The 144179-nt window shown below is 35.4% G+C and overlaps 4 protein-coding genes and 2 long non-coding RNA genes across 21 annotated transcripts in view; 4 read left to right on the top strand and 2 right to left on the bottom strand.

Moving 5' to 3' along the window:
* Nucleotides 1-4469, top strand: part of LOC109105501 (zinc finger protein 385D-like) — a 59556-nt gene extending 55087 nt beyond the window's left edge. For 2 of the 6 annotated variants that reach the window (XM_042773222.1, XM_042773225.1), the window contains one exon: nucleotides 2613-4469. In XM_042773222.1, the coding sequence (XP_042629156.1) occupies nucleotides 2613-2837 (225 nt within the window). In that variant the 3' untranslated portion in view covers nucleotides 2838-4469. The remainder of the gene's footprint in view (nucleotides 1-2612) is intronic. The other 4 variants (XR_006162044.1, XR_006162043.1, XR_006162042.1 and 1 more) reach the window with 4 other exon arrangements.
* Nucleotides 4470-14259: 9790 nt separating this feature from the next.
* LOC109105140 (EF-hand domain-containing family member B-like) lies at nucleotides 14260-32289 on the top strand. Of its 4 annotated transcripts, XM_042773219.1 has the most exons (15): nucleotides 14260-14607; nucleotides 23710-23759; nucleotides 23853-23933; nucleotides 24048-24110; nucleotides 24326-24469; nucleotides 24753-24933; nucleotides 25019-25129; nucleotides 25303-25432; nucleotides 26513-26587; nucleotides 26688-26755; nucleotides 27049-27203; nucleotides 27953-28160; nucleotides 28419-28637; nucleotides 29521-29687; nucleotides 30162-32289. In XM_042773219.1, the coding sequence occupies exons 3-15, from the start codon at nucleotides 23868-23870 to the stop codon at nucleotides 30321-30323; spliced, it is 1749 nt and encodes a 582-aa protein (XP_042629153.1). In that variant the 5' UTR covers nucleotides 14260-14607; nucleotides 23710-23759; nucleotides 23853-23867; the 3' UTR covers nucleotides 30324-32289. The 4 variants fall into 4 exon arrangements, with proteins under 4 accessions (XP_042629153.1, XP_042629152.1, XP_042629151.1 ...); XM_042773218.1 differs by lacking the exons at nucleotides 29521-29687; nucleotides 30162-32289 and having other exon boundaries at nucleotides 14270-14607; nucleotides 23866-23933; nucleotides 26504-26587; nucleotides 28419-28848; XM_042773217.1 differs by lacking the exons at nucleotides 29521-29687; nucleotides 30162-32289 and having other exon boundaries at nucleotides 14272-14607; nucleotides 26504-26587; nucleotides 28419-28848.
* Nucleotides 17350-23507, bottom strand: LOC109105139 (ras-related protein Rab-5A-like). Of its 2 annotated transcripts, none has more exons than XM_042773220.1 (6): nucleotides 23374-23507; nucleotides 21163-21392; nucleotides 20195-20346; nucleotides 19476-19598; nucleotides 19221-19314; nucleotides 17350-17925 (listed from the first exon to the last, which is right to left on the bottom strand). In XM_042773220.1, the coding sequence occupies exons 2-6, from the start codon at nucleotides 21326-21328 to the stop codon at nucleotides 17810-17812; spliced, it is 651 nt and encodes a 216-aa protein (XP_042629154.1). In that variant the 5' UTR covers nucleotides 21329-21392; nucleotides 23374-23507; the 3' UTR covers nucleotides 17350-17809. The 2 variants fall into 2 exon arrangements, with proteins under 2 accessions (XP_042629154.1, XP_042629155.1); XM_042773221.1 differs by lacking the exon at nucleotides 23374-23507 and adding an exon at nucleotides 22381-22423.
* LOC122148047 lies at nucleotides 26958-36777 on the bottom strand. 2 transcript variants are annotated; one of them, XR_006162041.1, is made up of 4 exons: nucleotides 36366-36777; nucleotides 36162-36277; nucleotides 35383-35468; nucleotides 26958-27089 (listed from the first exon to the last, which is right to left on the bottom strand). It is a non-coding gene; the product is annotated as an uncharacterized LOC122148047 (long non-coding RNA). The 2 variants fall into 2 exon arrangements; XR_006162040.1 differs by having other exon boundaries at nucleotides 36162-36777.
* Nucleotides 36778-76310: 39533 nt separating this feature from the next.
* LOC109105146 (DNA-binding protein SATB1-like) lies at nucleotides 76311-131984 on the top strand. Of its 6 annotated transcripts, none has more exons than XM_042773211.1 (13): nucleotides 76311-76639; nucleotides 87132-87370; nucleotides 90088-90264; nucleotides 91962-92088; nucleotides 93801-93924; nucleotides 99865-99976; nucleotides 100605-100682; nucleotides 104366-104817; nucleotides 109703-109915; nucleotides 113230-113301; nucleotides 114117-114272; nucleotides 126561-126767; nucleotides 129383-131984. In XM_042773211.1, the coding sequence occupies exons 2-13, from the start codon at nucleotides 87160-87162 to the stop codon at nucleotides 129929-129931; spliced, it is 2478 nt and encodes an 825-aa protein (XP_042629145.1). In that variant the 5' UTR covers nucleotides 76311-76639; nucleotides 87132-87159; the 3' UTR covers nucleotides 129932-131984. The 6 variants fall into 6 exon arrangements, with proteins under 6 accessions (XP_042629145.1, XP_042629149.1, XP_042629148.1 ...); XM_042773213.1 differs by lacking the exon at nucleotides 76311-76639 and adding an exon at nucleotides 84629-85970 and having other exon boundaries at nucleotides 93801-93849; XM_042773210.1 differs by lacking the exon at nucleotides 76311-76639 and adding an exon at nucleotides 84630-85970.
* Nucleotides 131985-136503: 4519 nt separating this feature from the next.
* The window catches only part of LOC122148046, a 29169-nt gene continuing 21493 nt past the window's right edge, over nucleotides 136504-144179 (top strand). Inside the window, exons 1-3 of the long non-coding RNA XR_006162039.1 lie at nucleotides 136504-136809; nucleotides 138862-138921; nucleotides 139009-139167. This is a non-coding gene — a long non-coding RNA (uncharacterized LOC122148046). The remainder of the gene's footprint in view (nucleotides 136810-138861; nucleotides 138922-139008; nucleotides 139168-144179) is intronic.

The following is a 144179-nucleotide window of genomic DNA, read 5'->3' as shown; positions in this document are numbered from 1 at the left end:
TGTTAGTTTAAGAAAGGTTAAAAATGCATGGAGAAAAATATCCTTTAGCAACACCATTCATTTCAATGGAAATGAATAAACAATAAAGTTATTTCTGTTTTGTGTTGCTAGTGGTGCATAAATAAGTGTCAGCCCAGACTGTTTCAAAATCAGATGTTGCATGATGGAGTGATGCCATATTTAATAAAAACAAGATGAATTGATTTCACAACACATTTAACTTTCACGATGTAACATATTTCTGGGAAATAATGAAGACCAGGACTTCATTGGTGTATAGATTATGTGTTGGTGGTTTATGTAATTTTTTAAATAAATAAAAAAATACAATAATATATGCTACCATTCAAAATCAAAGGGTCAGTAAGATGTTTAAATGTTCATGTAAGAATTATGAAAAATACAGTCAAAATAGTAATATTGTGAAATAGTATTATAATTTGACATAACTCTTTTCTGTGTGGATATACAGTATTGTAAAATGTAATTTATTTCTGTGACCCCGAACTTTTGAACAGTGTAGTTTATTATTGTATTCTCAGCACCTGTTTGACTCATGTATGTCAGCAGAAAAAGTTATTTCAGTGACAGAGGAAACCATTGTTTTGATGAACACTTATCAAAACAATGTTTTCCTTTCAAATAACACTTCCTGATGAATTATACACATCAAGACCGTTTATTAAAGCGATAGCTCACCCAAAAATGACAGAAAATTCTGTCATTGTTATATTTTTTCTGCATTGTTCCGTGCAACAACAGCTCATAGTGACCAGATCCGTCAAGCTCGCTGTGAACACAAATGAGATTTCAAAGATTTCCAGTGAGTGATCTGAACAAGCAAAATCTATCATATGACTTCAGACATTTTGGAAGATAGCGGATGAGTCATGTGGACTACTGTTGTGGTGCTTGCTGTCACTGTGAACTGTTGTTGTAGTGAAACTGTTTGGTGATCCATGGAAAAGAACCTACGGGTTTGGAACAACATCGACATAGTGAGCTATCTCTTCCATCGCACTACATATGCAGGATTTTAAGGCAGTGTTTCCCAACCACTGTGTCAGGTGTGCCATGGAAAATTATCAAAACTTTCTATCCCTATTATATTTCATCATTATTGATATTCTTTTAAATCAATGCTATTGGTCATCTTTACGACCGTTTGTGGGTTTTACAAATATTAACCAATGAAAGCCATTCAAAAGAGCTTGTGAGTAAACCTCGTAATGCCATTGGATCCTCAGACTATCAGCAAAACCTCATAACTTCATAATTCTCATAATTCATTCAGAATGAAGCGCCTTGCGTAGTCTGGAGACAGATCTCTGCTTGTTCACAATGCAAGGGTAAATAAAGAACTGATGTTTAAATAAGTACAGTGTTTTCTTTACTTAACAACACTATGTCTATAAAGGCTAATGTTTTGTGTGTGTTTGTTCGGTGTGTGTGTGTGTGTGTGTGTGTGTGTGTGTGTGTGTGTGTGTGTGTGTGTGTGTGTGTGCGGAGAAGAGTCTGTTTTATATGTCCTGTGCATTGCGCTTCAATCTTTCATGTCATGATATTTTGGCCAAATGTATTCAACAACAAAAAACCCATAGTGCCCATATAGCTATAATAAACCTTATAACCTGTAAGTTCATGAAAACATAATGCGATGCACTCACTGCCTCAGATGCAGCCGTTCTGATGACAGAAAAAACACCATCATTCACTGGTCAAAAACCTCGCAAGTGTCTGATCATATATAAAGCCACAATACCAACTCTGACGATGCTGTCTAATTATTTGTATATATTAAATTATTAAATTATATTAAATATTTCCTGAAAGTGGTAGTGGTTTTGAACATACAATGTTTACGCCCGACAGCGACGATATGTAAATTTGCTGTTTTATCATCACCAACAACAATAAAGCTACCTATTCATATCTGTTCATACCTGACTTAAGCTCCAGTTTCACATTAAATGTGAGTACTACTTAAAATATAATATCCAGTTTTAATATGCCATTTAAAGCAATGCATGTTTATGCAATTTTGTTATATTTCAGTGCTTAATAGTGTGCCGTGGGACTTCTTACTTTTCAAAACTGTGCTGTGGCTAAAAAAAAAAAGGTTGGGAAACACTGTTTTAGGGCATCACTGCATGGATTTCACTCACTTCACTGTTAAAAATACAACCCATTTGATTACAGATTTTAATAATGAAACTGAATTTGCAAACAAAAATTTAGACCGATGCTCATTTATTCCATCGAGGCCTCAAAATGAGTGCAAAGAAACTGCCAAATACAGAACGTTTTTGAGTTCAGCAATAAATCAATGCCACATTGTTTGTACTTTTGTGGAGGTGATGGAATATATCTACACAAGCTTTGGCCTATATTTTTGTGTGCATATTTCTTCTTTTCTTTTATATTTATATTTATTATTTATACAGTATATGTATTATATATATACTGCGTGCGTGTTTGAATCATGCTGTAGACTGTGTCATTATTATTCATTTAATAATTATCATAATGGTATTTTATATGTATAATAATTTAACTAGTTAAAAAAAAAATTGTTTACAATTAAAAAAAAAAAAAAACTGTTCTGTGTTCAGCAGGTGAAGATGCCAGTCGGTAAAGACCTGTGTCCACCGCAGACAACCAGGATAATGCCGTCCCACCTGGCAGCTGTTGCCGCTGCCATTAGCTCCGCCTTCCCTCTGCGTGCCTGTCATAACCCCGCCCTCTTTCAGACACAGTCCCTCCCCACCGCGCTGCTCCGCCCTGCACCGGGGCCAATCAGGACTGCTCACACGCATGTACTGTTTGCCCCCTATTGACCTGTGAACTATGACCTCTGACGGATCGGACCATTAACCCCTCCATCACCTCACACTGGGCACGCAGCCCGGAACAAATGAGCGATACTGCAATAATTTAAAAACGAAACACGAACCAGGTAACTATGCATCGTCCTTTACATGTGACACACTGATGTTAAGCTATAAATGTATCAGTGGAGATTTGATTTTTGTTTTTTTTATGTACGGAAACCATGATTCATCATCATCATCATCATCACTTAGAGTACAAGACTGATTTGTATATTTAAGGTGAGTTTGGGAACACAGAGATGTTAATAATGGAGAAAATGGAAAGTTGTATTTCTCTACTGGTTTGCACTTTAAGTCTTTCTGTTGTTGATTTCTAGACGACTAGATCCCTTCCTGTTTTCAGCTGTTGGTGTAACCAGGTCAGCAGAGCTTCATTTGTCAATGGACCTGCTTCACATTTCTGTGGTTCTCAGAAGCTGAATTCATCATAAACTTCTATAGTCGTGAATGGAAACTACAACAAATAAAATTTTTCAGTAGAAGAAACAAATCCAGTGTAGCATTTCTATGACTACACAAAAGAGGAATAAATATCCATCAACATAATCTTATATAAAAAAATTCATATAGCAGATATGTACGTAATCAATTATGTTGGTCATAAGAGAGAAATTTCGAATTTGCCACCACTCCCTCAAAAAATTTATTTGAAACTATTTTCACTCTGAAATTGCTATTTTATTTTACAAAATTAAGAATTTAACGATTATTAATCATTCATTAATTTGACAAAAATAATAGTAATAGTTGTCTATTTCTAATAAATTAATTAATTAATTAAACAAATTGCCATAACTTCTTACAAAAAAAATTACTTTGTAACAGTTTTCACTCAGAAATTGCTAGTAAATTTCACAAATAAAGAAACGCCAATTAACACATTGAATTAAATGCGAAATTTTCAAATAGAAACACTGAAAAACTTTAATGCAGAGGTAAGAAAACACACAAAAATACAGTGTTATGAATCTCCATGAAAATATTAAAAACTTTGCTAGATTCACAGTGTTAATTGTGGAAATGCATTAAGACCTCATGGAATAAGTTAAGAAATTTTATATGGTAACATCTTAAGAAGTTTCAGCTAATAACTTGAGCTATAAATGTCATGTGACTGATAACACTCGAGCAGGAAAATTGTCAAGTTAATTCTGATTGGCTGCTGACCTCAGAGACAGACTCACATTTAAAATCCAATTCCAGATCCAGATCCAGCTTTTCTGATGCAAATTAAGCCCTGTTGTACCTGTGTTTGTGTGTGTGTGTGTTTACAGCAGAACTTGGGGGAAGATAAGTGGGTGATTTCCAAAATAAAATGCTGCTGATTCATGTCAAAGCAAGGTTAAAAAATATAGTTGGATGTTTGCTAAACAGATGAATATGTAAATGTGCAGGAGTGTGTTTGAGTGTGTGTGTCGGGGGGAGGCGGGTGGGGGATCGGTGGTGGTGTTGAGTTAGCGGGCTTTTCACCTGAAGTCATCTCTAGAAACATTTCATGAATGTTACATGAGCTACTGGGGCCACAAAGCTTGTATCTTCTTGCAATGTGAAAACCGATAAACATTTTCAAATAAAGAATCCTGCTTTATTATCTTGTTTGTTTGAAAAAAAATAATTCACTTAACTATGGAAAATGTACATATATATGTAAATACACACAACCCTTTGTTCTTTTTTTTTTTTTTTTTTAAAGAAATTGATACTTCTATTCAGAAAGGGGACAAACTAATCAAAAGTGACAGTTTTCTATTGCAAATAAATGCTGTTCTTTATATTTATATAAAAAAAAGATCAAGATTTCTAGAAAATTACTGTGCAAATCAGCATATTAAAATGATTTCTGAAGGATCATGTGACACTGAAGACTGGAGTAATGATGCTGAAAATTCAGCTTTGACTCACAGGAATAAATTACTTAAAATATATTCAAATAGAAAACAGTTATATTAAATTGTAATAATAATTCCATTATTGTTGTTTTTACCTTTAAGCTTGGTGAACAGAAGATAATTCTTTTAAAAAAAAAAAATAATAATAATAATAATATATATATATTTTTTAAATCTTACTTTGAACATATAATTTATCTATTTATTTATTAAAATTAATATTTTCTTCAAAATTGAAATACATTACTCAGCCTCCTGCCATTCCAAATTCACAGTATTTACTTTCAAATTTGGTGAGAAAAATAAAATGGCCAGAACAAAAATAAAAAAGGAATAAATGTACATTTGCTGAAAATGTACCCAACCTCAAGCCATCAAAGAACAGTTTGTTTCTTTATCAGAACAGATTTGGAGAAATTTATTTCACTTGCTCACCAGTGCATCCTCTGCAGTGAATGGGTGCCGTCGGAATTGTTTCTTAATTCTTTTCACAGCTTTTCACTTTTGGCTTCTCAAGACATTAACTGATGGAATGGAGTGGTGTGGATTACTTGTGAATTATTGTGATGCTTTTATCAGACTCTCATTCTGACGGCACCCATTCACTGCAGAGGATCCACTGGTAAGTAAGTGATGTAATGCTACATTTCTCCAAATCTGATGAAGAAACAAACTCATTTACATCTTGGATGACCTGAGGGTGAATACATTTTCTTTTTGGATGAACTATTCCTTAAATGTCTCATAAAAGTAGTCATGCGACTTTTATGTGTATTCCAAGTATATCAAAGTCATTTAATTGCTCTGTGTGAGAAACAGACCCAAGTTTAAGTTGTTAGGGTCATTTTTCCTTTGCATTTAACACTTGAGAACCAATAACGTTTGCAGTCAAACTTCGACCTCACCATCCACCTTCATGTATGGAAAACCAAAGCTCAGATATTTTGCAGAACATTTCTTTTCATGTTTTTTCAGAAGAAAGAAAATACAGGGTTGAAATGACCTGAGGGTGCGTATATATGACAAAATGATCGTTTCAAGGGTGAACTACTGCTTTAAAAAAAAGTGCACGCCAATTATCTCGACTTTTGCTTGTTTTGGTCCATGAGACGGTAAAAGTGAGTCACACTTGCTGTCACTAATCAGCAAATCTACAATTTACCTCTTTTCAAAACAAAACAAAAGTGCCCATAAAAAGCCAATATAAACAAGCGTTGGTTTCCAGGAGGATCTGTATGCATTATGAAACACTGCTGCCATCAATTTCACTTTCTGACATTCCTGTATGAGTCACATTTGTCAAAAGCTCATAAGTCAGCAGACGCGGGGCTGAATAACCCGTCCTCTCTGCGGACTTTCTCGTGAACTTTCTTGAAACCTCTTACATAAATCCATGCTATGACTTGATCTGTGTTGAAAAGCGGCAGGTGCGCTGGTCCAGAAGCACCAGGTCCAGAGCCAGCGGTCTGATGAGGGAATGGTAATGCTAGCGGAGAGTGAAATGCTGGCGTAGTCTAGCTGTCTCTCAGACCATAATGGGGAACATCTGCATGTAGGAGTCAATATGTTCTGTTTTAGCGCAAGGTCATTTCCATGATAGAAGACAGGCTGTATTTTATCTGAACCAGGAGCCAAATCAGATTCCAATTATCTGGATTTTTTTAGATCATTGCTGAATTTAAAAAAAAATAAAAATGTCTGTGGATGGAATATGCAGATTTTGACCTCTATGGTGTTTTTCTATAGTCATGCTGCTCTTTTCTGTAATAAAAATATATACTTAGCATGCACTGTCAAGCACTATATGGTAGTCTATATGACGTGTGCTACTGTATATTTGAAGTCTTCTGAAGCCATACAATAATTTTGTTTATTTAATTAAAAATACAGTAAACTTCTGAAATATTATTACAATTTGCAATAATTATGTTCTCTTTGAATATATTTCAACATGTAATTTATTTGCTGTGATCAAAGCTGAATTTTCAGCATCAGTACTCCAGTCTTCAGTGTCACATGATGCTTCAGAAATCATTCTAAAATGATGATTTGCTGTTCAGGAAACATTTCTGATTATTGTTAAGTTGAAAACACTTGTGCTGCTTCATATTTTTGTGGAAATGTGATACTTTTCCCCCCCCAGGATTCTTTGATGAATAGAAAATTCAAAAGAACGCAATTATTTAAAATAGTCACATTTGATAACGTTATGTAACATAAAAAATTTGACAAAGTGAGAGAAAATATTGAATATCTTATGTTACATATAATATCAAAAATGATCAATACATGTAATTCTTCCCATGAACCACTTTCCAATATTTGTGTGCTTGTATGTATCTTTATATTTCTGTGTATTCGATTGCATTGTTAGATTAACAACTCAGAAAAATGATTTGAAATCAGTTGTGAGTTGAGTCTCCCATGTGCTTCACACGAGGAAGGCCATCTTAATGCATATGTAGAACATAAAAAAAGTGAACAAATACGGTTACATTTTGGTTATGCAGGTATAGACAGCTCACTAAGTTTTAGCCCTTTAATTGTGTTCCGCAAATGAGTATAGTCATAGTGGTTTGCAAAGACATGAGGATGACTAAATGATGACAGAATGTTAATTTCTTGGTGAACTATTTCTTTATCATCGCTGACAGTGTCACTCTTTCACGTGGTGGATTTATTTCCAGAAATCCATTTTTCATACCCTCCCAGTACACCGTAGAACACTTTACTCAGCACTCGAAGCCTCGCACTTCTCTTCAAGTGCCTGGGGGGAGATCTAAAGAAGACTAATGGAACATGACGATCCTTGGAGGACGAGTGGGGAAATTCTAGCGCTCCGGTCGCCTGTGCGCTGCTTTGATTCCTGATCATGACAAATGCAGTAATTAGTATTCTAGTCCAAGAGGAGTGAGTTCTCTTTATTCCTGCAGGTTTATAGCGGAGCCTGCTTAGTACGTCGGGCCCGTCTTCATCCCTGCTGCCATGCCGAGACAGACCGAAACTGGCATGATGCGTCATGCGTAAAGCACATTTTGTGCCTCTGATTTTATGGCTCATGTCAACAGTGTTTCCAGCAGGACTCTCTTGCAATTTAGTCATCGTTTGAAACATTAGCACACTCAAGATGATGTTAGCCATCAGTGGTGCACCTGATATGACCACAGACAATTACAAGTCGTAATAACTGAGCTGAAGTTACTTTAAAGCAAAATAAATAGAGTAATCTGCAAGTGACTCAAGAAGGCTCATTTTATCTGTAGCGGCTGTGAGCTAGGTCAATCTTAGTATTTTGTGATCAAGTTTTACTGTTGCTAATCGCATACTTTGGGATTTGAACAAGCCCTAAGTATTCCTTTTAGGCATCTATAGGCTTGTCCTTAGATGTTTGTTGCTATGAACATGAATGATATCTCTTAATTGTGTTTTGTTGTTGTTGAGGAGAAGTGTGCTTTTGCTTTTTTAACCAATCAGATTTGTTTTTCCTGACAGATAAAAAAAAAAAAAAACAAGTGAAAATATATGGACTCATATATTTTATATCATATATCACATATATCACTTATAAATATGCATTTAGAAATTACCCGGAGTATCCTATCAACCTTATAGCAACTTCCTAGCATCCACTCAGAATGCCTTAGTAACAACATAGCAACACTCTGACAACCTCTCAGAACACCTTAGCAACTGTATCACAATGCTTTGGTAACCATCCATAATGCCTTAGTAAACAAATAGCAACACCCTGGAAACCACATAAAACACTTTAGCACAACTGCATAACAACACCCTGGCAACCACTCAGAATGCTTTAGTAACTGCATAGCAATGCCCAGGAAACCACTCAGAACACCTTAGTAACTGCATCCCAAATGCTTTGGCAACCACTTAGAACACCTTAGCAACCACATAGCAACGGCCTGGCAACTAATCAGAAAACCACTTAGAACTGGCAACTTGGCAGCCACTCAGAATGCCTTAGTAACCACATAGCACCGTCCTGGCAACCATTCAGAAGACTTTAGCAGCCACATAGCAATGGCCTGGCAACAACTCAGAACACATTAGTAACCACATAGCAAAGCCCTGGCAACTAATCAGAAATCCACCAAGAACTGGCAACCTGGCAACCACCCAGAATGCCTTAGTAACCACATGGTAACGCTCTGTCAACCACGCAGAACACCTTAGCAGTTTGATTCTGATTCTGAAATGTGGTCTCTTTCTGATTTGATCATTTAAAAACTGTTAATAATTAAATTCAGAAATATGCTGATGATAACAGAAACAGGAGGGAGGTCAACACCTCATAGTCGGTGAGGGATATGGACGTGTGCAGCTGAAAATACATCAGTAATTGTATTTGGGTCAGAAATTAAAGTGTAAAACACTGATTATAATGTGAGGCTTCAGCTCAGACTACAGGAGTCCAGATATATAATAATAATAATAATAAAATCCCCAAGTGCAGTTTAAAGTTGCGATCGCAAGCCAAAAAAAAATCTTAATCAATGAAGAAAAATGCATTCAATGAGTGAAATTACTATTCAAGGGAGAAAATATACTGCCAACCATCTCCTGTATAAAATAAAGATTTTGGATCAAATAGCAATGTTGGTGCCATTGAGCCGTTAGCAGCTAATTCTATTAAAGTTCATTTCCACATATCTGTATCTTTAATATTTTCCAGTCTGAATGCATTATGCATGATCACTGTGTATACAGTGCACCCTTAAGGGTGGTACACAAGTGATCATAAGTTCGAACACAATAAAAGCTGTCCTAAAGTTAAGAGTAACTGCACATTACGGCAAGGTTTTACTGCCGCCCGTGGCTCCAGCACTAAAGCCCTGACAGAAATTATACCTTGTTCTGTTTAGCTATCGTTAACCTTCAGAGTTCTCACTTGCAGCTTTCAGTGTCATTAAACCACAGCGTTTCTTTGAAAAGGAGGGAAGGTCATCAAAAATGCATTTGCTAAATAACCCAAGTGCAGAGCACACAGAGAGCGAGCGCACTTAAAGGTATAGTTCACCCTGAATTCTGTAATTTCCTCATCCTCATGTCATTTTAAACCCATATGACCTTCTTTCTTTTGTTAATAATACTCTGTCCGACTATGGAAAGCAGACAGGGCCAAAACTCACAAAATTTGACCGCATCAGCATGCACAGTTTGTCCGTGTTAATGCGCCAATTTTGAACATATTTCTTTTATATATGTAGACAAGCGCATTCTGCCTGTGTTAAGGTGTCAGTTCTCACTGCATTTCTTTAGTACATGTAAAGATGCACAGTTTTAATGCATTAAAATGCCAAATTTGAACAGGTCTGTCAATGCGCACATTCTGGCCAAGCAATACTTTAAAACAGATTTACCTCTAGAGTTAGCCACATATTAATCCTTTCTTTCATTTGTTGCCACATTGCTTTACTGATATTTACTGTGCTAGAGTAAATTAATTTCAGAGTTTACCATGGTAATATAAAAGGGGCAGCTGTGGGCTAATGGTTTGTTAGTCGGACAAAATGCAAATATGGCTGCCCACTGCTCCGGGTATGTGTTCATGGTGTGTGTGTTCACTACTCACTGCTGTGTGTGTGCACTTGGATGGGTTAAATGCAGATCACCAATTCCGAGTATGGGTCACCATACTTGGCCACACATTATGTCACTTTCACTTTCACTTAATATGCTTAGCAAGGTAAATGTGTTTGGTCTTGGAATAGATCTGCTACGCAGCTGCTGCTGCTACTGCAGCAGAGCAAGTACTGGGCCATTATACCCACAGATATGCTGCTGTGAGCATGTATGTGTGCTGTACATATAACATATATGAAATAACCCCCATGTATAACATACATGAAATGTACCATCTAAAGAGATGGAGCTGGGGAAGGTGGAGGGTTTCTGTAAGCATATATAGTAATGTAATGTAATGACTGTATATGCACACTGGTGTACCATTACAACATCCTTCATGAATAAACATGATTTCTGATGTTTGCATACATACACCAACGCACCATCACATCACATGTGCAAATATAGTCTCAAATACAGCAATTTAATTGGCTGCTGTGCATGTTGTTGCATTAACACGGACAAACAGTGTGTGCTGACACAGTCAAATTTCAGACATTCCATACAAAGACTTTTGGCCCCGTCTTCCTTCCATATGGTTGAGCTTCAGTTTATGTTTGCTGATCAATGTAAATCTGTGAATAAAAGCCTAAACTAAATCTGTTCATTTTATAAAGCAATTGAGTCTCTTCAGACAATTTGGACTGAACTGCTCAAATCATGTGAATTAGTTTTACAATCTCTTCATGATCTTTTTGAACCATCAAAGTGGTAGTTGCGTAGACTGTCAATGGAGGGACAGAAATCTCTCAGATTTCATTAAAATATCTTCATTTGTGTTTCGAAGATGACTAAAAGTCTTACAGGTTTGGAACGACATGAGGGTGAGTAAATGATGACAGGTTTTTCATTTTTGGGTGAGCTATATCTTTAAAGCCTTCAGTAAGGGAAAAAAGTCCTCAACTTCTTAAAGGGATAGTTCACCCAAAAATGAAAGTTTGACGTTTATCTGCTTGCCCCCAGGGCATCCAATAAGATGTTAGTGACTTCAGTGGAACACAAAGGGAGATTTTTAACTCAAACCGTTGCAGTCTGTCAGTCATATAATGGAAGTGAATGGGAATCACTGCTTTGAGAGTCAAAAAAAACATACAGTACACAAACAAAACCAAATTAAACCCTGCGGTTCGTGACGACACAATGATGTGTAAAGACACGAAACGATAGGTCTGTGCAAGAGACTGAACAGTATTTATATATATATATATATATATATATATATATATATATATATATATATATATATATATATATATACAGTATATATTTTTTTTTAACCTCTGATTCACCGAAATGTCTGAACTGTCCTGAGTGCGTTCTCAACAGCCGACACATGATGCGTCTTCTTCTTCTTGCTTGCTTTACGGCAGATCGCAGATGCCCTGGGGGTAATTTTCTATAAAAAACTTTATAATGTTTGCCCTATGGCTGGATTAAGGAATATGGATGGTGGGAAAAAACATAAAATCTATGTTAGGAGCACATCTCAAGGGTCTAGGAAAGAAAAGCCCAAATTGCTTCAGATGTTTCCAGTTCTTTTCTATAGGAAACAAAGTGTGTTTTTAGAGGCGTGATGTGAGTTATTCACACTGTCTGACTGTGATTAGGGCTTTATGCATCACAGCAACAGTAGTTTTGGTTCAGAGGATGGCTGTTTCCAAGCAGATCAGGACCTATTTCGGGAAATGTGCAAATGACAAATACATGTATTCTTAGATTGTAATTCATCACACTGGATTACATGACATCTTATGAAAGGTAATTTCAGTCCTGTGAACTATCCTTGAATTCCACAACACATTTTACTTCCGTATTCAGATGCATTTCTGATTGAAACAGAACTTTAATGAGAAAACATAGATTTTATACATCAGGAATTGATTGGATTGGTACCAAGTAACAGAATGGAGCCAAGTGCTTGGTAAGGAGAAGTTGGGAGGGCTTTTTTTTGTATAACACAGAATTGTTCAACAAGAGCAAAAATGTTTTTGTAAGTTTAGTATGGTGTAGACATTTAGGGTGACCAGATGTCTGGAATATTTTCAGTTTTACAATGTCTGTCTTGACTGATTAATTCCATAAAGGATTCATGCATGGAATCGGAACAGAATGAAACAATGCACGGAAATTGTGCAGCATTGCAATGTTATGCAATTGCAATCACAGAATCACAAACTTGCAATAGTCTGTTTTGGCCTAAATCTAAATTCAGATGTAAATCTAGGGGTTATTGTCTGTTCTGTCCAAAATCTGAATAAATTGAATAAAACGGAGGTAGTCAAAGAAGCAGTCTTATTTTAGTTATGTACTATTACAGTTCTTGTTAATATTTTGATTTCACTCACATATACACATACATACACAAATTTATATCTCTCTCGTTCTCTTTACACACACACACAAAAAAAAATATGAAATGTGAGAGAAGTAAAAATTTATATATATATATATACATATATATATATATATATAGCTATATATATTTTCCAGTTTTTATTTTAATTTCAGTTACCTTTTTTAATAAATTTATCATATACTTTTGTGATGTTATGAGTATCTTTTATATATTTTTGTTTTAATTTGAGTTTTAGTTCAGTTTTAATTTTTATTCATTTCCATTTAAGAATTTTAGTGCTTTAACTTAAAACTTATTACATTTCTAATTTGATTCCATTATAAAATTGGTTCCAATTGAATTTAAATTAAATTTTATTTTAATAGTTTTAATTTTAGTTCAGTTTTAGTTTTTAGTAAATTATTAATTGTGCGATATTAACAGTGCCAGGAAGAAACTAAAAATTACATTAATGACATCAACTATAATAAAACACTGTTTTCCAGTTGTTTTAGAATTTTACTTCTGTCACTATTTCACCTCCCATGAAGATTTCACTCCTACCGTCCCGGTTTGAGTCTTCAAAAATCCGCTCACCCTACAGATATCTGATACCCTCTCAGTAATGAGGCCTGTTTGACATGAAGCACTGAGTGGAGTGACAGTAATATATGCGGCGATCAAAGTTATCATCTTAATAGGACTGTCAGTGTGATGCCATCTCAGGGCTGAGGGTGACAAGCACGACAAGAGATGCATATCGTGGCAGAAAACAACTCAGATGTCCACAATGTCACCTTGTTGTTTCAATGTCCAAACATTCACAGGAGCAATAAATTAACTCCAGGAGCACCTGCTTTTAATATTGCTGACAGAATATCTCCAGACAGTAGACAACACATATCCCACAATTCACACCTGTCAATAGCAGCATTTCTATTCAGAAATTAATCAGATACTTTCTCCGTATCTTGCCTTATTTTATATTTGTATAATATATTATATATATTTATATACTACATATGTGTGTATAAAAAACATATATAAATATAAACATTATATTATTTGTTGATTTGAAGATAAATCAAAATCCATTTTTCATAATTGGGCTTATATTTTTGTGTATATAAGGAAATAATTTAATTACAATGTTATGAGGGGTGGGTTGTTTGGAAATGTTAGATAATGTTCTTCATTTTATAAAAAGGTCTAACTGTAGCAACACCTAAAAATGGCTCAATTCAGTATATGTGTGATACACAAAGTGTAATTATTTTGTAACATTTTCTTCAATAGATGGAGCTGATCTTGTAGTTGAAGTTAATTTGTTCAAAGTTAATGCTCGATTTATCAAATAATTCTTAAATAGTTGTCATGACAGCACACATTTTGTGAGAAAATGCAAAAATTGGTGGATGAGATCCTCTAAACAATGAACAGATTTATCCAAATTAATTCCTGTGCCACTTAAACTTTTTCTATTCTGTGGCCTGTTTTGTCCGAGTGCTTTCTGAATCAGTGATTGGCTACTTGTAAGAACGAGTAGGAATGACCCAGATGAATTGGGTCATGCCCAATTTGCATGCATATTGATTTTGATTCACACAAACCACAATAGTCTCTGGGTAATGTGCATCACCTGCGCACTAAATTACCCCGATTCAATCTGACTGGAGCTGCAGTAGAGCTCATGTGGAAAAGCCCAAAGAGACTCGCACTCAAAAACTTTTTCATGCACTTTCACTGAGTAAAAGTTTGAGTTTTTCTGAGGAGACAACACTAGCACATAGAACAGAGCTGGGAAAGCGTCCTGCTGCCATCTGCTGAATAGGAAGAGCACGTGCAGGTAAGAAAAAAACATAATGCTGCTGACAAAATAACTTTTTAAATGCACGCATGAAAAGTTCGTAATTATAAGTTCACTAAATCAATTAATCTGTATATACTCAACTATTACAATCCAAATCGAATCAGTTATGTTAAAGACGAGGCAGGTGAACAGGCCATTTTCATTAAGGAGCACAGATTATTTATTGCATGTACCTGAAATACAGATGGTGATTTTATTATATATGCAACTTGTTTATAATACATTTTTGATTCCCATGCACTAGATGTACAGATTTAGTTTTAGAATTACTGGCATATAGAGAAATAGAGAAGCATAAATTTTGAAGAAAAGCTAATGGTTCATGTTTGGAACTTCATGTAGGCCTACATCTCGGGATACTTCATTTAACCTAAAAAAAAAAAAAAACATTATTTCTTGAAAAAAACAAAGAAGAACCTAAAGAAGAACCATCAATGAAGAACCTTTAAAATTCATGGAACCTCAGCGTTGCACAAAAGGTTCTTAATAGTGGAAAAAAAAAAAAATTCAAAATATTCTTCATATATTCTTAAAAATAAAGGTTCTTTATTGGCATCAGTGGTTCCATGAAGAACCTTGGAATCCTCCATGGACCCTTTCCATTCCATAAAAGATTATTTCTAGTGGAAAAGGATTCTTTAGATTATTAAAATGTTCTTTACACTTATAAAACACAGATCAAGAACTGTTCACTGAAAGGTTCTTTGGGGAACCAAAAATGGTTGTTCTATTGCATCTATAACCCCCTCCAAAAGTGTTTCCACCAAACTGCTCATCTTGGTCTCAAGTGGCTTGCAGATACTGGATGAAGATGAAGTTGGAAGCAGTTTTTAAAGTTTTGCTCTGGATTCTTTTGTTACTTTAGGATTCAGTATTGAAGAACACTACTTTTGGAAGACACACTCTGGATTGGACAAGCGAGTCAACTGAAACTTGAGACTCGCAGTGGAAGAGGAGGAATCTACAAAAGGAGAAGCCAAAAATGTTGGGAAAACTACCAAACTTGATACTGTGAGAACTGGAACTCATCTGATGGAATTGCTGGCGTCCAGGATATTTATATTTCATTTAGCCTCCATGTATTAGACAAACATATAGAATTGGAATTGAAACCATCTGATTCAAACGTTCCATGGACGATTCACCCCCTTTATTGGAAATATACTACCTGGACATTAATCTGTTTGGATTACTGAACGCCTGCCAGTTAGTTGACCCAGCGCAGCTACCTGTGGTACTCCAGGAGTGTTAGAAAGTCCACTGTATGAGATCCTATTGAATACAACAGGCAGCCACAATTTTCTTACTAGGGAGAAAAAAATAAATAAATAAAATTGTGCCATTCAGTAGGTTATTTGAGCAATTGACAGAAGGTACAAGACAGACCACTGACTAAATGTCAAGTTCATTTGTTAATAACACCACGCACATTAAAAAGACCACCATTTAATCATGACTCTCCGTTAAAAGAAACTTCAAACTGGTATTGGGATAATATGAGAGGCTTTACAATGTGCAAATTACTGTCTGTCATGGCAGGCACACCTAAATGATGCAGACATGCAGGGTTTCTTTCTGCCCACAAAACACTGAAAGATCTCCAAGTCATGTTTTGAAGCACAAGTGTCATCTAAATCTGCTCTTTACGCCTTTAGTCTTCAGAGTACACGTGACAGCACAAAACTGCACTGCATCACTGACGTAATCAGGCAGGGGGAATTGCAGGGGAAGATTACTGGACATGTCTGAGAAGTTATTTTTTTCTTTCTTTCTTTTAAATTGATACCAGGCCCACATAGAAAATGTGCAGAACTGCGAAATGTAAACTTGGAACTGCAACAACAACAAAAAAGTCAGAATTCTAAATTTAAATGATTCACTTTTTTTTTCTTTTTTTTTTGTGAGATATATTTTGAGATATAAATTCAGAATTGCAATATAAACTTCCAGTTTTGAGTCAGATTTCTGAGATTATATCTTTCATTTCTGAGTTTCTCACAATTGTAATCTCAGAATTCTGACTTTTTGTTGCAATTTCGAGAAGAAATAAAATGACCTATATATATATATATATATATATATATGTATGTATGTGTGTAATATATATATTATTATTATTTTTATTTTTTTGTGTGTGTGTTGGAAACGGGTTTACATGCATTCCCCTTGCATTTATTTATCCAGTTATTTTTATTAAATACTCTCTAATTTGTTACATGCACAGCTACCAATAACCTTGTAGTCCACTGAACAAGTTTTAACATCTGAATCCTCAGAATTCAGCAGATTTTGCTCTTGAAAATGCACATATTCCATCTGGGCCTGACATTAACTGTATAAGCATAACACAGAGACATGATTTACTGACTGCCTTCCTTGATTTGTTCTTTATCCCCAAAGAGAATATCGATTCACCAAGCCATTTGTAAGATTCCCCTGCCAAAGAGCTGGATGATTTTGAGTCAGGCTCGTGAAGACCCAGTATTTTCATCATCATGGCCATACTGCAGTATGTTGCATATTGAGGACACAGCAGGTGCACTGAGGGATGCTTAACTAGAATGAGAAACTACTGCATCCAAACGACAACCCCAAACCAACTTAAACCATCTGCTGATGGAGCAAGTGGGGGATCTGTTTTTTCTTAAACAGTTTTTAACTCTTAACTTAGGGTCACAAACATGCCTACACGAAATCTGCATGCAGATTTCCACAGAATCGTTATTGATTCATGAAGTTTATTAGTTTGCTAATTTGATTTGATTATGCGTACAGTTACCACTAAAAATAGCCTTAACACACTTTTACCATGTTTTAATTCATTTTTGCAGAAAATGTCTGCAGATTGCGCCTGGGCCTGGTTATAAGGTCATCAGTTCCACATACTAAACACATACAAGCACACTCAATATTTCACTCTCTCTCACACTTTCATCCAGGTTTGTTCTCCTGCTAAATTAAGTTAAAATGTGTATTTATCATTTGTAGTGATACATGCATCCAGTAGACTGCTGATTTACAATTTTTTTTTTTTTTTTTCTTAAAAATAAAAAGTAAAAAAAAGTATTAGAAACACAGCTATACAGAGTCTTTAGCTAATCCAAGGAGCGAGGTTTGGAAGGAAGAGCCCCATGTCCAGACGTGATGCGATTGGTTAGGAGGTGAGGACCGTCGCTGTTTAGTTGCTACAGCAGGGACCTTTCGTGGGCTGTGCCGTTTCTGTTAGATCCACACCTCTGTTGCGTCCTGTGCTGGCACCTGCAGGCTGAGGCTCATTCTTGGGTAGTTTCTTTGCTAAGGTGAAAAAAAGACAAAAGAGATATTTTGTAAATATGAAGAGTGATGTTTCATTATGTTTGCGAGTTGAAGGAATAGTTCACCCAAAAATGGAAATTTGCTGAAAATTTACTCAAGCCATCCAAGATGTAGATTAGTTTGTTTCTTCATTATAACAGATTTGGTGAAATGTAGCATTGCATCACTTGCTGATCAATGGATGCTCTGCAGTGAATGGGTGCTGTCAGAATGAGTCCAAACACCTGATAAAAACATCACAATAATCCTCAAGTCCATCAATTAATGTCTGTTTGTAAGAAACGAATGCATAATTAACATGTTTTTAACTTTAAATCGTTTCCAAAATATTTTGCTTAATCCATAACGCTTCCTCCAGTGAAAAAATCTATCTCCTGTTGTCACTCACATCAAAATCCACCAACATATGTTTAGTAATGTTTCACTTATAGACAGTGCTGGATCTGTGCATATTTCTCACCTGATTCAGGAAAAATTTTTTTTTTTTTTTTCACTGGAGAAAGCAATATTATGGATAGAGGACTTGTATTTTAGTCAGAAGGAGCAGCCTAGAGTTAAAAACATTGTTTCTTACAAACACATAGCTTTCAGTTGCATTCTGATGGCACCCATCTGCAGATGATCCACTGGTAAGCAAGTGACGTAATGCTAAATTTCCTCAAATCTGTTCAGATGAATAAACAAACTCCTCTATATTTTGGGTGAGAAATTTCAGCAGATTTAAAATATTTTGGTGAACTATTCCCTTAACAGGAAATGGCACCCACAACCCATTTTTCCTCTAAAATGTGGCATATTTTCTTGAGTGAAACCAGGTATTCCAGGTACAAAATTTAGGGTAGGCCCTGTAGGGCTCATGCTTATATGTATGTACCTCTAACTTAAAACTGACAGAATTCTGTCTATGTTTAAAAGGAAATTAATTATATTCCATACTTGCAGTATCAGCAAGAATGCATTAAACTAATTTTCCACAAAATACTAACCATTTTCAACACTGATAATAATAAGTAATTAGAATTATTTCTGAAGCATCATGTGACACTAAAGACTGGTCTAATGATGCTGAAAACTCAGCTTTGCATCACAGGAATAAATTACATATTAAAATAGAAAAAGTTATTTTACATTGCAATAATATATTAGTTTTACTGTCTTTCCGTTGAGCATCAAAGACATCAAAATTAATAAAATCATACTGATCCTAAACTTTTGAATGGCAGTTTACAACTTTTTACCAAAAAAGTAGTGAGTGAAACTGGTTGACAACTTACCAATGGCCATAAAAATCTCATTTACATTCATTGAAGTCTTTGCAGACGTTTCCATAAAGAGCAAACTGTTGTCATCTGCATATGACTGTGCATCCTGTGTAAAAAAAAGAGTCAAGGTTTCAGACTCTAAACAGACAGCTCTAAGCGACTGAAAGTCTGCACGGCATGTTTCTTTGTTTATAAACAGTTCCACATCTCATTTGTGAAGCCAACAGGAAGCGTCTGCTCCTCTGTGGCTGTTCAAACATCGCAAACCTGAAAGTCCAGCGCTCTCTTGTTGGCAAGGTCTGCCTTGTTTCCAGCCAAAGCTATTACAATATTTGGACTGGCTTGTCTCTGAAGCTCTTTCACCCAGTTTTTCGCACGTGCAAATGATTCCTGAAAGAAAAAACAAAAACCATGCATTTTTGTAAAGTATTTTGTGGACCTCTCTCATTTGTGCTAAAAGGGGACGTAACATTTTTTCATAGTTCATTTTCTCTCACGGTCCAAAAAGTTTTTTTTTTTTTTTTTTTTTTAAATGGGATTTTTAAAAAAATTCATATTAACATCTGAAATGTGTAATGCCACTTTGCCACATTCACACTCCTGTTGCAGGTTTGCTGAAAGGAATTTAGACGGAGTCATTTTGCAGATTAGTTTCAATAAATGCTCTTTTTGGACTTGGGAAGAAGTTTTGGGTTCAATCTCAAAACTGAACTGAAATGAATCAACACTGAACTGACTTAAGCTAAATAACAACACTGTTGTCTACTGTAGAGCTGTTTCTGTAGATCTTTACAGAGTCATTGAACTGAATCTGAACCAACACAGAACTGACACTATTAGAATTTAAATAATTCTCATATTTGAAGTTTGCATGTAATTTGTGCTTTGAAACAATCTGTATTTGTAACTTGTATGTAACTATGTAACTTGACTCAATCGGATCCATCATTTAAGCCGCAGAGTAAACAGAGCGTGTTTGGACTCACTTCATTTGTAATGTCATACACCACTATGGCCGCCTGCGCTCCTCTGTAATACATTGGGGCCAGACTGTGGTAACGCTCCTGGCCAGCTGTATCCCAGATCTCAAACTTCACTGTTGTGTCATCCAAACACACTGTCTGAGTCAAGAAGGCAGCTAGTGGAGTGAGGACAGAGACTGGTTAGATCTTGCCATCGGTATCTGATAATTGGTTATAATTAGGGCTGGGCAGTAAGAATGACTGCATATACCAACGGTAGAAATGTGTTAGCAGACTGAGATGTTAAGGGGTGTTGATTAAGCACAAAACAAAGTTTTAGTTGTTTCTGTTGCTGTTATGTATATTGACTAATAACTATTACAATGACAAACATGGCTCTTCAAATCAGAATTTACAGTTAATTATCCAGTTTATAATATAAGTTGGTTATTTAATGAATAAGCCACTGGTTATCATAGTTAACCATTGGCTAATCATGATTATTCAATATACACAACCTAATTTATAAAAAAATTTCCAACAAAATAACTATATCATTGCTATAACATAAGATTTTGGTCATTCTGCTTATCCATAAGTGAAATTATGGGAAAAATAACAAGTTATATTTAGTTATACCATTACTGTATAACAGTAATATATTGCCTATCCATATATCAAATTAAATTAAACATTATTGATAAAGCATGACTTGTCAAAACAAACTGCAGCAGGCTTTGATTGGCTAATATTGTGTTTACTGTACAAATCAGTAGGAAACTTTAGAGTGATAATAAAATAAAATCACTCAATTATTCAAACGGAAAAATACCTTTTCTTTTTCTCCAGCAAAAAGAGCTAGTTATGTTAGTTATATTATACTAGTGATATACCATTACCATAATATACAATTTTGGTCAAACTGCCCATGCATAAGTATCACATCAGATATGGGTTATTATCATATGCAGGCAATGTAATGTCTGTCTTACCTCCTATTGTGCTTTCCTGAAACTCGTGAAACTGTCCTTTTACAAAGCGAAGGACTAGACTTGACTTCCCCACAGCAGACTCTCCCAGGAGCACTAGTTTGAATTGACAGATTTTGTTGCCGGTGTTCGGCCCGTTAGGTCTCGTTGCTCCGCCTCTTCCTGCCATGACCTTAAGCCCCGATCTCCTGTACTGAAGTCAAGAGGTGCTTCTCAAACGGTCACTCCCAGATCTGCAGAAACAAACATTAATAATCTAGTATCACTCCTGAGTTAACAACACTATTACATAATGCAATATATCAGGGGTGTCTTGGTTAGCCAAATACAACATGAGGATAACAAGAGACGCCGAATATACAGTGGTGGACAATTATTAACAATATGCCATTGTCCATATTCTGTAATAAACATAATCCTACAAGTTGAGATCTTCAGATCATGTATTGTAATGTATGAGACTGTAACACTGATATAGAAAGAACATCTATTGTGTAGTTTGTCATGCCATCAATTACATCCACACCAATGTGATCACATGACTAAATCATAGACAACAGACATTGTTTAGGAAGTGCCACTGTGTTAAGCCTTAAATATCATTTGTGCTTTGACTCAAAAACCCAGTGACATCAGTCTTGTGTCCTTAAACATCACAAACATAAACCAAAGCCGTGTTGGAAATGGAATACTAGCTTATTACATGCTGAATATTGTATATCGTGGATGGTCATTTCTGCCAAATGAGAAAATTAAATCATAATTAAATTATAAATCATAATTATGACATAAAACATGTAATTATGCCATAAAAAAGTCAGAATTATGAAAATGAAAAATTACAATGACCAAATTATGACAGTCGAAATTGAAAAAAATCATGTCAAAAATCATGTAATTTTATCTAATTTTGAAATTAATGTTATAAACTTGACTTATCTAATATTTATGATTTACCAGTGAATGTTTTTTTTTTTTTTTTTTTTTTTTTTAATGGGCTTCCACAGCATATACTATATTACTGCCAACTGTGTTTACTAGTAATGTAAGGAAACAATAAGAAAAAGCCCATAAACGATATCCACAGAAAAAAAAGTTAAGAATATTTATTAGTAGGCAAAATGTGCAATAAATGTTCAGAACAAGAACATTTCCATCATCGACATCCCAGTGTTTTCTTTTACTTTCTTGAGCCTACACGCTGAAGTAATGTAGACATACAAGTTTTTCACTTTTTGGTGTATAGGTTTCAGGCGATATCTGTAGTACTGCAAAGTACAAAAATAGCAAAATACAAAAATATAGTCATTCAGAGGAAAGCTTTCATGATGTGCACATAGTATGTGTATTACAGATAGGGCATGAATAGTGTTCAAACACAGTGCATTTGCCTCTCTGGTTTACCAACTCTAGGCTATACATACTGTACTTAGTTTGCATATAACCCTGTTATATCTTATGCGATATTTATATCTTATGCGATATAGACAGTATGAGACAGAGTGACAGTGCAAAACACAGGTCTGTTATTGACACTCATGATCAATCAGAGCTTGTGACTGCTTCTAAACGCTTTTAACTTAAAAAAGGCGATTATAAATGACAATTTATTTACATTTCACATCAGAATTGATAGTATATGCTCAAATTAAACAAACAATTATTGATAAAACATGACTTATTCGACATAGTATAATCTGGCGCTTCAAAACAAACCGCAGCACGCGTTGATCGGCTAATATTGTGTTTACTGTACAGTTTGGCACGTACGTTAAATTTCAGAGTGATAACAAAATAAAATCACTGAATTATTTAATAGGAAAACGTATTTAATGTCACGATATGAAGCTGGAGCTGACTGTTAGCTTGTGCTGCTAACGATATTGTATGTTACTTTGTCTTTCTTTCTAAGATACATATGTAAACATACGTCAACTCAAAGCCAGTCGTGTTCCTCTGGTGTTCTCAGCGGGACTTTAACTGTTCTGTCAGTTTCTCAGATGCTCCGCTTCACATGATTCTCGAAAGCTAATGGTGCTAATGCTACGAGAAAAACAGGCCGCGCGCACACTGAACGTGACACCTCATAAATAAACGGTTAAAAAGCAAGAAATCAGAAATAACGACACAACAGTATGGCTTATTTCAAAAACAACGCAAAAAACGTTAAAATTAGCCTAACAGTACAAATGTTTAAAGCCCAGAGACTCGTACCTTCCTCTCGGTTCCTCCCAACTTCCCCTTTTGCGTCAAAACTGGTGATGACGGATCGGATGACTTGATCTGACGTCAGACGCATCGGAGAGAAATTGGCCAATCAGAACAACGCTCATCGCAAATATTTTTTTATTTTCATAACACAGAGGATTATAATTACGTATACAGAGGCATTATTATCGTATTATTATATATATATAATTTTTTTTTTTTTTTTTTTTTTTTTTTTTCCGAGAGTCTTTTTCCAATGAAAAGCGCATTGGCAACTTAGATATAGTATAATTTTAGAACACAAAATAAGCAAGCTTAATTTAGAAATTGATCTTCTGACAGGTGGACGTCTGGCGTCATCGTCTCCTCAGCGCGTTGTCAGGTAACGGAAGGTAAACAAACACTGCTACATGTTTGTAAGACTTTGTAACTAGGCTCGCTGTTGTAAAGTTGGTTTTTGTTTGTAAATAATTCTACATTAATAGAGTGAGTGTGTAGGCATGAGTCTCATAGAGCGGAATTCATCCACCTGGAGACGCAGAGACACGTTTCCAAACATCCGAGCGGTATGACTCATTATTCTTCAGGCGGTTTTGATCTTTTACATGGATTTCTCGACTATAATTATGCAACAGATATGAATGTATTTATATTTAATGCATAATAATTTCCATTGAAAGGCAGGAAAGCTCATTCCAGTTGGTGACACAACTAAGACTTGTCTGCAGGAAATTACACCAGGGGTGGGTCATTTATTAGAAGCAATAAATAAATTAAATTTGATTATTTCGTATTTTCATTTTATTTTATTTTTTTTTAACAGTAAATTGTTGCACCAAAAAATTTTGTGTATGCGTGTATATAATTTTTTTTTTTTTTTTTTTTTTTTTTTTTTTGAAAAACCAAACTTTTGACGGGCATTGCATTGTATAAAATTGTATTTATTTATTTTTAACAGACTGTAACTCCACCTGTGGTGAAGAAGTTTGTCAATTCTGCTCGGCCGCCCGTTGGGACAGTTCGGGTCTTCCATGGAAAAGCAAATGATCCTGATATTGCCAGCACACTAGTCCATGGTGTGAACACTAAATCATCCATTAATGTAAGACAGTCATCATGTCAAAACTGTTTTAGTGACTGTATTCGTTCTTATTGCTTGATGTTTTAACTTGTAGGTGAATCACACAAAACCAGTCATAATTTGTTCAGTTCATATTTCACCCAAAATCAAAAGAAAAAGGAAAATATTTAGAGAAAACAAGCCTTTTTTTTTCTTCAATTAAAAGCACATTGGCAATTTTTAGTAATAGATTATACTTTAGTAATTGCAAATGTAATAGATAGAAAAAATGTGTTGTTTGTTCACTGCATGCATGCATTTTCAGGCTGGATCAGTGATCAATCCTGCACCAAAAACACGCTTCCTAGAGAGGCTGCGTCAGCTTCAAGAAATAAATTATGCCACCAATCAGAAAGCTCCTCTTGGGAGGTCACAAGTTCAAAGCCCTGGTTTACCAAACTGGCTTGATCCTGAGAAAACCACTTTTGGTGTCACAGCACTCCAGTGTAAGAGTAATAACGAAACCTCACTAGCATATTAATGACTCAATAATCAAAAGAAACTGTGAATCTGTGAATTATTTTAATGCAGTATCTAACGGTGGTGAGATCATCAATCCACCCAAAACTGCACATCAGGTGAAGAAGGAAGCGGACGAGGGACATCAGCTCTACGTTCGCTCACATGGATCCTACTTCGTAGGTCAGTTAAAATGCAGCCCATTTAGGGGTCAAAGTCTTTGGTTAAACTGTTTATAACTTTGCAGTTTTCTTTGTTTTGAAACTACAGTCTTTTTCTCTTGTGCTCATTTTGGCATCATTTTAGAAAACACAGATAGACAGCTTTTGACTGCATTTGTGTCTCTGCTGTTGCAGGAGAGCGTGTGGACAGGAAGTACAATTGCAGTCACTATGGGAGAGACAGTAGGTTTGGTGTCCCTACGCCTCATTACAATGATGGGAGAACCATCTCCAGATCTCTGCAGTGGCCCTCTGACTCGCTAATGTAAACTAATACAGACACATGCACCTTAACTTACTGTACGTTTCGCTGAAGATCTGAACATACATTAATTTATTAGCATTGATTAAGGTGATTTCAAATAATTTCTAATTTAAGATAAAAATGTAAGTGCATGTAAAAAAAAATGCAATTGTATAATTTTATGTTATTGTTTGTTTGTGTGTGTGTGTGTGTGTGTGTGTGTGTGTGAATGACACACGATCATTCAGAAATCATTCTAATATGCTGATTTGGTGTTCAAGAAACATTATTATTATCAGTGCTGAAAGTTTTTTTTGTATATATTTTGTATATATTTAAAAGGATTTCATTTTTTTTTTTGTTCAGCAAGGATGCATTAAATTGATCAAAAGTGACAGTAGATACATTTTATAATGTAAAAAATTCAAATAAATGCTGACTTTCTAATCATCATAGAATCCTTAAATATATATATATTTATTTTATTTATTTATTTTTTTTTTTACAAAGATATTAAGCAGGAAACATTGTTTTCAACATTGATGATAATAAGAACCATTATTAATAATTTAGCACCAATAATTGCTGAACAGCAAAAAAAAATAAATAAATAAAATAATAATAATAATAATAATCTGATTAGAATTATTTCTGAAGGATCATGTGACACTGAAGTCACATAAATATATTACATTTTATAATATTTTAAAATGGAAAACCATTTTAAATTTAGTAAAATCAATTTTCAATCTATCTATCTATACACACATAGCGTGTAGGGGAGTATTGAGTCATTCGCCCCACTCTCAATCCCTGCACAAGGGTAGAGAAAATCAGAGATGAATTGCATTGTCATTTATAGCTAAATGAATATATTTTGGGATAAAATTATGCCTCCAGAAAGGTAACAGCATTGCCATTTTTACTATTTTGACAGCTATTATGAATGTCTGTAATTTTCAATATTTAGTTTATAATGACAATCCATATTTTGTTTCAAATTTTCTTAATAAGCCCCTAATGACAACTAATATGGCAATGTGAATGACAACATTATCAAAAATGAACAATTAATTAATCTTCATGTCTTAAGCACAACAGCGCAAAATTAGTTTCGAAACGCTGCGATGACTTCAGAGAGAGGACTCAGCCACAAACAGGCAAAGTTCATGATCCGTAAGTCATGGTTAAGAGCATTTTTGTTAAATACTAATGACATTTTCACAGTTTCTGCCACTGTGTAAATAATCTATTCTGTCTGTGCATTAATTTATAGAATTGCAGAGACATTAAACGTTCCCAGTGATCACACATTTGGGGTCTTGATGAAACCGGACAACTTTGGTAATTTAAATCGTCTGTCACGTTCTGAGTTTGATATGATTCAGAAATAAATTAGCAGCCAGTATTGTAGAGAATCAATGGTTTATTCTTGCTTGGTGTGAAAAACATTGTTGGGAAACTTCAGCTTGGACATTCCTATAGTCAGTCTCAAACAAAACTCAAAAACATTCATTGTATTTTAAGTAAAGAAAATGAAGCCTGTTTTTAATTACAGTTAAGCATATTTTTTGGGGTGTGTTCTTGACTGGTTTCGAGAAATTCATCCATTTGTAGTTTTTCTTGTTTCTCCTCAGGTGTAGGTGACCTGCTGCATCAAACTCCACCTGGCGAGTACCTGAAAGGTAAAGACAGACAGCGAGCCCTGGTCAGTGCTGTTCTCCAGCACCTCAAGAAGTCCAACTACCAGAACTTCAGCTCATTACTAGAAGCATTCAGATACTACGACAAGGTCAGAAGCTGTTCTCATTGTATTGATATAGTCAGCAAGGGAGACCTCACCGATAAACCATACAACACTGTCATAGTTACCCATTTATATCTAAAGGAAAGTATGCTGAAAAGTTATCAATAAAGCAAAAAATCCAGATTACCAGTTTTCTTTGATGGTCTGTCTTGCACTTTTTTAGCAAGTAAAAGGCCTTTTAGTATAATTATAAAAATCTCTACCTTCAGGTCAGGGTTTATGAATCTTTTTTCTGTGAAATCTTTAATGCTTTTTTATAAAGTAAACATATGAATAGCTTTCATGTTGTTAGCAATATTTCAGGATGAACTTAAGCAACTTAGGTTTACTTGATTATTCAGACATCATGTTTGAATGTATCAAATATGATCATCAGGCTTCTGAGGAGTATTAATTTATTTCTCAGTCATCATTGTATTGCATTGCATTACTGTATATGTTTTGAAACTACAGAGCTTTATCATAAAACTAAACATTTAAGTATCATGAAGTATTATTGAGAGAGATATAATGACAACTGATATTTACATCATTTTATGTAAGGGGTCTGCTGTACTGTTGTAAAGATCTCACTGATTTACATTACAAGCTATCAGAATTTCAGCATGTTTAGCCATTGATTTATAAAGAATAGTATGCTGAAAAGTTAAAAAGCAAAAAATCCAGAATTGATTTTTCATTTTGAAAGCCAGTTTTGCTGATTACCTGTTGTAACTTTCTGTTTTGTTCTGCAGAAGGGTCAAGGGAAAATCAGTAGGGAGGATTTGAAGGAAGTCTGCCACCAATTTAATATGATCATCAGTGACCGGGTGCTTGATGACCTCATGGATTACTGTGATGTTGATAACAACGGACTGATTGACTTCATGGAGTTTTCCAATTTTCTTAATTGGAAAGGCAAAATGCCAATCAACAAGGTGGAGCAGAAAATTCTCACAAAAGGTGAATTCAAGTGTACTTGCTCACAGAGTCTCTGTCAAAGATCTGTCAAAGTCATGACAGATCTACTAAAACCTCATCAAAATTCAAGTACAAAGTCTTTTGGCATTTTATGTTTTTTTCAAATACTGTTCTAATCAATGTTTTGATCCGTCTCTGAGCTAATTGGTTTGGTTCAAGGTTTATAATATTTGAAATCCCAACCAAGGCGATGAAACTGTAGAATAAGTGTGTGCCAAATTCATCTCTTGTGCCTTGTAGAGCGCATGGCTCGGACAGCCCCGGCCAACATGCAACGCACAGACCTCCAAGAATCCAGCGCCGTGAAGCCTTTGATTAGACCTGAAGATCTGGAACCTGTTGAGGTGGGAACCACCAAGAAGACTCCAAAAACCCTGTCCAGGCCCAGAACAGTGCAGAACAACTTCTTCACCTCGTCTTCTCTCATAAATGCTGTTGTGGGTGCAATTTCCCCTGCCGGTGAGTCTCACACAAAACCTTTGAATCCTCTTAAACTGTCCAAGTATTCAAGCTACACAAAGCTTGAATGACCTCCATGCATTTTTTTCAAGGTGTTGATTAACCATTTAAAGCCTATTGTATCATATTTGAAATTTCTAAAGCCTCTAAATTATCGGTATGCTCAAAACTTTGTTGATAAACCTGTTGCACACAATCTCCTACCTGATTTCTTTCATCTAATTGATAGTTTAGAATAAACTTTTGTACAACCGTCCACCTTCAGCTTGTGCTTCACGTCTTTCTGCTGTGAAATCTTAACTGATATTTATCAGGTAAACGTCAGAATTACTTTTATTTTTCAGGATGAACATTTTCTGGACTTAAGCAACTTTTTTCTTTTTTTCCCCTTGATTATCCATATTTTTTTTTTCAAATATGATCCATCAGGCTTTTGAGGAACATTTATTTGTCCAGCTCTCAGTCATCATTGTATTGCATTGCATTATATGTTTTGCCCCAACAATAAAAAATACAGAGCTTTGATAATAAAACTAAGCATTTAAATATCATCTTACTAAACTGATATTTACTGTACATGCATTTTATGTAAATAGTCTGCTATATGTTATAAAGTTCTCATTGATTTACACAACAAACATCAGAATTTCATCTTACTTTTTGGTAATTTACACCAAATTGTATATTTCTTATCAGTTTTTTCTCTCTATATCTCACTGTATCATACAGTTCAAGGAACCATTCCATTAAAAAAAAAAAAAAAAAGAAAGAAAAGTTTTTTTTTATTTTGTGATTTTTTGGGTTGTTAATTTTGCAAATATAGGAGGAGAGTTTTTCAGTTTTTTTTTTTTGTTCTGATTAATATGTGTTGATGATAAATAAGGAGTACCAACAGTACGGACTGATCTACCTGCTCCACGTATCAAACGCATCAGTGACAGGACAAACTATGGAGATGAAGCAACAGCACATGATCTGCTGCACCCCCCTCTGCATACCCTCTACGGAGTCCATGAAAAAGAGTTTTTTAGTCCTCGCACGAAAGATGAGGTGAATTTTGGGTGACAGTGATTTTGCATTTTGATTTAAAGCAGACATAACACACACAGTTTCAGCCAAACTCGTGTTAAACTTGAGTATTATAGAGTAGCATTGCATCCTACATATCTCTGAAGAGTCTTCAGTTTGATAGATTTATAAAAGTCAGATACAGCTCTTCCAGGAGAAGTGCCTATATAAGGAATACCACCTTTTATGATGTCATACAGGGCCATACGCAAAAAAATATTAAATTCTGAAACTTATACGAACCCTGAATGAGTGTATTTGGCACAGAAATACTCTATCATACACCCACCTCATTTTTGTGAGACTTTGGTCATGTTTAGCATGAGAATCCAACTCTTTAACAACGTAAATATGCCAGAATGCATGAAATGGCATTAGACATCCCTTTAAAGGGGTTTTAAGCTGTCCAAACAATTATTTCAGATGGACTAAAGATCTACTGTATTTCACTCATAGATCACACAGATATTCCAAAAAGTGCTTCTCGGCGTTGCTGAGGAGACATTTGAAGAGGCGTGGAAGTTGGCGTCCAAGAGACATCCTGCTGGTGACATATGTGTGGAAACCTTTCGAAATGTTCTCCATGAACTACGAACTAATCATTTATTACTTATTTAGTTGATTTCAAGTAATAACATTTGTATGGTTTTAGTTTAAGTTTTAGTTAACTATAAAAACCCTGGTGACACACCATAATTCAAAGTTTGCATTCGTTCAGATCATTTAGGAGAAAGTAACATAAAAAAAAAAAAATGTTACACAAGTAAAAGCAGGTGAGGTAAAGCTCTAGGTGCCTTCCAAGGGATTATTTCAGTAATATGATAAATGCAAAGACTGCCTCCGGAAAGGCTGGTTTCATCTGAACAATAATCAGTGTGGACACACTAAACTAGTAATCATTACTACACCGTGAAGTGGGTTCAGACCCTCATGACTTCTGCAACTGCAGTATTTTATTAGTTCTGATCCATTATTGGGTCAGCGGTAATTCTGGCCATGTTATTCGTTTAATTTAGTCTCTTGTCAAATGAAGCAAAGTGCTGCAAAGGGCCTGACTGCAATAAGAAGTGCCCTCAATGTAGTGTAATAATAGCTCAGTTTAGTAATGAATTTTTGCCTCCCAGGATAACATTATTGCGTTTACTTAGAGGACGTATGCTGCATTTAGAATTTGAGAGAGATGGAGATGGCTGTCAATTACTGTTTTCTCCCAAAGGACTTTATCACACACTGATGATAAGTGGGATTCTCTCTCTGTGTGTGTGTGTGTGTGTGTGTGTGTGTGTGTGTGTGTGTGTGTGTGTGTGTGTGTGTGTGTGTGTGTGTGTGTGTGTGTGTGTGTGTGTGTGTCTGTGTCTGTGTGTGCTGTACCCAATACCCCAAGAGTTATGATCTGTTATGGATAATAATGGTTATTTGTCACCTAGATATATACACATAATCCTTTGCTGGTTATCGGGTAAATTATAACATCTCTTGGACTAGTAAATCTCAATATCTTTTGTTTGTGATACATTGAACGTGAACCTCTTTACTTTATTAATACACATCCTTCTCCTTTTCACAATGCAATCCATTTTCTATAGTTAAAATAAAGTCCTGCACAATGTTGGGCTTTGAGCTGCATTTCGTGTTGACTTTAAAAGCACAAGCAAATATACAGTACAAAGATTAATTCATCTGCCTTATTTGGCAACATCAATATAATGCATCATAAATATGAGTTAATGTTTAGTACCATAAACAGATTAATAATAACAGCAGAGTCCCTAATCCATGATAAAAGCCTAGAGGAGTGCAAAATAGCTTTGTAAAGCACATTAATGCTTTTATTTTCTTTTGTTCAGTTGACTTGTAGATGAAGCCAGCGTGATTAATTGCCTAATATGGTATTAACATATTTATTTCAATTGAAATAGGAGGTACTGTATGATATACACTGTTAATCATATTATGACTTGTTTGCACACATGTGACAAAACACCCACGCAAGTTGAACAGAACAATCCATTACTGCCTGCAAAAATTATAATAATCCCACAGCCATATTTCTAAATGATTTAATGAATTTCAGTCGATGATAATTTGATGACTCCCTGTAAAGCCATGAATGCATAAACAATGTCATGCCATAAAAGAGTTTTCCACAGAAATAGGATGACATCCACGCATGGGTGAGAACGTCATCCTGTCAGTTTAACAAAGGATTTATTTTAATACCTAAATTAGGTGATAATTGGTCTCAACAACCATCTGTGGTTCTCTATGATCTAAAGGGAACAAATATCATAATTAATTGTGGTTGTTTATCTTGTCGGAAATGTTAGAATCTCTTTTATGGTCTGCTTGATCTGAAAAAAAAAAAAGTTTTGTTGAGATATCAGTTTAATTTAGTCTCTACTTAATGGAAGTGCATTAGATCAAGATTTGACAGAAAATGTTTTTTTAACAAACTTTGGCCCTAATTAAACACATGATCCAAGGACATCTGTAACACTGTAATAATTTTTAAAAATAGATTAAAGTCACCAGTATCAACATAGATGTTTTGTAAAGGCCAAGTAAATAAAGCCTGTTTTTTAGATATTTTGAACTGTTGTGAGATTAGTTTTATGACAGTAAGGCACATTTAAACCCATCTCATCTCATCTCAAGTTTATTTTACACTGATTTCTAATAAAAAAAGAAAAATCATTGCATCCTGACAGATCTTTCTGATTGCATTACAGTGATGAGAATTAAATGTTGTCCACATTATAAACAATTTGGTTGTGAAATTAATTTTTGTTAAGAAAATGCAGAAAATCTTAATGGTTCAGAAAAATGACTTCATTACCCTTATGCAATATAGTTACAATGTCATAATTTCAACTGAACTGAACTTTGACTAATAACTTTTTTTTTCTTCTCAAAACAACAACAACAATAAAACTATAACTTAAAAAAATGTTTTTTATTTTTTTTTTATTTGATTGAATTATCCAATGGTTTCTGGACCCATCTGAGCTTCAACACAATCTGTTACTTGTGGGTGTAAAGGTGACTTTGCTTGAGAAACATGGGAGTGATTCACAAGACAGTGGTCAGTGCTGCAGTACATAAATTGCAGGACTGGATCCAAAACATGATCCGATCACTTAAATCACATTTGTAGTCAGAATGTGTGAAGTGATATTGTAGCAACAGTGAAGCACCTACTCACCTGTCAGTCAACCACTGCACTAACATGGGTTTTAAACTGTGTTAAGAGACGCTCAGAGACCCGCCCTTTGAAATCCAATCAAGAGACTCATTACTAACAGCTGTAAACATTGATGTTCTTCACCTGACCATTTGTGATCAAATCACCCAGGATGGATGTTAACAAAGTGAAAACAAGGTCTTTGTTTTAGTCTGGTGGAGTGAATTGCGAGGGGTCTTTTGTGTGTTATTTATTATATTTGTTTTTACTCCAGTCAGTGCCATATTCGGGTCACCGTCCACTCTGGATCAGCGCCAGCAGTCAACTCACGATAAAACCTCCAACAAACACATAATTATAAGCTGTCAATATTTTCTTAGAGACCAGAAAATACCTTTAATGTATTTTTTTTCTTTTTCTTTGTGAAACACTAGACAATATGAAAGCCTGTTTCCGCCATAAAAAAAAATAATTGCAATCTATTATCTCACAAATCTGACATTTTCTCAATTCATTTTTTTTTCAGAATTGCAAGATATTAAATAAGAATTGTGAGAAATAAACTCACAATTGCGAAGTAAAAAAGTCAGAATTATGAGATAAAAAGTTGCAATTACATTTTTATTTTTTATTTCGTGGGGTGCAACAAAATTGCGAGATGTAAACTCAGACTTCAGAGAAAAAAGTCACAATTGTGTCAGAATTGCAAAATAATAATAATAATAATAATAATAATAATAATAATAATAATAATAATAATAATAATAATAATCTGAGTTTATATCTTGTGATTCTGACTTTTTTTGTCTCAGAATTCTGAGTTTACATTCACAATTCTCAAAGAGATTAGAATTCAGACCCATTTGTGAACCAGTTTGACTGATTCACTTAAAAGAATTGACTCAAAATTCATAGTTGATAAAATGTTAAAACAGAGCTTAACTACAAAAATATATATAGTAATATGCATTACATTTTTGTTGTAATTTATCACAACAAGCAACAGCGATCCGACAAATTTAAGTATTTTTTTTTTTTTTTTCAGGAAATTTGTTGCATTGCACCTGATGAGAATGTGTGAAGGAAAAAGGTAATATTGATTTGTAATTTTGACAATTTTCCTTAATTTCAATATAGGTGCATCCTATTGCAATGCGATGAAAAATCTGGGAAATATCATATATCATCATACATAAAATAATAAAAAAAACAAATAAAAAAAATAAAACTCAAAGGATGTTAGAACTCAAATCTCACAACAGAAAAAAGACTGAGGTGTAAAAAAAATGTGTCACATCAGACCCACACTAGGGTGATCTGAAGTATGACACTTTCACAAAGTTAACTTGGAAACGGCACTCGAGCTGAGCGACAGCCGAGTAAAACGTGCTAATGTGACAGATGGAAAGATGTTTTGAAACACGAGAGAAAGAGAGGAGTATGCAAACAGCTGAGAGCGAACCTATTAGCATCTATATATCCATCAAAGCACTGCGGAAAACAAATGTCTGTCATAAGGGAGAAATCCATTAAGTACATTTAAGATCATTTGAAGCTGTGCTGGCATTCATCAGTCAGACTTATGGCTGTGTGCAGTTTGCGTCAACGCTCACCAAAATCTGTGTCTATGGGAAGGAGAATTTGTCACGCGAGGTGCTTTCACGGAGACAGTTTACAAGTGCAATGAAATGAAGAGCGTTTGACTTCTAATTATGTTTTGAGTGTGACTCTTTCAAAGAATCGTACATGAAATTTACTCTAGAGTGCCAAACATACAGCCACTATATGTGCGTTTGGACTGAAAAACTAAGGCTGGAAGCACTTAAGTCACATAAGCTGAGCATAAAGATAAAGAAACACAAGAATAAGATCACAACGATGAAATCTACATAGGATTAATGTCACAAAACATGTCCAGCTCACATTTCACCCCCAAATAAAAAAATTAGAAGAAAGAAAAGTTTTTTTTTATTTTTTTTTTTTAATAAAGATAATGCAGCTTATTTATAGGAACATTATATTTAATACCTTAAAAATAACATAACATTTTACAATAAAATAATTTAAATGCAAATAAAAATAATTTTATGTAATAATTTAACATTTTTCTATCTAGCTTTGGATGTATTGTCACATCATGCTCAATTTTTTGTTTTGCTTTTGAGGACCATCTTGATTTCAGTTTTAGTTATTTTAGTACCTTAGATGAAAATGGGAAATGTTGCCTTGTCAACTACCTGAAATGTTCTTTTATTTTCTATTTAATTTTAGTAAGTTTTAGTAATTTTTTTGTGCTTTTTATAAATTCATTGATTATTTTTGTTTTAGTTATTTTAGTACCCATTTAGTATATGAAGCTTTTTATAGGACCATTATGTTTTTTTTTTATTATTATTATTATAAAATATATTTAAAGTATGTTATATTTTATAATAAATAAATAAATAAATATATATATAATTAAATAGTTCTAGTATTCTGTCACAGCACGCTTACTGGTACACAGCTGTGATGATCTTCTTTTGAGGACCATCTTCAGTTATGTCCATCTTGAAGATGTGGGTCCTCGGGTCCATCAGGATCTGCCACGGATCCAAAAATCATAAAAACAATAATAAGGTATAATTTAAATCATTTTACTTAACTTCTAACATAATCTGGCCATTTATGAGGAAATATTTCAGGCATTTTTTTTTTTTCTTCTAACCAAATATTTCAAGCATTTCTTGGGAACATTGCAATAATTCATACCCAATATGGCTTTCCCTCACGTTATTTATTTTTATTTATTGGTAATATCTCTTTAACAAAAGCCAGTTCTTAATGACATCATCCTAAAGGAAGTGACATCACTTTGGAGGAAAAACAACAGCACAAATATCAGTGAGTGTTATCAGTCGATTTTATATTTATATTAGTTGGTCTGTCTCTCAGCATTTCATCCTGTCTGACATTATTGCAAGAATAATTATTACATCAAAAATGTAAAGTTTCAAAATAATAATAGTTAAAAATAATACATGAAGTGACCTTTAAATTATCAAATGGTTCAGTTTAGCTCAGTATTTCCATTCTTATATGTTCCATCCTTTTATTTTTTTGCCATTGTGTTGATAAAGTTATGGTTAATCTTTTCAGTGTCTGAGTTTAACCAGAGAGAATATTTCTGGAAGTCTGCTTTATCCTTAGAAATCCCTTCAGTTAAAACACAAGAACATTTTTTAAAAAGTAATATATTTCGAAAGATTCTGCATAACAGGAATGAACAGACTCACTGTTGTGATCAAAGAATACAGACACATCCTCGGGCAGCAGAAATATAATGTTATCGAGGGAAATCGCAAGATGTCTTTGTTGGGCCTCTGACAGAGTTTTACACTGCTTTCTGACACTGTCAGGAAAAAAATAAATAAATGTTTTATAGGTCTTATATGACTTAAAATGTTTGCCAAACCAGTAATTTACTGTAATCAGCTAACCTCTTTCGACATCACACTTCTCAATTCATCAAACTTGCCTTTGGAGAGCATACTAGACACATGGACTGCCGCCTCTGGAGAGAGATGTCTATCATAATCACAATTTAGTGCTTTATTAGTGATGAACAGATATATCTGCCAGGCTGCACTTGACCATTTATCATATTTATTTGTCTTTTTAAAAATTGAGTAATCAGCATGCAAAATAAGCATTCATTAAATTTCTGAAAAGCCTTTGCTGTGAAATCCCATTAGCTGTAATTAAGTGGAATTATTTATGTATATGTATCAGCCACATCAGAAAACCAGTGATATTTCAGCATTATAATTGTTATTCACTATTATATTTTTTTTTATTTAATATTTTGTATTAGTTTTCTTGTTTTCATTTTTATTTTAGTTGTTTTAGATTGTTTTTTTTTTGTTTGTTTGTTTTTGTGTGTGTGTGTGTGTGTGTGTGTGTGTGTGTTTGTGACTTTTTAATGTATGTATAGTTTATATATATTAAGTTTAAATGAAAATCAGAAATGTTGCTTTGGCAACTAGCTGAAATAAAATATTTTTTTAAACATTTTTATAAATTGTTAAACTAATTAACATTAAATGAAAATTAGTTGCCTTGGCAACAAGCTGAAAAAAAACTTGTATTTTAAATTTTCGTTTTAATTTTAGTTAAAGTTTTAGTAATTTTGTTGTGGTTTTTGTCACTTGTATAAAAATAATTATTATTATTATGGTAATTTATTTCACAAGTATCTCTCTCTCTCTCTCTCTCTCTCTCTCTCTCTCTCTCTCTCTCTTATTTTTAGTAGTAGTATAGTAGCATATAAAAGGCTTATGCACCCCTATCATCATACACAGCACTGTCAAACTCCACAATGAACTTCAAGCCAAAATCAAGTTCAATTAAAAACAATACAATCTTATTCCTGATCCACGTTGGGATCCGGGTGATGCCAGGATGCTCAGTGTCCTTAGTGTCCCTGTCCGCATCTTTACTGTAATGTCTGCACTGCTGGCCAGCAGACGGCGCAGACGGTCTGCGCAGGTGATGCCACGCGCGCTTTGGAGAGGTCGCACATGCATGAGGGCGCACGCGCTGATGCCACCATGGTTGGCTGTGGGTATCGTGTTTAAGTGACACAATACTCCTCTACCAAGGACAGGTCAAGCGTGCGAGTTCCCGACATACAGCCAAAGACGTGAATCGTTGCATCACGAACGCGCATTTCTTTTGTAATTGCGCAATGGCGATCTGGTCACTTTAAAACTCGTAAATGACAGACGCACCGTCCTCAGTGCTGCTTCCGGCACCCTTATGGAACTAAACCCACGCTGTACCCATAATGCTTTTAGTTTCTCATCACTTGTGTCATTTCTCCAGTAGATGGAGGCAAAGACCCGTGTTTCCCATGCGCGCTCCCGCGCCACCCGTGACGCACAGATGTTGGATGGCATGATGATGCTGATGGATGGCCTTACAAAGTAAGTAGCATTTATTATGATAACTTATAAATATAATTATACAGTGCAAGTTTTCGTTTAAAGTGAATATCCACAATCATGGCCAGAATGTCCTATTTTGTTCAACTAAATCGTCTCAAGTTTGAAAATTTAACTTATTTGGACACTAAAAGCGCACTTTAAATGTCTGAATGTCGTTACAAATCTCTGTAGCCTATTTGCTTTCAGATGTTGAGCTGTGTGTTTTCTTCACTACATCTATACTTGTATTTTGATTCATCTGGTGTTTTGGCGATTTTTAATGCATATATGAAGTCAGTTCCCTAAAATTAAACTATCAGAAAAATGTAACAATACTTTTTTTTCTTCACTCAGAATAGTATTACAGACACCGGGGCAAGCTGTGTCACAGTTATTTATTTATTTATTTATTTTATTTTTTTGCCATGTCATTTTATGCATAGACACAAGGTCCTGACTACAGTAATGTTATCTTATTTTGTATGATGTACCCACAAAACCTTTTACAATTTTTGTCACAAGTACATTTAAAGAATCTTTTATAGAATTAGATGTACAGTATACAATTTTGCCCTTTTTGTCTAAGTTTAATTATTATATTGAATTTATTATATTATTGAATGTTTATTCTGAGTCTGCCATGTTATAGCCAGTGAAGCTGATATGGCAATACATGTAAATACATAAATATATCTTAACTACAAAAATGCTACTGAACATTTCCGGCGTTATCAACTGATGGGGCATGTTGTCACAGTGAAATCTGCCATTAAACAGCCTATCATTATACATATATAAATCGTTACCAAGAAAAATTATATTTTTTAAAATGCATACATTTCTAACATTTTAAAACACATGTGAAACTTGCCTCAAACTTAGACTTATAAAAAAAAAAAATAATGCCCCTGTCCTGAGACGTACAGTCTAGTGTGCTTTACAAAAATATGATGATCCTGGAAGTTTAATTTGATTGACATTTGATATTTGTATATTTGGACTTTTGACTCACAGCTGAAGTAAAACCTTTGGGACAACTAGCCGCGGTCTCTCTATCTGTTGTTTTCTCATTTAACCTAGTATTTTCCTTCCATCTGCATGAATATAAACATGAATGTAATATATAATATACGTACTGAGCGATGATGAATAAACTATTGAATAAAGGGAGATTTGAGCAGGTTAGGCAAGTGTTCCTGTTGAATCATCTAATGCAAATGAGTGACACAGGTGGGCAAGCCGCTTTAAAATGTGCCCCCCTCTCCGAAGCTAGCGGCATCACCCAAACACACCTCACAGGTGCACAACATCATTGTTTCAGAAGCTTAAATGTGATCAGCAGAGCAAAACATCATTAAATTCCTGCTGTTTCCGTTGATTACAGGTCATAAGCTTTTGTATTTGCCTGCTATCTGTGTTTTCTTTTGAAAATGATGATTATTCATTCAGGGTTGAGGCATAAAAACCAAGACTACAGACACCTGCATGATTTTCCCGCCCCTTTAAATTCTGTGACTATTTTTATTGATAAATAATTGCTATTGCAGCTCATCATTATTGAATCTGTGCTCAGATATGGAAACCTTTCTAAGATGTATTATAGTAATTATCTCTGTCAGTCTGAAATGCTTTTACATCTGTGGCTTGAATGAACAGAATAATAAAAATCTTGCAGCAGTTCCGATTTCAATTAATTACTTCGTCAGAGTGATTACAAACTTTAGGTCGTGATTTTATAGTGGAAAGAAACTCAAATAACAGAGTGCCTCCAATAATAAATAGCAAAGAGGGAAAAAGTTTTATTCACTTGTAACCTTTTGCATGCTTTTTTTATCTGGATTTCATTTTGGACTTGCAAGACAAAAATAGTCTTGATTGCAGTGAGCAAAAAGCAAATAATAAATGAAAAAAAGGCATAATTGAAATGAATATGCAAACATATGGTACTATGTTGTTATCGGACAAAAGCATTTTTTGATGAATAAAACCTCACTTATTCTGGTTTGTACACAGAAATATGAGAGATACGTGTATGAAGATGTTACCACGGTATGAGTGACACTGTAACTTTACTTTGACGCTGGATAATGAGAGAATCAGTGCAAATGCCAAAGTAATAGTTTCTGACCCCCCCCCCCCCAAAATGGATTATTTTTTCTTGTTTTTGTATCTATGCATAAATTAAAAAATCTGCTGAAATTTATTATTCATCTGAGATGTGATTAATATGCAAAAATTATGCAAATTAAGATGCAATTAGGCTCCAATTCTCTAGTGGGAATTTTCCATTATAATTTAATACAAAGTAACAGAGTAATTGGTGTCACGTGTAATTACGGTTACTCAAGTGTACTTTCAGGCATGCAAATGATGCGCTATATGTTGGTTATCTGATGCAAATGTGATGCTTTAACAAGTTTGAAATGCCAGAAACAAAAATATTGCATTTACCTAGTATTAAATGTCCAATGTCTGTGGTCCACTTTTAATGTAGGTGCCTAGCTGCTATGAAATATTTTGGAAAGTTGACATGTCCTGCTGTACTTCTTTGAAAAATATTTTAAAGAGCAAATGCATGCAGCTTATATTAATTTAGAGCCTGCATGGAATATTTAAACTTTTTAAATGGCATTTAAATTGGCAAAAATGCACACAGGGCTTCTCGAGTGCCTTCGAGATCAGCTCCTTCTTGGGAGGTAAATTGATTTTGAATTGTTACATGGCTGGTTACATGACTTGCTTGACATCTAGCCCGATGACGTTATAACACAGATGCTTGCTTCATTGAGCTATGCCTTTCTTTTCTCTCCCTGTACATCCTCTCTCCCTCTCCTCTTCCCGATCGGCGCTCCGAACAAAGAATTGGGCTCCCCGCGCCCTCCCTCCACCGCACCGCCTCCGCTCTGTCCCCCTGCCCGCACAACTCTCTCAAAGAACATAATCCCTCAACAAAAATCGACGCACAAAGGAAACTTGAGCTCAATCCTATAACGCACAGCCGTGGCAGACAATACCCCCCTCCCACCCGCCCATTCGTGCCTCTTCAGGAACGCTAAATGCCCTGTGGCAAAAATCAGTCTTGATCCCTCCCAGCCTGGCTGATTAGAGGCGTCCCGCTCTGGGTTTTGCCCATTAGCGCATGGCACACCGTACGGGCTGCCCACTGCATGGCACCGCCAGAGTCCTGTACTCAAGGGCCTGGTGATTGATTGCTGAAAATAATATACATAATGTTTTTTGTTCTCCCAAAAGTTACATTTCTGTCCTAGTGGGATGTGAAAGAGCTCAAGAGAATATGAGTTTTAATCCGACCTTTGTCGTATCCCAAACCCCTCTAGAACTTTTCCATCTTCTGTGCATGTATTTTCATGTCTTGCAAGCATAAAAATAGTGTTTTGCATGATCAAATTCTGTTGATTTCATCAAGTTAACAGATGAGGTTTCACTGAAATTTTGTAAGTGTATGTTTTCTTAACTTTCAAGCTCTTACAATTTGTACAATTGTTTTTCAGTGGAGAAAACTTCATATAGAAGATGTTGCTTTAAAAAAAAAGGCATAATTTTGCGTAATTTTTGTTTTGGTGAGGCCAGTGTAAAAATTGCCAAGGCAAATCCAGACTAGCAGTCCTTATTGCTGAGTGCTTATCTTTTCGGTAATGAAAACTTATACTACATATGATTTTTAGCAACATATTTTATAATTTTGTTGTGATGAGGGAAGAGGAAAAATTGGCAGGGCAAGTGCAAATCTAGGCCTGCAGAAAAAATATTTATTGATGAGGTTTGTACATGATTCTTTGGAGAATAAAAAAAAAAGTTTATCTGTGAAGAAAACATACTGCTTAGTGCATGTAGAATATTACTTTAAAAAGCGTAAGATTGTTTTGGTGAAAAAATTGTGGAAAAATTAGGCAGGAAAAATTGGCAGGGCAAGTACAAATCGTTATTGTTGATTTATGTATATGGTTCTTTGGAAATATATATATATATATATATATATATATATATATATATATATATAAAGACTGTTCATAATTGTGATGTATTGCAAGTTGGTAAACTTGCGATACATCACAATAATAGTTTCGTTATATCTTTTCTTCAGAAAATGTGAAATATTTCCTTAATATTCTCCTGTGACTTTGCATTGAACTTTAAGTGTATGTTTCCTGCTTGAAGTTTAGAAATGTGCATCTGGCGTGTTTTAATGAGTCGTTTGTGTGTTAGGTTTACCAATGACCTACTGTTACCCAGATATTCTTTGCATCTTGGATTTCCTTTGCATTTGTAGGCTAGTATATCTAAACAAAGCTGCACTGATGATCTCGTATTCAACCCGCTGCCAAAGTTGCGCATCAGGTGTTCAGATATGACTGTCAGAAATATGGGAATTGAGGTAAGGTGCAACAAAAGATGCACAACCGAGCACGGCAGGAACTAAAACTGGGTTTGTGGCATCAGCATTGTGTACAATAATATAGGGCGATGCACGTTTGTCTGCGTCGAGTTTCCTGCATGTGGCAGTTTAATAATAGCACCCCGGCTTCCAAGATGCAGAATAATGCTGCTACCTGAATCTCAGCCAAAGCGTCTTTAATGCGTCCCCTTAGCTTTGGCTTTGGGCACGCAAGTTCACAGTGGGGGAGCGTGGGTGAGGCCGATGTAATCTCATGTTCGAAGCGTAAATGTTCAGCCCGGTTCGTCTGTGTGGTCTTTCTCTGTCTGTGCATTCGTGGAATGGCAGTCGAACGCAGCCCCCGTGTGAAGATTACATCGACGACAAACACTGCTTGCAGAAACTAGGGCACGCTCTGATGTTTTTGAGGGTGAAGGAACCACGCTGTACGTCCTCACCTGGCAGTGATATCACCGATGGGGAACGTGTACCGAGTCGGCTCATGTGGGAGATTGCGTTTTGGTAAACATTTCTAGTTGGCACGTGCCTTCTTGCAGTGATTAAGAGAACAGAAATGATGTTGCATAATGGAAAATGTGGCATGTAACATGTCTTACTAAATTTGTGGTCGCACTAGACAGAATTAAGATGTCCTTTTTTTCTCAGATTAATATGGGGAGACAATATTTGAGCACCCTGACCAGAAACATTGATTCTACTAATGAGTGAGTTTGGGGAAACCTGTTTGAAAACAGTCAACAGTTGTCTAGTTATATAAGAAGCGCAGAAAGTTTTAAACTCATGCAGTTACCTTACACAAATGCATAATAATAAACTCAGAAATAGCAAAATACTTTGTTAAATAATATTCATTTTGGTGAACATCTATAGTCGGCACATGGATTTTTTGAGAGCACAGTTGCATAATAGAAATTGTGGCATGCTCATAACGTGTCTTACTAAATGTGTGGTCACACTAGTAATATTTAAGATGTATCTCAGTTTAATATAGGTACAGAGACAATATTTAAGCCTGACTATTTAAACCTGACCAGTAACATTGACTCAACTAATGAATGAGTTTGGGGAAACCTGTTTGAAAACAGTCAACAGTTGTCTGGTGGCGTTAGTAGTGCAGAAATAAAGTTTAAACTTATGTAGTTACCTTACATGAATGCTTTAAGATAGGATGCGATAAACAAAGCATACTGTAATAATACATTTTTTAATAGTAAATTATACTTCATTTTTTATAATATATTATTATATAGTGTTTGTTTGGGTAAACGTCTATAGTCAGCACATGACTTCTTGTAGTGATTAATAGTACAGAAATGGGCTTGCATAATGGAAATTGTGTCATGCTAACGTGCCTCGTAATGTGTTTTCCTTAATTAGTGGTCAAAATCATTTATTGTATTTCAGTTTAATATGGAGAAACATTATTTAAGCATTCTGACCACCCCAATGCAGTGATTATGACTCAACCGATAAGTGAGTTTGGGGTGGAAATGTTTGAAAACAGTCAGTGGTTGCCTGTTGACGTCATGTAATGCAGAAGTTTTAAACTTATGCAGTTAAATGAATGCTATGTAATATGACATAATAAGTAAAGTGATCCTGTGGCTCAGTGGTAGAGCATTGCGTTAGCAGCGCAAAAGGTTGTGGGTTCAATTCCCAGGGAACACATGTTAGGTAAAAAATGTTAGCCTGAATGCACTGTAAGTTGCTTTGGAAAAAAGCGTCTGCTAAATATGTCAATGTAAAGCATATTAATAAATCCATAAATGGTAAAATATACTAATTTTTTATTATATATAATTATATAAGATTAATTTGGGTAACATCTATAGTCGTATAGTTTTTTTGTAGTGATTAAGTTGATGTGGAAATGTTTGGGAAACCTATTTGAAAAAAACAGTTGTCAGGTGACATTAGTAATGCAGAAATTAAGTTTTACAGTAATTTTGAAATTAGCTTTTAGATTGATAATGCATATTCTTTAATGCATATGCATGATAATGCATAATTGTGAACTAATATTTTCATCAGTTTCACCTCTACTTTAAAAGAATAGTTAACCCTAAAAATTAAAATTCTGTTCTTACTCATCGTCATGTCTTCTAAACCTGTACAGTTTTCTTGTTATTCCATGCAACGCAGAGGATGTTTTGAAGAATGTTCAAGCTGCCCATATATATATATATATATATATATATATATATATATATATATATATATATATATATATATATAATTATATTATATTATATTAAAGATGCTCTGATTGGTCAGCTGGCCAAGTCTGTTGTGACTGGTCTTTCTGTACACAGTGTGTGTTGGAAACAAAATGCCAATTACCATAATAACTTTTTTTTGATCTGGAGGGTTATTTATAAACAAAGATGCTATAAGGTTACAAAAATGGTATCAATATTACCTTATCAATTCGAGCCCCAGTCCGAGGATGATACTGTTGCAGTCGCTCAGCCGGAAACTCCATCACAAGCACGACTTGATCAGGACATGTGGTACTTTACATGACAGCAGTTTTATTGCATTCATTATTATTATTATTTACTTATTTGAGGTGCACGTGTGGGAACTGTGTTAGAATGCCCAGTGAGACTGAAAACACATCGTCTTCTCGACCTGTTGTAAACACACTAACTATCGGAAGTGTTTGTGGGCAGGTCAGAGTGTTCATATTTCACGGGCAGGCGGGGATTATGTAAATGTGTTACCTTGTGACGTATATAGGTAACAGGCAGAAGATTCGAAAATATAACGACCTGTTAAGGCGGTTCAGAGTTGACTCTTTCTTTTGAGAGACAATATCTTTATTTATCATGCAACAACTTTGCAGATTGTTTACTTTGAAGGATAGCTACATTACAAACTGCAAAAAATATATTTTTCAAAAACCCATATGACCTGCTCTTTAAAGAAAAATCAGTTTAAGTCTAATGCGAGTGCTTATGTATCCGTACATGAAAAAAAATGATACCTCACTGATTCGTAAGTATAGTTTTAAACTTTGAAATTGCCCCACATGAATGCAACGCATGATGCAGTGAAGTCAGCATAAAAATCTATTCATAAATGTTGGAGTTAACTTATAATAATTTTTCTATATGAATTTGCAGGTCACCTGTATGCAGTAAAAAGATGAAACTTCTGTGCATATGCATGCATTCCCTTTCCAGCGGCTGTAGACATATGAATGCGAGTGGATGGAGATCAAAGTCTAATGTGACACTCCATTAGGCGAATCGGTGGGTAACGTGTTTGTTATGAGTAAATGCATTTCTGTAAGCGCAACACTTTTAGACTTTGTGCCTATCAAACGTTTGAACAATAACAAAGTGCCCACATGTCCCAAAAGAACTACATTTCAATTGTATGATGTTTTACACTTTGGAGGAAAAGCAACTGCTAAATGGCAATTAACAACAAAAAGCGCTCTAGAGAGCAGTCTTTCTCTTTCTTTTCTCTTTCTCCTCTTTTGATTGTTCATTTGAATTAACACCCAAATAAGTGAATCACAAAGACTCACAGTTGTGTTTCTGGCTCAGCTTCTCAGCTTTTGCTTCTATGGAAGTACACAAACATGAAACAAACATTATTTGAAATATTTGCTCAGCAGATGTGTTTTCTCTTTTTTAAATAAGTAAAAGAAAAAAAAAAAGCCATCACAAAATAGGAAACGGGGTTGGGAATAAATGCAGTAATTTAGTTCTTCTCTTCATGGATTACTGTCACTCACCATCAGCCACTGTGTGTGCTTGCCAGTCCTGTTTGCAATTTCTGGGCTTGTGCTGTACCTTGAAATATTTGCCAAATGGATTTTATAGAGGCTGTAATTAAATTTAGTCCACCTTCACATGGTTTAGGAGGGCATTGAGTGGGTTTTCCTGGTGGTGTTCTCAAACACGTTAAAACCTTAATGTCCAAATTAAAGGATTGATTTTGTGATAATGTTTAATTTTTTAAGAGAATTTGAGGAGAATTTAACAATGCAAATATGAACTCAAGCTGTTAAATGCTTGTTTAATTCTTTGCACTGACAAGCCATTTTGAACCACCTTGTGTTATTTTAATATAGATTTATTTTTGTAATTATTTTTTATTTTTAGTAGTAGTTTTTATTTTTATAGTTTAAATTTTCAGTTGAATTTTTTTAAAGGTCTTAGTAATTTTGTTGTGTGTTTTTTGTTTTATTATTTATTTCAAGCAACATTTTTGAAACATTTTTATTTTAATTACCGATTTAGTTTTGGTTACTATAATAAACCTGATGATCTGTATAAATTTAGCGTACAAAATGATATTATACTCTATAATGCATATGCATGATAATGCATATTTGTGAGATAATATTTTCATCAACTTCACCTCAAAATATAAAATTTTGTTTTTACTCATCATGTCAATATGTGAAAAAGAAGATGATTTGAAGTATGTTCAAACTGCTCTTTTTCATTTTATCACTACATTATATCCATTTTATTCATCAACAAAAACATTTAATTTTAATTGATTTTATATAAAAATAAATAAAGAAATTTTATTGAATACAAAACCAAATAAAGAATGTTCTAATGTAGTGTTTGTGCATTCATACATAAAAATAAATAAATAAATAAATAAATAAATAAATAAATAAATAAAAATCTTCAATCTTATTTTGCAGGATTTCAACCCTTAATTCTCTGGTCTGATGGCTTACAAACACAACAACGCAGGTATGTAGTTATTATATTTTTGTGTAATATGAAATATAAAACATACTTTTAAAAGTGGCTTTATATACAGAGAAACCGTACAGCAGTTGTCACCAGTGAAAACCAATCAAAAATCCTTTGAAACACTAATTAAACAAAAAAAGTAGTGCTTTCTTATAAATCACGGTCTGAGCATTAAATGTGAGACACATGCACATGATGCACATACACAAATTACTTCCTGTCGGCCCATAATTACCACTGGTTCACTGGCCCTTTTGGATAGCAGTTATGGTGACATAATTCATTAGTGTTTGCCCAAAGAAATGATTTGAAATCTTTAAAGTGCTCCTTCAAGCATAATAGCTATTAAGGGGGCCACATGCAAGACTGAAGTGTTAAACGGTTTGTTGAAGTCAGCTGGGATACAAGAGATGATAAATATAAATTATAGTTAATATACTGCACCAGTGGTTTTTAAAAAATCAAATGCTTCTGCTGACACAGAATACTGCAGCGGCAGCCCTTCACAGATGCACGCCACAAAATGCACAGCGCCCACAAACAACACTTCACTTTCACAACTTTGAGAGGTTAGTGCATTGCTTATGCCTGGGTACACAAATTTGATTACTAACAACATGTTTTGTACACCTGCAACCCACATACAAACAACAGTCGGTACGTTCACAGGGTGCAAATACCCTTATTTGATTAAGAACAGTTGAAAACTTTGCACTTTAAAAGTAGTTTTTTTTTTTTCTTTTCACTCTCTATGCAATCTACACTTCGTGTTGTTTGTGTTTGTAACTTAATTTGTTCAAACTGCACATTATAACTGGTGACAGCCTTCTGGTAACAAAATGTTTTCCCAATGCTACAGCAAGGTATTTTTATCATTTATAGGCAAGGCAAGGCAAGGCAAGTTTATTTATATAGCACATTTCGTACACAATGGTTTTTTAAGGTGTTTTACATAAAAGAAGGTAAAATAATCATGAAGAAAATAATAACAAAAAATAAAACAAGCAATTTTAAAAACATAAAACAGGCATTTTAAAACATTGGAAATGATTTAAAAATTGACGTATTTAAAATGAATTTAAAACAGTTAAAAATAGAAAAGATTTTTACATAGAATATATGAAATATGTAAAATACAGTGCAATCATTCGGACATCGCACATTGCTCATTCACACAAATGCACAGCTAACAGATTGAGTTTTGAGTCTAGATTTAAATGTGACTTGTTTTAGCACATCTGATCTCTTCTGGAAGCTGATTCCAACTGCGGGGGCATAGTACTAAAGGCGGATTCCCCTTGTTTTGTGTGAACCCTTGGTATTTCTAACTGACTCGATCCCTGATCTGAGTGGTCTGTTTAGGTTTATATTCAGTGAACATATCTGCAATATATTTTGGTCCTAGGTCATTGAGTGGTAAAAGTACTTTAAAATCAATCCTAAAATGTAACTGGAAGCCAGTGTAAGGACTGAGGACTGGTGTGATATGCTCAGATTTTCTGGTTCTATCAGAATCCTGGCAAGCAGCGTTCTGGATGGCTGCAGCTGTCTAATGGTCTTTTTTGGGAAGGCCGGTGAGGAGACCATTACAATAGTCCAGATAAAGGCATGAAACAAGTTTCTCTTAAGTCTTGACTGGAAACAAAACATCTAATTCTTGCAATGTTTTTTAGATGATAGTATGCTGATTTAGTTACTACTCTTTGACATGACTACTGAAACTAAGGTCTGTCTCCAGAATCACACCAAGATTCCTGACTTGATTTTTAGTTGTTTTCTAAGGTCTGTCTCCAGAATCGCATTCACCTTGAAAACTTCATCTTTGTTTCCAAATGCAATAACTTCAGTTTTTTTCCTTGTTTAACTGAAAAAGTTCTGGCACATCCAACTATTAATTTCATCAATACATTGGCAGAGGGAGTCAATGCTGTAGTCATTTGGCGATTAAGCTAGGTAAATCTCTGGTATCATCAGCATAGCTGTGATAGGCAATTTGGTTCTTTCTCATTATCTGACTTAGTGGGAGCATAGGGTAAGGCTAAACAAGAGCGGTGCCAGAATTGAGCCTTGGGGGATGTCCACTTAGACTTATGCTCTCCTATACTCACATAATAACCTCTCCCTTCTCAGTATGACCTGAACCATTTGAGTACCATCCCAGAAAGCCCGACCCAGTTTTCCAGTCTCTCTAGTAGTTATGTTATGATCGACAGTTCAAACGCAGCACTGAATCTAAAATACCCCTGATATTTTGCCAGAGTCAGAATTTAAGCGAATATCATTTAATCTTAATGAGCGCTGTCTCTGTGCTGTGATGCAGTCGAAAACCAGATTGCAAATTGTCCCAGGTATCCTTTGAGTTTAAGTATTTGTTCAGCTGATTAAAAAACTACCTTTTCTATAATTTTGCCTATAAAAGGAAGATTAGATATTGGTCTATAATTGCTCAGAATGGTGTTATCAAGATTGCTCTTTTTTCAGGAGGGGCTTTACAACTGCAGTTTTCAGGGAGTTTGGAAATGTCCCAGAAAGAAGTGAGGCGTTCACCACTTCTAAGAGATCTGCTTCTAAACAGTTAAGCACACTTTTGAAAAAAGATGTGGGAAGTGTGTCAAGATCGCAGGTTTGACGATTTTAGGTGCTGCACTATTTCTTCCAAAATTTTGCTATCAATTGCTTCAAAAATAACATAGTATCTTTTTGATATTGCGTCCAGATCTGTCTGACCTCTGCATTACTTGAGGATGTGCTAATTGCCTTCCTGATATTAATGATCTTCTCATAAAAGAAGAAGCAAACGCATTGCATTTGGTAACTGAGAGCATTTCACTGGGAATCTGACTTGGGGGGTTTGTCAGTCTCTCAACCAGTGGCAAAAAGAGTACGAAAGTTACTGTTTTAAGGTTTGAGAAAATTCTGTCTAGCTGTTGCTCACATTAAAAGCATGAAGGCTGAATGCTATTTTGAATTTCATTTAATCCGCTCGGCTTTTCTGCCATTTATGAGCTAAGGTACAAATGAATAAAAATCTGACAACTGTGAAACATGATCACATGACATGCAGAGCAGGTGAATATGTAGACTTTTTTTGTAATTTTACTTTTGTCTTTTAAAATTTGAAAGAAATGTCTTCCTCCCAGAATGTAAAAGTTTAAGAATCTGACCCTGAATAATATTTTTATCGATATATTTTTGACCAACGTGTGCCATTTCAGGTTTAAAGTGTATATATCAGGATTAAGTTAACTAAAACTAAAACTAAAATTAAAACCATAAAAAAAAAAATGTTTGTTACTTAAAATAAATGTTTACTGAGATACATACATACATATATATATATAAATAATGTAAATAATATAAATAAATACATTAAAGATTATTATATATACATTATATATATAATTATACAAAACACATATTACTTACAAAATGTTTATAAAAAATATATATTGTCTCATTTTAATATTTCATTAAAAAGATTACTGTCAGAAATCATGCACCTATTATTATTATTATTATTATTATTATTATTATTATTATTATTATTATTATTATTATTAATAATGTTATTCATTTATATTTCTTTTTTTTTTTTCATTGAATGGTTGTCTATGGTGGTTATGTCCCTGTTTATACTCCAGTTTTGCACCTAATCTGGATTTTAGGACTGAATTTGGTTGAAAGAATGATGTGGCCTAATAGCCGCTCCCACTGGTAAGGCCTCCTTTGTGAGCGTGGCTTGTTCATCGTCTACACGGGCCGACTAGCACCATATACATGGGATTCATCACTTTGTCTGGTCTTTGTGTGTCTCCTTTTGAACCAAACAGCAGGAATTATTAGGGGCTTAACAAGGAGAGGGTCCCAACGTGGCTCTGACGGCATAAGCCTCTTCCCTGAACCTGCATGGCCTTCCTTATCCAGGGTTAGAAAACATTCGAGTATGTTCTTAACACTATCGAGCATCTGCATCAAATCGTGTTGGTTTAGAATGAATTTGAGCGAGAGAACGGCATATTTCCAGAAAGACGTGGATCGGCTTACATTTAGGGAATTCCAAGGATTATTATTATTATTATTATTGGGAGTGTGAACGTCGATGGCATTCTCACAAACGTGGTTTTCCGGGCCGGGGGGGGGCAATACTGGAGCACCACACCTCAGCGTCTCGGGTCCCGCTGATTTGGGGAGCGTGTGAAATCCGTGGCACCTCTCCTGCATTCCTGGCTGAATCGGTGCCATATCTGTGATGGACTGAGGCAGAAGAGCAGGCAGCCGGGGATGAATACGGCTTAATCTTTACACAGGCCACATGTGTGAGCATGATAACATGGATGCTTTCTTCCTGTGCTGGGTTATTCTCATCCGGCTGCCAGGTTGCTGCTTTGAACAGCTGTGTTTCACTGCGATATTTAGCTTGCACCAGAAAAGAACGATGGCACCTCCTAAGGAGGGGGTTAATGCATGTTTTTGGAATTGGTGGCAAAAATTGCTGTAATTCCTGACACATTTCGAGAGACAGATACGGCGCCTTTTTGCTGCAGACAATATGTAAAAGCACCTATAAATGGATGGGTGGCTTCTCAGAAGCTGATATTTGATTTAAGACCTTGTTGTGATGGAGATGAGATGAGGTTATTTTTGGACTCTGGTGACAGCCGGATTCTGTTTGATGCAGTTGACCGCACGGAGACCCGTTGGTCTCAAAATGCAGAATTTATGGCTTTGCACTCACATGTTGTTGTTTTTTCCCCCCTTCTGTTTTTCTCAGGATCACTAAAACATTCATTGTGATTGCATTAACATAAATGATTCTATAGCATCTTGGTCTGTAATTATGGCCCATGTTTCCGTGGCCTTCGGCCTTGAGTTTGGCTGAACCCCAGGTGTAGATCTCAGCTAGTCTAATGAGCAGACACGGACTCCTCTCCTCTCTGAACCGCAGCCGCCCTGCACCCGGCTCAATTAAAAAACGCAGGATGTGCGGCAATATTAGCACAAAATTAATAGACTCTCACTAATTGAATCTATCAGATTCAGCGGGTAGTGTATCTTCTACACAAACACAATTGCATGTTTGGACAGATGACAGAGGTTTTGCTGAGATGCCACTGCCAACCCAGTCATTGTTTTAGTTTTTCTTTAGTAGTCAGAATCTAATAAATTTATTGTAGAATGTTTCAAAATGCAACATTTGTTTGTTTTTCTGTATGTATCTTTATTCATTTATTTACTTGTTTGCATATTTTATTTATGAATTTACTATATTTATTTCGGATTTATTTCTTTGTTCGTTTACATGTTATTAATTTATTGTATTTATTTGCATGTTTTTGTGTGTTTGTATGTTTTATTTATTTTATTGTATTTGTTTTCATGATGTGTTTATTTTGGATTGAATGCCTTTTTTGCTACCCGTTTTTGATTAATTATTTATTTGCATGTTTTATTTTGTATTTGTTTGTTTGTAAGTATTATTTACTTGTTTTATTGTTTGTATTTGTTTGCATGTTTATTTATTTGTTTATTTTGTGTGTTTTGTGTATTTGTTTGTATGTGTTATTTGTTTGATTGCATTTGTTTTCATGTTTCATTTATTTATTTATTTTATATTTATGTCTTTGTTTGCTTGCATTTTATTTAGTTAGTTGATTGTTTGCATGTTGTATGCATGTACATATTTATTTAGGAATTATGTCTTTGTTTGCATGTGTTTAATTTATTTATTTTATTTATTTGCATGTTTTATAATGTATTTGTTTGTCTGAATGTGATATTAATTTATGATATTGTTTGTATTTGTTTGCATGTTTTTATTTATGTATTTAGGGTTCCATAATTTAAAAAAGAAAAATGGAGATGCAGCTTTATCCTAATCTTCTTTTGAGAGATTTTACTCTCTGCAAACGCTTTGTCGTAATTATTATTTTAGCACGTATTTCACCTTTGCTCTTTGATGTAGCTGTCACACAAAGACATCAGAAATCATGACATCTGTTTCGAAAGCACGTTGTTTGTTTGCAGTAATAATACATCTGCATCTCCTTCAGTTGCTCCTTAGTTGTTCAAGTAGATACAATTGCCATGTCAGATGCACCTCTAATTGAAAACTTAATTATCTTTCTGAAGCCATCAGCTGTCACTTACGAGGATCAGATACTGGTATTGTCCCTGGGGAGCGACGTTATTTTGGTTGTAATGGTTTGGGACCCTACATTTTGTTGCATTTGAACGTTTGATTGCTGAACAGACCATTTATAGCTCACTCTTTAATTCAATTCAAATTAGCATTACTATACACAGTGTTTAATTTCACGTAGGAATTGTTTTTTTAAACAAGGCTCTACTAACACAATCAAACTTTCCATTAGTCCACTTGTGTCTCTTGACGCCTTTGTTATTTTCTCATTACACTTTATTTGAAACTCCGTGACTCCCAAAAATTTCAAGAGAAAAGGGTGAAATGGTCCAGTGTGTTAAATATTATTCCACGAAGAATGTTTTACCTGGAGTCATGACAGCTCTGCAGGCAAACACAACTGTCATTGTTTCATTTGGGTGTTTTTCTCAATCGCTTTGGCTCATTTTTTGAAACATTCTCTGAACTCTGATTGGAATAGTCACAATTGTTTTATGGGACATCACAACTCAATTGCATGTCTGTAAAATGTAGTAACTCACCCAAAACATTTAATTCATGCTTCAAAATCTACTTATTGTATCAGTAAACTGGCCATTGCCACCATAATGATGTTTTCTTCCCAAAAAAGAACACCTAAAAATGACAAATTACTAGAAATGTCCTCACCCTTAGGCCATCCAAAATGTAGATAAGTTTGTTTTTTTCATCAGATTTGGAGAAATGTAGTATTACATCAGTTGCTCAGCAATGGATCCTCTGCAGTGAATGGGTGCCGTCAGAATGAGAGTCCAAACAGCTGATAAAAACACCACAATAATCCACAAGTTAAAAAAATGATGATTATTGTGATGTTTTTATCAGCTGTTTGGACTCTCATTCTGACGGCACCCATTCACTGCAGAGGATACATTGGTGAGCAAGTGATGCAATGCTACATTCCTCAAAATCTGTTCTGATAAGGAAACAAACTCATCTATATCTCAGATGACCTGAGGGTGAGTACATTTTCAGCAACTTTTTCTTTTTACATTTTCAGCAAATTTCTGAGTGAACTATTCCTTTAATTTGAAAATTGAACCAAAGTGATTGAGAAAAACTGTATTGTAATGTGCCATTAATAAATTTAAGATGATGTTATGCAAGATTTCATAGTAGCAGATGTGTCCAAAGTGACTTTGCCGTTGACCTACAGGATCTGAACGTTTTCTTATGGTGAGCTTAGAATCTTTAATGTACAGGACAGTGTCTGAGAACATACTCTGAGATAAGTTTCATTAACTTTAATGTTTCTCTTAGAAATCAGTGCTTCTTGGTCAAGACACTGACATGTTCATTTCATGGTGAAAAGATGGCACAAGCTTCTTGCATTTGAACTGACAATTCTATTTGCTATTGCTCATAAATAGAGATGTTGTGTGCTTTCTGTCAATCATCCGGTACAATTAAATGTGGGTGTTTTTTCTCCATCTTATAGTTTAGGTCAGTGCAGTGGGTCAAAGAATATTTTTGTCTGTCTCAGTGGTTTTTATTAAAGAAAGCACATTCTCCATGGTAACAAGTTATCAATGGTTTTTATATACATGAAAGTTATTAATGCTTTTCGAATGTACTGTATAGGTGAATGTATTTATACTAGAAATAGTCTCTCTCTCTCTCTCTCTCTCTCTATTTTTATCTCAGACTATAACAAATGTTAAAATTCATTATAATTTGAACACATGTTTTTGTGAATGTTGAGATTAATTTCTGTCTTTATTTGTTTGTGTATATCTGTAGCAATAGCCAAAAATACATTGTATGTGTCAAAATTATATATTTTTCTTTTATGCCAAAAATCATTAGGATATTAAGTAAAGATTATGTTCCATTAAGATATTTTGTAAATTTCCTACTGTAAATATATAAAAACGTAATTTTTGATTAGTAATATGCATTGCTAAGATCTTCATTTGGACAATTTTAAAGGTGATTTTCTCAATATTTAGATTTTTTTGCACCCTCAGATTCCAGATTTTCAAATAGTTGTATCTCGGCCAAATATTGTCCGATCCTAACAAACCATACATCAATGGAAAGTTTATTCATTCAGCTTTCAGATGATGATAAATGTAAATTTAAAAAAAATTGACCTTTATGACTGGTTTTGTGGTCTATAGTCACACATCCAGCATTTTAAATACTCTTCCTGGAATGATGGTAAGATTTTTAAACAATTGCGCCAGCATTTTATATATTTTTACTTGTATGTTGGTATGTTTTTTAAAGTATTGCGCAAGAATGAAGATTATTTATTCATTTTAAAAGAGTTGCACTTGCAGAATGTGGCAGAAATTGTAAATCTTTCAAGAGAAATTCATTCAGAGACAGTTTAAGATGAGACATCGTCTCTGTACAGTATTCCCACGGCATGAAACTCACAACAGATTCAGAAATCAGTTTTACTGTAATTAGGGAAATACTCTAAATGTCATTTTGAATCTTCATACCACTACAATGAATTCCACACTTTTGCTATTACTCACAGTTACTCATCGTATTGGACGGGACCTCGTGTTTTCGCTCTTTGTTGTGGCACTTTCCGTTTCAAAACTCCTACGGCTTACTTGAAGCAAACCATCACTGGTCTTTCCACAACAAGCACAGGAGCCGCTTTGTGTTGATTTCTGGTTCTATTTTTGACAAAATTCACAAATAGAATGAAAGGAAATCGATTGGCAGGCTGTGCAAACCACTATTTATTCACAGTGAATACATATTTACGGTGCCGCCTCATTTAAAAGTTGCTGATTGGGTATTTTGTGAAATTGAATGATTGTGTTACATTACCTGTTTAAATGAGTTTACCAAAATATGCATTCACTCTGTTAACCCAAAGTAGATATTTCTTTAAAAGAGCAGTTTGCTCACATGTTCTGTAAACTCCAAAACAAAGCCTGTCTCCATCAGTTTTTTTAAACTAGCTGTTTAAAAGAATGAGGTGTGCTAGGAAAAGTATGACCTTAAGTTTTTGTGGTTGCTTTCACGTTTATGTGGGTATTTCCTACCAATTATAAAAGACACAACGGTATTGTGGTCATGAGCATTTCTGAAACTACATACAGTCAATATTGACTTTGATTGTCATCGTTTTCTCTCACCTCAATGACGTTTGCATGTCATTTTCACCTGCATCCCAAATTCACAAGCCCCAGTCTAATCTTAAAAGCCCAGACTTTGTTTTAACCGATACACTTCAGCAGGCAAACATCGGGTTTAGAGATGCCATTCGTGCTGTTGAAGAATGCCGGTATGGAAGTGTCCAGTGTTGGCATGTGCCGCTTCCGCCTCCGGTGCTCCAATGTGCGTCGGCACCATCCACCCAAGCCTTCGCACGGTGTCAGACGGCGATATGCGGCAGGAAAGAACACCACCTCTTATCGGCGCCAATCCAGATTAACTCAAAGACCCGCTCCCCCTACATTTCTGGGCCCACTTGCTCCATATCTGGGCACCGTTTGACTTGTTTTTGAGCTGTGGCGAACCTAAGGCAAAGAGAGACCCGCAGCCAAGGTGCTCACAATTAGCCACATTTCCCAGGGCTGCGGGCCTGTGGGTTTACTGGACTGCAGAGGCTTAAACCCCCTCGTGTCCCTTCGGGAATCTCGGCCAATTCGGAGCCGCTGGCATCCCTGAAGTGATCCCTGAGAGGTGGATGGGTATGATATGCCTTCCACAAGAGGCCATTCGCATCGTGCTGAATTCTGAAAGGGATAAAAGAAGCATGTTGGCTGGAGGTGTCTGAGAGTGTGTGGACCGACTGCCTTCACTCCCATAGTTCTGTCTTCTTTGTCTTCACATACAGTAGCATTCAAAAGTTTGGAGTAGACTAGATGTTTTTGTCTCTTCTGCTCACCCAAAGCTGTTTCTATTTGATCAAATATACAGTAAATATTGTGAAACATTACTACAATTTAAAATAACTGTTTTTTAGTATATATTTTAAAATGTGTGATGCAGAGCTGAATTTTCAGCATCATTATTCCAGTCTTCAGTGTTCATTAATTTTTTGAATGTTTTTAAATGAAGTTTCTTCTGCCAACCAAGGCAACATTTATTTGATCAAAAATACAGTAAAATTAGTAATATTGTGAAATATTATTATGACATAAAATAACTGTTTACTGTGTAAATATATTTAAAAATGTAATTTATTCCTGTGACGCAAAGCTGATTTTTTTTTTGTATTTTTACTCCAGTCTTCAGTGTCACATGCTCCTTAAGAAATCATTCTAATAGGCTGATTTGCTGCTCATGAAACATTCTGTTTATTATTATGAATGTTGAAGAATTATTAATATTTTTATAGAAACTGTGACTTTTTTTACAGGATTTTTTGATGAATTGAAAGTTCAAAGGAACAGCATTTATTTGAAATAGAAATCTTTTGTAACATCATAATTATCATTTTCTAGCAACTTAATGCATCTTTGCTTAATAAATTACGTATTAGTAAATAAAACTTAATTAATAAATTAATTATTAAGTATTTGCTTAGTAAATAGAGATAGAGAGATTCCTTTTATTCATCATTTTTATGCTTCACAAATAAACGAAATTACATAAAACATACTAATAAATAAACTAAAATTTACTAAAATAGAACTTAAAAAGTACAGTCTTTTAAATGCAGTTCACATTCTCAAATTAAGCAGTTTAAAATAAATCATATCATTATCAAAAAAAAAAAAAATTAACAATAGTGTATGCACTACAAAGTTTAGGAGTCACAGGCTGCAATTAAATGTGTCATTAAATCTCAGTGACTTAAATCAGTGACTGTAGACGTTTTGAATGGGTATCTGCCGTATTCAAGTTGCACTCAGCTTAGATGATCTTTCCAGACTTGGTTGTCACTTGTTGCATGAGTCATGCAGGGTGTGGGTAAAATTTTACATTTACCTTTTGCATTTTGAAGAAACTCACGGTTGCATTGGATTGTACAGTATGCGTTTGGCCTGTTATTCTCATTGCATTTTTTTTTTCTTCAGGTTTGAAAAGTGTCTTAAAGTGGTCATATCATGAGCAATCAAACTGATCATTTGAGATCATTGTATGATGACAACAGCTTTGAGAATTTAACACTTTATTTCTGGATGGGCATAGTTTGTGACTGCAAAATGCATTTATAGAAATGTGACTTTCTAGTTTGCTTAGACAAGGTACTATGTATGCTACCATTATTCCTGAAAAACGGCACGCATAAAAAAAGGTACAAAAGCTTACTATGTACCATTTAGCAGTGGTGGAAAGAGTACTAAAAATTTGTACTTAAGTACAAGTCCTGTTACATTGCTAAAATAATACTCAATTACAAGTAAAAGTACTGGTGTCAAAAAAGTACTTAAGTAAAAGTACAAAGTACTCCTCTCAAAAATTACTCAGAGTACTAATTACTAGTTACTTTTTAGACAGTGATATTTAATTACCAAAAAATATTCATATCAAAGACCTATGTGGATAATAGCAACTTTGAACAAAACCAACTTTTATCTTATTGTCAAAGTATGTGAATTAGTGGTCATGATACAGGAATTTCTAACTTCAGTGACTTGGTTGGATAGGAGTGGTAAAAGGGGTACTATCATGCTCTTTTATAAAGTCTTGATTTCATTTTGGCAGATGTACTAGAACATGCTCTCATGTTTGGTGGTTCGAAAAATGCATTATTTTTCACATAATTTACATTATTACAATACCTTTCTCCCCATCCTGGCACAAAACAGCTTGATTAGTTCAGGGTTTGGTGAAGGCCCACCTTCCAAAAAACGAAACGTGTTGTAATTGGTTAGCTGTCCCAGCGCGTAGTAATTGGCGAACAGCTCAGACGGTGTTTCAGTACTGCCCCGCCCCTTGCCAAAGCAGCAAGTTCTGTCTGCTCCAGTATAGTTTATGATGGCATCAATATTGTCATATCAATTTGAGCCGGATTCAGACCCTGAGAATATTAAACAAGAGGATCACACAGAACCTTTGCACGCACGGATATTGCAGGACATATTAGAGTGGTAACATTATTGTTATTTTTTTGGCTAAATCACGTTTTAGATAGGATGTCAAAAACTGCTTAAAAACAACTGCATTTACTATGTACAGATAAACCAGCACTGTAATGTCTCATGACTCCCCTAAAAACTTGACACTACAGCAGCACTTCTTTGTCGTCGTCTTGTCTGATCCACTCAGCCAAGCGTTCGAACCATGACCTCACCCCTCCCCACCAACCAACCATTTCCGTAGGCGGGATTTATTTTAATGATATTCTAATGGGCTGCTTTGTGACATCACAAACCCCGGAAAACAACATTGTAGTTCAAACTAGCCGTTTTTTTTGTAGTTCTTGAAAAGGGATTTTTTTTTTAAATCTCCCCTTTGGAGTCAACTTTGAGATTTATAACTTTGTAGATCTTTTTTATGCCCAAACATACACACTACACACTGACTAAAAAAAAAAAATACAAATAAAAAAGCATAATAGGACCCCTTTAAGAATATCTGCTTGTTACGACTGCCATCTTGCTTCACCGCCGCTTCTGGGTCCTAACGCTCTGGCCAGACGTCCCCCTCAGAAAACAACAAACTGTGTGCATATACACTCATGATGTCATGTAATACTGAAAAATTATAACCCTAACCTTTTTCTCCATACTGAAATCTCAGATGGCCTGACAGTGATTCAGCTAAAATATTAGTGTCTAAGACACTGTGAGTACGGAGATTGTAGTGTGCACAGCGAAGTTTTAAAACTCTTATCTTAAATATGTAATATTAATTAAAAAGTGCTCATAAAATGCTGCTGAGATAGTATTCTCAAGTGAAATGAGTAGAGGCTTGGGAACCGGAAACAGCAGTCCTAACATCATGACTTTAACAAGAGGATTCTCCCAAGCCATCAAACCAACTTCATCAGAGCAAGAACGCCATTCCAGAGTCGGAAGCGATGGCAGACTATTTTTTCTCAGTGTATGGACTTGCATAGTTCAGTTGTTCGCCACAAGACTAGTACTGTGCACCAAAAAAGCAAATAGGGTTATTTTTGATTACATAATGTACAATCATTTTCAATACCACTGGCAAAACTATCACATACTGTATATTGCCATATAGACATTTTAATATGTTTTTGTCCATCCATTTTTTTCAAGGCACCTCATTATTTCAAGATTTGAAATTGGTTTAATCCAAGTCCAAGTATTTTTGGATCAATTACCATTACAAAAATCTCAATCTTAAACATTTGCTCATTCTGTGTGTTTGTGTCTTTAAAATAGGGTAACTTACAGCACAAGGAAGCTTGATTGCAAACTGAATTGACAAAAAAAAAAAAGACAAGTAGGCCTACACAGTCAGTAATAAAATTATTAAACAAATGACCTCAATTCAGTTGAGGTATTCAAAATATGACAACACTGAATTTTGATAAGCAGTGATTTAAGAGCCATATACAGTAGGCCTATGTTAGGCCTATTTTTTTGTAGATAAATTGAACATCAGATGGCTTTGACCTGAAATGACTGTACAATGAAGTGATGCAGTTAGGCAGACTAGGATATTAATATGTAGCCTACAAATCAGACAAATATCCTATTCAAACACATTTCTAGCACAAATGTACGTGGTAAAGAAATTAAAGTTTCATCTTTGTTTAAAGACTTTCTGGTGCATTCCACTTACAACCAATAACATTTCTAGAAGGATATTCATCAGTCAGGTGTGGATCTATTCTGAATGTTTGATAACTTTTGAAAAAGTTTAATCCAGGAGCACAGAGAAATAATTTCTACTTTAAAGGAACACTCCACCGTTTTTTGAAATAGGGCTTATTCACATTATTTCCTACATTTAGATAGGTGGGCAAATGCATTTTTGTGTCAGTGCATGCATTGTTTTAGTTTGACTGGGTCGGCGTTAGCTTAGCTTAGGACAATGAATGGAATCCTTTGTTGCCAGCTAGCATGGCCTGAGTAAAAGTGATCAAAAAATTAAAAAAAACCCACCTAATTACTTCTTGTGGCCTGCGTATTCACAACGAGTACAAATAGCGATCCAGATTAACACTAGGCAATTTCCTAGGCAGATATTATATATATGGACTATATATATGGACTATATTACGGGGAAGCACAGGCGAAGCACTGCTGCTTAGGCGAAGCACTGCTGCTTAGGCGAAGCACTGCTACTTCGGCGCAGAGATATCATGCAACACATGAAATCCCACGACTTCCGTCAACATACCGGCGTGAATAGTAGCTGCCTGGCTATTTTCCTTACAGTACACGAATGGCGATGAACATGGCTGATTTTGAGATAGACGAAGAGGGTGACTTCTCAGACAGTCAAGAACCAGAACCATACCTATTTGAACCAGAGTTTACAGAAGACGAGCTGCGTTCTTTGTAAATAGAACGACAGGAGGAGGAGGTTGCGATCGCTCAACAGCCTGAGGACGTGAGGATGAGAGCCAACATGAACTGGTGCACTTTGTTCTTCCTGTGCTTTGAAAATAGATGGGACTGCTGTATCTTTCAGACGTAGTACCGTCTTTCTGGACCCATATTCCATTTTTTCAAAGTAGTCCTCTGGTGCAAAATGTTCTTCGCAAACACACGATACTGCTTTATTTTGATGAGAGGCGTTGAACTACAGATCTCCAGAGCTGCTAGCCATTTATTTCTCAGTTCCACATTAGATGGGAATTCTGTGAAACATTACATTCGTGTATGTCCTTTGCTTGTTTTCACAACCTTTTGCTATGCAGGTAATAACCATGTTTGCTGTAACTTCTCAAAATAAATCATCCAAAAGCGAAGACACTCGGTGCAGGTCACGCCGGTATGTTCTCCTTCTTCTGTTTTTTTGACGCGTTGCACGCCGGTATGTTGACGGAAGTCGTGGGATTTCATGTGTTGCATGATATCTCTGCACCGAAGTAGCAGTGCTTCGCCTAAGCAGCAGTGCTTCGCCTGTGCTTCCCCATAATATAGTCCCAAGTCAGTATCTGCCTAGGAAATCGCCTAGTGTTAATCTGGATCGCTATTTGTACTCGGTTGTGAATACGCAGGCCACAAGAAGTAATTAGGGGGGGGTTTTTTTTATTTTTTGATCACTTTTACTCAGGCCATGTGTTGCGTGATATCTGATTCCATTCATTGTGCTAAGCTAAGCTAACGCCGACCCAGTCAAACTAAAACAATGCATGCACTGACACAAAAATGCATTTGCCCACCTATCTAAATGTAGGAAATAATGTGAATAAGCCCTATTTCAAAAAACGGTGGAGTGTTCCTTTAAAAGCACAGAGAGATCGCGACTGCACACAGTCTGCGCACAAGCAGTTCATTTGTATAAGTTAGTCCTATTTTGAGATATCGCATCCAGTTTTCTGCGATTACATGACAGCGTTCTCATGTTACAAAAAGCGCTCGCCACATTTGCGCGGGAATTATTAAAATTATGCGCAGATATTCAGACTGTAATTGACAGGAGACGGATGACCGTCAAACCTCACTCGGAGAGGAGAGAGAGACGCAGATTGTATCTGTGTATATTCAGATACTGTGGAAAATGAGTAATGGAACCGTGTCAGATATTTCAGTATCGGTATCAAAATATAGATATTTATGATGACACTACCATGTAGTTTTGTTTTTTCTCCAAGCTCTGAGTCCATAAATGACGCTGAGCTCCGTCACTGTCTGATCAGCTCTTCACCTGACACCTGCTGCAGCGGCGCTATTCCCGGTTCAGATATCAGCGCTTTTATTGGTCCCATTACGATCGGATATCTTTATTGGCTGCTGAAGTGCCTTCAAAAAGTTTGAATATCAATTCAAATTGTGGGCGTACTCAGTAACCGAACTGTGATTTAAAAGTAATGAATTAGATTATTTTGCTTAATTTGTACTTTAAGTACAAGTAAAAGTACAGCTTTAAAAATATACTCAAAAAAAGTACCCGAATAAACTACTAAATTACAGTAACGTGAGTAGTTGTAATTCGTTACCTCCACCACTGCCATTTATTTATTTAATGTTTATTTGACAGGGACAAACGCATAGAACATTGCTTTATAAAATACAAAGTAGATGCCATGCATACAGGTTTATAGCCATGACTAATTTGCAACCCCTGTCCCTGGTTAGGCTTGTAAATTTAAAACCGAAATTACAGAGTATTGAATTAAAAATTATAACTGTTAAAATACATACAATAAATACATCCCATACATAAAATAAGATATGGGCTTAAAACGATGTAGGAATCTCTATAAAACAGAATCTACACACATTTATCAATACAAAAACACGAAAGTATGCATATGTCTGTGCATGCTAACATATGCAACTTTATGTTTATATGCATTGTGTTGTATCCTGTACAGTCAATGTTCACAGAGTTGTTTTAATTTCAGCCATTGCTTTAAATGTGTATTAAAAACCTTGAGTTCTGTCAGTGTTTTAATTTCTGATGGTAAGGCGTTCCACAATTTTATGCCTCTTACTGAAAATGATGTCTGACCAAATGTTGTTCTACGTTTTGCGGCTATACTGTTTCCACTTGCTGTGCCTCTGGTTCTTATTCCACTCTTTTGTTTCAAAACTAGTTGACAGAATATTTCTGGTGCAAGGTTGTTCACACACTTAAAAAGTAGTTTTAGAAATGAATAATTTACAAAACTGTCAAAACTCAAAACATTATTTTAGGTAATAATATGTACACACTAGTACTAATATGTTCCTTTAAGGTGTTGATTTGCGACATTTAGGGGTACAGAAGTGTACCTTTAGAAAAGGTACCATCACAGTGACAGCTTTTGTACCTTTTTGTCTGAGGGTGCAATCATAGTCTGACTGTAACAGTTTGAGCATTACATTTCATCATGAATTGTTTCATAAGTCTGTCATAATGTGATTTGCAAAGATGTGATTTGCCAAAATTATGGTGATATTAACTATTTTGGATATGATGCCAAGGGTTTGATCATGGAAAAAGTGCACGACAGATCTGTATCTTGAAAAAAGCATTGACATGTGGGTCTTAAAGGGTTAGTACACCCAAAAATGAACGTTGTGTCATTATTTACCCACCCTTAAGTCGTTTTGAACCCGTATGACTTTCTTTCTTCTTCAGGACACACAAAGAAAAGAATTTGAAGAATATTTAATGGCTGTTTTTGCTGCTACACTGTAATAAAGTATTTTTATTTTATTTTTTAAGTTGATTTTTTGGAGTAAATTTTTTTGGATTATACTTTTAACAAAAAAAAAAGAAAAAGATTTTACTACTTATTCAATAGGAATTTCTGATTAAAAATAAACTATTTTACAGTCTAAAGCTGTAAGAAACCCATTTTTTAATAGTAAGTTGAAATTGGAAAATTAATCATGACCATTTATGGCACTACACTACAGACTCTTTGCTCAAATTATAAGTGTTCCTCGGGGGAAAAAAATTAATTATACATTTATGATATGACCCGTTTATCTGCATTACTTTTGTACTATTAAGTATTAACGTTCAGATCAACAGACTGTAATTCTTAATTCAGACATCATTTCCTTTCTTATATCTGTCAGCTCTACTCAAACAGTTTTGATTAATTTACACATGAAGTGCTTGTGAAAAAGATTTATATCACGATTCATCTGCAAAATAATCAAATCATTACCAGCTAATGACAGCAGGTTGACAGATGATGTGGATATTTGCCCGGTCCCAGTAACACTAGCGGCGGTAGACACAGAGGATGCTGGCCCTACATGCTACAGCTACAGTGTAAGATCAGCCGCGCAGACAATCCCCATCTTAATGAAGCTGTCTGAGGCGGCGGCAATTACTGACTTCTGTCCCTATCACCGTGGGCAACGAGGTTTGGGAGAAGCGCTCTCTTTGGTTGAGGGATCCCCCATTGCTTTCAATGGAGTGATGTAGAGCACTTGTCAAAAGCAACATGGAATATTAATTGGTCGGAGAAAAGAAGTGGAAAGTCTCTGTCAAGAGAGCATAATTGAAACTCATTTCATTCTCGGTGTAATCAAACCAGCCCTGTGCACAATTGTTTCTATTGGCTGATATCGGGCAAGTTACTAGACTCGCTGAAGTGCTATTTGTGTATTGTGTATTTTACAGATATCCTAAATCAGATTTTTTTTTGGAAAGAATACTTTTTTTTTTTTCCAAATTCAGCAAGGATGCATTAAATTGATTAAAAGTGACAGTAAAGACATTTCTAATGACGTTTTAAAAGATTTCTATTTCAAATACATTTTCTTTTGAAATTTCTATTTAAGAATCCTGAAAAAAAAGTATCACGGTTTCCACAAAAATATTAAGCAGCACAACATTGATAATAAGAAGAAATGTATCTTGAGTAGAAAATCATCTGATTTCTGAAGGATCATGTGGCACTGAATAATGGCGTAATTATGCTGAAAATTCAGCTTTACATCATGGAAACTGATTCATTCAAATAGTAAACAGTTTAAATTAATATTTCACAATATTATGTTTTTTACTGTATTTTTGATTAAATAATACACTTTAGGTACTAATATGTACCTTTCAGGCACTAAAATGCACCCTTTAAGAGTAAATAATGTATAAATGTTTATTTTTTTGTAAGTATTTTTTAATAGTTTTGCATTACACAATAAACACCAAACAAAGCAACAACAAGAAAATAACAAAATACTTAAAATAATAGGAATAATAAAAGAACAACCAGGGCATATAGGCAGTTTCAGTGGAAAAACAAACAAGCACTCAATAGAGGGCAGGCAGCATACTAAGCACTACATTGCTGGTCAGGGTCAGATGATCTAGAAATAGTTGCCATGTACTGTAAAATTGATCAAGATTATCCATAACTCCATCCCGGACTCTCTCATGCAATATTCCAGTAAGACAAGTCAACCAAGTCTTAAACTGAGGAACAATTCTGATTTCCACAGCCTTAAAATGACACTCAAATGTGTACTCTTTTGAAAGAGTAGTGCACTAGTTTTTAGATTCTGACAGCTGCGTTGCTGTATAGGAGGAAAATAAAAACCTTTTGTGTTCCACAGAAAAAAATAACCATACAGGTTTAGAACGACTAAATGAAGGCAGACATTTCATTTTTAAGTGACCTGTTTCTTTAAAAGAAAACAGCATCTAAAAATAGTTCAGTTTAAAAACTTACCAACACCACGTTATTTGTCAACTACACATTTGCAGATTTATTAAAGAGAAAAGTTTGCTTAATGTATTGTATGAACTAAACATCACGTTGTTGCTTTAACAATGTAGTTTTGCCCATGTAGCCTTGTTGATGTAATACACAGGGGATTTTCTGGAGAAAAAAATGTAAAGAGATGTCATAAAATGTATTTTCTTAGATGATTGTTAATAGAATCAGGTCTGAAATGCTTTTGATAGATGTAATGAATCCGATGCTCACAGCACAAGTTTGTCACAATTCAGCTCATCCCGCGTGGCTGACCCGATACGCTCATGATTGACTTGAGCACAGGTGTGCTTTCATGCTTACAGATGTTGCCATGGTTACATCCTGTTATCCAGCCCATGCAATTATGCATAACAGATGAACTTCACTCCTCAGCAAATGTACAACAGGTAAAATGTAGCGTAGTCACCGATCTTCTCCAAAGGCGGTGAGTTTTCCCTCATAAAAGCTTTCGCCAAGTGATATGTTGCTGCTTGTCAGTTGAGTGCTTTTAATGGCAGGCAAGCGCTCCCAACTTCAAACTCTGTGGAATTTTAGGAATCAGTGTGTGGTTTGTCTCTTCAAATTACTGTAATAAAGTCACATTTATCTTAAGCTCAAGTGCTTCAAACGGGTCATAAATCTGATGAAAACACAAGAAAAGAAGAAGTGGCAGAAAAAACCCTCCCTCAACAAATTGGAAACTTTCTCCAGTTTGATTTTGACACTGAATATCCCAAATCAGATTTTAATACATATATGTATTTGTGTGTGTGTGTGTATATATATATATATATGTGTGTGTGTGTGTGTGTGTGTATATATATATATTTTTATGTTTGTGTGTGTGTGTGTGTGTATATATATATATATATATGGTGTGTGTGTGTGTGTGTGTGTGTGTATATATATATATATATATATACACAGTGGGTACGGAAAGTATTCAGACCCCCTTAAATTTTTCACTCTGTTATATTGCAGCCATTTGCTAAAATCATTTAAGTTCATTTTTTCCCTCATTAATGTACACACAGCACCCCATATTGACAGAAAAACACAGAATTGTTGACATTTTTGCAGATTTATTATAAAGAAAAACTGAAATATCACATGGTCCTTAGTATTCAGACCCTTTGCTCAGTATTTAGTAGAAGCACCCTTTTGATCTAATACAGCCATGAGTCTTTTTGGGAAAGATGCAACAAGTTTTTCACACCTGGTTTGGGGATCCTCTGCCATTCCTCCTTGCAGATCCTCTCCAGTTCTGTCAGGTTGGATGGTAAACGTTGGTGGACAGCCATTTTCAAGTCTCTCCAGAGATGCTCAATTGGGTTTAAGTCAGGGCTCTGGCTGGGCCATTCAAGAACAGTCACGGAGTTGTTGTGAAGCCACTCCTTCATTATTTTAGCTGTGTGCTTAGGGTCATTGTCTTGTTGGAAGGTGAACCTTTGGCCCAGTCTGAGGTCCTGAGCACTCTGGAGAAGGTTTTCATCCAGGATATCCCTGTACCCTGTATTCATCTTTCCCTCGATTGCAACCAGTCGTCCTGTCCCTGCAGCTGTGAAAAAACACCACAGCATGATGATGCTGCCACCATGATTCTTTGTTGTTGCTGTATTGTGCAGGTGATGAGCAGTGCCTGGTTTTCTCCACACATACCACTTAGAATTAAGGCCAAAAAGTTCTATCTTGGTCTCATCAGACCAGAGAATCTTATTTCTCACCATTTTGAAGTCCTTCAGGTGTTTTTTCATGTGTCTTGCACTGAAGAGAGGCTTCCGTCGGGCCACTCTGCCATAAAGCCCCGACTGGTGGAGGGCTGCAGTGATGGTTGACTTTCTACAACTTTCTCCCATCTCCCGACTGCATCTCTGGAGCTCAGCCACAGTGATCTTTGGGTTCTTCTTTACCTCTCTCACAAAGGCTCTTCTCCCCTCCCCTGATAGCTCAGTTTGGCCGGACGGCCAGCTCTAGGAAGGGTTCTAGTCGTCCCAAACGTCTTCCATTTAAGGATTATGGAGGCCACTGTGCTCTTAGGAACCTTAAGTGCAGCAGAATTTTTTTGTAACCTTGGCCAGATCTGTGCCTTGCCACAATTCTGTCTCTGAGCTCTTCAGGCAGTTCCTTTGACCTCGTGATTCTCATTGGTCTTATATAGACAGGTGTGTGGCTTTCCTAATCAAGTCCAATCAGTATAATCAAACACAGCTGGACTCAAATGAAGGTGTAGAACCATCTCACGGATGATCAGAAGACATGGACAGTACCGGAGTTAAATATATGAGTGTCACAGCAAAGGGTCTGAATACTTAGGACCATGTGATATTTTAGTTTTTCTTTTTTAATAAATGTTTAAAAATGTCAACAATTCTGTGTTTTTTCTGTCAATATGGGGTGCTGTGTGTACATTAATGAGGGAAAAAAATGAACTTAAATGATTTTAGCAAATGGCTGCAATATAACAGAGTGAAACATTTAAGGGTGTCTGAATACTTTCTATACCCCGCTGTATATATATATATATATATATATATATATATATATATATACTTTCAAATAATCTATATATAACATTTCAGACTCCCTTTCAAATAATCTATATATAACATATGTTTTTAATGTTTTTATTTTTATATGTTCTTTTTCTAATAGTAAAAATTTGCACATTTTTGTGTCTTTTTGTCATTTTATTAGTTTTTTATGTCTATATAGTTTTTCTTTTTTTCAGTTAAACTAAATTAAAATGAGAAATGTTGCTGTAATGAAATAATTTTAAGAGTTTATATATATATATATATATATATATATATATATATATATATATATATATATATATATATATATATATATATATATATATATATATATATATATATAATATATTTAGTTGAATTTCAAGTAACTTTTTACAGTTTTAGTTTTAGTTTTTGTTAACTGTAATAACCCTGATGGAGATACAATCTTATGCTGTTTTTTTTTTTTTTTTTATGCTGGCTAATAATGTCCAGCCAAGCAGAGCAAACTCTTCTCATGCAGGATTCTTTATCTGAGCTGCTTATTTGAGTTCAGGTGTGTGGTTTAATTAAGCGGGAGTAATGGACTCTCTGCAGCTCGCATGTCCTGCTGGGACTCAAACACTGCCATCAAATGCATGTCAGTTATTTGGTAGTGAACTGAAGGGAATGAAGATGTGAATGTGTACAGTTTTTCTCACACTTTTTCTTTCTTTCCTCCTCACACTTTTTTTCACATTTACAGATATGTATCTTGACCATAACGATAGAATCACATGCAGTCTTGCACTTTCAGGACATGCTGTTTCACACAATCTCTGAGTTTTGGAATTTTTGCAACATCAGAAAGAACAGTCAGTCTAGTACAATTAATTGAAAACTGTATGTATGTGTGTGTGTGTGTGTGTGTGTGTGTGTGTGTGTGTGTGTGTGTGTGTGTGTGTGTGTGTCTGTGTGTGTGTGTGTGTGCGTTTAAAAGAAAATACACAAATAAAAAAAAAATACCTGCCATCCTGCCTCCTAACCTTAATGCTAGTACAAAAATAAATAAAAAAATACAAGAAAAAATAAAATAAATTAAAATTTAATATAATATAGAAAATATATTTAATAAAATATTATATAAATATACAATATTAAAATCTACAAAAATATCATGCCTCCTCACCCATATGCTAATACAACAAAAAATAAAATTAAATTAAAAATTGCATGCATAAATAACTTAATTTAATTAATGAATTGTCATATCATGTCATTTTGATTGACAGCTGTTCATTTTTTTAAAAATGTAGCAAACAGTTACAATTTAATGTCATGTACTGTACGAAGGATGCAGGTTTTGTTGAATTTGCTCGTTCATCAGTTTCGCACTGTAGAAAACTGATCTTATCTAAAGAGATCTTCAAATCAACATCCTGTTAGTGCCTGACATGGGTGGTAGATCCGGGCTATCAGCGTCTGAAACTCTTCTCCTTTCATGTCTAGGGAGTGTAAAGCATATTGAACCACACCAGAAATACAACCATGATCAGAACTGTGCTGATCTAATAGATGCTGGCTCACCATGTGTTTCTGAAGGGAGCGATCCTGCTGCCATAAACATGCTTCACACACTTTAGATAAGACTCAAGGACCCAGATTAAATGTCATGTCCTAAATTCTACGAAGTGTTTTCTTCTCTTTTAAAGCTGAAAAGCGTATTTATTTTTCATGGTTATATTGTTTTTTGCATTTATGATAGATGAAGCAGATGTCAACTGGTAGGTCACGAGCCAAAAATCGGTGACGGGTCTGTTATTATAGGAAAAACAAAGCAAAAATGCAAATAATTTAGCATTATAACAACAGATTTTTTATTTTTATTTTTTATCTTAACCCTGATGTTAGTCTAAAATGCTAGTTTAGTCTAATCGCATTAGACTAAAACTTTGCTCACACATTGCTATAACAACAGCACCCCCCCCCATTTTTTTAATTTTTTATAATTGTTGTATGTTTTTGGTATTTTTGTCCCCACCTTGTTACATGGTATAAAATGACTGGCCTAAAAAAATTGCTTATAAATTATGCTATAGTATTACTAAATATTGGTTTCAATATTTTGATCAGCTTGTTTTCTTTTGATTTGCACATTTTCTATTTCTTTTTGGAACTTTGGCTCTTTGTGGGCCTCACTGATCTGGGCTGAGTTTCCCAAAATCTTCGTAAGCCTAAGAAGTTCGTAAAAACGATCATACGACTGATCTTAATATTACGGTCTGTTTCCCAAAAGCATCTAACTTAAGTAGCACTTGAAAATCATAGTAGATCTACGAGTGCTCTGGAGTAATCATAAAGCCTTAAGTGCATCGTAAGAAGACAGATTTATGCGGTCACCTGCAGGACAATCAGCAGATTACACCTTTAACTTTATTCAAGTGCTTTATTCATGTGATTATTCATGTGAATTTATAAATGAAATAATCAAAAAGTGCAGGAAACAAAAAAATACAAATACACACTAAATTAAATGACTGAACAAAAAAAAAATGAATAAAATAAATAATGTAGGAAACATGCTTCAAAGACTGGGAAAAATAGGGATAAACTAAAAATAAATAAATAAATAAATAAACTGTCAATGACTTACTGATGTGCAGCCATCTTGGGCCTGGAAATAAAGTCTCTACAAATATACTTATAACTATGATATGATATGATACGATACGATACGATACGATACGATGCGATGCAGTGTGATACGATACGATACGATACGATATGATATGATATGATATGATATGATATTCGAGCTGTCTGGAATGCAGCATTAGGTTAACATTTCAATAAAAGAGCGTGTAGCCTACAATTGCAAGCCATTCTATAAGGTGACATTTCAGCACTTGACAAAAGGATAGCGACTCCTAAGTAGCACTTAAAGCACGGCTGAGTGCCACTGTGTTAAGTGCATTTTTGGGTAACGCACGTGAAACAATAATGAACGTTCGTAAAATTACTCGTAGAAAGCGCTCTTAAGCGCTAAGATCAATCGTTATCGGGAAGCCCGGCCCTGAGCTCATGCACCTCAGTTTTTATGTAAACATTGGCAAAATGATCCACAAATAATGATTTTTCACTCAAAAAATGTGGTGCATGAAGCTCAAATCAATGAGGCCTATGATCAATCAGATTCAAAAAGAAATACAAAACCTGTGCTAATTGAAAGAAAACAAGATTAAATCCAAGATGAAGTGATAATATAGTATAATGAAAGTTTACAAGCAATTCCGCTCATTTTTGACCAGAAACACCAAATCAGGTAAAGGATTTTCAAGGGTTAAATAACGACGATAACTGTGCAATTCACATTCTCTAAAAACTGCAAATTGTTCAGCAAGAACAACAAAATAATAAAACATTCTAAAATTAGACAAGACCTCTGATATTTTGCCCTAGGCTTATTTTTTTTTAGCATTGTAAATATAGCCTGTAATTAAAATGTACCGCTGGATGAAAACAACAGCAGTCTTGCTGCTTCTTTAGGCTGGCTGTGAGTTGTAAACATTCATTTCAGGGTGTTGTTCTGGGTGAGAGGGAATGGTTGGGATCTTGTGTTTACCGTGGTGTTCTGAGTTTTATTTATTTCTGTTTCTGTACAATCTGCTGAGTTCTTTTTCATTCTTGCATTTTCCTTTTACTCACCATTCGACTCGGCTGGCAGAAAAAAATATGACTCTGTCAACGCAATTAAGCTGACTTCCTGTGTCAGACACCCACGCCGCCACGTTAACACTTACTGTCAGTGCGTGGATGTACCCCAGCACCGCTAATACTGCTCTGTTAGCGACTTCTCCAACACACGCTCTCAGCTGTTATGGCAGTCGTGGCAGACAGCGTGAAATATTTAGTTTTAAAGTCAACATCATGACATTGAAATTAACCCAGTTAATTTCCTAATACGTGTTTCTGTTGCATGTTATTCCACATAAAAAAAGTTTGGCTTTGTAATGTTTAATCAGAATGTAGTAATTTTATCAAGTAATTTGAAATGACTTTTTATTTCAGCTGATGTCACAAAGCTTTCTTACTGTTTTCAACTCCTTTCATTTAGCCACGTGAATCTATTCAGGTATTTACATGGTATATTTTAGTCTATTTCGCCATAGTTATATAAAAAAAAAAAAATCTATTCAACGGGTTTTGTGTTATAAATTGAAACTGGGATGAAAAAGTATATGATTGGTGTTCTCTTCCAAATTTTGAGTGGTGAATTTGGCAATTAATCATTAAAAACAAAAAATGTAATAGATATATACTTTATATATGTATAGCATTTATACATTTGTTTATTATTATTTTTCTTTTTTTTTCTTTTCCTTTATTCTTTCTTTTAATTTAATGAAAAAATATATATAATATAATATGAAAAATAATATAAAAAATAAATAAAAACTACACACACTGTATATATATATATATATATATATATATATATATATATATATATATATATATATATATATATACATTTTTACTAATCACATAATATAATAATAATATAACATTTTATACATGTAGCATTTTTTAAAGTTGTTATTTTTTTTCTTTCTTTTACTTTTTTTTAAAAAAAAAATAAAAGTATATATTATAAAATGTTTGTATATGTGGCATTTTTATTTATTGTTTTTTTAAGGTAAGTTAATATATTTCTCTTTCTTTTAATAAAATACAAATATTATATATATATATATATATATATATATATATATATATATATATATATATATATATATATATATATATATATATATATAGTAATATGGGTTAAGAGTAGGTCTGTATAGTTGCTGTGCAGTGATGTGCACAATGATGCTCATGTATCTATGTATTAAAAGGCCTGTTTTATGATTTGCATGAACGTGTGTAAATCAAAGCTGATCAATGTTTCTCTCCAGCACACATGAAGCCCTCTTGTGGTCACTATGGAGAACAGCACATGAAAGACTTGTCCTGTATTCTTGATCCACATGATGGTGAGTTGAATCCAAAGCCTGTCCTACAGTGTCAGAAATTCTCTCTGCTCTTCATACTGTATTACTCTTTCAGACGCAAGGAGTTTCCCCTGATCTCTCCAGCTCGAGATTACTCCCCTGAAACTAATGTGTGACGGTGATTCATACAGAGAACCTGAAAATTATGAATGCCTCTGATAAATGAAACCATCTTGGCTTTTGTGGAGTCCCGAAGCCACTATTTGGGCGAGTTTTCTGAGAAGCAGTTACAATGTGATAATGACAAGAAACGGCTGTAACGATAACAAGAAGTTATTTGAATTAATATTTGGCTGAGATGTCAAATAATAACTCTGAATCGATTCAGTTCAAATGAATTCATTTCCATTTTTTAAAAACAAAAATATGCGGTCACAAGCTTTAGAAAACATTCACAGTTTTTCTCTGCGATTATGTAAATTTTGGCCTAGTTATCAAGTCCGAGGTGTCAGTGTTTTTGGAAATTTACAGATGTATGTTTCCATGATGTGAGGTTAAACATAGCACACTGTAGCAGCCGCCTTTCCGTTCATACGACAATAATACCGCAACAAACACACAAATGCGCAAACATATTTGGACAAACACCCTTGAGCTCGTACTATAGCAACAGGTGATGCTTGCCAGGTCCTTTCTGAAAGGTTGTGTAGGTGAAAACACAGTGTTGGAACACATTTTGCTCAGTGTATTATTTTTTTATATTTTTTTGCGCTGTGTGTCTCAGACTTTGATATAACATTCCAACATGTGGCTGCTAGAAAATAAAGTTGCTTTGAAATCTACTGCTAATCCTAAAAACGTGCAAATTAGTGTCAAGGACAAAGAGTGTCGTCTTTACGACCGACCCCACTGGTTCCTAACACTAATAGAAAACATGAATATTTTATATTTTGTGCATTTTTTTTTTTTTGTATTAATTAAACGTTTATTTTAAAATTGCAATCTGTGGGAATAGATCAGAAATATAGGCCTATTTAGTATTTCTTTTGTGGGCCAAATAGAAGTACACTGATTTCTACATCAGTGACACCAGTTCTGACATTTTACATCTACACATCAAATTATGGATGAACTAAGCAAATTATTTTTCCACTTTATTTTTAAGACAGATTCTCACAGCCTGTACTGTCACTTCAGGAGGCTGGTGGTCTGCTCTATTCATTTAAGGTTTCCTCAGGTTGCATCATGTAATTACTATATGATAACAATGTTTGTATTACAGTTATGAATAAGCATGCTGACATTATTCTGTGTCTGGATGAAAAGTAATTTTCACACCCAAACCAATTCAAATTCAAGTTATTTCAGAATTAAACAGAAATTATTATTATTATTATTATTATTATCATTATTATTATTTTAATAGTCTTTAGAATCAAAACAGTGTGCAGCGTTACTTATTTCCCCTTCATCAAAGGGAGGAAATGCTGAAGCTCTACTGGAAATCTGCATCGGAGATGATGCTATCTGATGTATGTTTATGTCGAATAAATGTCAAATGAACTATGGTGTAAAAGCTTTCTAATAACGTGAGCTTCGGGTCGGATGACTCACATTTGAAAGGATTCATTCTCATCATCATATCTGGTGCAAAACTCCTGCAGAGCTACAGTTTGAATAGTTTCATTTTCCGCATTGGGTATTAAAATAAAATATCAATATGGTAGATCTTTATGTTTTTATCGCGAGGTGGTTGTGTTTTAAATCGATATCTGCCACCGTTAGTAACATATTACATCATTATTTTGATTCTAGAAAATTATAAGAGTAGGTTATGAAACATATTTAATTTGTGCTACGAATTGCAACTTTATGGCATAAATTGCCGCTTTAGTGTGTATCTAAAATGTAATGATTAAAACGGACAAAAATCTACAGCTCATACACCAGCACTCGGACAGAAATGAGAGAGAATTCTATTACGTAAACTTTAGAAATTAACCTACAATGAAGTGACAAAATTATTATATGATCATTATTAAATAATATAGCCTATATAACATATTTAGATTGAAAATCAGCATTTGCTTCAAATGCGCATTTTCTTATTTACAAGATTTTGTTCTCTCTATATTCATTTGGATTTTAATCTCACACGCGCGTAATTGAAATTTATTGATCTATAAATGAAAAATCAAATGTTTTCTTGTGATCCCGTATTAAAATCCGCGAGTGTGTGTGAGTGTGTGTGAAGTCGCACATGAAATCAAATGACTAGAAGTGTAAACCCACCGTGGCTGCGGATGGCAAGTTTTAAATAATTTTATACAGTCCTCCTTCCTGACATTTTTTAACATGTGGTGTGTAAATATGAGAATGGTTGAGTGTGAAAGTGGATGAGTCCCTGGAGAGTGCGCATGGAGACGCGCCGCTCCAAAAATCAAAGTGGGGCAAGAAGACGCGGTGCGCCACAGCTGGCAGATTGTCTTATGTCGACGGGGAGGGGCGGTTCGTTTACCTGACACCCCTCTCATCGAGCTCGAACCCTCCCCCTTCTCTTGCGCTGCTATCCCGCATCGCAGCCCACGTTGCGCGCAGACCGTGCGCTCCCAACTTCAGCGGTACGCGCAGGGACATCTCCATCTCCATCAGCGAGCAGAGCTGCGGACGCGCGCCGGCTTTGGATCTCTCAACGTGGGGACGAAGTTAAACGAGCCTTCTCAACTTTTGGATGGAAAACGAGCGCTTTCGCGGAGATTGCTAACTTCTCTAAGGTATTGTAGTGCTTTTTTTCTTTCTCTGATGTCTCCGAGCATCTGCTCCGAACGCAAAGCTGCTGTATATTTAACGACCAGTCAGATCTGTTTGCTGTCCTCTCTTATCAATAGATAAACAATTGACAATGAGGAGGGGGAGGGGGTTCATTCATGCATATGTTCAGGTGCAACTGATTTTCTCCTATTCTTCTATATATATATATATATATATATATGTGTGTGTGTGTGTGTGTGTCCAGGTATGTATATTGTTTATAAATCTCTAAATGTAGATTTTAAATGTGGCAAAAGGTAATGATTTGTAATCATACATGTTCAGATTATAAAAACATGAACCTATTGCATACACACTTGTACACATATGCATGTATGTGCGCAAGATCTAAATAGGAAAAAAGGAACAAAAATCCAATTTTATGGAGTCAAGAGGCAGACATGCTCCTAAATAAGATGAAATGACTAATATGACTAAATGATTCTAAATAAATCTGACTGTCAGCCTGCAGAGCATCACATTACACTTTTCTTTTTCTGGTGTGATGTAAAACTTAACGCCTCAGTTTTATAGGAGGATGCAGTGGTCAGGACCCTGTGCAACTAAGTGTGAAAACACATTTGTAAACATGAGGGTTGAAATGCATTTACATGCAAAGAAAAAAGGCGTCAGATCTGACTTTAGGGAGTTAAGATGCAGACAACAATATTTAAGGAAATTAATGTAAATAAAGCAGAAATAATCATATTAAGCTAAAGACAAGGTTGTTAAATACACATAAGTCAGAATATCCATTCTTTATGCACTCTAATATTTGCATTACAATTTCTTTAAAATGTACATATCTGACTGTCAGTACATTTTTAGGGAAAGTACTAATAATACGGGCAGATCAGTGTGTGTTCAGGAGCTCAGCACTAACAATAAAACATTCACACATAAGATTTCTACATTTTTGACCTGAAATGCTTGCATTAAGGCACTTTGAACAAATGAAATAAAAATATATGCATCTCAGTGCTTTTAATTCATATCTACCACTCTTAATTGGCAACTATATGGGGTGTGATAGAATAAATTATATTACAAAGTGGTTCATTAAATGTTGCATTTAAATTTATGTACATTACGGTTATAGTTATGGGTAGCAACCGTACATTACTATTATTATGCTACACTTTGGTATGTTGATGAAGAGCAGAGAGCAGTTGTAAGAACTGCATAATGTTCATCACAGCTTCTCATGGGCAAGGTGCTGTTCTCAAATTAAATTTATGAAAATTAGACTATTGCAGTGCAAAAATGATGTGCATGTAATCAATTAATCAGTGATAACACTGATTATATAGAATTAAATTGAGGACAGTGATAAGTGCACGCCTGTAATATTATTTGTGTGTGTGACTGACACACTTTTTGCAATCTCATTTGCAGTGCACATTATATCTGATTCCTCATTAACAGGTCAATGTGGTAAAAAAAATGAGGTTATTCTTCTTGAGATTACTAGTTATCTGGGGTAGAATTAGTGCGGTTGATCTGGTCAGTATTTCTCAGAATAGAGCTCATGAGCTTTTCCTGCCAGCGTCAGGTTTGCTTCTTGTAAGTGCTGTTTAACATCAAAGTCACTGCTATTATGCAGGTTTTTCTTCATTTGTTTCATTCTGACGTCTTCTTCACAGTGTCACGTTAATGTACAGTCTGCTGATGTGAAACCGCGTGGGTCCCCTTGATCTCGACTTGAAAGTTGTTAACCATTTTTTTGTATTGGCATCACCTAACCCCATTTCCACGGCTGGTTGTTGTTGTTCAGATACTCACCCTGATATGATAACCGAGCCTGAATCATCATCTGCAATGATATCGCTGTCCCAAATCTCTGCGCAGTGGCATTGTCTGGCACGCTCGGACAGACTATAAATAACAAAAACGCTACCACATACAGATGTGTGTTAAAAATGATAGTAGGACAAATGTCTGCTAAGATCAATGCCAGTTAGCCCCTAACTGCGTAGCACTGCAAATAACAACAGGAAGTCAGAGTAGCTTCTGAGAGGGAAGGTAATGTTGTTCAACTCCTTGTATTGCATGTGGCCTCCAATTTGGGGGTCAGAAAGGTTAAGCTGCTCTTTAAACCCATCATAATGCAACTTCTTTCCTCTTAAAGTTGATACACGCACAGTGGTGACCAAAGTTGCATCTTTGTCAGTGAGAAACACACGCCGGTCGCCCTCCAGACCCTTAGAGACCAATTATCCGGCGCGGTGCATCGGTTATTTTCAGCATGCACCTGAGAGTATAATCAAGGCAACTCGTCCTTGATAAATTATTTCCACTCCATCTCGCATGATTTGTCCTGTTGTAAGTGACAGCAATCGAGGTGCATGAAAGGAAGATGAAGAACTTCTTGGTTGGTCTGTGTCTGATTCGTGTAGTGAAGTCAAGAGTGATTTCTAGGGTAAAACCATTAATCGTCTTTACCACGGCGGTAATGAACGCTAGGCTGAAATAACAGCTCAGCAAAGAGAAGAATTATACTTGTGGTTAGAGCACGGTAAATACCTGTTTAGATGCCAGCGTATGCATTTATTAGACTGTCGCCAGCAAATAAGAGGTCTGTCTCGTTTTTTTAATATGTGGCTGCTTGGAGATTCCACCCTGTTTGGAAAGAGCTGTTATGATTTCTAATAGTTAGGAAAGGTAACAATGAATCAGAGACTTTTGATGACAAGCTCAAACCAGTTTGGGAATAAGAAGAAAGGAAAATTAAGGATTGTTTGTGCATACTTGGGCTCTGAGTCAAGCATGTAAAACGGCGGACGATCACATGCAACTCGAGAATAATTTAGCAACATTTTCCAACTTTTCCAGAGGTGATTTGCATATATCAGCAGCGATTTGATGGTTGTGTTTAATTCCTCAAGCGCTATCTCTCGCGTTTGTATTTACATATTTGCCTGCTTTTATCTGGGTTTGAGAATCGTCGCCGGATCTTTTCAGAGGACAAAGCGTCAAAAGTGCGTCATGTTGATTTGGTCATGCTTAGGCTAAATGACATTTGTGTAAAATCAGAAGAGCAATATAATCATTCTCCGCAGCACCATCACTAATACAGTTTGAAATACGCACTCAGTTCCACCTTAAACCTTTTAAAATTTCGCATAACCCAAATTTAGACACTCCATATGTTTTGATCTCACATTATTGTCTGCTATTTCTATGCTTGTCGTTATCCGATCTGTGTAGGTTTTCTCGAATCCTTTGTTCTGGTAAGGCGACACAAAGAAAGCAGTATGTATCAGAGGAATGCACATACTGCAAAAGATCAGGGTTTTAATACCCACCCACATACTCGCAGCAAACAATTAAAGAAGATACTCTCCTTTACAGTGCAAACGCACACACATGCACTTATAGAGATTTGGAGGGACGCAGATTAACGCCATTCAAATCTTTGCCTTTGCAGTGTAGTCAACTGAAAAGAAGCAAGGGCTCTTATTTGTTGTTTTTGATTTTTCATGCACACACACACACACATAGAAACAATGAAAGAGAAGGAAGAAGTATTTTGATAAAACTGTAGGTCCTGTCTATAGTCAGCAGGCCTCTGATCTCTGATCTGAAGTCTAATTTAGTTACTCACCATATGCTTTTATGCATAACTTTAAGGTAGATTTTATCATTGCATATATCAGTTCCCTATAAGATTTGAAGCTGATGACCTTTTGCATTTTTCAAAAGTAAATGTTCCAAAAAGATGGTTTTGCATTTTTAGAATCTTTCAGTTCTTAAAAGAACCTTATTTTTTTTTTTTTTTTTTTTTTTTTTTTACTATAAAGAACCCTTTATAATCTTTTATTTTTTAAGAGTGCATCTTTCAGTGCATACTTAACTGCAGAGCTGTATCCTACAAAAAAACAAGCATACTCACTTATTATCTGACCTTTATTGCATTTCCTGCACTAATTTTGTGGGCATATCTCTATAATTGTGTATTAAATGTTGCAAGTGAGAGTATTGCACTCATTTTGAAAGCTTGAAAGCATAATAAAATGAGACAAAATGTGTAGTCGTGTAGAAGTTTGTGAATGACGGGCGTTGCAATTCTGCTAAAACTTCTGCGGGTGCAGTATCTGTGTGGGCCCACGCGTTGCATCTCAGCAAAGCTTGGACAAAAAGAGCTTCACAGCGGTTTTCTCTCCCTGTCGCTTTAACTCTATTAATTGTTGATACGTCGCAATCCACGAGGCAGAAATTAGAGGGCTAATTATTCGATCATGTGATGCTGCCCCACTGCAGTGACAGAAAAGTAATTTCCCGGGCCTTGAAACTGATCTCACTTGATCGTTAGATGACAGATTTGTTTTATAATTCGATAAAAGCGGGGAATAAACAAGCGATGAGCCGATAAAGAGCTTCTCTCGTGTGCTTGGAGGGAGTAATTGTTTTTTAAATAATTAATACGGATTCACGAGGGAGTTTCAAAGAGCAGGATCTTTTTGTTGTCATTCGCTTGTGTGCAGCCGGACCTAAGCTTTCGTAGACTTTCACTGATTTAAAAGTCTTGCATACTTTATTTGGCAGGTGTTCAGATGCCAGCAAGCCACAGGGGGACTTTTACAGTGCACACTAGAGGTTCAACAACACAGTGTGCAGTATGCAGAAATGACTGTTCACTGTGCTGCATCGGTTTATGCCACCGCATGCATTTATAAAACGATTAAATAATTAGTCAACACAAAAAGTTATGAAGTTAGACTCCCCTCATGCACATAAGTCTATTACTGCAGATTATTTTTATTATTTAATACACTTACAAGTCATGTGAGTCGTGCACAGTCAACTGCAAACTACTGTATTAATGAGCTTGAGTAACACATCTCCTCTATTCTATCTTAAAAATGTGCCAGCCACCAATATTTAGAGACCGTAATGAGTTCCACGTTTTTGTATTTCCAGGAAATGTTTGTTTTGAATGCATCTAATGGAGATTTGTATACTGCCCATTTGCCTCTGCATTGATTCAGTGCCTCTGTTCGGTATGTGGTGGGCACTGATGACTCTACCCCATGCTGTCTGTGTTATCAAACTGCTGAGATGCTCTTGGCTCTGATTTATAACACTACCTCAAATAATCTTGTTAATGCACATTTAACATTGCGGAAGTGGCAAAGACATAGACTAAACAACACCTACGCGTGCGAGCAGTCAGAATAGCACTGGTGAAATGTGCCGAGTGATAAACTGCCTCCAGTGCAGCTAAAAAGAGGAAGACCGTACTGTCTTGTTGTCATAGGGGTTTCTAACTTGGGATGTGCACTTACACATATCATGACACTATTCCAGGGAAAACAGGATGATCTTGGAAAAAGGCAAAATAAGCAATGGAACATCTTTAGGATGCTAAAAAAATCCTATTTATTTGTTTTAATTATTAGAAGTGTTGAATAAATTGTGAATTTTTTTTAAATTCACTTCATTTTTTTTATTTTTTTTTAATTGTGAATTCATTTTACAAATTGAAATGTTGTCAAAATTAAAAACTACATTTTGTTAATTGTTTCATTTTGCAGAAAAAACCCTGTTAAATTCTGTGATTTAAATACCAAATATTTAATGTCAATATAAATTGACATTAAATTCTCTGATATTCCAGGATAAACAGTATGTTCATGGAAAAAGGCAAAATAAACGATGCAACATCTTTAGGATGCTATAAAATGTGGAAAATTGTTAAAATCCATTTTTTGCAATTATTTTAATATTAATTGGATAAATCTAATGTAGTCAACATTAAAATGCCATTTTGTTAACTGTTTCTTTTCTTTCTTTTTTTTTTTGAATACCCCAATTTGAATACCTCAAATTTGAATACCCAGAAATTCTTAGATAAAATATTTTATTTTACTAGAATAACTAAATAAATTTTCACCAATAAAAGTGTCAGATGAGGCAGTACAGTAAATTTCTGCAGTGTTTGTGCATTGCTTTTGTTCTGCATTATGCATTTGTGTATTTGTTTATTATTCTTTTTTTAAATCACTATCATATTAGTATTCATTATTGTTTGCTTTGAGCCTGCTACAAATATTGGCATTTTCAACTTTTCAATTGTGTTTACCCTTCTTTAAATAGGCGAGAGCTGAATTATAACCACAGTTGATCAAATCATTTCTGCTCTGTGAATCTGCATGCCCTTCTGTATGTCGGAGTTGGTGTTGTTGGGCAGTGTGTGTGCCAGGGCTCTTGGCAGTATCTGCACCTGTTGGCAGCATCAGGACCCTCCTGGCAAGGCCGGCAGAAATTGTGTGATGCTCTTGTACGAGTGCAGAGGAGACTGCAGCCACAGCACGTCAACATGGCGGCCACGCTTCGCTTACTACTGCACTCGGTCTGCATTTCCATTTTACTGTGGAAATAAAAGTGGACCGATGCAACTACACAATCCATTTACGATTTTGGAATTGACATTTAGAGCCACTGATGGATCGTGGGAGGAGAAATGCACCAGATAAAACCGTGCTATGTCATATTATTTACTACGACTGAATCAACTTTGCTAGATTTGAAGGGTCTGATCTGATTGAAATAGTTTAAGAATTTGCATTGAAATACTGAAGGTTTCTTGTATTAAAGAGCCGCTGCAGCAAATGTTTTTGATGTAAAGTTGGCTATATTAATTTTTGGCCTATATCTAAAGCATTGCTGTAGCTGCTGCGCCACCCAATGTGTTGCACAAGGACTAACATCTCAAGACAGCAAAAACAAGCTCCGTGCAAATTCACATCAATCCCGGAAACGTGTTTAGCGTTGTATGAATGACATACCAGATATGCTGGATTCATATGTAACATTAAAAACACACAAACAAAAACCCAATCGTTTACCTGTGTTGAATTGATTAACGTATTTTGCGACCCCTTGAAATGCATCCACCTTTTTTGGTCATCGCTTTTCTTTTACATTTCCTGTTTTTAACAGCAGTGATACTTAGTGTTCTAGATCTGCACCTCTGATGATTTCATATCGCTTCATCACCTTCAGTTTATATACATGTTACACACCCTGCTTTTAAAAAAACATATTTCACTGTCTTCACTATAATTAATTATTGGGCCCATTAGTCATTATAATTGTTGATTCTGGCATTGGCATGTGCTTGGTTACCTTTAAAACCAATCTTCTTTTTTTTTTTTTTGTACAAATATTTTTTTTGGCATTATAATAACATACAGTAGCAGAAACAAAGTTCGATCTATCTATCTATCTATCTATCTATCTATCTATCTATCTATCTATCTGTCTGTCTGTCTATCTATCTATCTATCTATCTATCTGTCTGTCTGTCTGTCTGTCTGTCTGTCTAAATTTTATATTATACAATCAATATATTCAATACAAGTCATGTTGAAATCATGAACACAGTATAGTAAATACAGATATTTGAAAGTCATTTTAACCATCCAGGATGTGGCATTACTTCCAAACCCCCAAGGGAGACTTGCACATATTTCTGCATGACTGTTGTCTTTATATGTCATTGTGATTTTATTTATGATAACATACATATTGGATAGCATAATGCCTCTGCAATTATTATTTTCTTTTATTGCAGTGGGCATTGTTTTAAAATCAAATAAGATTGGGAATGATTGCATTCTTGTTTTGATGTAAAAAAAAATAAGAGTTTTAGTTTAATAATCTATGCATCAAATTGTATTTTTTTAAATTATTTATACCATTTTATAAAATGCGCGTTTTTACTTTTTACTGCAGTTTCTCTTTAAAATAATCACTTTGTAAAAAAAAAAGTTGTACTGGTGTGCATTAATTTATTATTGTATCATATTTGCAGAAATTAGATCTCGTCTCTCTCTCTCTCTCTCTCTCTCTCTCTCTCTCTCTCTCTCTCTCTCTCTCTCTCTCTCTCTCTCTCTCTGTGTGTGTGTGTGTCTGTGTGTGTGCGTTCAGGGTTGCTCGTTTGCTGTCACCTGCACATATGTGTGTGTCATGCACCAGCATCACTGACAGATGGCGTGTCCTTTTGCTATAAGAAATATTGTACTCTTGAGGCTCTTTTGCAACTTTTTAAAACAGAACCGCGTCAAAACCCCCGCTATAATATCATCACACTCGTTCATACGACAATTCGTTTGCTTCCTACCTCCTGATTCTGCTGATCAACTCATCATTAACATCTGAACACACCATCGGGATCGAAATCCACGCGCTCACAAACAAAGATCGTTTATTTTGTAGCAAAAAATGCAAAGTGATTTTATAGTGCTATTCGCTGCGTGTGCATCCTGTAGGCTGTGTGTGTGTGTGTGTGTGTGTGTGTGTACAGGATGTGTGTATAGATTCAGTAATAAATGCAGAACCGCCTCACTCTAATCAAGCTGATTAAAAATTCCTGCGCCGTGCAGGCGGAAATCCACCACCATCATCATCCTCGTTCTCCGGCACTTTTACTTTATTTTCGCGTCCATCCTCCTCCAGGACAGCGACAGACGCGGAAGGACCAGAAATCCGTCTTCAATCGCGTCGTTTAGGAGGTTTAGAGATGAGGAGAAGCGGCAGGCAGCGCGGGGAGGGAGGGATGAGCCGATGCAACTCATAATTTAATGGGGACAGAGAGAGAGAGACGGAGAGAGAGAGAGAGAGGCAGAAGGGAAACAGAAAGAAAAGGACCGAGCGCGAATGTTACAAATGTAACAAGCGGAAGATACAATGTAGCTCTGACGTGAGTCGGGAATGTTCGGATGCTTTGACGTTTCATTCGACGTTCGAAAGTGTATCGCGCACTTTTAAAGCTGCTTCGGATCCGCAGATCGGCTCGAGATGAGACGGCAGGTCGCTGGGGCTTCGTGCTGTTGTTTGGCCAGATGAGAGGCGATTCACGAGCGCTTCTGGTCCTAAAGGCTCCTATTGTTGAAGCTCAATGGGATGTGTAGGGAACGTTGGTGGTTACTTTTATTTTTAAGCGTTATTGTGCGTACAGAACGGACGGTGGATGTGATCGTAAACTCTATTGAACTCTAGACTTACCGGAGATCGTTGCGTTTCGGCTTGATTGCATGCGTCTACGGTCTTTAGCTCTCATCACATTTTAAAGTACTTTGCGCTTCGTCTATATGGTTCTGCGTGTATTATGCGCCGTGATTCATGGCTTAGCGTTTGATATCGGGTTTTGGTGTGGACGATCTGGAAGTTTTCTGTTTTAGAATAGAATAGCTGACATAAAACTGATATTCGAGTGAAGTTTGTGCTCCTCCTGCCAAAACTTGAAGCCGCTGTTCATCCACAGCTCCTTTATATGCTCGTCTTAAAGTGGTGAGTTCAAGCTTTTTTTTTTTTTTTTTTTTTCTTGTTTCTGAATTGTTTTAATTATTTTTAATCTATTTTTAAATCTGATATATATGTATGTGTGTGTGTGTTTATATATATATATATATATATATATATATATATATATATATATATATATATATATATATATATAAAATGCCTGAAGCAACCTGTATTAGGTTACAACAACGGATTTTAAGGATATATATATATATATATATATATATATATATATATATATATATATATATATATATATATATATATATATATATATATAAAATATATTTTACTATTAAACTATGAAAGTGTTTGCATTCACACACAAGGTTTTCTTTTCCTCGAAAGTGCACAGAGTTCATCCTCTATACCTGTTATATTGGTTTTTTTTTTTTAACAAAGTCACAAGTTCATCTAGTGTTCAGTGCTGTGGAATTCATTGTTGCATGTCTGATGTCTTGTTTGGCCTGTTTGATGAAATCTAACCCCGTCTGTCATGGTGTCTGGTGCAATGTTCCTTTATCGCTGCGAATGCAATGTTGAGACAAGGTGCATGTCCCTTTTCCGGTAATCTTAGGTAATCCAACGTTTTTCTTTTGTTTTGGCGTTTAGGGAAACACTTTTTGGGTGTTGTAAAATACAAGTAGTTGCAACCAAAAATCTTCACACTTTGTTTTAGATGCATGTCTTCGCTTCAATGAGGAATTCAGGGTCTTTCAGTTTTAATACAAGAGATCTGATCCGCTAAATATTTCACAGCCTGTCTCTCTTGTATGGAAGGGTCCATTGTAGGGTGCGCTGATCACTGAAGTGGACTGACTCCTCTGCACATTAATGCGACTGTACAAAAACTAGCTTGTTTGCTCTCCACATGGGATTCTGCAGTGAGTTAGACATACATAATACATGCTCTTAGAAATGGGAATGTGATTGTTGCATGAAACATTGTAAATGCCATGTAACATTAGGCTCGATTTGACATTTCCGTCTACATGGAAGAGAAAGAGTTTATGTTGCAATTTCGTAGTTTTTTTTAGGTTCAGTAATCTTTATAATTGGGGGGAAAAATGTATGATGTTTATTTTATGGCACTTGATTTTCCAGCCATCCTAATGGCACTGCTCTTCTTGTTATTTTTCCCTTCAGGTGACAGTGAGCAGTGGTGCTGAGAACCATGGAGCATCTCAGCGAAACATGCCAGGGGAAGGAGAACTGTGAGATGGTCAATAATCTGAACGACACCAAGGCCCCTCCTGCCAAAATGGCCCGCCTGGAACAGAACGGAAGTCCACTGGGCAGGTCTCGTCTAGGTAGCACTGGAGCGAAACTCTCCGGAGTGCACTTCAAACCCCCTGGACATCATCTGAAGGCCTGCCACAAGAGGGGTGAATTTGCTTTTCTTTTTTTTTTTTTTAATACTGCACAAAATAAAGGCATTGATGGTTTCATGAAGAATCCATGGAACACTCTTAAAAATAAAGGTTCCAAAATGCAGTTTTCACGGTGGGGCAATAGAAGAACCATTATTTGTTCCCCAAAGAACCTTTCAGTCAACAGTTCTTAAAAGAACCCCCTTTTTTTCTAAATATCTAAATAAGGGTTTTTTTTTTGTTTGTTTGTTTTTCACTCTAAAGAACTTTGTGCATTTGAAATGTTCCATGGATGTTAAATGTTCTTCATGGACATAAACAGAACAAAACCATGGACACAACAGAACCAATGCCAGTAAAAACCTTTAATTTTAAGAGTGAACCTTTCCACCATTACACAAAAAGGTTCTTTATAGTGTAAAAATGTTCTTAAGGTTACTAAAATATTCTTCATAATAAGAAAAAATGATTCTTTTAAGAACTGCTCAACTGAAAGGTTCTTTGGAAAACCAAAATGATTCTTCTACTGCGTCGCTAGAAAACCCCCTTTTGGACCCTTTTTTTTGTTTTTTTTCTAGTATGGTGCAGAATTTAGTAGGTTTGTGTGTGTCACTGATGGAATTGATTTTAGTGAGAATTCTGTCCACCCAAATTAGGAACAATGATATTTCACAGTGGGTGGGGCTACAGGATGTTTAATGACTCAGAAACCCAAGTGACCAACAAAATTTTATGTTGTGGCCGTGGATGGCTAGGACCCATATATCATGCACCTGGTTAAAATTAAAAAAAAAGGTGCAAAGTATTTTGTGCATTTAAGTTATTTGTTGCATAGCTATGCCACTAACAGCATTTTTAAGATATACGTATTTGTATAGGTTTTTTTTTTTTTTTTTTTTTTTTTTTTTTTTTAGAAAACAGACACTGTAGTACTTTGTCTACTTTGTCACAAAAAAAACTTTTCAATTTGAAATTCTTAATAAATCAACCCGGATTACTTTTATGGGTTGCTGATTTGATGTTTTAGAACATTGCTATTTATTTTGGCATATTTTTGCTGTGGAATTGTAAAAAAAAAAAATATATATATATATATATATATATATATATATATATATATATATATATATATATATCTATATATATATATATATAGATAGATATATATATATAGATATATATAGATAGATAGATATATAGATATATATCTCTGCAGTGTGCAATTAAAGGGAAAATGCTTTAGCTACAACAACTAGTGTCAGTTCTTCATGTTCCCCGGCTGCATTCTATAGCTCTCTGGGTAACTGTTATTATTATTTATGGGAAAAGTGAACTTTTGCTGAGTGCTTGCTGAACTTTGGAAGCTACTGTATTCATTGTTTTAGCTGAATAATATTTACCATGGGCTTTTCTCAGCTCTCTGGGAACAAAGCGTGTATTGATCCTGAAATGAACCGACACAGCAGTCTTTATTGTTAGATCTTTATCTATTAAAAATGGAAAAGCTTCAATTCAGCACATTCCCTGGCATCTGCTTATGATTACCCTATTTATTGATTGTTTTCCAGAAAACGGTCGCATTCTTGGGAAACTGCGACCGCGAGTAGCAGAAATATGATTTATTACGATTGCCCCGGATAGACAGCGTTGATATTACCCCCACCCTGTATTAAACCCTGTAAAAATAAAGATCCTGGGTCCAAGAGATCATGAAGTTCCTGAAATTTCATCACCGGAGTGTTGCAGCTGGCTGGTATTATGTGATATTTGCACAGTAAACCCGAACACATGACAGCTTTGGATGGAGATTCTTCATTTTTTTTTTCCTGATAGCAGCACACTGTTTACACAGACTCTTAGACCTCAAGGCTATATAGTGCATTGGGAGCCGTTGCACGGCATCATGGGAAGAGTACTGGGATCTGCCTAAAGAAGTATTCTAATGTGATTTGAGCATCTTAACAATAAATAATGCGCTAAACCCGCGATGAGCTCTAACCTTTTAGTGTGCTAACACGTTTAAATAGCGGAGCTGTTTCGTTGACGTCGTCTCCGCTTTTTCTGCGTTCTGATCTAATTATGCATGTTACAATGCTGCTTTATTGCAGCACCATTACAGTGGATGATAATCAATTGATAACACAGCCTTGCATGAAAAAATAGTTTCAGCTGTTTTGCAAAAAATGGCTAAAATTAAAAATAAGAACATTACATAATTTAACTTACAATCAGCAAACAAATGAAAGCGTGCTCAAATGCTCAATTTAATGTCAAAGAACTTTACATACGAAGTACTTTAGTACTATTAAAAATGTTTTTTTTTTTAAGAAATTAATATATTTATTCAACAAAGATGCCTTAAATTGATCAAAAGTGACAAATACTTGAAAAATCAAGTAAAAGAAAAATATGATGTGATAGAGAAAAACGGGTGCAATTTTTGGAATCAGCACCCCACAATTCATATAAGGTGCTGTTATTGGAGGTTGCATGCAAGGTAAATGTTATTCTTGCTATTGCTTATGCTTAGGGTTCAAGGTTTTGCAAGCCTAACAACCACATAGCAGTGTACTATCATTAAAAACTACTTTATTTTTCACTCGAGTATTCTTTGCATTTGCATTATTTGACAAATATGCAACGAAAATAATACTGTTGTTCAAAATCTGTAGCATTTTAGCATCTCCCTGTTGTGTGCAGTGGCGTAAAGCTTGCTCTCTTGTTTCTGCTAGGTAACATGCTGCCAGTGTTTTGTGTGGTGGAGCACTACGAGAGCCCCATCGAGTTTGACAGCAAAGAGGAGCATGCTGAGTTCGTTCTGGTCAGGAAGGACATGCTCTTCAACCAGCTAATCGAGATGGCCCTGCTCTCCCTGGGCTACTCACACAGTTCGGCTGCACAGGCTAAAGGTACGGCGCGTTTATACCATCCCAAACATGCCATACAGACACATGGTGCACGGAGATACCTATTTCTCCAGAACATGCATGTGTTTTCTTTGCTGTTAGATCACAATCATGAGTCATAAAATGCTGGGCAGATGCTGAGATATTTTTGGAGGCTAAACAGATATTTCTGGAGTGATTTGTTGGCTGTGTTCTGGTATTGCATGCATGTTTCTGCTCGGGCTGACCTGATGCCGGGGTCAGAGGGGTTGTGGGTAGAGGCAGGAACACACAGGTGCACCTCCTGCTCTCTGTAATCACACTTTTCTCAATGGGAACGAGTGTGGAGGTGGGCCTGCGGTTTCTAATTGCTCACTTTATGGAGTTGGGGGCTATTTTAAGAGCCGTAGCCTTCAGCCTGTAATTTATTGCAGGCTGTCCATCATAACTCCTTTTTCTTTGGATCTGCTGGATCTTGTTTTTTTTTTTCTGTTACTCATTTAGTGGCAGCCGAGAGACAACATATGGTCGAGCAATTTTTTTTTTTTTTAAAGAATGCCTTTTTGCAAACCTGTATAAAAAGACCAAGGTATTACCATAAAAATAAACTTCGGAAAGACCATGGCTCTTTCAAAACCTTGTAGGCAGCAAGTCAACATACAAATGTATCATACAAATAGAGCTGTTTACAAAAGGCTCGCCGACTGATTTCAGTAGAGTTTGGCATTATAATGTGGTTAGGTTAATGTGATCTTCAGAAATCAGAACTGCTCAAATGTTAACAAATTAATATCTTTATTCAGCAAGGATGCATTAAGTTGATATAGTGACAAAGACATGTATAATGTTAAGATTTCTAATTCAAATAGATTCTGTACTCTTAAACTTTATATTCATCAATCCTTAAAAAAAAAAAAAAAGATCAGTTTCCACAAAAATATGAAGCAACACAACTGTTTTCAACATTGACAATAATCAGAAATGTTTCTTGAGCAGCAAATCAGCATATAAGAATGATTTCTGAAGATCATGTGACACAGAAGACTGGAGTAATGATGCTAAAAATACAGGTTTGAATTACAGGAATAAATTACATTTTGCAATATATTCACATAGAGGACATTTGTTTTAAATTATAATAATTTTTCACAATATTACTGCTTTAACTGTAGTTTTGATCAAATACATGCAGCCTTGGTGAGCAGAAAAGACTTATTTCAAAAGCTTTTGAAAAGTTTCACCAACCTTAGCAAACTTTACAGTAATTAAAAAAATAGCACACACAAATATTGGTTATATATATCTTAGTTATATCTTGCATTAAATGTGTTTTTATAACCAACATTCCTCTCATTTCGCCAGCTGTCTTGGATAGATTTTTTTTAATTAACCCTGTCGAAGTGCATTATGGGATTATGTTGTCCACAAAAGATGCATGTATTGCTGCCTACAAAAGTAGATTGCTATAAATCCTGCCTATGTAGACAGTTCACTAGATTTTGAGTCTGTGCTTTTTAGACATTACTGTGATGTAATACAATGGTTTTCTTTGAAGTATGTTACTGTACAAATTATTATTTAGAAGCATCGTTAATGAATATGGTTATCAAATAGTACACATCAAAGTACCACATATTTGTTTTGAAAAGAACTAACAGAAATGTGCAGTCCTTCATTCCCGTGTGTGTCTGACTGTGGTAAATGGTGTCGCCTCACCGCAGGTCTGATTCAGGTGGGCAAGTGGAACCCCGTGCCTCTTTCCTACGTGACAGATGCACCCGACGCCACAGTGGCAGACATGTTACAGGATGTTTACCATGTGGTCACGTTGAAAATCCAGCTGCACAGGTCAGTGTTTCCCATGTACTGTACCCACAACACAACGCAGCAGTGCCGCCACATACAGTGCTGTTTTTCCCACAAGCCACTGCTGTGGGCACACGCAGACACACCTCTTCCTTTTTCTGTAGACATCCATGTACATCTGTCTGTCTCTATCAGTCTCATCTCCAGAGGCTGTGTAGCTGTCTCGCACTTTAAGGTGTGCCGGATCCAATCTCTCCTTTTTTGTGTGTGTGTGTGTGTGTGTGTGTGTGTGTGTGTGTGTGTGTAAAAATGGATGTGTTAATTGCACATTACAGCAGTACTATAGCTCATCCAATTACTCCAATGTTTTAAAGAACTATGAAACCATCAATATTTAATTAATAATCCGGGAAGGCTTTTTTTTAAATACAAATTCAAGACTAAGTATGTATTTTAAATTTTTTTTACTTGCAGTATCAGCATATATATATATATATATATATATATATATATATATATATATATATATATATATATATATATGCTGATACTGCAAGTAAAAAAAAATTTAAAATACATACTTAGTCTTGAATTTGTATTTAAAAAAAAAGCATATATATATATATATATATATATATATATATATATATATATTTTTTTTTTTTTTTTTTTAAACAAATACTGTGCAGAGATTTAATGACACTTATTTTTAAATATTTCCTACTTTTGTATACATTCATATTTTTAGTATGTTTTTAGTTCATATTTAATTCAAAATTGATATGCATGTACAGTATGTGTATGTATGTATACACACACACACACACACACACACACACACACACACACACACACACACACACACACAATGTGTATGTACACGCACACAAAAAACAACAACAATAATAATATAAAAGACTATATATCATTGTAATACATTCAGTTTAGTGTTCCATCAGTGTTACCAAACAGGTTTCCCTGTCTGCCATTGGTCAGACAAACAAATAGTCACTCATCCTTTGAGTTGTTTAATCTGTTTGTCTGATTGATTGCAGACTGTTTGAAAACAATCATTGTTTTTGCAGTTCCGTTTTGTCACACTAGTTGTATAGAAATGACGCCCCTTAGCCTTGATTTTCATCGCATGCTGGTGTCGAACATCTCTAAAGGGTTTATTTTTTTGCATGGAGTGTTGCGATATTTTCTTGGCAGCTTGCCGTTTTTATTACGTCCTATTGAACAAGCATTCATTAATCACACCCTGAATGCAGCTGTGTTTTCTCCGTTGATTTGATGATGCATTTTTTCCCACAGCACACATGCATAAATGTTCTGAATACTATTTTTTTTTTCTTTTAAATAAAGTATTTAGATGATACTGGATGCTGGACTTTTTAATGCATCTAGTATCAAAATCTAGATGGAAACACCTTAAATTGTTTTAGCAAGCACATCAAGGCAGGAAGGTAGAAGTAACGTGAAATAATAGTCGCCACATGCAGCTGATGTATAATTCATGCATCAATACAGCAGATGTGTTGTATAAAGTAATTAACTAATCAGAACAATCAGGAGAGAGAGAGAGAGAGAGGAGTGACTCCAGATGCATCTGCTTCATGCGCCAAATGAAATCTGTCTGTCTTGGAGGGACGCTGGCAGCAGGAAAGCAAAGCCCAGTGCTCACCGTCCTCTCTTTCTCTCTATTTCTTTTGTTTCCCTTTTCCATCTCTCTCTTGTTCTATCCTTTCCTGCAGTTGTCCTAAACTGGAAGACCTTCCTCCCGAGCAGTGGACCCACTCTACAGTAAGAAATGCGCTCAAGGAGTTACTCAAAGACATGAACCAGAGCACTCTGGCAAAAGAATGTCCCTTATCACAGGTGCTGGAGCCTTCCACGTCTAGTTGCCAAGATTGCAAGTGTCCCTTTTCAAATGCCCAGAGTTTGATAGAGTGGAAATGGACAGAATTGCCATAGAAATCCAAATCAATAGCCATTGTCATCCCCGTAGATTAATGCACTTTATTTTGATGCTGTTGCAGCACTGAATGCGAGTATTGTTGGGTAAACAATGGGCGAACCACAATGATCTTGATAATGCATTACAAGCTGTGAACTGTTATGGGTGAATCTCACGAAACCTGTCAACATGTCATGCTTTAACCTCAAAATCCAAGGATAGAAAGAATTGTATTTTGCTTTTAGAAAATTAGTTCTATTGTTTTTAAATATATATATATATATATATATATATATATATATATATATATATATATATATATATATATATATATATATATATATATATATATATATATATATATTTAATGACAGTTGCAGCTCATGTTCCTATTACTGCAATGCAAAACAAAACCTGCAGATGTGTATATATATATATAACTGAAATGTTCTATTTTAATATAATATTTTAAAACATAGTTACATTGTTTTGGAGTCTTTTAATTTATGCTTATTAAAAAAAAAAAAAAAAAAAAACTCTATTACCATAGTAAAAATCTAATCAGAATCAGGGAGAGTCGCTGAGGGAGAGAGTCTGCTTAATGCTTAATGAAAATAATGTAAAAAAAAATAATTAATTAAGTGAGCTTAATGTTTTTTTGTTTAAGTAAATTGAATATTTTTTTTTCTATTCTAATCGTCAATATTTATAAAAATCTTTTAAAAGTATTGATACAGCATTATAATAATATTTTGGAGTCTTTATAAAGAATTTTTATTCATCCTGATTTTTTTTTTTAAAAAGTGTAAATAAACAAAATACTGTATTACCAGAATGAAAATTTCAGAATAGTCATGAAAAAAAGTGAAATGTAAAACATCCAAAGTATTACAGTAGAATCTGGGGAATCTGCTTAATGGTATTGAAAAAAAAAAAAAAATGGTAATGGTCCTAAAAATGGCCATTTTTAAATGTGAAATCCAAACGCTTTTTTCCAATTTTTCCCTCTTGATTTTGCAGTGAAATGTGATCTGGGCATGATTTCATGAGATTCACCCTTAAAACTACAGTGCATTTTAAATAAGCAGAGCTGCTGTTTAAATGCTTAGGGAAAGGCGAGTCTATTTCGTCTCAGGGAAGCCCGTTCTTTACCTGCAGGTGTGTGTGTGTGTGGTGATGTAAAGACTCCCAGGATGCTGTTCAGGCAGCGCAGGGGCTGGGCCGCTCCACATCTCTCTAATCACTCTGTTTACAGTCCATATGTGAGCTATTCCCACCGAGCAGCGGCCCGGTGCTTACACTGAATTAGAGTCCACTCACAGCTCGCATGCTGTAAGCTGGGCGGCCCGCAAGTGTGTGCTGCAATTTTCGGGAGGGGGTGGGGGGGTTTCTGCTATTGTTGTTACTGATTTCTCTAGCTGGCATGGAGGAGGAGTGTCTTTCGCTAATTTAAGTCATTACTTCTCGGGTTAGAACAGGATTCCCCGTCTGCCACACTGTTAGGGTCGTCTTTGATAGGTAACCTAGTAGAGGTGACCTTTTTATTTAGGTGAACAGTCTTGTTGTTGAACAGGAAGTGTTGAAGAGATCAGGCAGATTTAAGAACGAACGCCAACTTTTATAGGATTTATTTCATCTTGATACTCCAATCGGTAAGCCCTGCTTTTAAAAAGGTTAATGAATGGAGAATCAGAAGGAGAATTACACCAGAATGGATGGGGATTGTAAATGTAGTGCTTTTTTTCCCCCCCAAAGCTACATTGCATTTTTAGATTTACGCGCTAACAGGAGCTGTTCGTTCTAGTGTAGTTGGGGAACTTTGTGTGTGACTAGTTGGTTAGTCATTCTTAAAGGAAGCCTATGTAATAATGTTGATTAGATGGACTGTCATACACCAACCAGACATTTTTCTTAGTAAAACTAGCAAGCTGGACAGAGTTCAGCCAAATCAGGAGTCTTGATGTGTTTTTCAAAGCTGAAGTAGTTTTCATTTGACTTGAGAAAACAGCCAAGTGGTCAAAAACTGTGACAAAAAGGCTAAATGTATTAATGTTATGCATGCATATATGTGCTTTCTCATTAATATACTTTTTCTAGTTATCATTGTATTATAACTGAAAAAATCTGGAAGTTAAACATTAATTTTAATTTTGTTGCAATATTAATGTTGATTTTTTTTCAATACTGACATTCATATTAATTTTAAATACAATGTAAGGGGATTAACTTTATTTAAAAAAAGTTTCAAAATTCATCCCTTAAGTGTTGTATTATAAAACTTAAACACTATTTTTAATTTTATAATAATGAAGCTGATATTTATATAAATATTATAATATTTATATATGATATTGATAATTTCCATTGATATTGTTATATACACTGACACACAGTATAGTATAGTATTTTTTTTTTTTTTTTTTTTTTGGTGGCACAGATTAATTTAGCATCTTCTCAAAGTAAACGTGCTAAAACTTTCCAGTGCCATTGTTTACAAATTAACCATTTACTTAAATTTTATAATATATATACAGTTTCAAAGTTTATCCCCTCTTAAGTGTGTCACTCTGAAAGTAAATGAATGAATGAATGAATAAATAAATAAATAAATACATAAATAAATAAATACATAAATAAAAACTTAGATAAACACACCAGATGACCTCAATAATGACTACCCATTCCTAGTTTGAGTTTTTGGGCTTAAGATGACATGGTTAAAAAAACCTGGATATTGTTTACAGCAGAATGTAATTCGCCTGCTGTCAGACCGATTTTTTTCATGCAATGCTAAAGAAAGGAGAAAAGTAAATTGCTCATCCAGGTTTGTGTGGGGCCCCTCCTGCTCATCAGCCATCTTTCAGCACACGTATGTTTCCCTGTGATCAAACTACACCCCTCTGTCCCCTCAGACGACTGCAACAATAGAGCACCCCACCCACCCCGTGGCCCTGAAAGAGCAGCTGTGTAGTTGCATAGCAGCAAAATAGCCGTCAAATGCCATCTTTGCTCGGGTTTGACACAAGCTTTCCCCCTTTTCTCATCCAATGGACGAAAAAGAAGCTGTAATTAAGATGTTTTTAAAGAAAAAAATGAAAAGGAGCGGGAATGAACCCACCTCTCCAACACAATGTGAACAGTCTCTCCGCAGGGAGACTAAAAGATGGCACGTAAGAAGGAAGTACAAACAGTGTGCACTTGACTAGATACGGAGCGTTTTTATGAGACACTCCTGTGACGGAAAGCCAAATAGATGGTTTAGGTTGATAACGGCATGACACACTTCCTGGGCGCACTGATAAGCCTCATGATGGTTATCTTTTAAAGAGGCTTGTCCCATTACCTGTTGATGGCTCCTGGCGTGTGGTTTGTCCTGTGTTGCGGTTGGGTTGTACAGGTCTCGGGAGTTTGAGACGAGTGATTAATGAACGGAGCTTTTCACAACATCTGTGTCAACTGTACACAATATGAGCATTTGACTCGCATCAGATCTCAAACAGATCATTGATGACTCATGAAATCTTGGTAATTTCATTGCTCCTCTATTGTTAGTTGACGGGTTTGTTTGTAAGCTCCCTTCCATCCTGACTGTTGTTTCAGATCAGCGATAAAAGAGGCAATGACATTTTAAAACGCCAGTTGGTCTTCAGATGTGCGGTTTGAACCTGGCCTCCTATCAGCATGGCACTGTGGTTTCAAATTCCACCCTTGCTTTTGGAAAGCATCTTCTGCTCGTCTTGGATACCATTATACACTTTTCATTTCTCCGGCAGCACAAGCTTTGGCAGTAAAGTTTAATAGTCCTTCTCAAGCGATGTGTGCTTTGGTGAGTGGTTAACCCTGGCTGGCTGGTCCTGCTGAACTGTGCACCTGTTCATGGAGATGTGCTGCAGAAAGGTTCCAGAAGAGTTTTTTTAGCCTGATGCTGTTGGAGAACCTTTTGGGCATATAGCATATAGCGCCTAAAATGGCATAGAGCGCCTTAGTTCCCCTTTGACACCAAAAAGGTTCAATTTTTATTTTTTAGTTCTGTGCCATATAATATTAAATATAAATTTAAATAAAATTTTAATTCCACATAAAGTTGTAGGAGAAGCATTTAAATTTCCATGTCATTTAAGAACATTTTAAAGTCCCATGTCATAGAAGAGCTTCTTAAAATTTTGTATGATGTCATAGGAGAACTTTTTAAAACTCCATATGATATCATAGAAGAACAATTTAAATTTCTATATTTTGCCATAAGGCAAATATTTTTAAGTTCCAATGATGTCACAGAGCATTTTTAAAATCTGTATGATGTCATAGAGAATATTAAGTTCCGTGTACATGTATATCATAGAAGAACAATTTACAATTCATTCCATATGATGTCATGGAAGATAATTTTTAAGTAATGTATGATGTCATAGGAGAACATTTTAAATGTAGTTGTTATGCTACAAGCAAAAAAAAAAAAAAAAAAAGAACAATTTGTTTCCATCTCAGTTAGAACATATTCATATGATATTTTTCCTAGTAAGAACAAGTTCCATATGATGTCATAGAAGATACTTTTTAAATTCCATGTTGTCAAAGATTTTTTTAACTCCATATGAAATCATAGGATAACAATTTAAATTTCCATATCATGTCATAAGCAAATGTTTTTAAGTTCCATACGATGTTAAAGGAAAACCCCATATGAGGACATTTTAAAGTTCCATGATGTCATGGAAAAGCCATTTTAAATTCCATATGATGTCATAGAATAACTTTATAAAAAAAGCGGATATCATATTATTGATTAACACTTTACATTTTCATATCATGTCATTAGAAATAATCATGTTCCATATGAAGTCATATAAGAGCCTTTTTAAGTTTTGTATGAGCATGTTTTAAACTCCATATATTGTAGAAGAACCTAAAAGTCCATGTTAAAGAGAACATTTTAAAGTTGTGATATCAAAGAAAAATATATATGATGTCAAAGAAAAACAGTTCTTACACCAACCTATAATCTAACATCAAAAACAAATCTCCAAAGAATCTTCCAGTCACATCAAGAACCCTTCAGAGGGAAAATGGTTCTTGATAAGAGTTGCATAACTGCCTCTGAAGAGCCTTCATTCTTGAGAGCACATCTCTAGGTCTTCAAGATCGTTTAGAAAAGGGAACGCTGAAGTTATCCATAAACTCAAACTCTACCATACACCGCAAAGTCCCCCTCCTCCGCACCTCCAAGTCCCCAATTGCTCATGTTATAAAAATGATAAAGCTGCCGTACCTGTAATTTAAAAACAGATGGTTTCATCTCTTGAATATTTATAACAATCAAAACAATTTCTGCACTATGTAGCCCAGGGCTATTAAGGTGTTAAGTGTTAAGTTTAATGAAAAAGAATCTCAGCTTTTTTTTTTCTTCTTTTTTTTTTGGACTGGAATGTATTAAAATAGAAGAAGAAAAAGCAGAGGGGATGAATAGGAAATGTGCTGTTAGGGCAGTGAGGAGACATGAACTCGTTGTGTGGTCTCAACATGCAACTCCGGCTGTGAAAACAGATTGTGAATATGAGTTGCATTCATATAGGGCAGAAATCCCCAAAGCATCATCTGCTTTGCTGTCTGCCTCACAGAGCCTCCTGTATGCATCCACTTTCATACTCTGTGGCATTTGTTAAAGGGACATGTATTTTTTAGTTTCTACTTTTGCAGAAAAAATTGTGCATGAATCCCGTTACATACAGTACGTTTTTTGGATCAAGATATGACACTGTGTACCATATACATAATGTTAAATCATGCGTAGTACAGGATTTTTTTTTTTTTGTACTGTGAGTAAACATACATTTTAAACGACACAAAATTTTGTCTTGCAGAGTATGATTTCTTCAATTGTTAACAGCACTTACTATGCAAATGTGTCTGCGGCGAAGTGTCAAGAATTCGGACGCTGGTATAAGCATTTCAAGAAGACAAAAGACATGATAGGTAAGCCAAATGCTTAACGGACATTTGTGAAAATCCCATCTAAAAAAGACACCTGTCTGTCTGTCTGTCTGTCACTCTATCCGTCTGTGTATCTACCCATCTGTTTGTCTCTCTATCTGTCTGACTATTTATCCGTTTATCAATCAATCCGTCTGTCTCTCTATGTATGTATATCTATTGATTATTTATTTATCGGATTGTCTCTATATCTATGTATATCTATCTATTGACTATTTGTCTGTCTCTCTATCAGTCTATTTGTCTATCTTTTCCGACTTATTATATGTCTGTCTATGTATTTCCGCCTGCCTGTCTGTCTATCTAGTCTTTTCCTTGTCTACTTATTTTTAACGTGCCTTATTTGTTTATTCTTTAGATTCAGTTAAAATGCAAATTTAACAAATCCCTGTCAAATATAGACCAATGTTGCAAATAATAATAATCAACAGCACTGTGATTTTTAGCTTTTCAAGTGTTCGAACACGCACCTGTCAGTCAGTCAGGTTGCTCTTGACATCTGCCTCTTGTTTCCTGTTCACACGTTCATTTTACCCCCACTAACATTCTCTCTTTCTCTCTCCACACCTGTGAATGCGTGTGCTGCGTGTTTATGTGTTCGTCTGCGCAGTCGTGCGCCAGCCCTCCCAGCTGGAGGGCTACCTGGGGACGTGTGTCCTCCATGACAGTCCACGTGCCACCACGTTAGGTAGGTCACGTGACGCACAGCAACCCTCCCCACCTTATTATTCATGAGCACATGTGCTCACATTCCAATGGCGGTGACACCGTACCTTTGTGTTAACACCTGACGACAGGCCGAGAGCCTTGTGAGTGGGACAGTTAGCGTCAGATGAAGCAATCTGCCACGATAAAAACATTCACATAAACACATCTGTACACAGCCAACTCTTTTGTCTTTTGTTGTGGCTCTAAATGTTTGCCATATCAAAACAAAGGTATTTGTATAGCGCTTTTTACAATACACATTGTTCAAAGCAGCTTTACGGAAATTCATGTTAGTATTTATAATATCTTAATGTCTTCATGCTTTATAGTCGCTTTAACAGATTAGAGCTGGATGATGATATAGTTAAGCAGTTTTTAATCTAAATTATATTGTTTGATTTTGAGGTTTGAAGCAAAAACAGAATGGTCTGAACTAAATTGATCTGAATAAAAAGATTCATTAAAGATTCCGTAGTTCACCCCAAAATTAAAATTGTCATCATTTACTCACCTTTAAAGTGATAGTTCACCTTCAGTTGCTGGTCCCTACTGACTTCCATAGTATTGGGGGGGGGCACTATGCAAGTCACTATGCAAGAACCCTTTAAGTCGTTCCAAACCTGTATGAGTTTCTTTCTTCTATTGAAAAATGTTGGTTACCAACCAGTTGCTTGTAGCCATTGACTTTCATAGTATTTTGTCCTCTGATGTAAGTCAATGGCTACCGGCAACAGTGTGGTGACCTACATTCTTCAAAACATCTTCTTTTGTGCTCAACAGAGGATGAGTGAATGATGATTTTTGGGTGAACTATGCCTTTTCCTGTTTATTACTGTGATGCTGTTTTGAAACAGTTTGTATAATATAAAGCGCTACATAAATAAATTTGGCTTTACTTTTTTTCAAAGTGACTAATATTGCAAACAAGTTATGTTATATTGCATTCAGGTTATAGGTTTAATCAGTTCATGCATTCCATGGGAATTGAACCCATGACCTTGACATTGCTCTATTATCTAAACTGCAGGAATGCGAGGCTGTAGTTATGCCTCGGTTATGGGTTTAACTCCCAGAGAACACTGCTAGTGATAAAGTGCATGTCTTGAATGCACTCCCTATTGCAACTGTTTCATAAGTGGTCAGTGAGAGGCCGGTCTCGCAAGATCTTGCAGAGTGTGGCAAGCTGTCTCTAGCGCAGTAGCGCTCCCATTCAAAACGCAGCCGGGCTGGAGGGCGAGTGCCCACCGTGCCGTGGGGTTTTACCTCCCTCCCCTCAGCCCACATTCTCTCTCCCATTGTGCTCCTAATCCCAGCCTGCTTTGTGGCGAATTCCACAGGAGGGACTCCGGTTCTCTGTCTGTGTCGCAGCCGCTGCCGCTGCAATCGGGGCCTGCGAACGCTTTCTTCCAACCTTTTCAATTTGCATGGAAAAGCCTGTGCCCCCCAGCAGTTTTCAACACCAAAAAGACAACTGAGAGGCATACCGTAACATCCGAGCACAGGAATGAGGGGGATTAAGGGAGAGCTTTGATTATTACCCAGTTTTTTTGTTTGTTTGTGTTTTTTTTTTTCTTTCCCTCTCACTTTCTAATGATATTGAAAAGAACAGTTATGGCTTTGTGCTCGCTGTCAGTTAAGACACATGTTTGCGTCCTTGTGCTTATTGTGTGTATCTCTGGAGAGTTTCCATGCGCTTAATCTGGTTTTTATCTTCCTGTTGAAATTTTTATATTTTGATGATTTGCCATAATGCTTTTTTTGCGCTCCATCCGTAAGATTGTGATGGAGTTGTGCGGCGCGCTAGTAGGTGATGGGCGTTGTATTGTTGTTGTTTTTTTTTTTTTTTTTTTAAGTAATATTTTTTCAGCTGAATACCTGTGTTTCAGGAACGCTTTAGTCCTTTAAAGGATTGGTTTAAAATTTTTTGCTATATTTACTCAGCTTTACATTGTTCCTAATCCATATGCTGTTATTTTTCCATGCAACACAAAAAGAGAAATTTAATAAATCTTCAAGCAGCTCTTTTCAATATTAATAGTGACCACATCTGTCAAAAAGCTGCAATAAGCTGTGAAATAGATTTTAAAAAAATGCACACTAAAAGTACAGTAGTCCATCTTTCAGAAAAGTGACAGATTATGGGTTAAGAATTATTTCTTTAAATTCACAAATTCATAAGTACTTTTTTATTTTATTTTCAGATTTTCAAGCATGTTTGCCACCATACCTTATTTTCTATCTGCTCAGAGACCATGCATGCTCTGGGCTTCCAGTGCGACACGCTCCGGTTATATTTAGACTTTCCCAAAATTTCATATTAGCCAGCTTGTGTTTTAGAATTAAGAGCATAAAGGGTTCAAGTGTATGACTCTCTGGCTCGGTCCATGTGAAGACATCCTGCTTGCTGCTTAAGCACAGCGCCCACACTGCCATGATTTTATTGCTCACATGATTTGGCCATGGACGTTATAAACTAATTACTGGTGCTGCCAATTTATGCAGATACAGGTCACACAGTGTGGCCCTTTATATTAGAGAGGTTGTATTGGTTTACTGTAGTAATGGCAGGCTGGAACGGGTTTGATTACTGTTTCTTTAGCTTGAAACTCTTGCTTCTTGACTTCCGGTCATGTCCAATTTGTTATGAAAGTGTTTACTGTTTGATATTGATATTTTGTGATAGTAATAAGGCAATTAATCACTCATTTTGAAAATATCAGCATGCCCATTTGTCCAGTTAAGTGATCGTTTCTGTAGTTCCTTTTTTTATTCTGTTAATTTTTATTCATTCATTTTCAGAATTCATTTCTAAATTTTATTGTGCTAGTGATCCTAAAAGTATCAATCTTTTTTGGTACCAAGTTGATACTAAAATGAAATGAATATTTTTTTAATGTTAGTATGTACTGTAATAGAGTTTTGAATTGCATTTTGAAAAACAAATGTTTTTATGAGGTAATAATGTAAACACTAACATTTCATCTTAAAGTCAGATCATCTCTGCGCATTAGACCTAATAGACCTGCCGCTGTCTTTTTTGTTGTTAATATGAATCCAACAACACAATATTGACAAAAAAAAGAGAAAAGCACTTTCCGTGTTCTCTATTAATGACTGTTTGCATGAATAAATACTTGAAACAATATTTACTTAATTGAGAAATGCCTGCACTACATTCCACTAATTTAATTTGTTCATATTCATAATAATATTTTTTAAATAGAGTGGGTTCAGTAGCATATCAGATGCAGTGGTATCAAACTTAGTATCTAGAAACATGAAATTTCACTGCTTTAAATTTGGGATCAAACTTTTTTTATTATTATTATTATTATTATTGTGACAACCCTAAATATATTTTATTTTCCCTACATTTTTTAATTGTATATACATTTTTATTTTATTTTTATGTTTTATTTATATCGTATATATTTTAGTTTTTTATTTTATATATTTCTTATTTGTTGAAAACTATGTCGAGTAACAATTTTGTTATTGTGAAGTTTTATTTCTTAAATACACACACACACACGGATAGAAATATATGTATATATGTTATATAGAATTTTGTTTTTAATTATTATTGAAAATCAAAGACTGGTTTAGAGTAACAACATCAGCTTGGTTGGTTTTGTTGATTTTCTTCTTTGTGTCCACTTTTAGCTGAGATGGACAGTCTGTCTGATCTTTCTCCACCCGGAACCAACCACCTCAGCTTCAGCCAGCAGCCCATCCCGGGCAGCACGGCCGAGCAGTCCCCGTCCCCGGTGCCCCTGTCCCACAGCAGTCAGGCCCCCAGCCGTGCCCAGCTCCCCGGCCTGCACCCCGGCCTGGTGTCCAGCCCCATCAGCCCTCAGCTGGTGAATCAGCAGATCGTCATGGCTCAGATCCTCAACCAGCAGTACGCCGTCAACCGTCTCCTGGCCCAGCAGTCCCTGAGCCAGCAGTATCTCAACCACCCACCTGTCAACCGTGCACTCAACAAACCGCTGGACACGCAGGTGTCCACCAACGCCGAGGTCTCATCAGAGATCTACCAGTGGGTCAGAGACGAGCTGAAGAGGGCGGGAATCTCCCAGGCCGTATTTGCCCGTGTGGCCTTCAACAGGACACAGGTACATTTATTGGATTATAATATATGAATCATTTGGAATAAAAGTGGTTTATGAGATAAAAGATAAACATACTACATGGGGCAAGATTATCTCAAAAATGTTAAATTTTTTAGCAAAGTGGTCTGTCTCATCCTAGTTAGACAGATTTCTCACATCAACTACAAAACCCTAGCAAGCTCTCTACATAATTTGATTCTTTTTTTAGTCATTTTTTGTTTACTTATTTTAGTTATAAAAATTGTCAAACAAACAGTTTTTTATATTATTGAAAGAAGTCTCTTATGCAATGTGTCATGCTGATTTCTAAGATATCATCTTTTGGACATTCCCATAATGCACTGCAACTAGCAGAGTAGAAGAAATCCAACCAAAACGGCAGATAAATGCCTTCAGTACTGGAAAATATTGATTAAAAAATATTCCAGTCTAGTTAGTTAGATGGCAATATTTTGTTTTTATCAAAATATTTTATATTAAATAGCTCAATCTGGAAAGAATTGAAAGTAATCTTTTAAGAATGATTGAGTGATTTTGTAAAGAATCTATGTAGAGAATAAAAATAATGTTAACTTTTTTTCTATTACTTTTTACTCCAAAGATTTTTGAGTGAAAATCATCCCGAACAATAAAAAAAAACACACACTTTTGAATATTCTTTACAAGAACCAAATCAAGTAACCATAAAGTCAATGGAGTTAAAACAAATAGATCAACAACAAAGTCATATTCCCTTTTTTTCTTACAATAAAAATAATTATTTTTAATTGTGATTTATTTAATAAAAACATTTAAAATATTTTTATTTTTATTATTTTTAAAATAAAATGTGAGTATTTAATAAAAAATAATTATAATAATTAAAAAAAATTTATACTACAAAAATACTTAGCTTTTATTTTGGCGGAAAGTGATCCCTTTAAGCTGTTGCTTTGTTGGCATTCGGTTTATATTTGATTTTCATTGCAAATCTAGTAAAATGGGTGGCACTGGTGCATTTTGCGCTTCCAAATGCACGTTACATGAGACCCAAACTCACAGCGCTTGCAGAAGTGGAGCATTTACTGTGAAATCACCAAATAATGAGCTGCACACGTGTAAATGAACACAGTGCGTCGCTTCGCTCTGAAACTCACTGCGCATAAGTGATTTTATTTCGAGGTTTTGTGCAGTTTTAGCATGTACTATAGAATGATTCAGATCTGTGTTTTATATCAGTTAGGGTGCTGTCTTTGAAGGCAGCTGTCTATGTAGGTGGTGTCCAGTAAGGCAGATCACTAGGATTTGGAACAGAGCCATTAAGAATGTTGTTTTGGTAGATGTGTCAAATTATTTAGTTGATGATTATAAATGCTGAATCATATGCCCAGCTCTGCCCCAGCCCCATACATCAGCTGTGGCATGTTCATGTGATGCTTGCCACTACACGCTCTGTACATCATTAAAATTCACCCTGCCTTGCTAATATAGTGACAGCAGAACACTCACAGTTAGATGCTTTATCTGCTTTTGTTTTGGGATCAACACAGAGTGCCCAATCATCCAGTAAATGCAGGGTTATCAGGACAAAAAGCAGCCGAGCACTTTTCTCACAGATATTGCATCTCATCATTCAATCAAAAACTTTACAAATCGTCAGCTTCCTGGCAGGAGTAACTGATCACTGACTCACGTCTTTTGGTTTGCACGCCCATGGCTTTGACCTTGTTTTTCGTCACTGCACACTGCACTGTGACAAGACACTTATTAGCGGTTTTGGCTAAGGCAGACATCAAATTTGCAAATTTGCTTTTGAAAGTATTTGAGAATTCACTATAAAATATATGGAAACTGATTTATATATTTTTTTTTTATTAATTTTTTACTGATACTAGGGAAAATGGCCACAGATTATTGACTGATCAATATATGAGTCCACTACTAAGAGTGGAAATTATCAGGGATCATTTGTAAACATCTGGTTCATGATAGGTTAATATTATGATGATTTTCTTGTTTAGTTATTTTTTTAGTTATTAAAAATTGTCATACAGTTAGGGTCAGATTATTATTATTATTATTATTATAATATTTTTTTTTTGAAGAATTCTCTAATACTAGCAAAGACTGCATTTATTTGAGCAAAAATGCAGTTAAAACCTTCTTATTGCGATTTTTATTTTAATTTAAAATCACTGTTTATTTTAAATAGACATTTATTCTTTCATGAATAGAAAGTTCAAAGCAGTATTTTATTTAAAAAAAAAAATTTTTGTAACAATGTACACATCTTTACTGTTACTTTTAATAAACTTAATGCAAAATAAAATTATTAATTTCTTTCAAAAGAAAATCTTAATGGCCGAAACGTTTAACTGTTTGTATTATTATTATTTTTTTTTTGCTTGCGCTTCAGCCTTTTGTACAATTATAGTTCCGTTTTGAGTTTGGATTTTTGTCAAATAAATTGTCACTGTACATTTTTCTCAAAATATTGTTGCACATACCAGGGCTATTATTGTTACCTAAAACTAAAACCCTAAAAAAAAAAGGTTCATTACTAGAAAAAAAAAAAAAAGCTATAAACATGTATAAAAATTTATTTTATTTCAGCTAGTTGCCAAGCCAGCATTTCTCATTTTCATTTAGTTTAAAGGGGTCATGAACTGCCTATTATTTTGTACTGTTCTTGGAAGTCTATTCATAATGTTAAGATCTTTACAACAAAAAACACCATAATTTAGATGTAATAGGCTATTTTTTGTTTTGACCGTCTCATCAGAACGCTCTGTTAGAATAGACATGGCGGATTGCCTCGGAAATAAACACTCACTGCTATGATTGGCTAACAGTTGTGTATGTTTGACAGCCGTATTCTTCATAGATGGATGCTGCTGTGATTTAGGTTCAAATGAATAAATACTCAGTACATGTCAAACGATCTGTAATAACAGACAAAGCAATAGTGACCACAAACAGTTCCTCACACTTGAGTGCTGTAACATTACTGTCAGATCCAATATAGTCTTACAAGTTCTTACTGACGTGGTCTGGATCTTCTTTAAAAATAAAGTTCTTCCACTCTTTCATTATGTTAGGATCAGAAGGAAGGTGATGCAAAGACTTTTTTTTCACAGTTTGGCACAGAACAGTTTTTTTTTTTTTTTTGTGTCTTCTGAGCCTTAGACGTTTTTCCACAACTTGGCACTGCCAAGCGTCTTCTTGTCTTATTTGCATTGGATGTTAGAAGTGGTGGGAGGGGCTAAACAGGCAGTGATGTAGAATCGGTGGGCGGGGCTAAACAGGCAGTGATGTAGAAGCAGGCATTGATCCTCTCCTGTTGTGGCGGGGCTTATCCACACTATTACATCATAAAGTGTCACATTCCACCACCTGTCATTTTTGCAGATTGGCTTCAATATAAGCTGTTTTTAGACTAACAAGGAAGTTTTGAGTTCTGAAACTTATAGGATGTTTCTATAGTACAATGATCTCTTATGTCAAGGGAATTTTGATTTCTCAGTTCATGGCCCCTTTAAGTTAAAATACTAAAATAGCTAAGACTAAAGCTTAAAACTAAAATGTAATAAATGCTATACAGACATATTTAAAAAATTTACAACTTTAATTGAAATATTGCAAAAAAACACAACAAAATTTCAAAAAAATTTAAAGTGAAATATGTGAAAAAATCTACATTTTCACAATCTTAAAATTTTCACAAAATATATATTTATCAGTGATAGTACAATTACACTGGAGAAAACTTAAAGTCTTGATGGTGAGAAGATCTGTACCATATTGCAAAGTCAAATATCTCAATACTTTGTCCCTGTATCAATACATGAAAGCACCCAAACACAAAGTTGTCAGACAAACTCAGCATTGTGGGGATTTTTCACTAGATATTATTAGTACAGCCTCGCCCCTCAATTCTAACCGAAAGCCTTGACAACTGTCTGCCATCATCAGGTGAGACAAAGAGAGACGTACCTGGCCGTGTGCCAGCGGCGGGGGGTGGGTGCTGGCTCGGCCGCGGACTGTCACCGCAGCACGCATGAGCGACTGTTGCTGGAGACAGCGGGAAGATAATGTCTCGCGACGTTCTGCATAAAACCCCCATCTGGCAGGAAGTGACTTTGATGTTGTGTTAGAGCGATAGGAATCTATAGGAATCAGAGGCCACGTCATGACAGGCATGTTTGCACAAATTGGCCTTTAGTTGCGCTGGGAAGAATTTTCAGCATGCATTTTTTATTTTTTTTTGGTTTCCACAGAGCCTTTAAATATTTATTGTACATTCATCCCCACATGTGAATCATGGCTGCATGTGGTAGCATGTCGTGGCGTCTCAGAGTCAAAAAGTTTATGTGGGTTTGGTGGCCAAATTTTAGGTTTTATCATGCAAAGTTCATTACCCTTGATGGTGTTTGATAGAATTTGATCGAAAGTGTTACTGACCAATCCTAGCTTAGCAGCCTTTGGCTTCTACCAGATTTTTTTAGGCTATCTTTTGCTCTTTTCTAACATACATTTCTGTAAAGTGAAAAAAAAAAAATAAATTGGGGTTCAGTAAGATTTTTTTCCTTTTTCCTTTTTTCAGTGACTTTAAAAAGCGTTTCTGATTCTAACTTCCAGTCTTTGTAGTTGTAATCGCATTACTGTATAATTTAACTTATTTGTAAAGAAAACCTTTGTAATGTCATTACATTTTTGGCACTGCATTAGATTACTTTAATGAAAAGCACAGAAATATCCAATTTATTCCTATGGGACAACTGCAGGTGTAACTAAGGTGGGCGGAGCTTATCGGCGGGGCAATTGCTTTGTCGCGGATGGAGTGGATAGAAAGTTTTAATTGTTGCTCTTTGCTATGAGGACAATGCGTTTATTTGTGTGTCTCTCCCAGGGTCTTCTGTCTGAGATTCTTAGAAAAGAGGAAGACCCCAAGACAGCGTCTCAGTCGCTCCTGGTCAACCTGCGAGCCATGCAGAACTTCCTGCAGCTACCGGAAGCGGAGCGCGACCGCATCTACCAGGACGAGAGGGAGCGCAGCTTGACTGCGGCCTCTGCTATGGGCCCTGCACCCCTCATCAGCACCCCTCCCACACGCCCTGTTCAGGTAACATGCTCAAAAGCGCACTCCGATGGGCACTACAAGATCAGTTCTCCTTTGTAGAGTACAAGGTGTGCTGTAGGGTTGTAACCTTTGGTGCATGGCAAAAACTGTTTATTTATTTATTGTATTTTTGTCTTGTTTTCCCAGTTAAAATATCTATGCATCCTTAAAATGATATCAGTTTATTTGGATACATTTTACTTATCCAAGACAGAAAGAATATACAGTATCTTGAATTAGGTTCATTTTTCTTGCTTTTTTTTGGTTTGTTGTTGTTGTTTTTGCATAAATCTACAGATTTAAATAAGTTCTCTGTCTTAGTTATATTTTTTTATAAAAAACTAATAAAAACGACTAACATTAACTAAATTAAAACAGAAAATATTATCTTAATTCAAAATCTGAAACAAGAAACAAAAAACGAGATGAATTTTAGATACATTTTACTTAAAAGACACAGTGGATATATCTGGAATTAGGTTTATTTTCCTTTCTCTGTTGACAAATGTTTCATGCATAAATCTAATAGACTTAAATAGGTTCTCTGTCTTATACATTTATATTAAGCAATTTTGTTAATATTTTGCAAAGCAAAAATCCTGATTTATTTATTTATTTTTTAATAACAGAGCACTGATAATTCATTCAAAGTAAGACCACAGACATGCATCAATATAGTAAATGGGGTCATGCTGAATTTAAAAATATTCTGAATTCTCACTTATGTAAATGCAGGTGGAATTGAACACTCAGACTCAGTTTCAGAACAAATATTTAGCATGCTCTCACTCACAACATAATGAGTGATTAGCAAAGTTGTGTTTTTCATCAGTCATCGTCAGAGTATTTGCTTTGCACAGACAGGAATTTAATGCGTAAATTCCTGAGGACCCCTGCCAACTGCTGGGAAAAAGGACTATTTTAACATGCATACAAAAAATTCCACAGCAGCTTTACTCACGGGAAAAAAAGTGTAAGATTGTACTAGCAGTGGAAGATGGGGAAAACCTGTTTGGTAAAGGTCATTATTTTTGAAGTTCTGTTTGGTGTGTCTAGTGGCCCAGAAATGATGCACTGCGGCTTTAAATGACTGTATTAAAGCAATGTGTTGGTAAGGAGCTCGCACGTGATGGTTTATAATAACACAACCACAAGCACCCCATTACAACCCCACAACTAGAACTCTGTATTTGCAAATCTTGACTGGCATGCAGTTAAGTACAGATGCATTAATATGGACTAAACAAAGCATTTCCCAATGCCTTAAACACTACTGGCAAAACCCGTTTTTTTTTTTCAGAAAACATAAAAAATATATTTTTAAAATGTTTATATGTTTAATCTATTTGTGGCTATACATTTCCCCTTTGTATAAATCTTTAATGTTGCCTGTAATGTCAACAAATTAAAACTATTTAGAAACTGGCTTTATCTAGTGTTCAGATTTCTGTTCTGGAATTGTATGCAAATTAATGCATATTTAATTATATAATGCCTCTTCTGCATATTTAAACATAACATTTCAGAAAACTTGTAATGCAAGTTTGATTTGTCTTGTGTTTGATTTATTAATAGTGGTGTTAACAGCTGGAAACATTACATTTATGCTTTGTAAATTTTATGCATTTAGCAGATGCTTTTATTCAAATATTAAATGCACCACCTCTATTTTTTATTTTTTTTTAAATTCTGTTCTGTTATTAGCGATTAGCAATGCAAAAGTGTCAGTACATCAGTGCATCTGTCCTTTTGGTGGAAACGTTTAATGCAGGAAAGATATCAGAAAGTGTTTCTTTCACTCTGAGCCGTTCTAGAGCTCCGAACTCTTCAAGCATGGCCAGAAAGGTATGCAGAGTCTCCTTCAAACGCAGATGAGTGTGTCTTAGTGGATCGGACACAAAGCCTTCCTGTGTGTGATGGACTGAGGAGGCCCTTTTATACAGGAGAAAAACTCCCTCACACACAGAATGTGTAAAGACCGAAATGTCATCAGTGTTCACTCAAGTGTGCATGCATTTGTGTGTGTGCTTGCGTGCATCATGTCCTAGTGTGTGTGTGTGTGTGTGTGTGTGTGTGTGTGTGCAAACCAGATGCTGCTTTCCTGTTCAGATCCCATTATCAGATGGTTCTGTAACTTGATTATTCAGCAACTGCGTCTAATTCGTCAGTCTCGTACAACACTCGGCAAAAGTATCCATTATCTGATGATATTTGTTCAGATTGGGGAAATTTTGAATCAAAGAGCAAATCGTTGCACTGCTTGACACGTATAATGGCTGTGTTCCAAAACCTAGTGCTTCCTTGGTGCATAGGCAGCATCTTAACTGAAATGGACCCTCAGATTTGGAGCATTCTACATAGGCAGCAAAAAGCATATAAGCATTTAATAAGCATAAAAATGTTTTGCACGCACAAATATTGGGTTATCTTAACATTCTACATTTTATTTTAACATAATTAATGTTATTATTTTGTTAATACTTTTGAGTATTTTATTTATTTGAACATTCTAAATTTTATTTGAATTTATTTCAATTTAATATAATTAATGTTATTTTATTAGTACTTCTCAGCATTTGATAAATTATACAATATTAGATATATATTCAATAAAATTATATATACAGTGTGTATATATATATATATATATATATATATATATATATATATATATATATATATATATATATATATATATATAAATATATAAATACTTTTTGAACTCGAAGCCTTTTTATATGCTTGTTTAAATTTACTTTGTTGTCCGTTTTTGAACATGACATCAGTCAGATAATATTTTGTCCAACATTGGCTCTTTTGCATAAAACTGATAAAGCAGGTTCAGGTAGAGGGAGGTCTTTTGATGCATGGCAGCTTGATGCTGACAGACATGAGTGAGATGTTTGCAGGATTTTCTGCTGTAAATCAGTAGGGTGGTACGTCTTGCAGCGCTGCAAGGCTTTTATGGCGGTCATAAAAACAGATGTTTAGGTATGTATCTCACATATGTTAATGGATCGTCAAACAGTGTGCAAGTTTGTGCACGCTCATCCCTTTATAATCAGATATGGTCACAAAATAACTCCGCCTAGACACTGATGCTTCACATGTAAATGACTGCTGTAGGTGCCGCTGACAGCCTCTTCAACTGTCCTTCGGTGGCAGTTTGGAGCTCCTTCATTTTATAAAGTAATGGCCATGTTTGCAAGTCGTTTTGCTGGAGAAATCACTGCTGTGTGATAGAAATCTGATCATGCGTTACTAGAGTGTTATTTTAACCTATTGTTTTAAACGTGTGTGTGTGTGTGTGTTCACAGCCCAGAAGAGAGGACTGTAACAATGTAAGACCAGAAGACTGGAATCCTAGAATTCCAGTGGGCATCTCTCCTGTGAGTACACATATGGTACACTGTTAATGCAAAAAGTGATTTTGATTTTGTCCTTGATTATAAACATATATATTATGAAAAAGATTTGCTAAAATAATAATTAAATCATTCAATAAATGATAATGTATAATAATAATAATAATAATAATAATTATAATAATAATTATTATTATTATTATTATTATTATTATTATTATTATTATTATTATTATTATATAACATATTTTTAAATATTAAATATTACTTCTGCTCACCAAGGCTGAATTTTTTGATAAAATTAAATATGAAAAATAATTGTTTTCTATTTTAATATATTTTCAGATTGAATTTATTTGTGATGCAAAACTGAATTTTACTCCAGTCTTCAGTGTCACATGATCCTTCAGAAATCATTCTAATATGCTGATTTGCTGCTCAAAAAACATTTATTGTAATTAGAATTTATTGTTAAACTTTTATGATATTTTATTATTAGCTTTTTAACTGTCTTTACTGTCACTTTTGAACATTTTAATGCAGCCTTACTGAAAAAAATAAAATAAAAATATTTCATAAATACAAATCTTACTGACCCCAAACTTTTGAACAATGATGTATGTAAAAAAATAATATATATATATATATATATATATTGATATATATATATATATATATATATATATATATATATATATATATATATATATATATATATATATATATATATATATTATTACTTTATGTAAATTATTAATTATTATTAACCTTCTTGTTTGAAAGTCTATCTAACTTTTTCTTTTTCTTTTTTCTTGTTGCATGATTTCTCCTCTGCTCAGGTGAAGCCCAACCCTCTGACCTCAGAGTGGAATGGGAAATCCGAGAACTGTGTGTTAAACATCAACTCCTCCATCTACGACGAGATCCAGCAGGAGATGAAGAGGGCCAAAGTGTCCCAGGCCATGTTCGCCAAGGTCGCCGCCTCAAAGAGCCAGGTACGGCCCACTCAGACTTCAACTTTCAGCAGCCTGTCATGCTTGAACCGCTCGTCCGGTTGACAAAACATTGTTAAACATTTTTGTGTACAGCCTACAGAAAGCTCAGATAGCGAGATAAAAGCGTAAAGGGAGAGCTTTGTTAAGCCTGGCAGGTAGCGCAGTGCTGTAATGACTTGCGCTGCTTTATTGTGGGTTTGCGAACAGCAGACAGTGTTGCAACATAAAACAAATGTGTTTATATAATTCAGCTGTGCAACGACCACACCGTTATCTCACATAGCGAACAGCCTTCTGCTGAATACAGGCCTCTGTGAGAGACATTACCGTCTGTTTTAGCCTATTAAAACTAATTAAAGAAACACAAGGCGAGCCCCATTATTAAAGGTTTCACATATCTATGTGCACACTTAAAGATTTTCACAATTACATCTGATTGGGAGGGGGGGTGAATAAAAGCCCTAAATAATCCAGAAATATCAGCAGGTTTTTGCTGATTGCACTGATTACGGTGCCAGATACTTTTGTTTCACTAAATTACAGTTTGATGCACAAACCACTGTTTTTGTCGAAGGGAGTTCAAAGCCGAGAAGGGTGGAGGAGAGAAAAGACAAACCAGGGCATTTAAGATTCTCGTATAAAATGATGGTTTGAGAGAAAAGAGCCCCCTCTCTGTCTCTCTCTGCAGCCCTGCCTGAGCCTGTGTGCTCCATTCATGGCTGGTGTGAATGTGAATTGAGCAGCAGATAAGAACTGTGCTAATTACGCAGCTGAAAAAGGGGCCTGGGAGAGCACTTATCTCCGGCTCCATCTCGTAATGTGTGCTCCCCGGGCAGCTGGTACCCCCTCCTTCCCATACCCAGCCCCCTCTGCGGGGCCCACGGGGCCCGCCGGCTGAATGTCCGGCCGGTGCCGAGCGCCTGGCGGTGCTGGTGCCGATGCAGAACAATTATATTTACAAAACGGGTATTATGATGTCGTAATTAGCGGTGGGGAAACTCTCTTTCAATTGAGGTGTGACGATTGAAGAATCATAGAGGGAAGTCAATTGGTATCAGTCACAATTACAGTATGTTTTCATTCTGATCAGTCAGTTTGGTCGCATTTTGGGTCTTTTTAATGAAGAATATTGTTCAGTCTTGCCTGAAAATACTCATTTTGTCATTTGAGGCGACAGGCCAAAGCTACATTTCTTATCATCAGTGTTGAAAACAATTGTGCTGCTTAATATTTTTGTGGAAACAGTGATACATTTTTCTTTCATAATTCGCTGATGAATAGAAAGTTCAAAAGAACAGCATTTATTTGAAATAGAAAACTTTTGTAGCATTATAAATGTATTTACTGTCGCTTTTGATCAATTTAATGCATCCTTCCTGAATAAAAGTATTAATTTCATTTCAAAAGTTGCACTGACCCCAAACTTTAGAATGATAGTGTATGAAATAATAAATAAATGATTTTTGTGAAGTAATAATAATACATTATTTTTATTATTATATAGTTCATTATAGGGCAAAGCTAAATACAAATGATGTTCTTAAAACTTATATTTTTAGAATGTAAAATAGCAAAATAAATAAATTAATTAAAATTATGAAATGCATTCTGATTGAAGTCCAGTTTATGATTTCGGAATCAAGTAGGATGACAAAATAGGTAACAATTCACAGTAAGTTCCCATTAGTTAGTGTTAATGCATTAACTTAAACTCAGAAGCATTCACTGCAAACTGCTCAAATGCTAAGGTTTGGCTTAATTTGAAGAAATTATGACAGAAATATATTGTACAGTAGAATGTATTTCTCAAAGTATTATGAATGTTATTATAATTTTGTTGTTGAATGTATTTCTAAATTTTTTGTTTTTTTTTTTTTTAATTTTTTTATTTATAATATTTTTTTTTTATGTTATTTTAAAACATCAATTAAATTGTATTATTATATATTCGTATGATTGATTTGTTTTTCATGAATGCATTTGTATGAAACCATAAAACACAGAATTCAGAAAAATTCAAATGGAAAACCAAATTTGGGGGTGAAAAATTTAATAGATTTCATTATTTTTTATTGATTGATTGTGACTTCGTTGAACTGCATTTTAAAAGACCAATTAAATTAAGTTTTATGCATCCAAATGTTTACCACCCTTTTGGTTATACATTTGTATTAAATCATAAAACAGAATTCAGAAAAAATGAAAACTGAAAACAGAATTTGGGGGTAAAAAAACAGATTTCATAATTTCATTTGATTTCAATTTTAAAATATCAATTAAATAGTTAATATTTTATGCACCCATATGATTACCACAGTTTTAAAAATAAATTTGTGTTAAATCATAAAACACTGAATTCAGAGAAATTGAAACCGAAAACCGGAAAAATAAAACACATTTAATAATTTCATTTGGTTGATCATTATTGCATTCGATTTACATTTTTAAAGACAAAAAAGAAAAAGAAAAGAGGAAAAAAGAAAACTGATTTTGGCGGAAAAAAATTAAACCAGCCTTTAGATTTTATGGGGCCCTCAAGTTAGCTTAGATCAATTAAATAATATTGACAGATACAACTTTTGATTTTAAGATTAATAAACATTTTCATAATTAGTTTAAATATAGTTAACAAATGTTAGAAAATGAACCCTTATTGTAAAGTGTAGCCACAAACTGTGTGTTTGTCTGTCCCTCTAAGCCCCTGCCTGGCTGAAGGACCTCAGGGTCCTGGATGGCGTTTGGTGGGAGGTGTTTTGCCGTATGGTTATCTTCCGTGGCGTGTCAGATTAATTGGCACGTCCATCAGTGCAGGAATCCTCGTCCGAAGCGGAGGTAGACTGCAGCAGCACTGGCTGCAGCACACACTAGAGATCTGGCACAGGCCACGGGTTTGGCTTCCGCAGCCACAGGGCTCCAGGCTCGGCCCAGATCTGCCCTCGATGAGAGCCGTGTTGAGGGGGAGGCGCATTGTCATCCCCTAGGCTTTCAAAGCCTTAAACAGTAGTTTGAGGGGGTTAAAGAGAGCCATCGTGTGTGTTTGTGAGTGTGTGTACCTGCTTACTTATGTGGCCGCGTGTACGGCTGTGGTGTAAATGAGTGTGTGTGCTGTTTATTGGGGGATGGGCACTGGATCGGAGCCATGCCGTCCCCCTCTCTGGGCGCACATCCATACAGGACGTGAGTGCCAGGCTTTATCTATTTGGTGGCACTTTCATATTCCGAGTAGCATTTCAATTAATTTCTCCTCCTGCACCACAGAAAAAACACTATTTTTGCAGCTTTTAAACTGGAAAAGAAACATATAAATGGTTTATTTATACGCTTTCGTTGATGTCTAGTGCCTAATGTTTTGGAGGTGAAACGAAAGCTGTTGAGGTTCTAGCGGTGAATTTCTTTCCTTCCCTCCTTCAGTGCAGGATTTTTTCACCTGTCCGATTGTAGTTTTTATCTGAAGTATCATTCATATGACACAATTCATGAACCCAAGTTTAAAGTCAACATGAAGTGCTGTTCGCAACCAGTTTTTCTAATGCATTTTTGATGAGTTAAGATAAGGTATAATATTTTTTATTTTATTTTTTGGGAAGAAGGCTGCATTGTTTTGGCCAAAAATACAGTAAAAACAGTAACATTGTGAAAGATTATTACAATTTGAAAGATGTTTTCTATTAAAATGTATTCCAGAATGTAATTTTCAGCATCAATACTCCAGTCTTCAGTGTTACATGATCCTTCAGAAATCATTCTAATATGCTGATTTGCAGATCAAGAAACATATGTACAGTATATATATTGTTATAACATTATAAGTGGCTGTACTGTCACTTTTTATCAATTTATTATGTCATTGTTATTGCTGAATAACTAACTAATAATAATTATTTAAAACAAATAATTTGGAATAACATGATGCACTGATGAATCATTCACAATAAGACCAGGAACACATAATATTACTTATATAGGATCAGTTTGGATTTCATGTTGAGTAGATTTAGGGGTTTATTAAAGTCCCTAATTTTGAATATGAGTGATAGTGAAAGTGACGTATGACTGAGCAAACACCACTAATACAGACATGACAGTGCTGAACTGGCATTCACAGAGCTCTGCTGGGGCTGGGAGAATAGAGAGAAGAAGGGCATTATGGGTGTTGTGCTGACACCCTCTGATGGTGAATACAATCACAGCCCCTGTTGTCAGAAGACAAGCCCTTTAGAACCCAGAGCCATTCCCTTTAGAGTGACCTGTCTCATTTTCTCTCTCTCTCTCTCTCTTTCTTTCTTTGTCTGTATGTCTCTCGCTCACTCCTGGAAGAGGCTGTGGTAATTAGCAGGGCTCTAATGAGACAGAATGTCAGTGATCTGCCGCAGTACAGGGGGGCAGGCGATAGGCCGGTGTGTGTATGAAGGGGGGTAGAGGAGGCTGTGCCATCTGTCACTGAGCGCCTGGCTTGCTGCTCTCTAGGGGGGAACAGTGGGTCGGCAAAAGTGAGTGTGAGAGAGAGATGTATAAAAAATGAGCAGGACAGACTGTGTATATCAGTACAAAATTGCAGTTGTAATTTCAACTGGTGGTCAACTGATATATCCTTTATTTGCAGAAAATCAGCTGTTTCCCAATTGAATCAGTTTCTCAGCCTTGCCAACATGATAAACCCAGCATTTATCAATCATTCTAATCATAACGTCCTCTTTTTTTTTTTTTAATATTTTTGGAAATTTGAGTTAATTGTGTGTTAATTTTTTTTCTATAGTTTTTCTAAAATTCTGTTTTCAGATATTTTTTGATAGAATTTTTATTTGAATATTGTTTTAAATAAGTGGTTATTTAATTTTTATTGTATCTGTCATCAGCTAACCTGCAATCCGAATAACAGCTTCCGGGAAAACAGACCAACAATTTTGATGACATCACCTCGCACTCAGGGGTGTCGTGCAGATTTTTGTCTAGTAAAATTGAGACTGAGACCTTCCCTCCCCCTGATAAGACCTGCCTCTGACTAGCAAGAAGGCTGTGATGTGAACTGCAGTCTATTGGCTGTTGCATTTATTTGGCCTGTATTTCCAGGGCAGGTCTAGACTCATCGTCTGCCTCTGCGCATCTGCAGTTGCTTTCATTAAAGCACAAGAACCCAATGCTGGATGCAAATGAAATTACGCTCCTACTGTATATGGAAGTTCGGTCCTCCCTCTTCCTGTTCTGATGGACCCTATAATTTTACAGAGAATATATATTTTTCATTATCATGTTTCATTTTGAAGAGTTGTTTGTTTACGGTTATGAATTCACTGCCTCCCAGGGGCGTGCGTGAGGCAGATGGGAGCGGCGGGCCTGTGAGAGCGGAAATAGGGCCATGATGACTGTTTATTAATTGATTTATTTATTTATCTGGCTGCCTGGTTATTAGGTTGCCTTGGAAACAGCTGCAGTTCCCCTGTATTATTAAAGACACAATATTCGTGAACCAGAGACCCAGATGTCTGGGAAATTAATTCCGCGTATGATTTATCACAGTGCTCGCTTCCAAACGAACGTTTTTCCTTGATGTTTAACTCGTTCGTTGACCATCTTCTGGTTCTCCAGCTTGTTCTCCATCTGTTTAATCTCTCTCTCTCTCTCTCCCTCTCTCTCCTCAGCATGTAAGGTAGCATTAGAGGTGGCCCGGTTTCTTGCGCTCTCCTCTGTCAGACCACACAGGGCTTGTTCTGAGGCCCATTCTCACTAATCTGATCAGGCAGGCAAATACGCCGGGAAAAGCGGCTTTAATGATCCCCCTAATTACCTCAAGTCAATACCAACTGTATTATTAGACTCCGGGAAAATATTCCATTAGGGTCCCCCCTGTGGGACTCCCTGCACGTAGCGATGTCATGCGCCACGCGCCCCCATGCTTGTAATTAATTTTATTTACACACGCAGGAATGCACAAGGTCGCACCTGCAGCCCGGAGCCGCCTTGCCCGGCCCCCGACTCGCCCGCTTAATCAGATCTGTCATAATTACCATTCTGCATGCTTCTGACACACACTGCAAAATATTTCAATTTAACTGCAGCCAATGGCTGCAGCAGACGGCGCTCTGCTCACCGCTCGCCCACGGTGTACAGGGGTTTACCGGACCTGCTCTGCGCTTTCCCTTCCTTGCTCTCTTCCTTCTAGTTTTCTGCAACTCTTTGGACATTAGTGACCAGATAAATTGGTCGATATCTGTCCATTTGTTCCATTATTAAGCAACTTGGTTTATTTTACTCACCCTCACATTGTTCTGAATGACTTTAATTCACACATGCAAAACAAAAGATGCATTTTTGAAGGACATACATACTGCTCTTTTGCATTTATTGGAAAAAGAAAAAAATACAATGAATTTATTGTAAAATGATCAAAATATCCACATGCTTCATTCAGAGTATTCTGAAGGCATTCATTTTTTTTTATGTGTATATATACATACACACACACACTACCAAAAAATTACACTCTGACCCTGCGCTATAAAACAATCAAATATCATCAAATGCTTCAAAAGCCTCTGTCATAAAAGTTAACGACTTGATATATTTTTGCCGTTTTAAAGCAAACTTGTGTTAATTAAGAGTGCTGTTGGAGCTGACATGTACAATTTGCAAGTTTTATGCCGTTTTAATCTATAATTCAATAAGATCAGGCATGATTTATCTGCTTAATTGCTCTCTGATATTAGCAATTAAACTCCAGCTTTGAATTAAATCTCAATCACACGCTTATAATTGATGGACTAGTGTTTTTCTCATAGGTTGCTTGTGTGTCGAGGGCTCCTTGCAGGCTCTTTGTTTGAATTATGTTGCAATCAGCCTACTTACATTTTATGTTGGGGTTGTTTTTTTGTTTTCCTTCATGTCTCTTGAAAATGGTAACCTAGTTACGGGCCACCAGATCTCCTTTATCCTTGCATAATTTTGTAGACAAAGTTGTTGACATTGTATCAAAGGTGCAAAGTTGTTTTTGGGCAGTTTTTGTCAGTTAAGCTCACATAGGAGTTCATTTCTGTATTTACTATATCAGAGCAGGTTTTGCAGACTTGCAAAATTTTGAAAAAGACAAAATACCAAGCAAATGCAATTTGCAATCAAATACAGCCAGATCGTCTTAACTCGTTTTTTGTTCACTATCCTTTAATCGTCTGCTAAAAAGCATTTTGTTTTGTCAACATTTTTTGTATATATATATATATGTATGTATGTGTGTGTGTGTGTGTGTGTGTGTGTGTGTATATATATATAATGCAATGCATTTGTGTGTATATATATATATATATATATATATATATATATATATATATATATACACATATATATATATATAATGCAATGCATTTGTGTATATATATATAATGCAATGCATTTGTGTATATATATATAATGCAATGCATTTCTGGAATGCAGCTAGAGCATCCAAATCCTTTTTTGGGTCAAAGTGTATTATAACTTCTAGAAAGCTCATAAGGAACATATTAACGGCTCCATACATGCTGTTAAGCAGGTTTTCCTCACATACTGTAACAACCCTTCTCTGGTTACAGATCTCTAGATAGATGGATAGACAAACAGAAAGGCATTATTGATCCCCGAGGGGAATTTTTCATAAAAACAACACTATACATTTACATGTTGCAATCAAATAAGATAAGACAGAGCACATCGCTCTTTAGCTTTACATACATACATGCTGAACAATAAATGCTCTGAATTAATTCTTACTTCGGTAAGTTTACTCTACTCTTCTTCTACAGTTTTGGTCAAATGCGATCATGCAACAGTTTGAGGAGAATCTCCGCTGTTTATTGCTCAAAGAAAACTATCTCTATCGCCCCCTTGAGTTTGGAGGTTTGTTAGTGTTTGCGATGCATTCCCATCTTAAATATGTTTGTAGCGCGAAGATGAAGGCAGTAGGAGTGTTTGCTTGACCACATCTGAGGAGAACGGATGTGTTTCTGTGTGTTTAGAGTTCATCTGGGGCACTGGCTTCATTTTCTCTTCCTCCACGCCAAGACCATTTGAATAAATACTGAGAGCACATCTATTTGCATAGTAAGATCTCCAATAAGGCAGTCCGTTCTCGGCCTATTTTTGGCCCTTTTTTTTAATTTTTTTTGCTTATTGTTGCAGAAGATTCACATATGCTGTGTGAGCGCATTAATGTATTTCAGCCAACAGATGGACTTGACGCGCATGCAGCGGGTCCAATTCCTTCGCTCGTACATCCGCAAACCCCACACACGTTCGCTCTTAGGGCCCCGCGCGCAGACGAAAACAGGTTTGAACATACTGTATTATCTTTTGAATTGATCTGCATGACACTGTCTGCCAAAGCTGAGTCGGTGCCAGATTCAGGAGGGGCGGTAGAGCAGGAAACAATAATGCTTTGTCTGTTGAACACTGCAGGCCTCTGCCTGACATCAAGATGTTTGTTTCTCGCTTTTGTTTTTACTTCAACGCGCTCGAGACCGAAGCCATAACAATGGATTAGCATCTTTATTTAAAAACAATGAAAAAGAGCGAAAAAGAAAGAAAAGCTCTTTAAAATCTGCCTCCCTGACTGCGGTTTTTAACAGGCGTCCACGCGAGTTTGTGTTTGTTTAAAAGAGGAGTCTGGGTACGCCCTCAGGTCTATAGGGGCCGTATCTCGACTGAAACTTGTTGACTTGTTTGAGAACGGCATCCAACGATGTGATGACTGATAAGTGAACAGCCGTGGCATAGAGGGCACAGCACTGATCTGGAGACAGCCGTGACCAGCTGATCTGACATCATAATTCATATAGTTCTGTACTATATAGTAAGCAAAATTAGGATTAGTGCATCCCAAATCTTTAATAATATGACATGTTTTCTGGAGGTAAACTGTTTGTCAACCGTGAACACTATAAATAAAAACGAAAAATAAAAATACAATGAGAAATTTAAATAAAATTCAAATTAGAAAAAAATTAGAATGTTTTATATACTGTATAATTAAGAAAACAAGAAAATATTACAATACATATTAAAAATTCATAAAAATGTGTACAATTTATATTAAATTAACTAAATAATTTATATTTATTTAAATTGAATAATTTATATAATTTTTAAGTAAAATGTTTGGCTGCTAAATATTTAGTATAACATTGTTATACTGTGTACTATATTGTTATACTATATTGTTTTGTTTAGTTTATAATGTTTTTTCTAGTGTATATAGCTTCTGATTTTTTTTTTATATATATATATATATAAATAAAATTATATCAAATATTTTTTCTCTTACTCAAATGTATTATTATTATTTATTTTTTTCTAAATTTATATGTGATATTTAGTGTAAATTGATCTGCTCAGATGCTGTTTAATGCTATTGCCCTCACCAAGAGTGCCATATAAAATAATTTTTTGGTACCAGATAAAATGTGATTTGTTATTTAGGGAAGATCTTGCACTCTTAAATCGCTTTAATTTTGTTTTAGTTTGTAACTTTAAAGTACCTTCCTACTTTTCGTTATGGGTAGTTTATACCATAGCAAGTTGCCAAATACTTATCTCCAATACCAGTCTCTATAATTTCCCTCTATAATTAAGGTATTTTCTTGATGATCACTAAACAAGTACACACTATTAGTACATAGGAGAAGTATACAAACTGGGATGCGGCCCAGTGATACTGGGGAGCTGTTGGCTGATTCGGGACCATTGGCAACATCCAGGTCCAAGTGATTTGAGACAGGTATTGTCTCAGGAGTCTGAGGCCTGGCTGAACAGGGTTAGTGGAGGGGACGATAAAGAGCAAATGAGATAATAAAAAGGTGTTGATGGTGCCATGTGACTGTGATGTGGAAAACCACAACTGTCTGGGGCTCCTGAACTCAATCCCAAGTTTATTAATGTGTCCGCTGGCATCTGTGTCCGGGTGAGGGATATAAACACCACGCTGTTCTCTCACAGTACTGTCCTGTGCTTGTCTCATTGGCAGCTTGTGACCGCTCGGCCCTCACATAGACACACCGTATCCTGCTTAGCTGGGTGAATCTTACGCATGAATTCAGCCATTGTGCACCAGAGAAATATTTTTATCAGAATGTACCACTGTTATTTATACCCCAAACACAATGGAGGCTCCAGTGGGCTGCCTGGACCCTCACTTCATGTACCACTTGACCTGTCCACCCGTCCATGGATGTTTGGGTAACATGATCTTATAAAGTTGAGCTATAAATGGGTGAATCTCACACAAAATCTGTCAAAAATATTTCAAGGTCATATTTCACCCTAAAGTAAGAATAAAAAAATATATATAAAGTTAATTAAATTTGGATTAAAATTAAGCTGAAGATTAAAATAAAAATAAAAAATAAATTATAAAATAGTTTTATTTAAATAAAAGAAAGTTTATTTTATTAAAGAACATCAGGCTTACTAGTTATTTTATTTTAAATATAATATTTTATAATTTAGTTTTTGTTGTGAAATGTGACCTGGATTTTTATTTTTTTATTTATATATTTATTTTTCACACAGTACCCATAAAAAAAAAATAGTAATAATACAATTAAAAAAAAAAGTAAAAGTATATTATATATTTCTCATCTAGAGCTTCAAAAGTGATTGGAAGGGTTTTTCAATCTGTGCTTAGTTTTGCCAAGACACCAAAGTCAGAAGATCTCACTGTGAGCTCAGGCATTTCTCATTCAATTCACTCCACTATTTTATAGCTCTTTACTCTCACTGTATGTGAACTATTGACTCATTAGTCATTTTTATTTCTCATTATGATTTAAGAAAAAATGTTAAAACAAAGTTATGATGCGCAACCTCTGAGAAATTCACTTTTACCATCACTAGCCAAGCTTTAGTCTAGGTTAGTTGTACATGACTAGTTTTCCTATCTCCATATTCTCCAATAATATGCATTATCCTTCATAGTGTTTATCAGAATTGGCCAAACAAAACCCAGTAACATTACCATTTCCAGGCCGACTCTCTGCGAGTGCTCACTGTTTATGGTAAGACAGTGGAAGCAATGCAATTGGACAAATACAAGTGCTTTTTCAGGTCTTCAAGGCCCAAAGATCTGTATGGCTGTTCAATGCAAAAGTGTTTGTGTTTTTGTTCTATAATGCAACATCATTAATGCCAATACCTCTGTTGTCTTTTTTCACTTTGGTTGCACAACAACTTTTTTTTTGGTGGCTCGTTCTTTGGCTCAGTGGGATTTGTTTGGCATTTATCCATAGATGTTTGATTGAGGATTATTTTACGATAGAGTGCTTAATGGCTGCGATAAGGTGTGTGCGTGTTTGAACCGTTTCATGCTACAGACATCACAGCAGGATTGGGACTCAAATCCCTACTCATGCAAATAAAACAAAATGCGACAATAAACGTGGCAGAGGAACAAGGTGAGCTGTGATGAGCCTCGCTCGCTCGCTCGCTCTCTGGGGCTTTACATGGTTTTTGGGAGGAGCAGGAACATGGGACAACAGAAATGCTGAGTTATCTTTGCCGTGCAGCGCTCTGGTGTGGCTCTGGCTTCTGCTCCCTGTGTGTGTGTGTGTGTGTGCTGGGTAATCCTGTGGAAATGAAAGGTGCTGCCACACACTGGCCTGGAGATTAGGGCATCACGTTTGTAAGTGTGCCAGGACTCGACTGCTGGAACACACACTAAAGCTGCTTTTTCCTTTCTACCATACCTTATATTAGGAATGGGAATTGTAAGGAATTGAATGGCTCTGATTCATTTTCCAGTTCCTTAACCAATACTTTTCAGGAAGAAACTCCTCTCTCAAACTAAACAAAATCAGTGATATTTAGCATATATACATATTTTAGTTTGTTTACGGCTTTACACAGTTAAGACTTAAAATGTTATGAAAGATTTCTATTTTAAATAAATGCTGTTCTTTTGAATTTTGTATTCATGAAAGAATCCTGAAATAAAAATATACAACACTGTCGACAAAAATATGAAGCAGCACAACTGTTTTCAACATTGATAATAATCAGAAATGTTTCTTGGGAAAGCAAATCAGCATATTAGAATGATTTCTGAAGATCATGTGACACTGAAGACTGGAGTAATGATGCTTAAAATTCAGGATTTTTATATATATTCACAAAAACTTTTTACAATTTTACTGAAAACATTTAAAAATCTTACCGATCCCAAACTTTTAGCATACATGACATGAAACGTATTTGTTTAATTTTAGCCTGAATTTATTGTTTAGCTGTTGCTTTTCACATCTGACGTGTTGTCTTTGTGTTCTCCTGCAGGGCTGGCTGTGTGAACTGCTGCGCTGGAAAGAGGACCCATCCCCAGAGAACCGCACACTCTGGGAGAACCTGTCCATGATCCGCCGGTTCCTCAGTTTGTCCCAAGTGGAACGTGACGCTATTTATGAGCAGGAGAGCAACGGAGGACAGCAGCACCATGCGGACAGACCTCCTCACCTGCTGCACATGCCCTCCGACCCATTACAGGTCAGTGTCTCAAACACACACAATATACACTCAGAAAAAAAGGTACAAAAGCAGTGGGCAGGTACCCTTTCAAAAGGTACACCTTCGTCTATTATTTACATCTAAAAAGTGCATATTAGTACATTAAAAATGCACATTAGGGACTCAGATGTACATAAATGTGACATCTTTTTCAACTTTTTTTCATGAGAGTGTAATAGTAAGAGTTTTTTTGTTTTGTTTTGTTTTTTTGCTGGTAATTCAGCTTGAAATGGTTTACATATGGTAACCATATGGTAATGCCATTTTTACCAAAAACATGTCTAATTAAGTCTGTTTTGATCATTTGAAGTTTGGAGGTGCTGTAGAACTTTTTCAAACGCTGGTAATTTTGTGCTCCGCTGCTGTGTAAGCAAAACAGTCATTAGCAACATCATTTGTCTGCATTTAGATATTAAGGACAGCTAGCTATTTGAATAAATTCATCACTATTCTGAATCCGTATTTAATCACAAAAATCCCACAGTTCTTGTGGTTACAGCTGTGTGTTTGATCAGATATTATTTTGTTTACTCGCAAGCATATGGTCAATCCAAGAAAAAAAGCATGCGGGGAAGAAAAACATTTATTCACTTCCATTTTCACCACTTAAGGCGACGAGATCTGTGCATGACTGCTTGAGGTTTAAAGATTTGCAGATCAGATGTCGACTAAAACATTTAGCTACACTTGACAATAAGGTTTCGTTAGTTAACATTAGTTAACTACAGTAGTTAGCATTAAACTAAAAAATGAATATACTCCTACAGCATGTTAGTTCATGATCATTTCAACGTTTAATGCTACATTGAAAACAAGGTGTAGAAAATTTCACTCAGAAATTGCTAACAAATTTCACAAATAATTAGAGATATGGCAAGAAACAATGAAATTAAACATACTCAATTTTAGTTTTTTTTACAACTTCAAAACTGTTTTTCAGAGTGTAGATTTTTTATATAAAAAGTTGTCTTTAAACATTAATGCACTATGAATCAACATTGTAATAAATAAATGAAAATTTAAATGCATGCATAATAAAGCCAAAAACATGAGATGTCATGCATTACAATGATTTTACCACGGTTAAAAAGATCTTGCACACAATGTGAAGCCATAGACTTGCAATGAAGGAGGGACCTCAGTCTCAATAGTAACATTGTTACTAGAACTTTTGCATGAGCAAACACTTATTTTTTTTTACTTCACTGTTTGCTTCAAAATGTAAAATTGTAATTCAGATTTAATTTAACACATGTCAGATGTTGACCTTGATGTACAGAAAACTTGCTGGACAACATGCTTATGTACCATTTATTTCTGCCCATTGTATTTCAGTGTCTTTGATATGTTATCAGGAGACTGACATATTTACAAAAAAATGTTAACAAGCATTCCCGTTCCTCTTGAGAATGTCCCAGGAAAAGCAGTCTGTATGGTGTATGGAAAACAGCAGCAGCCGGTTACAATGGCCTTAACTCGCAAACAATGGTGCATTTCAGAGCAAATGTGTCATATGTTTACACCGACGTGAAAGTGGCCTAAACACAGACACCGATAACGCTCACATACCGTACATCACTCGCAGTTCTCGCGCAATGAGATCTCGCCACATATTGACTGTGTATTTACTGTGTTAAGCAACAGCTTTTGAATAGAGCTTGATAAGCAATCAACAGACCGCCACTTTTATGCGAATATTCTGATGAAAGAGTTCACATTCGTGTTAACAGCCGAGCATTAACGGAAACAGGTAAAGCTATAAAATCCCCTCATCTGATTGCTAGAAGTCGGCAACGTTACCAAAATCATATATTATAATACAAGTAATTTTTATAGCATGGTAATATATCACAATATAGTTATTTTTGCTGGAAATTCAACTAAAAAATGTTTCTTTTTCATTTCGCTGTCTCTCACACTTATTTATTATTTTGTATTTTATTTCATTTCATTTCATTTTATTATTTTAGGAACTTGATGCAACAAAAAAAAATTTAATTACGAAACACTTGAGTTCAAAACAAGACTGAGAAGAGTAACTTTCATTCAAAAAGAGTGAGACTTATTCCAAACTTGTAAATCAACTATTTTATTTTATTTTATTTTATTTTATTTTATTTTATTTTATTTTATTTTATTTTATTTTATTTTATTTTATTTTATTTATTTTACTCAAACCATTAAATCAAATAAATCCTAATAAAGTCTAACATTAGTGCCGAAATCTCAAATTAATAAACACATTCTTTAAAAATAGCTAATAAAAAAAAAATAAAAAAAAAGTATAGTTCAACTTCAGACTCATTCATTACTTATGTGGTTGGACACTAAAAGTAAAAAAAAAAATAATAATAATAATAATAATAGTAATATTAGTAATTAAGTGTTTTGTGTACTTAATGGACTTAATCCAATAGATCAAATTTAGTAAATAAGTGCACATCATTGCTAAAACTTTAATATAGTTAATGTACACTTGAGTTCAGATACATTCAGAACTGTTTTAAAATAGCTTATGTGGTTGGATACAAATAAGTATTTTAACAGAAATCTTGAGTTTGACATGTAGCGTGTTTGTCTCTCGTCCCTCTCAGAATCATCAACAGCCTTCCTCTCAGCTCCAAGTGCCGCTGCCCCTGCCGCACCCCTCACAGCCTCCTCTATCCCAACAGCCCCTGCAGCAGCAGCAGATGGGACCGCGGCTGCCCCCGCGGCAGCCCTCCATGGCTTCGCCCGCAGAGATCGAGGACGAGAGCCGCTGCAAGAGCCGCCAAGGCCACCGCATCTCCATGGAGGCGCTGGGCATCCTGCAAAGCTTCATTCAGGACGTGGGCCTGTATCCGGACGAGGAGGCCATCCACACACTCTCGGCACAGCTGGACCTGCCCAAACACACCATCATCAAGTTCTTCCAGAACCAGCGCTTCTACATCAACCACGCCGGCAAGCTGAAAGAGGGCTTCTCCTCCAACAACAATAAGGACGAGGGCCTGACAGACTTCAAGGAGGGCGAGCTGCTGACCGAGCTGGACGAGAGCGTGCAGACCAACAGCACAATGTTCTCCATTAAAATTGAAGAGCACCTGGCGCCTGAAACACATGCCATTGGACAGGCCCAAACTGAACAGGAGGCGAAAGAGTAATGGAAAGATTGCTTTTGCTTAGAATCTTATTCTCGTTCACTCATGTCTGTGTTCCATGAGTGAAACTATAAGACTTTTTACACAAGACTGAATAATACAGAGATGATTAACTTTCACAGTTTTGTAAAGCGTAGATTATTTCACTGTAGAGACTCGTGCATCATTTCAATAATCTGCACAACGAAACAAAATGTAAAAAGAAAAATCCTAAAGGAGTAGTTCACTCCTAAATGAAATTTTTTGTCGAAATGGTTGTTTCCTTTCAAGTGAATGGTAACTTGGGCAGTCAAGCTCCAGAATGCACAAAAACATCATATATGAAGTTTTAACGAAGTAATTTTATGGCTTGATAATACAGTATATGATTTTTATTTTTTTTATCTGTCTCTGGAAATACAACTAAAAATATTTTTTCATCTCTCTTTAATATTTAATTTTATGAACTTAAAGGACTCAGACCAATATAATTAGTTAAATTATTCATAACAAACCAAGTCTGACATCAGTGCAAAAAAATTTGAAATTATTAAACACTTGGGTTTGAAACAAAATACTGTAGATGTGTTAGAGGTGAGCAACATGACCAAAATCATATATTATGGTATGAGTAATTTTATTCCATGTTACCAGTACAAGTATGTTAGTATGATTATTTTTACAGCAAATACAATTATTTTTTTTCTCTCACTTCTCTCATTTTCTTCATTTATTATCATTTTGTTATTTATTTTAAATTATTTTTTTAATTAATCTAATGGACTAAGACCAATATGACTAATCATTCATGAATATATCATGGTATGAGTAATTTTATATCATGTTAACAGTATAAATATCACAAATTGGTTATCTGAACTGCACTGATGGCCCCAGTTCTCATTCACTTCCATTTTATAAAAAAAGAGTGGTTGGGTATTCTTCAGAAGTCACTTTCTGACAGAATTTTCATGTTTGCCTGAACTATTCCTTTAAGTGGACAGTATGTTGCTGTGGATATTTGCTGACTGCACTTGATGTCTGTTGTTTTTACACTGATTTTGAGCTACTGATTTTAAAAAAAGGAAAGTCAACAGAGTTTGATAGACATTGATGTTTACGTATGTGATGTTAACTGGATTTTTAAGAAAAAAAAATGCATGAAATTGGAGAAGAGGGGTAGACAAAGGCCTTAATGATGAGGTACTGAGTCAAGCACTGCTGGCTAATGAGTTATTCTCTTTGAAATAAAAAGGATGGCTCAGTCTCTGGATCCCTACGACCTGCAGGTAAACCAGGGGAAAATGGCTCACTCTTATTATTTGGTTTGAAGAAATATAAATATATATATATATATATATATATAGACATATATTAATTGTAAAAAAGTATACAGTCTTAAAGAAACTATGCCAACAAATGCCTTGTACTATATGGCACTGCCGATGTTAGATTATTTTGCAAACTTTGGTCACTGTAAAATCCTGGATTTCCACAGTTTCAAATGTGAATCACAAGCATCATCCTGCATTATTTATTTTGAGTTCTGATGTAATTACGTTTCGGGAACATTTCCGTCACCCGGCGCTTTTCGTTTTACTGATCTTTTTCTATTTATAAATGTAATTTTGATGGGCAGTAAAATCAGAAGTGTCTTAACGTTTTAAATGGAAAATGTGCTTTAATGGTTGCCTAAAAAAGTGCTGTATGTCAAGCAACTCATGCTACGAGCTTCACAATTCATGTTGTATGCAATTTTTACTATCATGCAAATAAGCTTAGGTAAATGACTAACCTATAGAGACCACTTTAGAGAGAAAAACATATGCAATTTGTGTGAAATCGATGTTTTGCAATGTGTCTTCCTTTGGTTAACAATTCAATTCAAAGCTATTCCTGTATAAATATGATGTATAAAAAAGTGGGTCTTTTTTTATGAGTTTATTGCAATGAGAACACCAGTTATTTTGTTACGACTGACTGTTTTATAAGTGTTTCTCAGTTTCTTTATGCAGAAATGTTCTAACTAGGAGTGGTTACTGATTGTTAATGACACAATTAAACTGTTTGTATTGTACTCTGAATCTTTGCGTTAATGTGCATTAAAGAATATCCACAGCATAGACCGAGTCAGACGAGCGCTTCTTCTGTGAGGAATAAGCTCCCGGGCGGAAGGTGGGATGAAGTCGTATTAGAAGCGTGTTTAAGGGTAAATAGAGGCAGGTGTTAAGGCCCTGTTAATGAGCTGATCTGCAGGGATTGGAGGTGTAAAGCTGAGAAGGTGCTTTGACTTCCCGATGAACTCCAGGTGAAGCTCTGAGACCGTATGGAAATCTGTCTCGCCCATATGGAGGTAAATCATCAGTGACCTCTGTGATCACGGATTGACTGAAAACATCACTGTGGTGTTTGCAGGAATTTTTAGAGATGATGGAACGAGAAATAGCATACTTTGTTTACCCAGACTTCAGGATGAGGGTAAGTTTAAATGGAAATAGCTCTAAACAATTCAACATGCAGTACAATAAATGACTTGTTTTGTTTTTCTTAGAAACTCTGTATATGTGTCAGGAGATGAAGGGGAGTATGTACATAACTAATATATGAAACACGAAAAAAAAAAAAAAAAATTGTTGTCGAACTCACAGCAGTCCGTTATTATTACAAGTGGGGAAATAACTTTTCTTTTTCTTTTAAAATGTGTGAAGTTAAATATTTTAATGTGTACTGTATAATAGCAGGTATCAAATTTCATGGAAATGTTAAATAAAATTCTTTACACTATAGAGGCCCTCGACTGAAATGTGTTCCAATGACAGACAAGCTTCTCCTGTTTGTTTTTTAGATCAAAAAATTTCCACTTTGAAATAAATCTGATAAGATCACTTGAATGTTACTATATATACTACAAAACTGAATCAACGTTTTCACTAACAGCCCCTAAAAAACCACCTAATGTTCTTCCCATACTTGACATTAAAATCTATATTAATCTTAACAAAAACAAAACTACATATTTGAAACAAAAACTATTATGTCCTGGGGTTATTGTAATAACTAAAATCATGTAAAAATATATTTGAAATAAAATCAATATTAACTGAATATATATATATATATATATATATATATATATATATATATATATATATATATATATATATATATATATATATATATATATTCATTTAGTTCAAGTTGAAGTACTAAAACAACTAAAACTAAAAACTAAGAGTTCATGAAAACTATAGACATTATAAAAAAGGAAAAAAAAAAAAAAAAAAAACTAAAACTTTCAATTGAAAAAAGAACACATAAAAATACAACCCAATTTAAAAACTGCCATGTCCTCTTTTATCAGGTTTCACAACTTTATATTAGATAGTCCACAATAATAGACGTTAAAAATGGTGGATGACATCTTGGTACTCACATGCAGGAATTTAGCATATATACAGTAGGCTATACATGCTACTGTACATATGGCAGAAAGAGTAGTATGTTAGCATGCTTTTCTGATCATAGCCATGCTTTGAGAATACTCAACTCAATATTTTACCTGGAGAATAAATGAAGACTCAACAGGTTGACACAATAATAGCAGGTTTTGCCTCATAGTGGGAGTATGCAACAATTACCCATCAGCCCCTGGGACTTCACAGTAAATCAAACAAGAAATGCAGCAGAAACACTAATAAACATGATGATGTGTGCTTTATTGGAACTGCTCTGTGAAAATAAGTTCTCTGTCTTGTAGCTCCGTTCGCTAACTTTTCTTTCTAGAGATGGAGGCCACAGAAGGTGTGATATGGGGTCAATAATGCGTTCATGTTGCCCATGTTCTTTCTTAACATGTTTCTGGTCTTTTTGTGAGTAATTCATCAGTGCATTGCTGTGTAGGGTCTACTGCCTAAGTGAAATCTGACATTTGGCACATTCTACAAATGACTTGAATGCACAGGAAACTCAACTCACAACTGATTTCGATATTACACACTGAAAGGCTATATATAGTTAGATGGAACTATTTTTAACTACACTTTTAGGCCATCTGATAAGGACTTTTTTCATCACAATGCATTCTGGGATTGTGATATCTCCTAAAGAAACATTCGTACTGTGTTTACAGTGAAAAGCCAGTGATTTCTGACAACATGAGTGACAGAAGGCATTGGCTGAAGCAAGAAAAACTTTAGCTTAGCATTGCTTTCTTTCTTTCTTTCTTTCTTTCTTTCTTTTTCTAGTCTTTTTTGTGTGTGTGTGCGCGCGTGTATGCTATGTTTGCTTCAAGTGACTTAAAAGGGTGTATTCATTTTTTCACAACATGAACAAAAGGAAGTACGTTTATTATTTATTTTTTGTATTTATATGTAGCTACAAATGCAATAACCAACGATATTCACTTACTGTAGACACATTTCAATTAAAATAATACATGGAAATGACACAAGCTGACTTTTTAAGGATTTTTTTTATCGATGACGCAAACGAATCACTGAATAATTTTTTTAATCGATTCATTAAAATTGATTCGTTGAACTGATTCACGGAAAGAGTAGGAATCGGTGAATTATATTTTACAGAGCTGATATCTAATGAAAAGTTATATTGACTTTTAACTGATAAATAACATAAGCCAGACATACCACGTCTGATGAAAAGCGCAAGTTTGTTACACTTTCCAGTGTACTTCAGTGTGTACTAGGCCTACATTTGTATTCGCAGGGCAGTGGAAATAATATGAATGGCAAAATATTATTCATATTCATTCAAATACACAATTTTTATTAATTAAGAGGTAGGCTGCTTAGACTTTTGACTAGCTGTCAAAACAAGGTCTGGTTAATGCTGGTCTGCTTAGGTAACATGTAAAGCCCTCGTTCACAGTTTGTGTTGTTCTTAAACATTGTTTGTGCTATCGATATCTATCAACTTTACCATAGAAAAAACGAATTATTAATTATAAAATATTTGCATGACTGTCTACAAATCTTTGAAATGCATTCAGTTTTGTTATAAAGTTTCATTAAACTTGTAAACTTTGATAAATCCAGTAATCATTTCATCAGGTTTTGTAACAGAATGTCAAGTTGTCCCAGGTGCATGTCAAAGGACAGCTATAGATCCACCCTGTCATATTTAGCAGTCAGTAGAGCCCATTCAGGGATTATTGATGTAATGCTTCAAATGATGAACCCTGTTGTTATAAATTGCTCCATTTTCCTTTTCAAAATCTGGGTCATTTACAGAGTCTGAAATCAGCAAATTGCCTCAGCTAGGGCCTCTTGGAGCAACCTAATAGATAATTATGTTTATTTTTGTGCTTACCTTTATATTTAAAGTTAAAAGTGTCCTGAATTTTCTCTTATGTTATGTAAAGTTATATCTCGAGCAACATTGTTAGTGATGTTTAGGAATTATGTATTGACTTTACCCCAAATAGCACTGGAAAAGCATACCTCTCATAATAATTGAAACATCTCTATGTGTTTCTTTTATGAGAAATAAAACCGATTAATTTAATGCTTGTCTTTACCATAATTTTTTTATAGCATTTAATTTGATCAAAAACGGTGTTCTGTGATTTTTAAATTATTTCCTTATTGGAAATATAAGTTATTAAAATTTAAAACATATCCATATAAATTAATTTGAGTTTGGCCCAGTTTAATTTCTAATTAGTCAGTTTTTATCCATTTAGGCTGATTATGCTGTTGACACCATGATCAGCCAATCACAGCTAAGTGGAGTTACTGCCGTGAATTTTGTATTGTTATTTTGTCTGAATTTTCTTCTTTATTGGAGCTCAGTGAGAACACAGTGAGCTTAAGGGGGGCAAAATGATGTTGCCTACATTTGAACCTTTAGTTGTTTGTCACTTGGACAGTGTTACTTTAGAAAAAAATGTTTATTATATGTTTGTTTTTTTAAATATTTGTACTATAAACCATTTTCTCATCCACTATTTTCCCTGATTATTTTCTTTTATATATATTATATTTTTTTTGGAGAGGGCAATGCAATGCGATGCCTCCTCAGAGAAAGCAGCCCTGGTTTGTACGTGTTGCTCTTGTAAATAGGAAAGAGGTGTTGAAAAATCGAACAGTAGCGGCTCTCAGCACAGCTGGATGGCCTGATAAAATCGTAAGAGCCATTCATTCCAAACAGCCTGATAGATTCAAAGCTAGCACGGCTGCTCTGAGCAGACATCTGAAGAGGCAAGAGGGCAGAGGAAGGCTGGACTCAAAATTTTACTCAGTAGCCAGAATCTGAGTGCTCACCTGCCATGAGTTAGATACTCCAAAACTGCACACGAGATGCAAACTGCTTGTTCTTTTTTTGCAGCATGTATACTGTGCAAACATTTTTACATGCATGAAGGATTCAGATGACATGCTACTTTTGTCAAAATGTGCAACCAATACTGCTATTTGTCATCTTTTATATGCCCCTGGGTTGTTCTGCACTCATTTTTTTTGTGTTCCGGGACCGTGAAACACAAAGATGCTGCATATTGTTTCACATGCTACTATTAAAAATTACTAGACACTACAAAGTCTGCACTGCATAGAATAGAGAAGGCAGTGTGCTAGTATTCCATTCTGAATGCAGTCGAGGAGTGTTAACGAGATTCAGGTGGACTCGGGAGGTCCAATCAGATTTAGGTCTGTGGCCTGATGACTAATTGGATCTGTAGTCTCTTGATCAGTTACTTCCAAGCCTGTGGTCTCTGCACTGAACGAGCATTGCTCTGCTCAATTAACCCACACCAAACTCGACGCCTTACAAAAATAATCGAATTTAATGGTGTAATTGTGCAGCAAGGCACCATTTTACCCCACTGTAAACCTATGCAGTAGATTCAAACCTGAACAAAGCACTGATGACCCTCTACAAAGCAGGTCGGTGGAGATCAAGATATCATCATGCTCAATATTTATCAGCGACGATCTCAAACACCTCCACTTTGCGGCTAAATTGAGATGTTGCCAAGCAACCGCATGGTATATTGCCAGGAGCGCAGCTTTACAGCGTCCCCAGTTGTGTCTTTTATCTCTTAGAAACACTAGACTGTCTGCCTTTTTCTATAGAACAAGTTTAAAGGTGTTGCATAAAACAAGCAAATGCATGATACTGCAATGAGTTCCGATGGCACAAGTTTACGTGGTAGTGTGTAATTGCTGTTCCTGTGTGTGCAAATAGTGGTTTGCTAAGGCCAATATTACATTTACTGTTGCTTAACACTGTAAAAAAACAAAAAATGAATTTAATTAAACAAGTATTATTGGAGTATTTTGTACAACAAAACAAAACAAAAAAACATTTCTCATTTCTCATTCTCAAAAATCTCACACCCGCATGTATACGGATCGGCTCAAAATCGGAAAGACGTGAGACTGATCAGCCGATCACCGATCAGGGCCGATCATGCAGAAAATCGTCTGATTCCGATCCCTGGCCGATCGATCGGTGCATCTCTAGAACTAACCCTTTAAGTCACATTTCGGCTTTCGTCAAAAGGCAACCACCTGGCAACCATGTAGCAATGTGATAAAAATGCCTCATATAGTAGCAACACACTGTCGTTGCGACACGTTTTAAAAGGGCAAGCATGACATTTTTTCATAAATATCTACTTTAATTTGTTTTATGTAAATTCCAAAAAGTTTGCAAATTTAGTGAGTGCAATATAATTTAATTTAATATAATGAATTAGGGCTGTGTGATTAATCGAAATCGAATCGAAATCGCGATTTGAGACATTGCAATTTGCAAATCGCAAAAGCCTGCGATGTGGACGCGATATTACTCTGTTCCAGAGCATATATGCATGACTGCCAGCCTTGAGTGACAGTCTTACTAACCAACAGAGTGATTGCATCTCCGGTCTCCCCAATCATCTCTGCTCTAGCCAACTGCGTAAACGCCTACCATTAGAAAAAAAAAAACGAAAACGAAAAGTGGGAGAGAGACAGAGTAGGATAATGGCGTCTATAGGATCAGATCAATAGTTAGGCAAATTAAAACTAAAGAAAAACGTTATGTAACTTAAGCTTCGAAACGACAGACAACGAACAAAAAAGGTAATTTGCAAGAGCTGCATCACAATGTATATCAAGAGCATCCCTTATTGCGTGTTCGCTATTCCCAATTCAGAGGACCGCGCACACAGCCTGTGTCTCTGAATGCTTCTCATACTCGCTCCTCTCTGCCCCACGCTGCGCGAATCCCGCGTCACGGACGAGCCGTTCACACTTGCCGCACTCACGCAGCCTGTTTCGTAACGCTCGGTTATATTTGCGCGCGACTCTGCACCGCAAATCTCCACGAGCGCATCTGGCAATATGGACGAGGCTTGACGCACGCGCGCATATATATATATATCTTTCCAGTGAAATTCAGTAATTAAGTTCATTCTGTAAAAATAGTTATACCATTATAATCTTGTTTGCTGTAAAAATAAATAAAAATAAAAATATAACTCATCCCAAAACACAATATAAAATTGAATGGATTTCAGGCTTATAATAGGAATTGTATTGGTTTTAATGTAAACTATAATGGTGTCTATTTGATGGATTCTATTGGTGGGAGGTAATATGGCAGATGGCAACCAATAGAACAACAGTAATTCCTATTGGAATAATGCCAAAAACAAATGAATTTTGTAATGGTTTAATAGAAACTGTAAGAATTTATGCTTTTTTTCAGCAGGGTAATGATACTGTGCTGCAGATTATTGATCAAATCAAATCACAATATCTGTCAAAAAAAATCGCAATTAGATATTTTCCCCATATCGCACAGCCCTATAATGAATATTGTGAGCAGCCTTACATTTTACTTTTTGGAGTTTTCTTAAAAAATATTAACTTTTTTTTATTTGAAGAGTTATGACACTTTTGCAGCATACTCCAAAAACTAATGCTATTTTATTTTATTTTTTTCTGCAGGAATGGTTCAGGCGGGGTACAATACTCTGAACAACACAACCATAGCCATTTACTCACTAGGTGTCCACTTATTCATTTTCAGGAAATTTAGTTGAAGTGGCCTCTCATTATCTGAAGTACTAATTGAACCTATTTTCCTTTTCGAAGCCTGTCTACCTGCATTCATTTTAAAGCAATAACTCGTGGATGAGCAACACCACTCACACTGATGGCTCCACTTATGCAGTGACCAAAACAGCAGCACATCCCCACAGTCAGATCACGAATCGCCGTGACTTCATCTCCACGTTATGCAATTCAATCACGGTCAGTACGGTTCTTATTTATGGTTTTCCTGCAAACAGTGTTGAGTTTCTTATAGGCTGCAAGTCCTAATGCACAGATCTGATTGACATCAATAAGGTCTAATATAAAAAATGATTGGCCTGTGACTGTCCTATAGACTGCCAAGTAAGTTACATTGTCAGGGTCCAGAAAAGTATGAAAGACATCGTCAGAATAGTCCATCTGCCATCGGTGGTTCAACCGTAACATTATAAGGTGACGAGAATAGTTTTTGTAGGCTAAGAAAACAAAAATAACGACTTTATTCAATAGTTCCTTTGTCAACAGTCTCCTCTGTGTCTCTCTATATCACCGTATGCTGCGTATGCTCTTCTGTATCAGCCATGCCACAAGGATGCACTGTTTTCTTTCAAATCAAAGCTAAATACACATAGAAACAGCGCATCATTGTGGCACGGCTGATAGAGAAGAGCATACGCAGCATACGGTGATATGGAGAGATTAATTGATTAATGACAACATTTTCATTTTGGGGTGGAGTATCCCTTTAAAGTGTTTCTGCTTGACTTAAAATGATAAGTTTAGTTAAGTTAGCTATTTAAGTTATCTCAACCAGTTTTAAGTTGTTATAACTAATTGCGGATGCATTTTTTTTTTTTTTTTTTCAGTTCTGGAAAATTATAATTATTGCTTTTTGAGCCAGTAAATGGATTTTGAAGTTAGAGGAAATAACAGTTTCAATATTGCATTTGGTTGCATCTTGTTAATGTAAAATCGGGATCCTCAAACAAAACCAGTGGGTTAATGGATTCCATTTCACTTTGTTACTCAAAAACCCCTATGGTGTTCTCTGATCGTGAGTGAAATGTGTTTTATAGTTGTCTGAAATCCTTTTAACAATGCTTAATTTAACAAAAATCATTTGCAGAGGTGTTTGTGGTACGGTAGGTAACTCGGCGGCTAAGCCTGACAGTCCTTTCTGCCGTTAATGTGACAAGCGAAATAACACTTCAAGTTGGGCTTCTCGCACCTGTTTGTTTAAACTATCAGTGAATATAATTTCCACCTGGATCTACTTTAGCCAAACCGAGACCAAGCCTCGCCACAAAACAGTACATCTCTAGACTAACCTTACATACACACGCAACTTACACCTAGCTAGTCATCATGAAGGGGGAAAAAAAACAAATAAAGATAAAACCCAGAAAAAAATGGTTTTAAGTGTTTGAATGGATGGAACAGCTGTGGAGGGATGAATAACTCGTTAGCTCTGTGCATTTTAAACCATTATACCCGCACCTCTCACCTAGCCTCATTTGCAAAAAGGACAGGATTGAGGTGCTAATTAACGTGATAAAGAGTTGAGCAAATCTGATGGTGGCGCTGGATTTTGGAGGGAAAAAATCATCTGTTACATCTGTATTCTCCAACACTCAGAAAGGTGTGAGTTCCTGTTTAATTAATTAAACGTTCTCTTTAACTGTATCTTGACAAATACAAGCCAGTTAGAAATGGAGGAGAAATGTTTGTGACTAATTAATGGTTGATTTCAGGGGAAAAAGTCTAAAACTGGGAACAGATTTAACTTGCAACAGTAGTCTCACACCTGGATTTTCACAGCACTAAATGCTGATTAGCAGGAAAATGAAGCATGGTGTGGTGCAGTTAAAGTGAAGCATCACCTCTCAAAGCTTTAACGGAGATGAATAGGGCTAATTCACCAGCTAAGGGTGGGGCTGTCGCATTAATTGAACTCCAAAGGAACACATCTCTGTTTTGTGGCTGATTTACCTCGGTTTGTTTGAAGCTCGCTTTTAAATAATTACTCCTCAAGTGGTTTTGCTCTCGCTAGGGAGTTATTACAAAATAAAAGTCATTTCACTACATTTTTTTAAAAAACATTTTAAACTCGGTGTATATCACAACTGTCACTTCAGCATTTCCTTGCGCTAGTTAATGACCAGTCGGTGGAAAGAAATGCCACAGATTTTAAAGAATGGTTTTTATTTATTTATTTTTGCCAGATGGTGTAAGTCGCTCACAGGTCTTTTGCCTGCACTATTGCGATATTGGATAGATGTTTCACTGTTTACTTTAGGATCATTCTGATCTTTTTTATGTAACATTAAATGATTCAGTATGTGTCCATTTAGATTGAAGCAGTGTTATTATAGTTAAGTAAAACCATGAAAACATTTTTTTCTTTTTCTAGTGTTAAGTGAAATAAAATTTTGGCTAGTTGCTATGGCAAAATTTCACATTTTCACTTAATTTAGTACTAAAATAGCTAAAACTAATAAATAAAATTGAATATAAACTAATATATATATATATATATATATATATATATATATATATATATATATATATATATATATATATATAAAATGGCAAGCACATAAAATTACTAAAGTGGAAAAAAATATACACAAAATCTAATTAAAATATTTACAAAAACTATAATAGTAATAATAAAGAGTATCTTTGTGTGTGTGTGTGTGCTTTTTTCTTTTCTTTTTTTGTAGATATATTATGTTTCTGCTCGCATTGCTTTATTGATATTGCAGTACCAGCTGAACTTCAGTGTTTTGTATTATCTGTGGTCTATGCAAAGATGAGCTTATTTATCTATATATTTGTGAAATTCAGGTGATAAACTGAGAAATTAAGTAGCATACATGATTTAATTATGCCTTATTAGTAAGACTTGACATTAGACCTGAATCCTGTTATTTGCACCTTAAATAGATTAATTGGAATATGGCATGAAACATGGTCTTAATTCTAAGATTTGACCAGTATTGTCCATTCAGATCCAGGACAACAAAAGTAGAACAACCTTTTTATTACCTTTAAACTTAAAATGAAAATGTGTTTAACAAAAGGTCTGGGCAATATAGCTAAAAATGTTTGTCAATCATTTGATGGAATTCGATGTGTGTTTTTATCTTTTTATTTTTTTTTGACAAAACATCCATTGTAGCCTATCAGAAATCAAATGCTTAATGCATGAGTAAAACAGAAAAGTCTAGTAAAAATACATTTCCACAATAAATGTCTTATTGTCACAGTCAAATTATTTGGAACTAGCACGACTAGTTCTTTAGAAAACAAAAGTACATTATAATCATGTCAGTTTTCACATTGTTTCATTTTATATAGCCAGAAAATGACTGTAGTTATTATAGTTATTTTTGAGTAGCTTGTACAGTATATGTATTTATAGGGTGTAATATATAGGGCTTGCTTTAACAGAATCTCTTTTCTAAATTGAGCACAACACATGTTGAAGTGCTTTAACTTGGTCACAGGGAATTTGAATTGTTTTTTTTTTCCTTCTTTTTTGATGTATGTGTAAGTTTATATCCATCGTCACCCAATAGTTCATACGCAGCACATAGACTGACAGAACAAAAGCCCAGAGTCATTAAATGCCACAACACACACATCAGTCTCTCGTACCACTGAATTGTTAAATGATGCTGTACAACATCATCATTTCCCTAACTAGACAGCTCCACAATTCATCCAGAGTGCATTTCTTCTCTTATCGGGAGCTGCGCTTTTCAGACACGTCATTTCCGAGTAATTCACACATGCTGAAACTTGTTTGAAAAGAGCAGAGCGACACAAATAACATCACCGTCATCTGAGACAGGATATGCTCTAATAATAAAAGTCTGTCGGAGAAATTCACAGTATTGAGCACAAAACAAGATTTCTGCATGGCCATAAAAATGCCCTTTGTGCCTCAGCGTTTCCCACAATTCAACCCGAGCAAAATGATCATTCTCTTGGGAACAGGGTCTGTCATGCTTTTTCAAGTACTGTATGTTCAAGTCAATGAACTCCGAAAATAATGTAATCATACTTTCCAAACAGATTTCATATCATCTGCACACACTTAGTTGTGTTTCAACATCTTTTAAAATTTTGGGTAGTTGATTAAAAAAACTTATGGGGAGTTGACATGCTGTGGTGTGACATGCAGAACTATTTTTAAACAGCATTTTGCTAATTCTTTCATAATTGCTATGCATGCCTATTTATGCACTCATATTAATTAAGAGATCAAACTGTGTGCTGTCTTAATCAGTATTTTTGTCTTGTTTTCCAGTCAAAACATATATACATATCCTAGCATAAACTAAATTTAGTTTTTTCTTTTCAGCGAATATATCTTTATTTTGTTTATTTTCCCTACCACACTGGCAAATTTTATATTGATGTAAGTAAAAACCTCACTTGGTTCTGTTAGATTTATGCATAAAACGAGAATAAAAACCATTGCCATTGGGGTATTAAAATAAACATAATTCAAAATATGTTTTCTGATATTTACTGTATACAGTAAAGTATTAAAGTCTTATGCAGTTTTGCCTTATCTTGTTTCAAGGATGTTTAAGTAGAAAACAAGGCAAAAAAAATACTGTTTTAGAAAGTCTTTCAGTGTATTAAAAGCAAAAGGGTGTGTAATCCAGCTCTAGAGATATGCACCTTTCCTTATACAGTCATATTAACTTGAAATATTGATGTTGAAAAGAAGTTCACAGACATATGTGCCATATAAACCCATACAATGGGATTCAGTTTTCAAGTGCATGTTTAAATCACACCATGCACTACTTCTAGAAGTGTAACTTTCAAGTCTGAGCACTGGTGCTATCGTCATAATGAACACTAGCTGTTGAACAGGGCCGTTCTGGCTGAGCAAATCAGCTCTAATCATTCAGATTTTAAAACCTGTGTGTTTAATGCACAGTCCCTTGGCTCTTAATTGAGTCTTAGAAAGCCCCCATCCGGTGTGTCGCCTATCCTGCATACAAATGCACAACTTTCTATGTCAGCGCCATCTACAGAGGCAGTGCGAGAGCAGAAGGCGAACGAGGACAGAGCTGTATGCATTTTAATTGCGCACATAGCCACAGCTACAGTGACACGCTTACGTTCCCAGAGGTATAAAAATTTAAAACCAACTAAGTAAAAAAGAAAGTTTCTGTAAATGGGTGGGGTGGGGGGATATAAGTGACATA

Source organism: Cyprinus carpio, chromosome A16 (genome assembly GCF_018340385.1).
Source record: "Cyprinus carpio isolate SPL01 chromosome A16, ASM1834038v1, whole genome shotgun sequence".
Lineage (NCBI taxonomy): Eukaryota > Metazoa > Chordata > Actinopteri > Cypriniformes > Cyprinidae > Cyprinus > Cyprinus carpio.
The sequence above is the reverse complement of the archived record's forward strand: the minus strand, read 5'-3'. Positions and strand labels throughout refer to the sequence as shown.

What these genes read in the sequence shown, in the direction of transcription:
- LOC109105140 (XM_042773219.1), top strand. Translation starts at nt 23,868, where the DNA reads ATGAGTCTCATAGAGCGGAATTCATCCACCTGGAGACGCAGAGACACG. An exon ending in CGTTTCCAAACATCCGAGCG is followed by an intron (nt 23,934 to 24,047) that starts GTATGACTCATT and finishes TTCCATTGAAAG; the next exon opens with GCAGGAAAGCTCATTCCAGT. An exon ending in TGGCCCTCTGACTCGCTAAT is followed by an intron (nt 25,433 to 26,512) that starts GTAAACTAATAC and finishes TAAGCACAACAG; the next exon opens with CGCAAAATTAGTTTCGAAAC.
- LOC109105146 (XM_042773211.1), top strand. Translation starts at nt 87,160, where the DNA reads ATGGAGCATCTCAGCGAAACATGCCAGGGGAAGGAGAACTGTGAGATG. An exon ending in TGGCCTTCAACAGGACACAG is followed by an intron (nt 104,818 to 109,702) that starts GTACATTTATTG and finishes TGTCTCTCCCAG; the next exon opens with GGTCTTCTGTCTGAGATTCT. An exon ending in CTCCCACACGCCCTGTTCAG is followed by an intron (nt 109,916 to 113,229) that starts GTAACATGCTCA and finishes GTGTGTTCACAG; the next exon opens with CCCAGAAGAGAGGACTGTAA.
- LOC109105139 (XM_042773220.1), bottom strand. Translation starts at nt 21,328, where the DNA reads ATGGCAGGAAGAGGCGGAGCAACGAGACCTAACGGGCCGAACACCGGC. An exon ending in TCAGGAAAGCACAATAGGAG is followed by an intron (nt 20,347 to 21,162) that starts GTAAGACAGACA and finishes TCACTCCACTAG; the next exon opens with CTGCCTTCTTGACTCAGACA. An exon ending in TGTATGACATTACAAATGAA is followed by an intron (nt 19,599 to 20,194) that starts GTGAGTCCAAAC and finishes TTTTTCTTTCAG; the next exon opens with GAATCATTTGCACGTGCGAA.